The following is a 121896-nucleotide window of genomic DNA, read 5'->3' as shown; positions in this document are numbered from 1 at the left end:
CCGCATTTTGTTCCTCACAGTTCTACTTCACAAAATAGAAGTCATATAAAATAATGCAGTCTTTTATAAAATATAAAATCCAAAGTAAAAACATGTAAAATCGTTGCAACTGTATGTGTGTATAAGGGGGGAATTTCTCTGCTGCTATAGTGCAAATCCAGTGTGCAGTTCACTTCCCTGGGGGTTTAAATTTGTCTTTGAGCTCAAGTGACTAAGTTGCAGCTTCACGCTCCAGATGACTCACGTAAGCTAGCGTTCCCCAAAGGAGCGAGTAGTCTTCCTGCCCTCTTCACCTCCGGGCATCTATTTTTGCTTCCTTGGCGCCAACAGCGGTACCTCTGTGAGCGCTGTCACTCAGGCTTGAGGCAGCTCACAGATCTGAGCTGGCAGAACATGAGCAGCTTGTCATGGCATTAACCGAGTGGGTTAATGGGTCTTATTCAGGTGCCCTATTAGAGGGTCTTGGTGGCTGCCAAACCCATCCCACAAGGCTGGAGTTGTGGAACTGGTCTGCAGCTGGTTGATAGTCGGCTGAATACGAGCCAGCAGTGTGCTCAGGTGGCCAAGAAGGCCAATGGCATCCTGGCTTGTATAAGAAGCAGTGTGGTCAGCAGGGCTAGGGAAGTGATTGTCCCCCTGTACTCAGCTCTGGAGAGGCCGCACCTTGAGTACTGTGTTCAGTTTTGGGCCCCTCGCTATAAAAGAAGTACATGGAGGTGCTCGAGTGAGTCCAGAGAAGGGCGACGAAACTGGTGAGGGGCCTGGAGAACAAGTCCTACGAGGAGCGGCTGAAGGAGCTGGGCTTGTTCAGCCTGGAGAAGAGGAGGCTTGGTGGCGACCTTATCGCTCTCTACAGATACCTTAAAGGAGGCTGTAGTGAGGTGGGGGTTGGCCTGTTCTCTCACGTGCCTGGTGACAGGATGAGGGGGAATGGGCTAAAGTTGTGCCGGGGGAGGTTTAGGTTGGATCTTAGGAAGAACTTCTTTACCGAAAGGGTTGTTAGGCATTGGAACGGGCTGCCCAGGGAAGTGGTGGAGTCACCATCCCTGGAGGTCTTTAAAAGACGTTTAGATGTAGAGCTTAGGGATATGGTTTAGTGGAGGACTGGTTAGTGTTAGGTCAGACGTTGTACTTGATGATCTTGGAGGTCTCTTCCAACCTAGATGATTCTGTGATTCTGTTTCATGGAAGCAGAAAATCTTGTTACGTTCTCAGCTAATGGGTTAATGAGAACTGTGCAGATGTGGACATGGACAGATGGACATGTGCAGATGGACAGCAAACTTTTAGGACTGATACGTTTGTGATTAAAAAAAAATAAAAATAAAAATTGCATTCTGACTACCCCAGTTATAAAATCTACTGCAGAACAAAAAATGTGCTTCAGTTGCTAATGTTTGTGAAAATAGTCAACTTGGGAAAGCAATCCCATCCTTGCTTTCATTTGTACCATTCTAGCAAATATTAAAGCTGATGTCCAGTCTACAGAGGTCTTTTTGCTGCCCTGTTCTAAGAAAAGCTCACATTAGTACAGTGATGGGAAGGGCAATGTCTGAGGTCTTTCCAAGTCCCGGTGTTAAAACTGAAAACTGCAGCAGATTATCCATAAGCCAAAATGCATTCGGCCAGAGAAACTAGCAAAAAAATAGAAGAGCGAAGCTCTTTGTGCAGGAGATGAGCAGTTGCTTGTCAAACTATTGAATAAAACACCGCTAGCACAACAGTTTTGGCATCAGTTCTGTTTGTTGTGAATGATGTGGCCGGCTGTTACACAAACTCTCTGCCCAAATTATGTAGTGTGGGGTCTCCAAGAGCATGGTGTAGCTCTTCAGCCCAAGCTACTGACTTTTCTAGAGAGCAGTAGGGCTAAAAGGTTTGCCGTAACGCTGCGTTACGGGGAGTTATCGCTGCTGTTCCTACCAACGTGAACACAAGGGCAGTCACTGCATTTGGTAATTACAAGATGGATACGGATGCTGTATGATTAGAAAAGCCTCTTTCTCGGAGACCAGTTACTCCCATTTACAGTAGGTGGCAGATTTTACACTGTCAGATGTTATCGCGATAGCGAGGGAAAAAAACAACCTAGAAGCTCAGAGCAGGAAAAAGAAACCTAGAAAAAGGTATTTAGAAAACAGTTTTAATATCAAGTGTGACTTGAAGGTGGCTCGGTAGCAAGGCTGGGCCGGCGGGCACCAGACGAAGTCCCGCGGGAGGGAAAAGCCCCTGGCCTGGGGGAGCCGCCGGAGAGGAAACGGGAGTAAAATAAAATGAAAACAAGAATAGAATGGGATTAAAAAAAAAGAACTAAGATGAAATTGAAGTAGGAAAAACCCCGGCAGCCTCGGCACCTCCTTCACACCCCCCCCCTCCCCCGGGTGACCTTCCTCCCCTTGCGGACCTCCTCATCCTCGTCCCCTCCCGCTCGGGGCGTAGCTCCCTCGCTCCTCCCCGGGGCGGTGGGCGGAGGAGGAGGAGAAGGAGGAGCGGAGGGGAAGGACAGGACGGCGGAGATCCCCCCCAGTCCCCGCGGGCTGACCTGAGCCGAGCCGAGCCGAGCCGTGCCGGGATGCGCGCTTAGCTCTGGCCCCGCGCTCAGCTCTCAGGCCCTGGCGGCCGCACCCGGAGCCCACCGGCCGCGGCCATGGAGAACCCCCCGGGGGTCCAGCCTCTCTCCCACCCCCTGCAGCCCTCGGCCGAGCCGCAGCCGGCGGCGGAGAAGCGCTTCAGGCTGTGGTACGTGGGCTGGTCGTGCCTGGACCGCCGCACCACGCTGCCCATGCTGCCCTGGCTGATGGCCGAGATCCGGCGCCGCGGGCAGCGGCAGGAGCCCGGCGGCTCCCTGGGCAGCGGAGTGCCGGCCCGAGAGGTGCTGCTGCTGCTGGGGTCCCCCACGCTGCGCTGTGTCCCCGCCGGACCCCCCAGCCCCGGCCCCGGGCGCCCCGGCAGCCCCGCGCCCGCCGTCTTCATCTTCGAGCACAAGGCGCAACACATCGCCCGCTTCGTCCACAACAGCCACGACCTCACCTACTTCGCCTACCTGATCAAGGCGCAGCCCGACAACCCCGACTCCCCCATGGCCTGCCACGTCTTCCGAGCCACCGACCCCAACCAGGCGAGTGGGGGCGGCTGGGGTTGGAGGTGGTCGTGGTCTTGGTCGTGGTGTCGTTGGGGATGGTAGTGGTGATGTTGGTCGTGGTGTTTTTGGGGGTGGTAGTGGTGGTCGTGGTGGTATTGGTCGTGGTGGTGGTGGGGATGGTGGCAGTGGTCGTGCCGTCAACCGCCGCGCAGCAGCCGTCACCTGGGACCAGCGGGCAGGACGCCCGGCTGTGCCCAGGCACGCTCCCTGGTGCTCCAAACAGCCCTAGGTTTGGGTGGAGGCATTGTTGATAAAGTGCCAGATGGGGGGAAAAACAACAAAAAACTGAACGGCAAGACCGTGTTTTTCTGACTCCTCAACAGGCTTTGGCTCGCGCGTCAAATGTGGAGCGGCAGGCTCCTGTCTCCTCCCTGTTTGGAGTGCGGTTTGACAATTGGGTTTGGTTGTTGGTTTAGCGTGGTGGCGGCAAGAAAAGGGCCTTTGGTTGAGAATACCTTGGGTGAATAAGTCAAGACACCTTCTCCCAGATTTTCAGAGGCATGTGTAGAGAAAAAACGCATGTAGCTGGAAATACTGGAATTTACCAAAACCACTCACCTTACTGAAAGTTTTTCCTTTGTTAATTTTGATTTGAGCAAATGTGCTGCCAGAGGTTGTTACGTTGGAGGGGTTTAGATTACATACTTAGCTGCGGCTTGAGCCATCATCAAAGACGGGATGAGAGGTATCCCGAACAGAGGTAACTGCGTTTAACTTGTTGGCAGCTGCTGCCACTGTTGTGCCCTGCCAAGGAAAAGGGAATTCAGGGTCAGGAGAGCACGCAGCAAGAGCGTGAAACTGAGGGGATGGCGTCTGGCGAGGGTGCAGCCACGATGTCCTTTTATGAGTCTGGCCATATGGACTGAAGGCTCCTGCTGTTGGCAGAAGGTGTTGAGACGAATGTTATTTCTTGGGTAGCTCTGGTCTGATGCCATGGCTTTGTAAGGCAACCTCATGCTATGAGATACGGGGTGCATATTCCTCTTGCATTTGGTATTTCTCACGTTCACATTTACATTTGGGATGCTGTTTCTGATTAAACTGATTATACATCCATATGTCTTTCCTTCATTCCTCATGGAGGAGAATGTCTTTATGTGCATAGACTTAGATTTATACTACAGGTAAAGTCTTCCTTTGGAAGGAAGTTATTAGTATGAACAAGTTCCCTTTTATAAATTCCTATCTTATTCTGACAGTATAGACTAAATTTTATCTGGCAAGATTTTTTTTTAACCTTTTTATCATTAATAAAAGGCCGTTACAGGAGGGTTACTTGGCACAGGCTTCCAGACAAAGAGCTGCAACAAAGGTAGTAGATACATAGCCAGCTATGTGATTCACGACTATCTGATTAACGGGTAATTTATTTTTTTCTCAGGTATCAAAAAGGAAAGAAATTTCCACCTTCTTTTCCTTCCAAAGTTACTTTACCAACTGGAGAGGCTTGGTTAGCTAAGTCTTTGTGGGTCTCTTGATCCATGCTTAACCCTAGTTTTGATCGGATGAGACCAGGCTGCAAGTCACTAGCTCTGAAAATCTTCTTTTGATACTCTTGTTTGTTATAAAACAGATGCCGTTCTTGCACACTTTCAGGATCTTTAAGTGCATGCATCTGATTCATCTTGGTTATGTGAGCTTCATGGTGCATATTAGTTTAGAAAGTATTTTTCACAGCTGTTATTTTAAGACGACCTCATTTTTGCTGTTGGGCCATAGTTCCTTCCAGCCAACGTAAGTTGGCACTGCTGCCATGAGACACAATCCTGCCCTCTTCAAGCCTCAGCCTCTTGTACCTTCCTCTTGGCTTTGTCCTCATGTCACCACAACTGTTTTTTGTGCTGCCGCGTGACAAATGGGATCAGGGAATTGGCTCGAGTTAAACTTGCTTTTCACCTACTTCTGCCGGGTTGGTCCCAAACCACTTCCCTGGTTTGCTTTGCAATGCAACACTGTATATATCAACATAGGTAGGCTGGAGGCACAAGGTAGGAAGGAGTAGCTAAGAAAAGGAAGGGTGGGATGACCTCTTCAGTGCTTGAGCTGACTTCAGACCAGCTTAAGTTGACCACAAAGCCGTGGTGGCCGTGATGTTATTACCGTTGTTGGTGGTATGAAGTTCAGCAGCATGTCAAGGTCACTCAGGAATGAAGGAAGGCTGCAGGAGCTGTCTTGTAGTGTTTGACTTAGAAGACAGCTGGCCATAATTTTCAATGGTGGATGAAAATTACAAAAGTGAGATGGTAACATACAACTACCAGGATATTAGTGCTAGTGCTGTAATTCAGGATACAGAGTAGCTGAAGGAAAAATTTGGCTTCAAGACCATTGCTTAGTCCACTGGAAATATTGCACAGTGTCTAGGATGCATGTGAGTTCACCATTACAGCAAAGTTAGATGTTGTTTGCAAAAGAAAGCAATACTTTCTGCAAATTTCTATAGCACATGACCAGTAAAAAGCCAACACAATATATATGCCCTGGCAACGTAAGGCAGGGAGACAGCATCTTTTATTGTTATTTGCCATGACTGAAGAAAAACATCTGAGTGAGGTGGTACATCCGAACATTTTATTTGAAAACCTGCAAATTGTAGGCAAAGCTGAAAAGTAGGAGTCAGTGGATCGGTTGCTGTCTTGGAGTAGTACCTTGGCACAGCGTCAAACTCAGAGCTCAGCTGTCAGTATGGGGGTGGATGCAAAGATGCTTTTCTCGGGGGGTGTCTCTTTCTTTTGCTCTTCAGTTACAAAAGGGAGAGAAAACTCCTGGAATTCTCTGTCTAGTCAGGGTGGGAATGAAAGTTTTTGGCTTTTTTCATTCAGAACTATTGCAGTATTGACTGCTTCTAATAACTTTTTGAAGTGGCAGGAGCCAGCTGAACTGGATGAGGGTAGTTGTCTGATTTAGTGCTGGCTAGTAGCTTCTCAATAGCAGCCAGAGATGTGTTAGTTTTGCACTGCTGTCATTTGAGAATTATGTAGGATGCACAGAGTCTGTCTGTACACATCAGATGACAGCATTGTCTCATTTTACATTTGGCAGATTTTCTTCACAACCACAGGAACAGATTTTCTTTTAGTAAACCAAAAGTTAGTTTCTAAATATAGCAGGCATACCGTCCTCCCAGCCACCAAGAAAAGCCCTTTTGAGTAGTGTTTGCAACCTCAGTCTCAATGATTTTTTACTGTGAAATACTGAACTTATTCTGTAAAACAGATTTTGATTGAAACAGATCAATATGGTTTGACGATTGCCTGGAGTTACTTGTTTTCTGGCAAAAAGGATATGGTCTGATGTTTTTACTCTTTTTTTTTTTTTTAATTATTTTTATTTGTGCTTATCTAGACTGTACGTTTTCTTCTTAGTAAGTGAGTAAGTCTGTCTTATGAGATTTATTTTTTTTAACCTGAACTGGAATCTTAAATCTAATTATACTGTAATTGCTTCTTATTAGTGAAGATAGTTACATAATCATAACCTCCTCCAGTTAAGCAAAAAACTTACTTGATGTATTTTGTATGTAGAAACCTTATTAGCTGTCATCCAAGTATATTGTTATGGCTTTCAAAACTAATCCAAGCTGGCCCTGAGAAGAAAACTGCTCCAATGCACAGACCTCAGTATGGTTTAGCTTTTGTGCATCTCAAACATAGCTGCAACTGCAAGTTAGTGGCACTAGGCTGTCTCAGACCAATACTGGAGCATTTTGCTGACCAGGTGAAGCTGTGGTAAGAACTAGAGAGGTGTAGAGGGCTAGAGATGAGAGCTGGAGGCAACCTCTTTGTAACTCAAATCCTTGCTCTGTAATCACTGCAAAGGCTAAAAGTCAAAATTGCTTGTCTATTCCAAGTGAGTATTAATTGTCTGTTAGATAATACATTTCAGTAAAGCAAGGCCATAGGACAGCTTGTTCTGGAAAACAAGGCATCAGTACAAAATCTCCAGTTTTAGCTATTTGAAGGAAACTCTTATGTTATGATAAGATCACACTCTGTAAGTCTTCTTATTAGCGAATATAAGTTGGAAACATTTGAAGAAGGAAGTCAGATAGTGAACTTCGCATTCAGATTTTGTGCTTTGTTTTTTATGTAACATAGGAGCATGGGCTGAATCCATGCAAATTCTTGGCATATTACATACGTATGCACAGCATTGTTTCAATTCATATGAGAACTGTTGCACAGGTTGAGTCATTGGGTAAGCTGTGTTTTAAATAGGAAAAACCAACATGATGGAAAAAGATGGGCTCTGGGTTTTGAGGGAAATGAGAGATGTATGGCTTGGTTGTTAGGTAGACCTGAGCACGCTTTGACAGCGGAGGAAAGAGGTAATTCTTTTCCATGAAAAAGATCTGTTTTCCCAGTTTTATCAAGAAAATAAGTCTTGGAGAGAACAAAGGAGAATTTTCTCTCAGATTGTGTGGGTCAGAATTTCATTCATCGAATGAGAAATTGAAAAGCAATGACTCAAAACAAAGTGAATGCTAAAGGCTTGCAATGAACACAGAATTGTTCTGCTAGCAGCCTCATTATCTCCAGCCTGTATGGGCTACAGAGACTCAAATGAAGTCTTGGATTTTCATTTAAATAATGTCTGACCTAAGGTTTGGGAAATGGAACTGAATGTTGAGAGCTTGAGGTTTCATTTTTGTTTTGTTTTCCTTAATGACAGATTCAGCACTTTTTTTTTTTTTTTTTTTTTTTTTTTTGGTGTGGTTTTCATTTTAGGCTTTCACAGCTATCTTTAGATTCCAGTTTTGAAAACAAAAAATTGTCCATGATGATTTCCTGCCAAGTCCCAAATTTAAGGAATAGTAAAAAAAAATAAAATTGTTAGCTGTTTCTAAGTGTTGCTATGTAGCCCTTTATCTCTGATTAATGTTTAGGAAAGAGGGAATAGTTTTGAGTGCTCTCTTATCTGCTGTATACATATGTTTAATTCTCGCATTTTTCCTTTTGCAATTCTTGAAACCCAACCCATTATTCAGGAATAGAAGGGATGTTACTAAGGATTGCATTTTCCAAAGGGTAAAATAAAATATAGGATGGCAAATATATGAAATAATATAACCTCAGTGAGAATGGCTGTAGGTAACACAGTGACTAGAAAATAAGGCTATTTGATTTAATGAAAGGAGCTTGTATGCATCTTGGCACACCAAATCAAGCCTTCTTTTCTGAGGATGTTTCTAAGTTTTTCTGTTCTGTTTCTCAAATGTAGAGGCTGGTCCTTTCAAAAATAATTAAATAGAAAACTAACTTCCAGAAAGTTTGGCTAGCTTATGTATATGTTGGCAATAGAGAGAGCCTGATTTCTAGGGGTGGTGAAAATCTCAGACCAAAGTTAGTGTTTATAAAAGTGAATGCTAAAAAAAGGTTAGAGTTCCAAACAGTCATTGCAGAATAGTAACATGACTGACTTCTTCCCATACCTCCTATTTCCTAGAGGATGGTATAGAATCACCCTTCTTTGCATCTTTTCCATGCGTTTTCCCAATTTGCCTGGATCTCTTTGGCCATCGTGTGTTTTTCTGAGGTAACGAGGTGAACTCTGCGATGAATTTCAGAGGCGAATTGTGGGGGTTGCTGTCTGGGCTGTGGGTCATGCAGAACTTATAGCAGTGTTGGCATGGTCCTCTCATGGCGCCAGCTGTCCTCTGCCACCTGGTGTTGTTTTCTCTGTGGTTTCATGTACTCTTTCTAGTTCAGAGACAAGAAAAAAGAGAGGAGTTTATTTCAGTGTAATGACTTTTGTCATTTGTCCCATATGTGAATTATGGCACCATCTACCTTCACCTGCTGCAGTACTCTGAAGCAGCTTTAGAGACTACAGGGAGATCACTGAATAAAAAGGCCAGACCTACTGGAAGTCTTGTAGAGGTCAGAAATAAGGCAGTGATTGAGGGCAGCTGGACAGCACAATTAAGGCAGCAAAGTGAAGTGACTCAATTCTTAAACAGGATCTGTGCTTTTCTGTTCCTTATAGACTGTAATACCACGGCTATCACCTTGTTTCTTCTGACACAAATAGGTGCATGAAGACCATATGGAATAACATGGATTTACAAACAAATCGTAGCATCACAAATGCAAGATACTGTATGGTCATGTCAGAAACAAATGCACCTGCTCTGAAGATATCTTCAAAGTGAAAAAGACGATAGAGAACATTGGAAATGTTAGAGGGGTGTTGAAATCATGAAATGTGGAGGGAGCTGCACCAAGGTTGCAAAAAGTATGTTACCTGTTTTGTGATCACTTTTGGCAGAGGACACACATCATCTTTATGTATCAGTGTGTTCATTCATGAATATTATTCCCCTTTCCAAGTGTTTTATTCCCCTTTCCAGGTGTTTTAACTAGGTGACAACTGGTGGATCAGTGAGTTGGGTAAATAGACATATGTGATTGTTCTGCAGATCTGAGAGTAGTCTGGTAACTCAATCTTCCTCTCAGCATTTGTCAGAAGCAAACTTGTTTGTATCATAGGGGATTAGTTCTAGTAGTATATTTAGACACTACAGGGAAAACAACATAGAAAAAAAATCACCACACACAAAATAAATAAACAAAGAAAAGCACCAAGCAAACAAAAAGACATGCAAACACCCCCAAGGGGCTCACTGAAGCCCAAACTGCAGTATATTATTTTTTTTTCTCTTTTTTTGCATTTTGAACACAATTTTCCTTTACCAGCACAAAATCTACACATTTGAAGCTATATTCATTCCTTTCTACTTCTCAACATCTGCGACGCTTCTTGCAATAACGTTTTATGTCCTGCTGTTTGACGTGAAGGCTCCCTAAAGCCATCCTCCTTACAGGAAGCCAAGGAGTCGGTCCTGCCTCTCCTTGCTGCAGGGAATTAGGGCTCCCAATCAGAAGTTAATTACTTGGTTCTCCTCTGGAGTGGTTGGTGCTGCTGAGACTTCCCCTGTTCTCTGAGCAGGTTCTCTCTGGGCAGAAAAAGGAGAACCACGTCAGCAGCAGGGCCCCTGGGTGTTGTTTCACCCTCCTGAAATGCAGTGTTGTATGCCTTCAGCTGAAGAACTTAAATATGGTTATTCACGTTCTTCTACTTGGTTTTTAGTTCCTTAAGTCAGCTGAACAAAAACCTGAGACATACTTTAAAAGCCATTCTGCCATGAAGGCTGTTAAGACAGGGTAGATGGTATAGAGTAAATATGTGTAAAACATGCCTTAAATTTTATTTTTCACCTTCTGAAAGTTGTCACAAATTAATAACCATTACCTAGATACATTACAGTTCTCTTCAGTTCGAATAAGAGAGGCAAAATATTTCAGTTGATTAACTGCAAAAAGAAAAATTTTTTCTTTAATGGACTCTCAATTAAATTTAGAAAATTCTGCTAGTGCTTTGAAGGAACTGTATTTACTAAACCACATTTCCTGACTTTATTAGTTACTTGTAATAGTGAGTTATCTTCATCTTTGTTCAAATCCGATTGCTTTCTCACAGAATCTGTAATTTCCCTTTTTTACCATTCTCTCTCTTTGTACTTAGAACTTGAAACATTCTTTCTTCTGGAAATTTGGAAGGGTAATGTGGTGAAGTTTTTCTTGTTTTCTGGAACAACTGAAGGTGAACAGGGTTGTACTGTACTGGGCACGTGGCATTTTCTGAGGGATTAATTTAAAATGCAAATATGACAGAAGATCCTTGTTTAGAGTTCAAACGGTGTACGAAAAGACTTGCAGAAGCCACTAGATGATGAGATAAAACCAACCCCATACAAGTGCAGCATTTTCCCTACTCCACCATCCCTGTCACTGTGGTTTTCCCCCTCCCGTTGTAGCTTACTTTAATTAAAGTGGTTTTCGGTCACGCGGTTCATTTTTGCACATTGATAAACCTTAACAAGCAGCTTGCTCAGTTATAATGGCTAGGGTTATGTTTTATTTCATTACACGTCTTGGCAAGAACGTGTAGATCTGCACAGTGCTGTTTAGAGATCTGCGATGCATCTAAAAACATGTTGTGGGAAGTAGGAATATTATCCTCTGGGGCATAGCAATGACTGCCTTCCAGACTGTTCCGTTTTGTTTTTCCTAGCAAGACCAATAAATATTTAATTTTTTCGGATGCTGATGTTAAATATATTTCATGTACTCTATGACACCAATGTGGGTTTCCTGTTGTGTTCTTTTTGGCTTTTTTTTTTGTTTGTTTAAAAAAAAGCAATGTCCCAGGAACTTTGGGAGTAGCCAGTGGTCTGTGGGTTCTTGAGTATTTCTAAACTAGGGTAAATATTCAGAAAGAGAGCGGTGAAAGTCTAGGACATGCAATGCTAAACTTGAAATATCTTTATATACCTTTGCATAGTTTGTTTCTTGCTTTGTCTTGATCTTTCTTACAACTGGAGATCAAATTGTGGTAGAACTTCCAAATAAAAATGGAATTAGGGTAGTACATATTTAACAGAGCCTTGTTTGCCAAAGAGGAACAAGTTGCACTCTTTAGGAGCACCCAGCTGGAAATGTAGAAACAAAGAAGCTCACCAATTCTGGCTGTGCTCTGTACTGAAAGCTGGTGTGTGACCTTCACATTGATGTGCATGGGCAGGCTGCAGTAGACACAAAAAGCTCGGTGATTCCTGCCTGCCCCAGCTCTGTCACAGCATGCAAAATTATGGATTTGATGGTCTGAGGCATAGAAATTCACTCTTGCTATTATGCAGATTAGAAGGAGACAGTATTGTGTATTCAAGTTGCTTCCATGCTTGGCAGTGGAAATAAATACCAAATGGCAGCCAGTGTCAGGGTACTTTTGTGGCAATATCAGCTGTTTCAGACACAGATTCCCACACAAGCCATTGTAGTTGTCCTTAGGAAAACTAACAACCAACAAAAAAACTGTATCCAGCAAGAAAGGTAATTTAAGATGCTAATGTGTTGCTCTAGTGTGTAAATCCTATAGGATCTGGTAGCTATTTGTGGAGAATACAGCTTTTTTTTTTCTAACGTTTTGTTTAGGTTTGTGTACGAGACTTTGCTTTGAATAGAGAAATATTTTAAAGAGTGTGCCTTCTGTAGAAAATACTTCTGGCCTGACTTTGTGATCATACTTGATGAGAACTGCTTAATTTTCTGTGGGGACTGCAAGCTTGAGCTCTACACAAGAGTTTGTGAAGAGGATCCGCTTTTTTTGTAAACCAAACACATTATAAATAGAGGCGAGATTTTGGCTACTCTTCAGTAGCACTTTCTTGGGCAAGCCTTGCCAAAATAGAAAATCAAGTGGGCCTTTCAGTCGGAGCAGCACATCCTACTTTTTTTGAATTATTCATGATGAAACACATCCAGATTGTCCGCGACATATGTGTATGCATATGTGTTCAGATTTAGCATTGACAAAATTTAGTGTTGAGGAAATTTGCTGACCTAAACACAGGAGCAGAGTGGGAGCAAGACAGCGTGATTAAAGCCAGCTCAGAAGGAGTGGGTTTACATCCTGGCACGATGCCTCCCCATGCCTCAGATTCACTCTCTGTTTAGTGCAGGGGAGAACTAAAAATAATACCTGCAGTTCACTGTGGTGGCGTGAAGTTTGCAAAATGAATGCATTTCCTCCACAGTGACCTTTACTCTGCAAAAGCACCACAGAAGGAATTGTAAAAATAAATAAATAAATATATAAAATGAACATATCAATCCATCTGTATGAATGTTGTTTTTCTTGCATTTTCTTTTCCTTTTGCTCACAATGTAGGTTGTCCTTAAATTATACAGTATCACAGTTGGGAGTGTGAGAAATGTGGAGACCAGCCCAGAAGGCTAGATTAATGAACTTGGTGTTTCTTTATGTAACCAAGTATTTTGTTTCTATGTATTCACCCACTGTTTTGCACTTCAGTTTTGCTATTTAATATAATACTCTTGCTAATTTTTGTTGTGGCTGTATGGGAAATTGAAAGGTAACTTTTTGCATTCAGTGCAAATTGGAGGTTAAAACTTCAGCAATTCTTTTTAATGACAGTATCAATAATAAGTATTTGGATTTGTACATTTCCTCTTAAACTTTTTAATTATTTGATTTTTTTTTCTCTTAAACTTTTAAAGGAAACTCAGCCTTAGTACCATTTTATTTCTTATCTGAGTCTCAATTTTTCAGATTTGACAATCTGTTTGATATGCTTCTGTTTTGAGTTCTCATGTGTCTGCCATAAAAAAGGTCAGATTTTGAGAAGGGGATTTTGAGTCACCATCCCTGGAAGTCTGTAAAAGACAGTTAGATGTAGAGCTTAGTGATATGGTTTAGTGGAGGACTGGTTAGTGTTAGGTCAGAGGTTGGATTAGATGATCTTGGAGGTCTCTTCCAACCTAGACGATTCTGTGATTTCTAATTTCTGATTTCTGTGGTGCTCCAGAATGGATGCTTCAGCTGATATTTTTGACTTCTGGAAGTGCCAACCTGAGGCAAACTGGGATGTATATTTACAGGCTGCTCTTTATTGCCTGTCAGGTACCTAAAGATGCACCTTCAAGAATCACATTATAAACTGGAACATCATAAACTTTCTTACTATGCTAAGTGTGAAGTTGAAGAAAAGTAAGAGAATGAAACATGACAGTGCTAATGCATTGTTTGCCAACCCAGGCTATAATAATAGAGGCTTTTTAGATATTTAGTCCCGCTGTTATATTTTGCAATTGTACCACTATATTTTATAGACCTAGTATACCCTAACCTGAAAAACTCACATTGCTCTACAGGCTTTGATGCTTATATTGCTGATTTTAAAATTCTTGCTGTAACTCTGTGGGAAGCTCAGAATACTCTGCTGAATCCCACAGGTCATTGCCATCCTTGTACAAATAGCCAGCTCATACCTGCCTACACAGCCAAGTATGTAGTATTTTACACCTAATATGGTAGAAATACATTGGTAAAATTCTTATTACTATGCTACATATTTCAGTCTTTTAGGTAATGATTTAAAGCTTGCTTGCATTGATGTGATGCTTTTGTGTTGGATTACTGATTGCAAGCAACACTACATCAAGTGTAAGGTTTAAACTCAAGATCACCTGACTTTCTTCACCAAAAGTATAAGCATTACGTATGCATGATATTCTTCTTTCTATCAGTTGTAAAGCATTTAAGAGTTTTACAACTATGAAATACATAGAAAATACTTCGTTTCAACACTATGCTGGCCAGTAAAAGCCTATAGTGGCTGCAATAAATGCAGGCTTCGTAATTTAAAGAAGTAAATTAATTCCCTTGAACATTGTGTTGCCACGTTGGCTCTCCAGCCATGCTATGGGGAGCAGCCTATATAAATTGCAGTGGATCATTTCTCCTCAAGGGCTGCTGCTGTGTACCAACAAAAATCTGCATGGAGCTATGCAGTGCCTGCGTAGGGCTTACATGTCAGGCTTGATTGCACAGGGTCAGTTTCAGAGGACTGTTTGGTCAACAACTTGAGACTCTAGAGAGAGAGCCCTGCTCTTCAATAAGGAGCAGTTTCCAAACTCTGCCAGAATTGTGCAGTGTTTTCCAATAGGACTGCCAGCTGCTGGAAGGTCGTACTGTTTTACTGCTCTGGAGCACGTTTCAGGCTTTTATACCGTCTCATGTATTATCCTACCATCAAGTACAGCAGTCTCTTGCTATTACTCTGTCATAAAAATAATAGTCTTGAAGTTTCTTGTTTCTGCTGGTACTGTTCCTATTAAAATGTCAAAATATCTTTCAGCTTGATTTAATAAGCAGGTGGATAAGGATGTGACATGTTTCTAATTCAGATTCAGTACATGGTGCTACTGTCATTTGCAGCCCTGCAGAGACCTAAGGAAACATAACAATTTTTGTTGGCACACGGATTTGCTGGCCTTGTTTGTTGTTCACACCAGGAGCATTCCTCAAGAGGAACACGTCTGTTAGAGGCTTGTTTTCTCTACTTGGTGCCCATGAATGGCCACAGTGAAGTCAGGGTTAGGAACTGCAGCATAAAGATAAGGGGAACCTGCTACAGAAACCAGAGCTGCAGAGCTAGAACAGTAGGGGACACAGATCACTGCAAGATCCCTTCTTTGTTGTCAACAGATGCATTAGTTCTCAAATTTGCAGTCTTTTTCAATCTTGTTACCATATGGGCATACAAGGCTACTGTTTATTATTTTCTCATGTCATGTCTCTTGCTCTTCCGCTTTTCTCAGCTCCTTGAAGTGGTCCCAATCCACCATTTTAGCTGTTTAATGCAGGAGTTTTCACTACTGCATGCAATACTGTTAGCTGTGAAGTCATGATTCTGGCCATGGTAGGGGGGGAACCCCTTTTTCCCACAACCCTGCTGGCTTCAAATTAAAATTTTAAAGAAAGAAAAAGCCCAGCTTTACAAAAAAAAAATGTAAAAAAGTCCGGCTCTTATACATTTGTGTGCAAGTCTTGGATATTTTTTTTTCTCTTGGCCTTAACCTATTTTTTTTAATGTATTTTTGAACAACAGCTGTTTATTGCACAAAAATTTGAACAGAAAACGTTTTGGAAAAATATGCGTGCATGAGGGTACTTTCAATTTTAACAGGGCTATTCTAATGTTTTTACTGGCTTTATATTTGAGATTTGTTATTTTCACCTTCACACCCTTTCTGAAAAGACACTACCTGGCACACACTTGTTTTTAAGTCAACACCACGTGGTTGATAAGAAGTGAAAGTTAGCTTCCTTTGTGATCAGGTCAGTTGGATCACGTTTTAGCAAGAGGATATGGGGAATAATAAAAAATAAATAAAACAGCAACCTGCGGTGGAGCAAAAAAGATGCTGTGCTGTATGCTAAAAAGGCTATAATGTTAGCAGGGTGACTCCTGGAGCATGACACGAGCAGCTGAGTCATTTATTGCTGGTACTGAGACAAATTGCTGCTGGCGGATGCCTGTTACTGCATGGCTGCCGCTGCAGCTGGTAGATTGCCTGGGTGAGAGCAAAGCAAACTTGAGCCCGATAGGAACTGCTGCGAGAAAGTAAACTCAAGATAAGTGTGCTCTAATCTCTGGAACATTTAATTGGTTCAGCAGCATTTTCTAATGGCTGAGCTTTTAAAATGTGCAAATATTCATGACATTGAGATAATCACGGATTTCTAATTTATTCTTCTGTATGAATCCACAAGTAGTGGTAGAAGAGGACTTTTTTTTTTTCTTACTGTTAATACAGCTATGGTTCATATATCAACTTGTAAAATTAATACCTGTCCTTGAAAGTGTCCTAAAAATTACTTCTGTGAATCTTAATGTAGTACAAGGCTGTCATTGTAGGTCACCATCCTGATATTTTATACATCAAGTAAGGTTTGAATGTGTTTAATATGAACCACAGCGTATCCTTTCCCTGCAACTGAGTAAAATTAATTCTTTCAAAAATTTATGTTTAATTTGTGGTCTTTGAACATTATCTCTGCTGAAAGATTTTTTTGACAGATTAGTTGTTGATTATTTTTTTAAAGCAGGCCTGACGCCTGATGATAACTATCTTTGTAGCTCTGCTAACTATCAATCATTTCCATATTATTTCATGTGATATGTTTGAAAATTGTTTGAAATTTTATTTGAAGATGAAGAGGACTTGTACTTTGATTAATAATGCCTTTGTCCCTCAGCTCCCAAATGTTTTTTACCAAGCAAACAGGCTCAAAACTGAGCATGAAGAATATCTCCCAAGCCTTTGCCCCAGCATGTTGTGGCAACACAAAGAGTTTTTAATGAGCCCTCTGTTTTTTCTCTGGTCTTTAAGAAACTGGCAAATTCATCAGGAGTTGAAACAGTATTTAATGGAATTTCAGAGTATCATTTCTGTTCCATTTCTGAGATGCTTTAGCAGCATAGTTTGAAATTTTGGGGTGAGAAGGAGCAATTCCCCTTCTCCATTAGGGAATCGCAGTGCTTCCATGGAGATGCTTGTGGTCTGCTGGATGAGTCAGCTTGGAGGAAAGGGAAGGTGGTAGTGACCTGCTTGATGATCAAACTCCTGTGTAATTAACCAGTGACTCTGGCAAATGTATTTCTTCCAGTTCTTAAATCATGCTGTTTCTAAAAAAAAACAATCAGGGCTAGTTGCCAGTTTGCTCACAGATGTAGCACTGCAACTTTACAGACAAAATAAAAGCTATCTAAATGTATGACTTCTTAGGAGTCATACCTCCCAGTAGCCATGTAACCTTCTGTCTCTTATCCCTGTGGTGCTATTTTTCCTCTTGGCCCATCTTTTCTTAATCTATCTCAGACAGTAGCAGATTGAGAGGTTTTAATGTCATAGTTATTCATTTGTTGTTTTGCTTTGCTGAAATCTGCACAGGTATAGTGACATGAGGAAGGAGTAGTACAGGAGTAATTTATTCAGGTAAATTACTTCTGGATCCTGACAGATTGAAGTACCCCAGGCCTTTGCCCATGTCTTCTGATCAGTGAGCTCAGGGTGCTACAGTATGTCTTCATCACACATTTCATCCAGTCGTTTCTGTCGAGCCAGACAGTCTCCGTCTGTAGTAGTTGAGTATATGACAGTATACATCAGTGCATACCTCTTACTCCAATCCAGGTAGTATGAATGAAGAAATGGTGTCAGCTGTGGAAAGAGAAAATATTACCTACATCCAGAAAGCACACGTTTTCTAAGGGTGCCTTTGCATGAAAATGCACCTGAATGCCTCAAGTATGGATATTCAATTCATAAAAATATTATTTCTCTGTGGCATTGCAGCTTTTGTAGGTTGGAAATAAATTTATCTAAGTAGAGTAGTTATGATCTTTTAGAGATTACTAAATTTAGAGGAAAGTAATGATTGTGTGTATTTTATTTTTTTTCGGCCTTTATGTGCAGAATGGTTATTAGGACTATAAAAAAGATTAGATATTTGAAGGAATAGACTGAGTCACCAGTAGTGGTTAATAGCCCAGATTGGCAAAAATGTTTCTCTAGAACCTTTGGGGAGATCTAATGCCTGTGCATTTCTCTAGCTTTTTTTTGTGAAGGATGATTTTGTCTCTGTAAAATTTCTCTGCAGCTTCTACCATCATTATGTTTTCTTCACTATAAATGACTTCCACTTCCTCTTTGGATTCTGAATATTGGACTTTTTATGTAAAGAATTGCACCTTTCCCCGTGCACCCCAGCACAACAGTGTAAAACACAAACTTCCACACCTTGCAAAAACAAACACATGGGAACATCTAGACCTTGTAAAACAATTTGGATTCTATCAAGCATAACTTAGCGCACTGGATTTTTCTAGCTGGTTCTGTAGTTTCGCATAAAGGAATCTGCAAATGCAATACTTATGGCTGCTTTGAACAAAATGAGTCCTGTTTCAATGAATGTAAACGTCCTGTTTGTGGAACAGATCTTAAAATATTCAGCTCCCTACGTATCATGCAAATATTTCATTTCCTATAAGCCAAAGATCTAGATCCCTTGCTGAGAACATGCAGCAGGGATCATATCTGTAATTTCTAATAAAGTATTTTACTTTGGGTTATTTCCCAGTTTAGAAACAACCTTCCCTATGACCTTGCAGTCATGCTGCCTTGTTCTGAGCTGCAGTTCCTGGTTTGACTCAGGACGCAATTACCCTGTGTTGCAGCTGGGCTGACTCTAAACGTACCAGCTATTGTGCAGAACTCTGCTATTTTGGTAATACTGAATACGCTTATACTTAGAAGTGATGATTCTTTCAAATCTTATTTCTAAAGGTACAGCCCTTCAGGTGTTCTTATAAAAGTCTAATTCAGAGTTCAAGGAGTTTGCTCATGTGCATAAATTTTCCAGAAACTGGCTGTAAGCCTGAAATTTGACTCAGGGTTAATCTGAAGTTCAACATAGATAGGACTCATTTCTTCATGAAGGCTATCAGATTTATAAAAGATTATTGTACATTTTAATTTTTATAGAGACTTTTTTTTTTTTGAAAAAAAGATATTTGTTAGCTGCTTTGAAATGTGCTTAAATAAGAATGTATCTCGAAAATCACCTATCCTCTTCCAGCAGACATAGTTCACTTTACTGTGAAGTATCAAGTTCAAATAAATACAAAAATATTCTATAAAGAAACTGTTACTTCTGTTACTTGCTTTACCACGATCAGGTACTTGAGGGCTTGCTACCAGATCTTTCTTCCAAATATTTTTTGATAGATTGAAGTCTTATGTGACATTCCCATAATGTATTGAAAAAGTTCTTTTACCAGAGGTATGCCATAAACATTGATGGTGAAGGTCTCTTTCACCAAGTCCCTTTTTTATTGCATGAGTCCCTGAGGATGGCAGAAGGTACAAATAAATAAATAAATAAATCTGTAGAAACAACCAGATCACGTTTTTTTTTCTTTAATATTTTTACCAAATGCTAAAAATGTATTATGCATTGATGTACGTAGTAACTGCTTCAAAGAATTTTGTGAGCTACTTATTACCATAGCATCTGAATGTTTAACAGAAGTGTTTTTAAATTGTTACATTTGTGAGAAAAGGGAAGTGTCTCAATTTAAGAAAAAAAAATTCCAATAAGGGATTTTTTTTAACTGAATAAAAATGGAAAACACCTGAATGCTTGATTTCAGGTGCTTAGGAACCTCCTTATCAAAATGGCTTATATATCCAGACCTTATACAAAGTTCTGTCCCAGCAGTAATCCCACAGCCTTCCAGCTAATCAGACTCAGCACCTTATATTCGTCACTCAGAACCTGAGAAGCACTCAAAGTGTTGGACTCATTGGTTTAAGCACTTTGCCTAGCGCCACAGAAGACAACAACAGTAGAAGAAGAGTGATAGTCTCCTTCACTACAGTTTATCTTCTGTAACTACAAATTCATCCTCTATTTCTACTTTCTGTTCCTCAGACCATGTGCAACTAGCTTGCTTATTCATGGAGCAAGCTCATCCTCCACTGTGGTTCTGGTTCATTCTCAGATCTTGCCCACTGTTGACGGGAATGAGCCAGGGGTTTTGTGGAGAGAAAAGCATCACTTAAGCTACTGATCACCATTGCAATATGTACACACAAAGTCCAGAGCAGTTGCACAATCAGTGCTCTGTCTTGATGTTGACTTTGTAAGCTGGGTAGTTATACATATGTTTTCGTATGCACAACTAACCTTTTAGAGAAAGCAATTTAGAGAGGAAAAACAAGCAAAAAAGAAAAAAAAAACACACAAACAAAACAAAACAAAAAAACAACCGAACCACCAGATCTTCATGAAAGAAAAAGCTGATACAAAATTTGTAAATAACCTCCCTCTAACCTTCTGAGCTAGTTAGATAATGGATGGCAATAGACAACTTTCATCCCCCAGTTTTAATGGGGGTGGGGAGAACATGTTTTTAATTTTTCCCAGACATTTGCTGAGGAAAAAAAACATTTCAGATGCTGGGATGAGAATCACTAAATTCTCTTTGTTCTCATGTAAAGTGTTCTGCTTCCAGCTCATCTTTGCCTAATCCTGTTGCTTTGCCATCGTACCTCCTTCCCAGTTTGCTGGCTGCTGCAGCTCTGCTTGTTTGCACTCAGTATGACTCAAACTTCTTAGATCTTTTTTCTGATCTCTGTGTTTTTGTCAGTGTTTTCTTATTGGCAGTCCTTGGTCTGTCATGGATCTTCATCAATCTTTTGTGCTTGTTTTTACCTTATTCCTCTGTGAAGTGTCTGTTATTTCTCAGCTCCCTCTGCAATTCCTTTTCTTTTCTCAGTCCCCTTTCCCTTCCTACTCCCAAATTTGTGAACTTACAGTATTGCAATGTAATTAATTTCAGTCTCCCTTGTCCCTCTGTCCCTCTCTCACAATTCTTTCTTTCCTCTTATAAACCATAGCCTCTTTTTACCCTGGTTTCTGCCTGTTTCGTTCAAATTCTGTCCCTGTAGCACTCAAATCAAAGGCATTCTTATAGAGCCAGTTTTCCTAAAGATTGGATGAAAGTACTTAAAGGATCTGCTGAGCATCCACGGATTCTGACCACTTACATATGTATTTATTATCAAACCTCTGTTAGCCAATACCTTGCGGAGACCAAACTAAAGAGTTTGAGTATCCAAATGCTTTGGAGGAGTTGCTTGCAGTGCGTTTTGAACAGGAGCCAAAACCCAAAGACAAGTATATTTCTTTCTTAGTTCAGTGACTGAACTATTCTGAAGATACCAGCCCAGAAAGCTGGACAAAATGGTGATCTAAAACCAGAGCCTTGCAGCATGAGCTATTGGCTAACCTGTTTAGAGAATTTATTATTTTAATTTGCTGAACATGTCATTTAGTTCTTCCTGCAGATTACCTGGGTGAGGATACTGTCTCTTTTTCTTTTTCTGAAGATATTTTCACCTCAGAAAAGATAAGAATTTTACCAAAAATATGAGTAGGGGGTGGGATATGTGTTATGAATTTATTTAGTCTCAGACATGAGTATGTGGAAATGAGCGATTATGTATGTTGAAAACATATTCAGATTAACATAGTGAATGTTTCCATTTTGTGATTGAGGTTATAGCAGAAGAGAGAGCATTGTGAAAGGGAGTAGGAGAAATTAAAGACCCACTGTTTCCCATTATTACTTTGAACATTAGACAAATATTTCCATCTCTAATACCAAAATACTCATTAGCAAAAAGCCCCATATTTCCCTGGGTGGTACTTACAAGTCCATCATATAGAATGATAAACCAATATTTGAAATTCTGCTGACCAGTAAAATCAATTGAAAGCTCTGCTCTTTCAGAGAAGACTGTCCATCCTATGGACACAAGCTAAATAGCTAGGGTTAGAGTTCCAGCTCATTCTAAAATCTGGATGCTAAACCTCAGGTGGATCTACGGAAAGAGTTGAACACATCAGAAGATAAGTAATTTACCTCTTGTCAGAGCCCAGGTTTCTCATAGGAGAAAAGCAGAGCAGCAGTTCAAGCCAATATTAGGTGTATTTTTTCAAATGTGGTAAGGAGGTCTATGCTCATGCTTTATTGACCCTTGTTAGATATGGCAGGGTTACTCCTGAAGTGTGAGTTTGTCTGGAGACAAATTTTCCACTTTTTTTCACTTAAAAGACAGCTTAATACTGAAATGCACAAATGTGTTTTGAGACTAGCAAGTGGAAAACAGAAATTGTTCTTAAAAATAGTGGAGTTCCTTTGAACTTACCAGGGCATTGCACTTTAATGACCACAAATTTGGAGGATGACTGGTTTTGTTATGTGGGTATTAGTGCCTGGCTTCTCAAATGCTGAGATTTATAGTGCTACAGATATTCATCTATTTAGAACTACTGTTTCAGTTAATTTTTTACAAGAAGAAAGCTGTGCTTTCTGATGTGTTTTAAACAAAAAAGGAAGCGTGGTGTTTTAAGCACTGGAGTGCCATAGGTCCTCTCTGGGTGGATTGACAGACCAGCAAGAGCAACTAGGGAGGAACTCAAATCTTTGGTGGTACAAGAGCCTCTAAAACCAGAGGTTTCTTTGTGAGATCACCTTCAGGAAGGACAGAAGATGGTGATGCAGTTATCTGATCTTTTCACCTGCTGTCTCCTAATCTTGTTTCTGAACTAATGCCAGGTGAAAGAGCATCTTCCTGATGTGGCAGTATGAAGACTACAAAGAAGTGAACATCACCAGAGCTGAGGCCATCCCTTTCGCCTTAAGAGTAGACAGTAAAGGCAGAATGATGGAGTTATATATTGTATGCTGTCTGGTGAACTGGCAAAGCCCATATATGTGTTGTCCATCACTGAGCCTGCTACTGAAACAAGAGATTTCTCAGAAGCTGCTTTTCAGGTCAGAGTAAAACTAAGAGGTAATAGCATGGCTTAGCCACAAGCATCTCAATCCAAGAGCATTATATAAATTCCCTTGATTTTATGGAAAGGATGAAAATCTAGTCTATTTCCATAATATTTCAAAACAGCAGATCTGCTATGTTAAAGGTGGTAGGAGGTACTAGAGTTAATGAATTCCCTATTCAGTCCAGTAAAAGTAATTTTATTTTCAAGAAATAAGTCTTCCAATAGTATTAAAATTAATTTCACAGCTTAAATGACTTCAGTCATGCTTCTTCACTAAAGATTGTATTACCCTTTCTGTTATAGTCTGTAAAAACTTCTCTTGGCTACGTTTGAATTTGAGATACTGGTTATACTGGTCTATTCCTCATTGAAAGTAACTGGTCTAATTTTTAAACTATAGTTCCTAATAAATGCATGTTTATCAAATATAATTTTAAAAAGGAAATGATTACTCATTTACTGAATTTAATTATAGAGGACACCTTTTAATAGCCTACCACTTAGTAACTGGTCTAAATATATAGTAACTACTTTCTAGGCTGTTAACATGTATTAAGGGCAAATACGGTTCTCTGTCAGAAATTAATAGAAGCTTTTATAGAAGACCTCTATTTATCTGAAACTAAATGTAAAATTCTCCAATATCCTTTTGAGACAGATATTGACTATTTTGAGACAGATTTCTATGATTTCTTCACACCTAGATTTTAATGCCTATATTACATGTAAATACAGATACAATTTGGGCACATTCTTCATTTTTCTGCTGTATTTACTGATACTGACTGCTTAGTTTCCCTTTATTCTCAGATTATAATAGAAAAACTGCAACAATTTTTTAATCACTAATGGGCATTTCTGAATTTGAAAAAATCAGTTTATAGAGGCTGAATTTGGGACATTATGGACACATAAATAAAGTTCAGTATAATGGCCCATATACTTTATTTTAAAATTAAGCAGAACCAGCTCATTTACTTGACATCTGTTGTTAATGACTTTTTTTTTCTTTGCATCCAAATGACATCCTACACTGCAAAGCTGCAAAGCACCATATCCTCACCCTTTCACAACGATTTTTCCACTGACTTGGGTCAAAAATTTAATGAGTCTCATTTCTGAATTTTTCTATGTTCATATACGCACCAAAACTGTGGTATATGAAGAGAAGAGACATTTCATTCATTAAGATTCCTCCAGAGTGATTTTCTTTAAAGACGGTTAATGACACAAAGAGGTTTAGAAACCTTAGGAATAGACTATGTGATAGGAACAGTTGAGCGTTCAACAGTTACTAGCATAGTGTTTTACTCAAACCACAACAGGAAGGAAATTTCCATGGTTGCCTTACATATCCAGAAGAACATCAGTCTATTTTTGTTGCTCAGTGCAAGTTTTGTATAGCTTTAGTGTAAGCTGAGCAAAATTGCTCTGTCTTGCACAAATAAACTGCACAAATTAGTCTATTCTGCTTTTCAAATAAAATATGGATGACAGAGATATGTCTATATGAGGAAAAATACATAGTTGTTGCTTTTCGGTGTCAGAAAATAAACTAGGCTCTTAGTTGGTATTTGTATTACGGGAAAGCCAGGAATGTTTTTCAGCTCATGAATCTGTTTTCTTCTGTCCATGGCATAAGGTTATAGAATGAACCCACATTGTAGGTTTATTATTGCCATATCTTAGCCATTTGTTGTATATTACAGAAAAGGGAATCTGTCTTTGGAAATGAGGCATACCAAAATAAATCCCTTTTCCTCAGAAATTGGACCTGCTTTCTTACCAGAAGATTTTTCATCTACTTTCTGCCTGGTTTTGGAAGCAGCTGTTTGGCAGGCAGCCACTCCCAGATTCCCAGTGTGGAAGGATCCAAGTCACGTCCCAAATCTGTGATGCTGGTCCCCCAAACACCAGTCCCCAGTCCTGTCTCAAGAGTAATGAGTCAGAGCATGAGAATTCCTGACATGCATTTCCTTCACTCATATGTTACAACCAATTTAAAAAAAAAATGTTGCACATATTATAAATTCACATTGTTTCAAGGTTGGTAGCATGGCACCTCAAGTCTTTGGTAGGAACACCAAAACACTTCTGTGAAACGTAACGTTTAATCTTAAAAAAATATTAAGCTAATTGAACTTGCAAATGCTTATTAGAGAAAGCATAAACTTGCCCCAGAGGTACTTTAAAAAAAAAAAAGAAACAAAAAAAGAAACAAGCAAACCCACCATTAGTGATGCTTTTCATTTGGAAGTTGATGCCTTAAGGTCTGAAATGTGCACTCCTGTTTTTCATTGCAGGTTGTACACTTCATTTTAGACTATTTTAAGCTAACATATAGAAATAATGAGTTTTAGTACATATGTAGGTTACTCACTGTGAAGTAGTAACTGTAGTATGAGTGGTCTAGGATAAAAAGCAAAACACTATGAGATTATGTATACATAATAGCTTGTTCTACCAGTAATGTCTCAAAAAGGGATGATATTGCTTCTTGGACTTTGAAAATTTCAAGAATGTCTAAATAAAAATTGAAAAGATTGAACAGGAAAAATACAGTAAGACAAAAAGTTTTACTATATTCATGTATGTGAATTCAGGCATCCAATTTTTAAGGAAAAACAAAACAAAATGAAACAACACCACTGAAATCTAAGGAAACATTGACGGTAATGAGCATCTATGACATCTATAACGTGTGTAGGCTGAGAAATAAAATTGTTTTTCACTTTGGAACATTAATTCATATTTTGCAGTTTACATGAATTAGGGTTACAAATCAAAGTTTATATTTGACATAAAATATGATAATAGAATGTAAACCAATAAAAAGCAGTGAGGAGGTAAATAAAAGAGTGAGCAATGTGTTCTGAAGGGTTTTCTCTAAATACAACTTTGAACGTCTGATCATAAGATTTTCAAATACTTTTCAATATTTTCATACATGCCAAAGGACTGAGAATCCACTAACTTTGTAGCCAAAATGAAAAGATTAATTATGGTAATGGAAAACATGATGCAGGAGAGCTTAAGTTTGCTGAACCTTTCTTTGGCCAGTTGTAGTATGTGACAATTCAGAAGTGGCACATATGCTAACTTCTCAAATTTGCTCAAGCTCTCAGTATCTTTGCTCATGCTTAGCTATTACAGGTTGCAGGTTCTTTCACAGTCAAAATAAGCTGCTAACTCTTAGAAGGGGAATCAAAGCTTGTCAGTTGTACTCTTAAAATCCCTTTGAACTCATTGAAAGTCACCTTGCTCATTCACATATGTTAGAGGGGTTTTCATGTTAGTCCAGAATTGTAAGATTTGCTTTTTCTTGCACACAACAGCCATTTAAATTATGAAGTTTTGATTATTTTGGTGATTTTTTTCATCCTCCTGGACAAATGATACAGGCTCTTCCAAGGCTACCTTTTCTCTCACCATTTAGATGATAGTAGCACAATGAAAAATTAGTTTGCAGAAACAAATTGGAGTAGGAGGTACTTGGTAACAGCAATCCTTGGAGCATTTTCCCTGTCCAAGATGAGAAAACCACAGTAAGCATATATTACATTACATGCTATTTCTACCTTTATTTAAATATCTTGTTAGCACAACCGATACGTTGCTTCTCCATTGGAAGACTTGGAAGTATTGGTCAGGATTTTGCAAGAGAAATGCCTTTGGAGATGTGGTGTCTTCACCTTGGGAAGGGAAGAAAAGGTTTAATTAGCATCACTGGACTCCCTTCCCTTCCAGTGCAAGGCGGCCTGCAGGGTTGCCCTTCTGTGTTCCTAATATTTCTAACCGTGTGCAGGCTGTTGGTTGTGGTCTTTCAGTTTGTGTGTAATTTAAGATATCATGTTTTGATTGAAGGGAAAGGGTGTCAGTTATTTAAGACTTCCTCCAAAGTTTTATATATATTTGTTGGACTGCTGCTCTCAGTTGCTTAACTTTAATTTGTTCAAGGCCTGTCAGAAACATTCACAAACTCGCTAAAGACAACACATCAGCTAAATACATTGGAAGGTGGCTTGAAATTTTTAAAACTGACATCATACGAAATAGAGATAAACTGTGAAGACGCTTCTGCTATAGTCATTGAGTTGAAGATATTTATACTTTGTCTGCGTCTATATTTAATTATATTGCAATTTAAGTTCCAGTTGGAATACAGTTACCAGATGACATATGATGCTTTTAAGCAATAACATAGTGCTGTGCTTTCATGGAAAAAAAATAGTATATCAGATAAATTATGCCATAGCTGACAGTTAGGCAGGATTCATTTCAACAGTAAGTTTTATGGCCGTGTGGTTAGAAAAAACTCTAGCAGGTATGCACGTTTGGTGAAAATCTGGATTTGGAGATTATTATGTTTTATGAGTTGTAAATTAAGTCTACTTGAAAGCTTCTCCCCTTTTTATGCCTGCAACTGTGTTCTTAGTCTCCATGATCTGAAAAGCTTTTATCCTATTAGATTAGTAAGTACCGAGAAGAATTCACAGATTAGTTAACTAGTTTTGTAATGCAATTCCTTAGCCATAACTAAGTTATGGCACATTACAGAAGTGCACATTTTGCTAGTTGCCATGCAAAACAACCCCCAAAACACAAGAAAATGTTTCTTTGAGGAGAGAAAAATGTAAGATTGAATGATGTCCATTATATTGTTTTTATTTTAAAATAAATTTGAGTGTTTCTCAGGGAGAGACAGAATTGAAGGGAGAAAAAGCCAGTGCTGCAGGATGGCTGGAGGAATGGCAGCAGCAAATGCCAGCAAGCGCTGGAACAGCTCAAGAGGGGAGAACAGCTCCTGAGCTGTTCATGTCTTGAGTTTGTATATCCGTTGATGTATTCATTGTGATGCCACAAAAAAAGCAGCAGAGTAAGAGAAATCCAGACACCTATTTACAAGCAATGCTGACGTAAAGCTTTTAGAGTGGCTTATAGAGTGGTTTATTTTACTGCATTAGTTCACGTTCTCATATGTGTGTAGGATATATACAATACATAGTTTAAAAAAAAAAAATCTAAATGCTTAAGCATCTTCCATCCCAGCTTATTTTTCTGAACAGTATATCATTTTAGCGTATCTGCAGTCTTCCTGCTTTTGCTGGTGTGGCTTTCTGGTATCCCAGCCATTTGATGCAGGTGCAGCAGCAGAGCACTGCAAGGGCCTAGGCACAGGTACTCTCTTTTTTGTTCTAATTCCCCTAGTGCCTTTTCTCACCACAAGTTAAAGATCCTATTAAGCAGATCTTGGATAGCAGCACAAAATGAAAATAATTGGTGTACTTTAAATTAACTTAGGGCTTCAACTCATAATCGATGAATATTCAAAGCAGCTGATTAGCAATTAGCTGGCCATGATGGAAACTTTGCCATAGGTTTTGCTTCAGGAGGCAATGACTGAGAAAATTAACACCTTCATCAGCTGACTTGTTCCTCGTGTGCAGTCAAACCCTTGTGTGTTTTGCCATTAACGAGGCATGTTCCCATGTTTCTAATTCAGGTGTCAGTGCAGCGCAAGCAGTGCTAGGGCTGTTCTGCCTCAGTGCAGCAAGGCTGCCGGCATTCAGCCTGCGGGTTCTGCCCTTGGTTGTTCTGATGAAACTCCAGGCACGACTTGCAATTAATTATAGGAAAACACAATGCAGCTGAAGGCAGAGGTATATTTCTAGATTTTATTTGTTAATAAAAAAGTACTCCTTCTCCCCAGAAAAGCCATCTTGATTTATTGAATTTTAGGTTGAGTTAGCAGAACTACCAACTGGGGAGGTAGGGTGGGGGTGGGGAGAGAGTTGTATTAAAAAGACATTAAAAGTCATTACAAAGTCATTAAGTACCCAAAATGTAACTGCAATTTTTACCCAAGCATTATTTGGATTATTGGGGTGTTTTCTTATCACCAAGAAAGTATGCATTTTAAGGAAAATCAGCTGAGACTTGAGATATACAGCCTGGCTGTACAGACATCTACTGACATGAACATGGATCAGTGGCGAGAAATGTATTTTATATACAGCTCCTACACATGGTTGCTTCTACGGCTGAAAAGCAGTTAAGTCCTTGCAAAGTAAATACCTGTCAGCTGAATGTTCATACTTTATCATTAGCAGTGCAGAGTGTATTTGAGATAGCTTTTAAGATTGTTCAAAACAAGGAATATCATGATTGCAAAGGGGTTTGTTATTTTATTTTTTTGGCTTGAGGTTTCAAGGCCTCAGTAGAACAATATATAGAAGGAGATGTAGAAATAAATTGCAGGGCAAGAACCTAGAATGCTAAATCATTTGCAGTTGGGTACTTCTTGATATAGTGAAGCAATCAAATGCTACTCCTCTTGCCTAGATGCAGAAAAGACAAATTTGAAACTGATCATATTAGATAAGGCCCCATCTCCATCTTGGCTCCACCTCCACCAGTTGCCAGCATTTCTGAGGAAAATGAGAGTATGTGTTAGACTAAGTTAATATGACTGTACTTCTAGGAAAGGGAATTCAGCTATTTACTGTTTATGTGTTATTCAAATGGAAATTTGTAGTGCCTTCCAGTATATTAGTAGATACAAATGAACAGCTTTTGTAGACATAAGGGTTGTTTTTTTTTGTGTTTAATTTTCTTTCATGTTATAGTTTAGTATATGTTGTATAAAGTGGTGAAAGACAATGAAGGAAATCAAAGAAATTGCTTGATTTTAGTAGCTGTTTTATTTATGTAAATATCCTACTTTAAGATTTCATATAGTTTATTAGAATGCCTGCAGAGCCGACTTGTACAATGCCTTATTTCTTTCTCCTGCCCTCCAAGTTATTTACTGTTGATAATGCTTCAGTGCAATGCATCTCTTAGTGCTATTTGTGTAGTCTTTTGCTTTATGAAATCAGATTTTTTCCTTTATGTATAGGTAGCTATATTATTTTATTTATTTATTTATTGTTAAAACAAAAGCTATTGTGAAAAACAAATTATAAATATCAGTATTTCATGCTTATGGTTTTCTATCTAAATCATTACTGTTGCAGCAAGGGACTGAAGCTACAATAAATAAATAAATAAAATCCCTTTCCTAAAGTCACGGAGATTGTCTGTAGCAGATGGTATGCTGCATTAGAGCTCCTGTTTTCCAATGCAAATTCTACTCTACTCATAAGATTATTATTTCTCATTTTTCTCTATTTGTCTTTGTTTTTCAATTCATGCTTGTTACCAGACTTCCATGGTATTGCCTACATAGTAAAACTGTTTAGGATACGATGGCAGAACTGGTTCTTCAGAACAGCTTGCTGTGTGGGTTGGACTTGCAATGTATTCTGGAATAGTTTCTTTGGAAAGCAATTCGGAAAAAAATATCATTCAATAGAAAACTTTGACTAGAATAGCTATGTTGGTGAGACATGCTTTATTCTTGGGTGCATTTTGTATTCCATAAAAGCTTTGGTGAGGTGAGGAAAAAAAAAAAAAGAGCAGAAGTCATAGCATGCAGGTCTCTTTATACATTCATATTTACACATTACCTAAACACAGAGATTACTAGGTGCTTGGTGCGGAGCGTAGCGTTGATGTATCTGGCAGAACTGAGACACCAGTGCTGTGGAGCTACTACTGCAGAGGTTTATGAAGATGGAGAAGATAAAGACAAGTAGGATAGCTTTGTGCAGTGGGTTGCATATCCCAAATATATCTGGTTTAAGGAGGAGTCTAAACTCATATTTTAAGATTCCCTGTGATTATAAAGTGAAAATATAGAATAGAAATCCTTCTCTCAATTCAGAGGTCCACAAAAACTTGAACCTTGTCCAAAAGGCCTAATAGTGCAATAACTGTTGATGTTGTAATGCTCTGTAAATGTAACAGATTTGTTAAAAGTTATTTCTGACCACCATCCCAGTCAGCAGGCTGGGGAATAGAAATGGGGTCCTTTAGTTTTGATATTCTCCTAGTCTGGGGGAGGACAAAAGCTGAAACCAAGGAAAAGCTCCACTGTAGTGCAGAGACATAAGCTTAGTGCTCTGAATTATATTGATCAGTCTGTTACCTTCCTGCATCCAAAGAGCTGGTACTCTCAGTCATTATTGCTGGGATTTCAAATTGAGGTATGCATAGGAGATTAACCTGAAAAATCCTATCACTGTGCCCTGTATTTCATAAAGTGCTACCTTCATGAAGTAATGTCTCCATCAGTGGTATGGGATGCATTAGTTCTTCAAAGCAGTGTTTCAGAGTTCAGATAGGAGCAGAGCTTAGATATGTGATGAACTCCCATTGAACTCGGTGTGTTACTGTGGGGTCCTGCTGTTCCTGGAGAACAAAACTGCCTAAGAAATAACCATTAAATGTATTGATGCTGAAAAGCACGTGAATCTATCACAGGTTTTAACATTCTTAGAGGGTAATGACATTGTGAACAGCATGTGCCTTGCTGGATGTGATAGTGTTTTGTGCGAAGTACAGCTTTGAGTGACAGGTTTAATCTAATTACAGGGAAGCTGATAGCATTAACAGTTGAGGTCTCTCTTGCACAGCTGAACAGCTAGACTCAATGCTGCATTGCAGTGGGTGCTGTGCAAGCATAAATAAAGAGACGATACTGTCCTTGAAGAGCTTCTTTGATTTGTCATACATCCTGCTAAAGCCACCTGCTCTGGGAAGTGGTTCTTGACTCCAGCACCAAACAGATCAGAGCCCTCTGAGCCTGCCTGGCTAGCTCCATCTGGAGCATATGGGCAGTGTCCATGCTGCCCCGCATCTTGGGCTTCAGTCTGGGTTTCTTGTAGAGTAGGCATAGGGCCTCCAAGGGTAGGTAGGTGCTTCATGTGGTTCAGAGCCCTTCAAACGTAAAGGGAGGATAAGGGGTGATAGAGGGTGAAGTGGTACAGTTGAAGGTTAGTGCTGTGATACTAGGGGAAAAAGAGTCAAATCTGATCCAATCTTACTGTTGTCCCTTATTGTAAAAGGGGCCATGCAGCAGATTATCCTTTGCTTAAGGATATGCCTCATGTTTGAGGAAAACAACTGGGTAAGACTGAGAGCCAACAGGACACCTGGGTGTGAGTCTGTATGCACAACTTGGGTGAGCAGGGATGAGGCTTTGAACTGGAATTGGAAGAAAGTGGCAGATTGAAGGGTATCAAAGAGTATTTTCAAACAAATTTATTTTGGTGGCTTCACCTCAAGTACTCTGTACAGTTTTAGGTGTCACAATATGAGAAAGGACATAAAGCTATTAGAGAGTGCCCAAAGGAGGGCCACAAAGATGGTGAAAGTGCTGGAGGGGAAGACATATGAGGTTCCTGGGTTTGCTCAGCCCCTCATGGCGGCCTGCAGCTCCCTCACGAGGGGAACGGAGGGGCAGGCGCTGAGCTCTGCTCTCTGGGGACAGCGACAGGACCTGAGGGTCAGGCAGGGGGGTAGTTCTTCACCCAGAGGGTGGTCAGGCACTGGGACAGGCTCCCCAAGGCAGTGGTCACAGCACTGAGCCTGCCAGAGTTCAATAAGCGTTTGGATGATGCTCTCAGACATATGTTTAGATTTTTTTGAGTGGCCTTCTGTGGAGCCAGGAGTTGGAGTTGATGATCTTTGTGGGTCCCTTCCAACTCAGGATATTCGATGATTCTAAAAGCATCAGCAAAACACTTGGCCGGGTAATTACCCACAGTGATGCACAGCCCTCCCTTCAGTGTCTTTCATATTTGTCAAAAACGTGTTTTGCCATGTTAAATTCATCAAGTACCCATTCAGGAAAGAGATGGTGATGCTCACAGTCAAGAAATGCGTGTCCAGAGGGTGCTTTCAGTCAGCTGGTATCTACTACAGGTGCAGGAGATTAGTGACCAAAAGATAGTGAACAGTGTCTTCCAAGGCATTAACACTGTTTTAGAGGGGCTAGTTTACCTGGATCACTCTGGTTGTCGTGACTTGGGCAGTTTTTGCTTAGAATGAACTGTGAAAAAAGAAGTTATCTTCTCAAGAGGTAGAATTGGTAGAAATTCATTATTGCATTTGGAGAGGGAAAACTGAAAACACTTCATTATTAAACTCATAGTATTCATAGTGTTTTCCCAGTCATGCCTGATTTAAAAAAATAAAAATAAAAGTGTTGGGATTCAGGTGGAGTTATTTCAGCTGTATGATGGCCTGCCACATCCTCCTTGTGTGTTTTGGAGAGTAGCAGTACAGTGTCAAAAGTCTTCTGTAAAAGATTTTTCCTCTAAAGGTTGTCTCTGTTTCCAAAGCTTAGGTCAAGTTACTGAATGAACTCTGTAGAGGAACTTAAAGGCAATTGTAGCCACTTGACAGGTAGTGTGAGGAGCACGTGTTTGAATTAATCACAGTACAGCAAAGCTTCAGAGTGCTTGCAGAGAACTTCACGTGGAGTTGACTGTTGGGAACTAATAGAGCTGGTCACATCTAACAGCAACTGAGTCTACACAACAGTGTAAATGAAATAATCTTGCTAATGAAGAAGTAGTTCCTTGATAAAGGAGCTCCTCCAGTGACTGAATAGGTCATGCTGGACCATCTTGGTCTGTGATGAACGTGGGTGTTTCAGCATTCATTTCTATGACTCATTTCTTTTTGTTTTGTGCATGAAGTAGGACATAAAGAAAATGTTCTTATTAATGCAAAATGGAATATTTGTGAATCAATGTTCGCTTAGCAAAACACATCTTCAGAAACAGGTAATTCATTTTACTTGTATAAATGGGTACAAACACTTTCTTTAAGTTGTACCTATTTCCTGTATTATGCAGGAGTATGAGAAAAGTTCTGTGCTGTAAATTACTTGGGTGATTTTTTGTCTCAGATAAGGAGTTTGCCAACACTTCTTTTGATTAATGATTGAAAGCTTATATGAATCTTGGGTTTCACTGCCTTTGTATTTAATTAATGAGAAAAACCTAGAGTCTGAATTTCAGAGCCAGAATTATTTTACTAATAGTATCAGGAAATGTTTCCACAATAGGGCTGTCAAATTGCCTGCTGATTTAAAAGTGTCATGATTAAAAACATGGTAATCTTTTTCTGGCAGAATGTGTGAAATTTCACACTGCAGTTTAATATTACTAATGAAATCACTTCTTTGCCAGACTAAAAAGAAGTTTCAAACTATAGAGTCACAAAATATCCTTACGTACAACTGTGGGATTTGGTTGCTGCCTGTGCTGATGCTCTCCTGTTCAATGTTGGTTCCCTGATGCATGGTTTTCATAGCCTGCAAGAGGGAATGTGTGCATCACAAATCATGAAATTACAGCAAATGCAAATTATTCATGAGATCTCCAGAGTTTTTTCAACTAAATTGCTCTCTAATAATTTTGGTACGCAGCTGGTATTTATGATGTTTTTAAGGGATTTTCTGCTGTGGTGTCCTGGTACTATGACTTCTCTGGTTTATCAAAGCATGTAGGGAAGTGAGGCTCAGCGTGCTACGGGAGTAACAAGGTCAAATATTGAATTCAAGCTGAGGCTTATGAGTCTGTTATGCAAATATTGATGTAAGCTACAATTGGTTATGAGCTGCAGATGTGGATAGGGAAAATGGGGTTGTAATGGAGGCTGAGGAGAATAATTCAATAAAATATGTAGTATATCACTTACAAGATAGACATCTTTGCGTCCTTTTCTTTGCTACGCTTACAAATAACATGACTTTCCCTGTTGCTTATTTCTCGAGTTGATTTCTCTGAACAGCAAAACTGGCTCATGCCACTCCACACAATGTCTACACAGACAGAGGCACACTTGACATGTGCTTCTGCTATGTGCAATTGGATACACCACAATTACAGCCACCACATTTCTAAGGAGTAGGCATCTTAACCTAAGCTCTGTCTGTTCCATTGACCTTGCTGATGAACAATTTACATTCTTCCAGCAATTTCCACTTAAAGAAATAAGAATTTCCTCTTAATTCCATTCACAGGCATACGGTTTAAGAGGTTCTGCAGCACGATTTGCTGTAAGGTACTTGTACTATGTGCATTAGAACAATGCCAGAGTTGCTAAGGGAGAGAGAAGTATTATTAATGCAGGAAGGGTTGAACTAGTCTGGAAAATAGTCTCTTGTGTCTCGGCAGCAATGTGTTTAAAGAGTAATCTTTTCATGTCACTTCTATGTCACTTCTACAGACTTGAAGCTATATTATAAGACTTTACGAAGAAAAAGTCCAATTTCCTCATTTTTTATAATCCTGTATCAACTCATGGTGTCTTTCAATTGACTCACAAGGATTGTATGCCTAGTAAGGCAGGAGATAATTTTTTTTTCAAGTGTTTCCATTTCAAACAATTTTGTCTGTTCCTTTGTGTTGTTCAGAGTGCCTTAAGCAATGTGCATATTGTGCCAAACTTCCACATGTTCCCCTTTTTATTGCTATAGCTTACCAAAGCACTGGATTTGCATGTAGTCACATACAAGTAAATGCTTTAGATGTAATTTGGTTCTTATAACACTTAAGTTTTACAGAATGGTTTCAACCTCTGATTATGCTACTTCAAAAGTTTATCATTTTTGATAAATGGTTACCTTAGCTGAAACACATTCTGCACTTGTGCACCTCATGCTTTGCATCAGCTTTTGAGAAGCTACTTGTATGTAGTATTACTAAATATCACTCCTTGGGAATTTGCCTTTATCATGAATGCAGCAGTTGTATATATATCACTTATGTAGAATGATGGTAATTCATTCCTGCTGTCCTTGTCTCTCACCTTACCACTGAGCATCCTCCTAAAACACAGCTCCAATCCTGCATCCTCTCCTGCTGCAACATCCTCATGCCACTGCTCTAAGGTGCATCCTGTCCGTCTCACACACCTGAGCCTGGGAGTGCAGAGCTCATGAGACACGTCCAGCACTGTATGAAAGAGGCGCCTGAAGCTGCTGCTTATAGGGGTAAGCTGCAGCTGGGTATCTGCTTAGCAGCTGCTTTTAAATGGCAAAGCTTTGAAGTGTTTCAAATAACAGTGGTATGTGTACCTTTTGATATAAAGGATGTTCGGTACAAATAGGAGAAAATACTGAAATACTAAGATAAGCAAATTATGCCGTCATGAACAATGATTCCCAGGGGAGAGCTGACAGTGATCGAAGTTTACCAAAGCAAAACCCTACTTTCACCCAGTTTGGAATGGCTGAATAAACAAACATCCTTGATTAAAAAGAAAGTGGGCCAAGGCGCACTAGTGACTGTTGGTGTTACAGCCCTGTCCTGGAAGAGACACGTTATGTGCAAAGCCAAGATCTTTATGGTGCTCCATTCTGAACAGCAGATCAAACATGCCTGGGCTTAGCTGTGTAGATTTTACTGTCAATGCCTAAGAAATAGTGGGACTAGCTGTACCTTTTAAACTGGATAACTTTCCTAACAATATTTTTACTTGTACAGAGGTTTGGTTTTGTTTTTTTTCCCCTATGGAAAATGAGGTTAGGGTTTTGGCAGAGGGGTCCATCATGTAGCAGAGCTTAGTTTATCTCATGCCAAACACCAACACTTGATATCAATAATCTTGGACTCAAATATTGCTCTTGGGTACATTTATCATTCCCATTGTTCCATAACACAGTAGGAAAAACAGTCTTTAACAATTGTTAGCAGAGAAAATCTGCAAACAGCAGGAGCTGAAATGGTTCTTGCAGTTGTGTAACAAAACCCCAAAATGTTGGCAGTGTTCTGGACCTGGAAGGGAATTTTTGTTGGTGAAACAGTGGTTTCAGGCTGGTGTGCATCATTCTGTTCACTCTGTGTGTGGTATTGAGTTACACTGTACATGTAAAATGTAATCTTTAAAAGATGTGTTTTTCCTCTCCCCACCCCAAAGGGAGTTACATGTAGGGAACATCTGACTGATAAATCCCAACACTATGAATTTGAATTCCCCTATTGAATGACCGACAGTTAAAATTGCATGGTATATTTCTTTTCTGTAATCAGATCAGGCTTTTCTAGTGTTTGGTGATGCTAGCTTCTGATTTGGCGCATGCGTAGGTTTTAAGGAAAAGGAAGATGCAGGATATATCCCTTCTGTTTCTTCCTAGTAAGGGGAACTAAAGCACAGAATAGTTTCTTCCCTCTTGTAGTCCTCCCCAGGTTGTTCAACTACAAACCATGTTTTACAAACAGCAAAACAACTTCCTAAGGCAAATAGTTTTAATTAAAACTTTAGGTGGAGGTCCTTTTGACTTTAAAAGACAAAAATCAGTTGAGAAGCTAATAGATTTAAGGAAAGAACAGGACAATGTCTAGTCTGTTTTTAGTTAGAGCAACCTAGTTTGTTACACTGAAGGAGGTAAAACTTTCTTAGGTACATTGCTATTGTCATTTTATGAAAGTGAAAGATGGATGAGACTTCCAGATCTCCTTAAAGACAGGAGAGTGCACTTCCCTTATTTCCTGCTCTTTACATAACAGTATTCTCTGGAAGAGTTCTGCTGGATGGCAGCCCTGTTGTTGAATGTGCATGGTTGGGTACCTAGGATCATAAGACCTTGTAAACTAATTCAATGCCACGTTTCAGCACATCTCTGTTAAGCCCATGCTCTCTTTCATTAGACCTCACCAGTGGTGTGGAAAACCTTCAGACCAGCCCTGAAACAGGCACAGGTCAGGGCACAAGACACATTCCAGCTCTTGTTCAAACCTGTCTGCTTTGCAGGAAAGATACAGGGAGAATTGTTCAAGTGCTGGCAGCTCTACAGTAACTTTGCAATATCTGTTCTTTTCTCAAAGTAGTAATATAGCAGCCATATAGTGTCTCCCTCCCACCCTCAGCTAGGATGAAAGCACGTCAGTGCAACCAGCCATGGGATATGCTGTGCAGAAACAGCATGTGTAAAAACACTGGGGTTTTACTTTGGTAGGCTAACCTGGCTGGTCATCAGCTGCAAAGATGTCAGTTGCTTGATAATTGTGCTCTGAAGATGTATGCTCTGATTTCTGTTTGATCATTGAGGCACTCAAAAAAATTTTAAGCCTCCCTTCCATTAAGATTATGAGCCTCTTTGGTAATATATTTGATTCAGAGGCAGGGTTAGACAGGGAGTTCTCTGTTAGGAATTTATATACAACAAAACTTCTCATCCAACATACCTTCTAATAAAACTTTTTAATGGGGTCTCTTGAGAGGCTCAAACGTTTCCTTCATCACTTATTCCATAAACTACTTGCCTTTAAATGGTTGCATGCTTCCTTTCAGGTACTTAGGTGCATCTGTGGTTCATACCAAAGGATTTTAAAAAGATCCACTGAATGGTGACATATTGCTCCGACTTTATTGTTCCAAATGCTAATATTTAGGTAAATTGCTAGCCTGAATCTTATCAATGAGAACAGATGCTACATCTGCAAGAATAAACTTGTCTTGTCTCTGAAAACCCCTTTTCATTTGGGTGCATTCAGCTAGTTTATATTTTTGTAATTGAAGACACTGTTAAATACCTTTATCATCATGTCTACCTGGTGCACAAGACCTCTTCTTCTTATGCTGATGGTTTTGGAGAGACTGCCAGACCAAATCACTGATGTAGCAATAATAATTTATAGTGCTGCAAGATATTTTTCCCTTACTCATTACCATGTTCAAGAACAAAGTCCAGGTAGGTGGTTATGTGCTGCCAGGTAGTGTCATAGCTGCCGCTGTATCAGTATCAGCAATGTTGTTGTAGCAGAGCTGTTGGTTGGGAACAAGTCTTGGCGTCTTTTGGAATAGTTAGTGGTATAATAGTTGGCTTTTAAGTAAAGGAATTTTCTGTTGTAGGAGGTGTGGTTGATTGGGTGTATTCTCAGCCTGTTCTACTGGTCATTTTAAGTAGAAATCATAAAAAACAACTTCGGCCTGCTGAGCATCAGTTCGCTCTTATTAGAGAACTGCTCTTACTGCTGCTTGTACAGCTTTCCCCAAAGAACGAGAAAAATGCTAGCTACTGTTCTTTCCTCTGTCACTGAGAACAAAATCTCTTATTAATTTTTGCAGAACTTCCTAAAAGTGTCATTTGACTACTGCCATAATATTTATTGAAATCCTGACACGTGAAAGGTCTAAATCTTATAGAGATTTAACTCCAAAATCATTTTCCCTATTTAAAAGTAAGGTTCTTCATTGATACACATTGATATATCTCCTTTTCAACTGAGCTGTCTTCATAGCTGTAGTAGTTGAATTGATAATATCTTTCAGTTACATAAGTGCAGGACAGGAAAAAAAGGGGGCAAAAATCCTGTTGAAGTTAAGTACAGAGGTTACATTTAATAAAATACTTAAGCAATGGTACTTGGGCCACGGAATCAACTGGTATACTGTAGCTGAGTTTCATGGGACTCTAAGCAATACCTTGTTTGCCAGGTGATGGCACTGGAAGATGTTCAGGTGTTGCCTTCACAGTGCCGTGCAACTTCCAGCAAATGGGTTCTCTTCTACAGGTTACTTCATTGTCATCACGTGCAGATGACCCTCTCCGACCTCGTTTGGATCACCTCCATAAATTTTTCTGCTGTCAGAAGTCAAATTGCCAAGGATGATCTTTCCAACAAGTGGATATAAACTAAGTTTCATGTATAATTTGAACCTAGATGTTTATTTTTGTTTACCCCCCAACTCTGTTTAGGTAAAAGCAAAGCCAAAACAAAACAAAACAAACAAACAAACAAACAAACAAAACCAAACCAAAACAACAACAACAAAAAACAGAAATTGACCAACAGAATCAGTTGGAGGAGACCTACATGTATTTGACACGGGTTTGTCTTTTGCTAAACTCTTGAGTATTTGATAGTATTATCACTTTTCAGGTCTTGTGCGTTTTGCCTCTGCCGTTGTCCAAACTTTCAAGTTGATTACTTGTGTAGAAACCTGTATTATTTTCTGAAAGTTCATATGCTTTTCTAGACCACTGTCAATGCACGGCACGGTTTTGGTGAAGCTGGTCCAATAAAGATATCTGTTAGAACGAAACTTTAGCAAACTCCTTAAATGTCTTTTTCTTTCTTTATTTTTTTTCTTTATTTTTTTTTTTCATAATCATTGTTATTGCCAAAGTTAACCACTTGGAGCTAGCACCATTTGCACAAGAGGAAATATATATCTCAGTCTGAGATTTTGAAATATGTTTAGTTGCTTTCTGTAAGCAAGGGTCATCAAGCATGCATTGATTAATGTCTAAACTTGTGCAAGGATTTCTTGGAAGCTGTAAACTCCCAGATATAAGGGAGGAGCTGGGAGAGTTTTTTCGCAGACCTGTCCAAGTGTGGTAAATTGTTCCATAAATGTGCGTGAGGTGATCCCGCAGCAACTCGCTGGAGCTTTGCGGTGGGATTCCCTGAAGATCCCAGGTTTGCTAGATGCAACTTAGCTCAAGCCTCCCTTGGGTTTATCTTGCTAAACATAAATTTTAATTGAAAGGGATCCAGAGCTGGTAGCAGGGAGACTGCTCCCTCTCAGATTGCTGCCTTTTTCTCAGGCCTACTCATTAAGAAGGGAACTCTTAATGAGTACATCAGGGGACGGCTGTAGGGCAGAAGGTTGTTGTAGCTGCTACAGTATAGATGTGTGGCCTTCTTCCTGTTAGAGTGTGCTTATTACCAGGGACTGTGGTTGGAAACCTTTGAAATGCCGCCGTCAGGTGTGCAGAATGTAGCAGGAAAAGCCCTGCCTTCTCTGATGTTTATCATTTGGCTGATAACAAATCGTACCGCTGGTTCGTTAGCAGCTCAAATGACAGTTGATCATTTAGCCATGCTACAGGGTTAAGAACCTTCTGGATAATAGTGCAAGGTAAAGGGAAGATTTGAAGGCTTTCTAACATATATATGTATATACATTAAAAAGTTTGCATATATATATTTATATATAAATCTGTCCTGGAGAAGAAGGCTAAAGTCTGGCTACAAACCAAAATTAAAGTACATAAATTCTCAAAATTAAGTAGGTGGATATTAGGAAATGCCTCTGTTGCCTTAACTCACTTGTTAAATGGTGCAACTGGGGGGTGGGTGGATGGTAGTGTATGAAGAATTTGCTTTAAAAGGAATGAGGTTTTTACAAATAGGAATTAATTCCTAATTTATATGAAGCAAAGATGTAAAGGTAATAGGAAATAACTAGGAAAATAACTAGGAGTTGTAAGTAATTAAACAGGATGAAGGCAAAAAAAAAAAAAGCTTTCACCTGTTCAATATTACTCAAGATAACAGATTAGATTCAGTAAGTTTGGTTCTGGTATGGTGCTCATTTGAAAACGAGTCTTCCCAATGACTTCAGTGGAAACCAGATTGGAATTTTATTTATTTATTTTATTAATAAACTGAAAAATGCCAGACAACAGCAGAAGATAAGCTGAGTGTCTTTATCTTCAAAGGGACTCTTGCCTGGTTTGGGGCCCTACCTTAGGGCTGGTTTATGCAGAGGTGATAAAAAATTAAGCTCAGTGTTAGTGGATTATTGCTGTTTCACTGTCCTGAATTTATTCACCCAAAGGCACGCAAACCTGTGCTTAACTGAGATGTTCAAGTTGCCATTATACTTCAGTGGCAGCCTAGTAAATTAAGTCTATGGAGTCTGGGGTGCTCGTGCCTGACAAAATGTCTACCTCAAGGCTTGATTGAAAAGTGTTTTGTTATCTAACTCTGTTTCCACTGCCTGCAGTGTGAATTCAGATTCTTCAGTCAGAAAAACTTATTTTGGGAGAAAAATGGGAAGATACTAAGGGGCAAGAGACAGCATGACAGGGTGGGATACAGCTAAAGACTCAAGCTCCATCTTCATCAGATTACTATACATGAATAAGGTATGATAATAATATTCCTCACCATCTTTTATTTACTTTCCCCTAAATTATTAATCCAGTCTCATATGTAACTTAATATAACTCGTAATAAATAGTCTTGTCTAAAGCATGAAAATTTGTGTTTTGATCAACAGTCTCAGAACTACTTCATGAGTTCTTTAGCTTACTATCATTAAAATATGAGACCAAAGACAGTTTTAAAGTATTACATGGCTGCCTTGGATTTGAAGACCTCTGATTAGCTGAACATGGTACTACATCAGTGTCTTATGTGCTATTTGGAGTCCATCTTTTTATTGAAAATGAATATGACAGAAAAACAGATTCTCTCTACTTGCTGCCTATACCCAAAATTGAGAATGGTTTGAGTGCATAAGGGTTGTGTAACACTGGAAGGAAATGAGGGACAGTTCTTGTGTATCTGTAAAACGTGAAGTCTTTACTTGTAGAAGCCGTGGACAAGCACCATGAGACAAACTAACACAGTTGTGTTGGACTCACCATTGTCCTGCTGAGGATGTGGCTCTGTCTTGTTGCTCTTCAGTGTAAGCCTTTACTGGAGGGGCAAGCTCCAGATGTTAAGTCTCTAATTTGGCTTCAGAGGCAGTATCGAAGGTGAGAAAATGCAGGCAAATTCTTAAGCAGCAGACAGTGTTGAATGACATATTGCTAAGCGTAAGTATGAACAGGTCAATATTAAATGTAGCAAATCGGTATGGCATTGGTGATGATCAATAATGTAGTGGCTATGTGGTTTATCAGCATTTTGAGTTATTTGGGTTAATAGTGTAGAGAACTAGGAATGTAACCAATGAAATACTGCAATGTGTTTGGGGCTAAGAAGGAGTAGGAAAGGAGGTCTTGCACTTGTGAAGCAAAGGGATCTTCACCATGCCTGAAATGACTAACACCATGTTAGTGTTGGTGTGAAATTGTAAAACATTGCGTAGTAAGAAACAAGTCTAGATTGCTGCAAAACAAATGCTCATGCCATTTTGTGAGTTAGGGACTACGTCGTTTTGATCCACTTCCTTCTGCTTGTAAGAGATAAGAAAATTGTATTGTAATCTGCTGGATACCTCAGAAGATTCTGTTAGGCCTTCAGTATTTCCTAGAAAACAAATGTGAAATCATCTGGTGAGATGAAAGCAGAAATAAAAAACATGCAAATAAAATCCACAATAAGAATTTATTTCATGTAAAGTGATTCATTTTTTTCTTTATTCTTTAGTCCTGTAGTTTTCCATATTATCCTATGTCCTCAGCTACTTGCTGGACAAGAAACTGTGTTATGCCAGCTGCAGCTGATGTTTGATTAGAGCACACTTCTATGTGCATTGGCCAGCTGAGCAGAGCAGATGCCTTCAGTACATGCTTGACAATTCTCTGTGTGGGAGTCTCTGCATTACACAGCCACTTGCTCACTTTCTCTTCCTCCCTTCTCTCCCTTCTCCTCAAAAAAAACAAGCAAGCAAAAAACCTAAAAATCCCCACCTCATGGCAAACATATGATTGATCTTAGGGCAACGAGAAGTCAAATTTAGTGGGAGACTTGGGCTCTGGATGCTTATTAGTATGGAGAAGGCGAGATGGAACTGATGATGTAATTTCATTTAGAAGCAAAACAAAACAATGAAACATAAACTAGATTTCACTCTTCATGCTACTTATCTGCTATGCAATATGACTGGACTTTACTAGGGAATGGACTATCTGGAATATCACTTTCTGAAGTACGAAGAAACAGAACTTGATGCCTAAAAATACATTTGAATATGAATCGTGTGTGACTTGGAGCTTTTAAAATTGGAGCTTTTATATCACTTTTACACAATTCTTACCAAATCCTTGAAAGTGCTTTGTTGTTGCTTTGAAGTGTTTCCAGGCAGAATTCAGTGTAAAGCACTTAGCTTTCCTCTTAGTTCTCCAAGTTCATGTAGAAGTTGCGTGGTTGTAATATTTTCAGTTGCTTAGTACATAAAGACTCAATCCTGTATTTCAAGGAGGAAAAAAAAAATGTTTGATGGAGGCCTTTCTACATTGCTGAAGTGCGCGGGGTGCATCTTCTAAACCATATCTGACTCCTTGAATGCATAGGAAAATGGTGTCAGTATGAGTGCCTTCAGAAAGGCTAGGAAAGATACTAAGTGGATGCTGCTGGCATCCACTAAAATTGTTTGAACAATTTTAGGCTGTCTTGAATTTGGCTGCTTAAGGAAATGTTAGCAAGCAGTTAAATATATGAATGACAGGTGAAATAGAGGGGGAAAGCTTTATCTTCTGTCTTCTCTAGGGACGGATGGACTTTGTTCTTTGGTTTAAGTTTTGTGAGCAAAGAGGAGGAACAAAGGAGAAAAAATATGTAGACTTAATTTGTTCACTATAGCCTGCAAGAAAAGCTTAGGCTTTATTTAAAGGCAAAAAAAGTCAGATGAAAGTGGAGAAGCTTTTAAAGTTAAAGTAAAAAGACCTTCAAAATCGTTGCACTCCATTTTTATGTAACATCATAGCAGAGTGGTGTTTGTCTTTTTTTTTTTTTTTTTTTCTTTTCTTAAATGATACATCAGTGGAAGGGCAGCATTTGAGCAAACAAGTTTCATTGCTCCTCCCCTTCACTGCTAGCAAGTAAATGAAGAGCATTTCCTCTTTAGCTTCCTAGTCAAACAGGTAGGACTGAAGCACATATAACCCCCTCATTCTTCTACAGAACAAACAGGCTCCTTCAGCTGTCAGGGATTAGGTGAGAAAAGGTGACTTACTTAGAAACAACAAAAAAAAAACCACCACACACTCCCAAAATGTTTTGACATTATACCTAGGCTGCTTCTGGTTAACAACAACAACAAAAAGATGCAGAAAATGTTTTAACAGAAGTTATAATAATTCTCATGTAAGAAAAATATTTTCTTTCTTTTTCTATAGCATAGGCTTTACAATTACATTATAGAGGTCTTACAACGTACATCAGAGCAGATGAACCTATGCAGGCATTTAAAACTCTGATCCTGCAGTTGAATTTGAGAGGAAGACCCCCTGTTCTTTCACAGAGACCTGCTTATTAGAAATGATTCTAGAATGCAGTGTAGCTGGACTCTTCTGGACATGGACATGAAAGGAGACAGCTTAGATAGAGTCTGCATCTTTACAATAATGGAGGAACACTGGTGGGACAGGGTGGGATAGTAATTACTGCTGGAAAGAGCAGAGGTTTCCACTTTTCATCTCCTTCTTGAATGCTTCAGAAAAGTAAGTTCTTTTTCCTCCGAGCAGATAGACTAACAAGTTCAGTATTGTAACCGTAACCTTTTAGTGGTGAACTTATTTGGCAGGTCTGCCAAATAAATGAACTTGCACAGGAATAGAATGAATGATGTAGTGAACAAGTTCACTTTTTGCCATTCTTAATATAATGAGGACTACTTTTTCAGTTTCTGCTTTTAAAACTAAAAGCACTTGCAGAAGGTCCTCAGTGAGCTCTCAGAAGAGAGCAGAACAACAGGAACAAACAAGGCTGGGGATTGTAGCCTCTCGGCCACGCTTCTGTTCCCTTGCCAAGTGCTCTGAAGCCCACTGTGCGTGCCACAAGGTTTATTTACTGCACCTTTGCGTGCAGTGGATGTCTCTTGCTCCCTTCCTTGCTGACCTCATATTAAAATAAAGTCCTGCTCTCCAGTTCCTGGCTGTGTCTCAGCTGAATGTGGCTACAGATGTAAAACCACAAAGATTAGGGTGCAAAAGTCTCCTGTAACTGGCGTGCTCCCTGAGGCACGAGAACAGCTCTAGGATTAAGTTGCAGGTGTAGAGACAGCATTTGGTGTTTGCCACAAGATAATTTTCTGCTTAAAGTTTGAAGTCTCCCCCATTGGTGATATGTCTGTCAGCGGGTCGCTAGCAGCAAAGGCACGCAGTAGGACCTGCAGTGTCCGTACAGTTCAGGGATTTGTTACTGTGTTGGTCATCCATGCTGTGCTGTGTAACACTGTGATTAAATCCAAAAAGTAGGCTGTGCTTGAAGAAGAAATAAGAATATTTAGCAGTATATTGGTAGTAATGAAATAGTAAGTGTGGGTTAACCTTGCCCAGCACAGCAGCTGGACACCTACCCCCCCCAAATGGAAATGGGGAGAAAATAGGATGGAAAAATTCATAGGTTGAGCTAAAGACAGGCAGATCACTTACCATCATGGGCAAAACAGACTTGGAGAAAATTCATTTTTTGTCCAACTGAAATCAATTTGGATGTTGAGAAAGAAAGGAAAAAAAAAAAAAAGAATTAAACCACCTCACTTCTTCATTCCTGGCCTTCCCCTCTGCTCCCAGCGGTTCAGGGGGATGGGGAATGCGGGTTGTGGTTGGCAGTCCATAACGGTTCCTCTCTGCCTCTCCTTCCTCCTCGTGCTTTGCCCCTGCTCCGCTGTGGGGCCTCACCATGGCTGCAGTCCTTTGGAAAAGGCTGGGGGCCCTTGGGCTCCTGTCAAAAGCCTGCCTCACTATGCCCTCCCTCTCCTGAGCCCAAAAGGGGAATCTCCATTGTCATCTGGAGCAGCTCATCCCCTCCTTTTTCTTTCACCTGGGTGTTTGCAGGGCTGCTTCTTGCCCCTTTTTTCCTCAGTCATGTCTTATCCAGTGTTTTTTTGCCATTTCTCATATAGGCTGTGTCTGGCATGGGGCAGCCCAGGCCTCTCCTCATGGAGGAGCCCTGCAGTCACCTTGCCATGGGATGCTCCATCCAAAATCCATATTTTAATTAGCTGAGAGGGGCATATAGGCTCCTAAATTGCAGTGTGGCTTTCTGGAAAGGGAAGAACAACAAAAAGTGTCTACTTGGAAAGGTAAACTTGAGCTCTTTTTCTTTTTTCTATTATTTTTTGACTTCTCCCTTTTCCCTGTATGCAGAATGAAGGGTTTCTTTCAGTGCTGCCTACCAACTTTGCACGTCCTCTTATATGGCTCTAATTTCTGCTGGCACTGGGTTGCAGTGGTGGAAAGTGGGAAAGTTGAGAAAAAATCTCTCCAGGGGAAAACACAAAGGCTTTGCATTCAGACTGTGATTCTTATTCAGGAAAGGGGAAAAGCAAACTTCAATCAAGCATTGGATCTATCATTTCATTTAGGGCTGTCCCTGTTATCATCACATTTGTTTTGTCCTCCCATGTCATCTTGACTATCCTCCCTTGGCTATCAAAGTACATACAGTATTTAAACACAATACCTAATTTAATTAACTTTGTATTAATATACTATGCAAGCAGCATCCATCTAAAAGCATTTAGCTTCTCAGTGATTGCTCTTCTCAGATCTGTGGGCATGCAGAGGCTTTGTTAAGTGGCTGATTAAATCCAGGCTGAGGACGTAAACCTGAAATCTGCTGTTTCTGTGCTACCTGCGGTGCCTGTAATGGGCTTCAGTAAATGTGTTCAAGGTCTGGTGGAAATGCAAGGTTAACTCAGTGCGGGGTGTTTTATCACAAAAGAACAGTGTGTGTTTTGCTAGATAACGTAGGGTGGTGTTCAGATAAGCAGTCAAATAATATAAATAAAGCTTTGTTCTTAAAGTGATGAAGGGACATCTTGTATTAGAGCAGCTCCCTCCCCTCTTCAGTCTAGTAGACACTAAATACTTTAAATTACCTATGGACTTTATAGCTCTGAAACTCCGTTTTTGCCAGTTGTTTAACAGTAGCTGCTGGATAGAGTTTCACAGGCCATGCTTTTTCGCCTGTGCTCAGAGAAATCCTGCACATGAAACCCGTGAATGTGCTGGGCAGAGTTGGGTTGGCAAAACTTTGATTTTTTGTAAATGACCAAGTGGAATTATTTTCATACTTATTATGGGCATGAGCATCTAAGTAAACCCTGTAAAAACAAACAAACAAACAAACAAAAACAAAACACAGTAATGTCTGCAGTCTAATTTGTATGCAGCTATAATGACAAACATTTTTGGTGTGATATCTTGAGAAATTACTGGAGGAGCTCTTCAGCATCTCAGTTTCCAGGTGAATCTCCTCTTTGTTGGCTGCATGTTTAGGACCAACAGTTGAGGCAGGTTCCGACCTGGCAGGGGTTTCATTTGTTCTCTTGTCACTACACATATCATTCGTTCTCTCAATTGGAGGCTTTCTGATTGTGCTCCCTGGAATCACAGTGTAAGACACACACACACTTTTTATCCACTGAGGTTTTGATAGGTGCCTGGAAATTCCAAAGATGACAGCGAGGATGTGTGTTTGTGCTTTCAGCAGCTGGTGTTGCTGGCTCTTTCACCTCTTCCCCAACACTAATTTCAAGCTTTGAAATAGCAGGTCTATTTCAAAGACTCCGCTTGTTTTGAGAGGGCCAGTACTATGTCAGTAATTACTTTATTTTATTATTTTTTTTTTTTTTACTGCTTATGCCAGTACTACTGAGCTGTTAGCTGCATGAATCATGATTTCAGCTTCCAGTTAGGTTCCTCTGAGAACCGCAGAATCCAAAGTGCTGTATTCTTTTACATTTTAACATAGCAAGTGATTTGTAAAAGTTTAACTACCGTTTACTTTGTTCTTATGAGAATATCAGGTCTCGGGATTTGACAGCTCCTATAGGTGCAGGTCCTTTTTATTCCCCCTGGAAAGCATGGTAAATCAAAACCTTGAAAAAACAAATCTCAAGGAATGTAATTAAAAAGCAGTGGGTGATTACTTCCTCCATCAAGTATTTTCCTCTGTTTTCCAAAGCTTTTTTTTTTTTTTCCCCCCCATATAAAGAATCTTCTACGTTATGAAGCTGGTGCATAGAGAAAATAAGGCTGTAAAGAAAACAAACAAAAAATATTTTTTAAATCCTTGTGTAGTATATATGTATTCTCCCAAATATCCATATGGCTTTTTGCTTGCTGGATTAAACAGTAGAATATTTCATAAAATTGGTAAAATTATACAGATATATTTTTCTTGGAGTGACAGCTCCTTTACTGTAAATTTCCAGATTATGAAACAAGATGTAACTTAAAGGATGGGGGGAATCCTAATTTCTTTGTGGCAAGTGTGCATCCCTTAGGTTTTATCAAGGTGAGGCTACTAGTGAAGCTTGCACATCATAAGCAATTTTTAACCGCTTGGGAATCAACAGCAGACAATTGGTGTGCCTATATGTTTACAACACAGGGCTCTTGGGGAAAAAAAGTTGCCTGCAAGATGACCCTTTGTTTCTGGTAAAATACTTGTTACAGTCAACATTTATTACAGCTGCATCACCTCAATTTGATCTTCATTTCCTACCTATATTGATTAGGTACAAGAAAACAAACAAACAAAATGCTAGTGCTGCCTGTTCTTCTTTACCAGTGTCCAACTCTTACAGTAATCAGATATTTGCCATTGGAAATAAGCCTTGTATCTCTTACATCCTGTATTGCACCTTCATGCCACTTAAGAATACTCAGTATTACACCAGGATATTATTACATGACATATGTCTGTTATTACCTAATGTGTCTCCTTGAAGTTCTGCCTTTAAAATTAGCCTCCTACTTACCTATTTATCCACTTAAACCAGCGACTGATTTCTGGAAGTGACTTAGCATTCAGCCTTAATACTTTTGAGATTTTTTTTTTACTTGAAAGACTATAATTCTGTGGTCTGCAGTCATACCTAAAAACTTCAGTCCTGTCAATCCAGCAACTTTTAACAGACCTTGTTCTGCATTCCTGTAATTAGCTGGATTGGTAGGTAATGCTTTTTTGTAAGCTCTTACTTCAGTATGTCCTTAACATGGATTAATTTCTAATGGGTGCTCGAAGTACCTTCCTCTTGTCTTAGTACAAAAAAGGGGCACAAATTTTAAATCTGCTATGTGTTAGTGTTTTTTACCATATATATAAAAATGCTACTGAGCCTCCCAATTTCCTTGCAGCAATGCTGTGTTCTTCTGGAACCCCTATCCACTATGGTCAGCCTCAGTGCAGGCATCATCTAAACAAATTAGCCTAACAATCATTATGAAGCATCTCTTCCAAGGGGAAGTGATATTTTCTCACATATTACACACTGGTGAGTGATTTTGAATAGCTGTTTATATGCAGTACATCTTTGAAGCAGTCACAAAGGCCGAACAAGGATTGTGATAAGCGTCAGTCTCTTGGCGTAAAATAGGTCCTTTTATACAGTATTAAGCAGTATTCACTGCTTGGGGAAAGAAAGCATGTTTAAGATTATAGATTAAACAAAGAAAAATGAACTTTCTGCTCTGTGCAGAGTGAAATACAGGTTAGCTGTCTAAGGTAGTAGGGGTATAGAAGCTCCTTTTACATCATCTCATAGGGATGCAGGCAAGGGCTGCAGTAGTTTTAGTATGATATAAAGTTGAGCATCCAAGTCTGAGCTAGTCATTCCCGGTGTTGCTACGAAGGGAAATAGGCTATAAAAAATCTCTTTACAAGGAATTAGGTTGAACCGTCTGTGTAGAGAAGCTTCAGCTTGGCAGGTTGCAACTCTGCAGAAGGCTGTTCTCACGTACCACTTTGAAATGATTTACATACCAAGTACTGGATTTGGAAGCAAATATCTGTTCTTATGTTTTTCTGCTGTTTTTATTTCCTTTTTTTTTTTTTTTTTTTCTCATTACATTAATACACACAATAACCCTTTTGTAGTAGACTCCTCATTTACAGAAAAAAAATCCTACTTGGGTCAGCTTGATTTCTGTTCATCTGAAGATACAAAGATGTTAGTATATTCAGCTTTAGTTACTTCTGTTTATATAACATCTGCAAATCCCTGTGAACTAAGCTCCATCTTGGTATGTGAATTTATCTGTGCTTCTGAAACAAATTCTATTTTTTTTTTCATAGTTTTGCTGGCTGACTGTCCATGTACATTTCTGAACTTTTTTCATTCTAATAAAACCCTCTTGATAAGCTGTGAATCTCTTACTCCTGCTTCATTGTAAAACTCCTTTTTGAAGTTACCTAGCTTATGCAAGATGTTAATTTTTCTGAGAGCAAAACCACAGAAATATGTCAACTTGTATACTAGGCTAACTTCGGCTCCCTGAGAATTCATGAACAGTACAGCACCTGTGATTATGCCAAATGCGATTTCAAAACTCCCTAGGGAATAATAAATCTAACTAGTGTTGCCAACTTTTTTTTTTTTGAATTTGGGATAAGCTTTGTAGTGGAGATTTCTCTTGTTCTTCTCTGAAGTGCATCCATGTCTACTGTATAGAAATGTATGGAATTGTTTTGGAAGCCCTTACAGGTGTCCCAGCTGGAGTGCTGTGAAGGCATGCATGCAGATCCCACTACACAAGAGACTGAAGCTTGATGAGTAAGATAGAACTTGTCTTCCTAGGTATGATGGTGGGTAGCACATAACAGATACGTTATGAGATGCTCTCACTCTTACTGAGACAGCTGCCATGTCTCCTCGCTGGATTTGCACAAGTTCCAGCCTTGGCTTCAGTGAGAACAGGACATCCAGACGTGACCAAGAACAAATTCCAATGTAGATAATTCCCAGATAGGGGGAGCTCCCATGGGGGAGGGAGGGGAGATGAGGGGAAGGGGGAGGAATGAAGTTCATTCCTTAGGGGAGCAATAAGCTATTCCTATTCCTGTTAATAGTCTCGTGTTCACTGCTAACTCTCATCAGCAAAATGGCTTTCAGTTGCAGAAAGAAGTATTTCATAATCTAGACCATCTTAAGAAAAAAATAATTAGTTTCAGCTGCTGAACGATGAAACTGGATAAAAGTGGTTTTAAATGCATCCATCCAGAGAAAAGTGTCTTCTTAGGAAAGAACTCACATACTTCTTAAACTTGAAGATACTTGAAGTCTTTTATTTCTTTGATTACAGCTGAGCATGTGCAGTAATATCCTAGCTGAAATGATTAAAGAAACTCCAGTGGTATTCTGAAGTGAATGGGTTTCATAAAATCCTTTAAGATAACTTATTAAATGTCCTGAGAATGCTGCTGGGTCAGTGGCAACAGCACTCTTCCCTTCTCGTTCCTCCCCATGGCAGTCCAGAAATGGGTGTTTAGATTTTAGGCTAGAAACAGCCATGGTACAGAAATTGACATATTATATCTAAGTATGCTTTTTCCAAGCCCTAGACACTGGGGCTCTGCTGCCCTTCTCCTGCACATGCAGGGAATATACTGTAACATATAGGTACCCAAGTAGGATGTGCTAGTAATACTAGGAAGACGAAGATGCTGTCATAGGAGGTAAAGCAGCATGGGCTTTGGTGTGCTTTAACTATCAGCAGCAATTAGTGAAGCACTACAAATGCTACTTTACCTGAGGTATATGCAAATGTTTGCCTACAGACAGAGCCCCCTGCTCTGCCGCAGCATCTTTCCATCCGTCTTTATTCTCTGCATTGATCACCTGTTGTGTTTTCTTCCTCATGCAGGGACTGCCTTTATGCTGTCTCTTTCCTGATAGTTTTACTGAACCTGGTTTATAAACCAAAGCAAAACACTTTCTCACAAGCTTTTTGGGAATATATGCAAATGGTCTCCTGGGTCTTTATCGCCTTAGATTATTCAGCATGTGTATCACTGCTGGAGCGAGAGTCTTGCCTTACTGTCTCTTCACTTCATCGACGTGTCTCGGAGCTTTCTGGGAAAACATCTTCTTTTCTATTACCCCTGAGCCTGGTGAACTGGGCTTTTTTTATATTATTATTATTAATGGTAACTCCGTAGCTATTTTGGAATTTCTCCACGTGGAAAATATAAAACAAGTGCTTGCAGCTATTAAATCTGAGCTACTTACCCATTTGACTGTCTGGATGGATTTAATTTTGAACGCCTTATCTAACTGTGTTGAACTCTTTTCACAGCTAATATAAGCAGCTGATGAAATCGTAGCATTGTAAGAGCTGGAGATGGACAAGATTACACTTGTGACTCCCAGCGAGAGCAACACTTGGCGTTTTGTGGCGTTAGTTGTGCCTTCAGGCCTGATGCTCTCTGCTTCCCCCAGGCAAAGCAGCGATCCAAGACAGTGGTGCTGGAGGAAGCCAGGCTGGGTGAAAGCTTCCTGTTCTGCCAGGCTCCTGGCCTCCAAGCAATTGGGAATTCGGCCTTTGGGCCAGTAGGGCTTCTGAAGCCCCCTTTGCTGTGTTTAAGCTAGGGACCTTCGCTGGCTCTTACCTAGTTAATTGTTCTACTGGTTGCTTAGGCGGTTGATACTGAGGCAAGATAATGTAGTTGCTCTTGTAAACAGTGAGATTACCAGTCAAGCTGGGACTTGCACAGGTGGGTATTTCTAAACTACTAGAAACTAATGAACTTTACTTGGCAAGAGTAGAGAAACTGTTGAAAGGCTGTTAGGTTCCAGTCCATTATTTTTTTTTTTTTTTTTTTACCAGGTGCACACTGGCTGATGAACAGTGTGCATCTGTCTTTTACAGTTTCTTAGTGAATGATCTTTCTGGCAAAGGAGCCTTGAATCAAACAGTAATTTCTTACTGTTACCTCCTAGGACTGCAATCAAGACTAGCTGGGAAAACATCAAGTGGGGAAAAAAAACTAATTCATCAGTTTTGTGTCATTTAGGAATTTTAAAAATCAGTAAGGGGATTAGTTCCTATTATTGCAGTACCTATGTCCTGGACTAGATATTTAGGCACCTGCCAGCTCTCTTAATTTTTCCCAGAGTCGGACATGAATTACTAAACACTCACCATCTTTTCTTTCAGTAACAGAAGGTGGCATCTATCAGAAAATAAGTTACAAAGGTCATGTTGAATCCCTGGAAGTCAGATGCAGGTGGTATTTAACCAAATGTGGGCTGATACTCACTCTAGGAGTCATTATAGTATGCCATGCAGAAAGGAGTCTGTAAACTTTGATCTCTTGATAGCTTCATAATCAATATGTTAGTTCATCTCTTTAAATAAAATTCTTGACAGTTTCTGTCTAAAATTACTGAACTAAAAAATTCTGCTGCCTCATTAAACATGGAGTACATAGTTGCCTTAGCACTTGCACCTTACATCTGCTAAAATGAAATTCCCTAGCTTCTGATCTGCCTTTGAAGAGTGGCCTTAAATGGGCAAAATGCTTCAGTGAGCTGTTCAACTGTAGCTTTTTATTTTTATTTATTTTTATTTTGTAAGGAAATGAATGCAAAGAATGCATTAATTGTTTGGGAGGTCCATGTGACCATCTTATCTTCTCTGACAAGCTCTTTTAAAAATAGGTTCTGCAGTAGAAACAATGGAGATCTTAAAATACAAAAAAAACAACCAAACAAAAAAACAAATCATCATCTTTAATAAATCTCTTTCTAGAAAATGAAGTGCCAAGTTAAGTTCAAAATGCAGTTTCAGGAGTAAATCTGCTATTCATATTTTAATTTCTGCTTTCACACTTTTGAAAAACTTGGGATAAAACTGTTGGAAAGTTTTAGGTTGAATTACTGTTGCAAGCAAGCTGTAGTTTGCTAAATCTTTTACTGGGAACTACCTCCTGAACTTGGAAACAAACCCAAGAATACTTGCGTATGTTCAAAGTATATAACTGCCAGGTGAATTGAGACTTAGTATTCTACATATTCAGAGAACATAAGGATCCTTGTCACAGCTGTGCTTTTCTGTCCTGACACTTCTTCAGGCTGTGAAATTATTCCAGCACAGTGTGTGTGAGCTGTATCTGAAAGGTGGAAATGCATAAGTTTGACTGGCCTAAGTGCAGGAGCAAAATACTGAATGCAAGAGCCTTGCACTGTGCTGTCACTGCCATCTATTAAGGTCTTTGATATACCATGGTGGAGTGCTAGCATGCAAGTTTAAAAAAAGGCATCTGTTGTCTGCACAGGCATCCAGACAATCTTGTACCTCTTACACATTCTTTCCTGTTAAGCAACTAGATCCCCCTTCTATCGGTATCCTGCCTATTTAAATTTGGATACTTGGCAAAGAGCATCCTGTGTGCGTGTAGCACGCAGAATGTGTTAGGTGATCCACAAGTTTCCAGAAGCAACTTGGGTAACGTGGTGGGTTCTCGAAGCGTAAGACTTGCAACTGCTGTAGACTTTTCTGCCCAGCGACTGCCCCGAGACTAAATAGTGCAAGTAATTCCTGGGTTGACCTCAAGTAAGATTTAAAAAAAATAATAATATATATTTTTTATCATGCCTATCTAAAAATCTCTTTGCATTTAGGCTGATATAGTGGTGGTCTTCAGCTCTGCCTTCAGCAGAAATATACAGTGTCCCCAAAATATGGCATGAGGTTGAATATCGGAGTAAAATAAGTGCATTGCTCTGTAGGAGTTCTTTAGAGGCAAAACTATTTTGGTCCTTAGCAGTCATCTGGGAAAAAAAGTATAGGCCAGGGAAGTAGGGGACGGACTGTGTTTCTTGAAAACAGAACTTTATTATGTACAATCCACAAAGGTTTTCTTGGTTTATTCCCCATGCCTTGCTGTAGGTCTCGGCTATACTTGTGAACCTGTAGAGAAGAGCAGACACATGAAAGCAGAGGCTGCCAGGGGTGACTGTTGGCTACAAGCTCCAAAAGTGGCCTCCACTGGGTCTTTCTTTGCCAGTTCTTCCTGTTCTAGCTTCCTTGCTACTGGGCTTGTTTCATGTTAGCACAGACTTGCAGCAGAGTGAATCAGAGCTGATGGCAGATGCTTATTACTGCCTGCTGAGAACTTGACTTAGTGTTTTATAAACTGTATTTTTAGAAGTACGCTAAGTGCAGGTGGGTTAGAGACATGCTAAGCAATTCATCTGTTATTCTTTTCATTTATGATAGTATTTCTCTTGGCTGTGAATCCTTGTTTCAGTAAAACTGAAGATAGTTGGTATTCCCTCAGCACAGAGTCAGCTGATGGAGACAAATTCTTCTGTTCCAGTTTTTAAATATCTCTCGCGTAAACAAAGTCAACAAATCGATTGTGTGACTGCGTAAATTGAATCTCTCTGAGTTGGTCTTTTCTCTTTTTATGAGAGAGATGCATTTTTAATAGTGAATACTTCTGGCGCGTTGCCATCAGTGTGTGATGCAGCAGGCTGCTATAGATTTAGATGTACAGAAGGTCTGGATGATCAGTGCTTGTACTAACTGGATGGGGCTAAACACTTAACGTCAGTGAAATTAGCAGTTAAGAGGTTTTCTTCCCTCTCCCACTCCTCTTTCTGGTTGAGAAAAGTTATGGATATGTGAAACTTGGCTGGTATTTGGATGTGCTTTTACAGAAGATAAGAACTTTGCCTCAGCGTTGAATGTTTGATATGTAGCAGGATATATGTGGCTTAATTTGTCTCTGTGTTTCACTGCAGTGGCTCAGTTCTATCTTGTGGATGTGCAACTTAATGCTGGCTGGAAGGGGAGTGATGTCTGTATGGCTGCTGTACGAAAACTATTTTTTTTCTCTCACAGCACTGGCTTCTGATCAGTAGATGTTGAGCTTCCAATGAAAAGCAAAACACGGAGTATGGATTTGTAGATAGGGTCTTCTCTCTCTTTACTCCTCTGTCTCATTTCTATTTGTTTTCAAATACACAGAGACAGAGCGTTAGTGGGGCTGTAGCTATTCAAACCCGAGCTTCCCGCCCCAAGTCAGGAAATGCCTGGCTTCGGAAACACAACGGCTCTGCGTGGAGCCCTGCCTGTGCTGCTGCCTTCCCATGAACAGAGCCTGAGGAAATGCCTTGAATTCACCACCAGCGGATCTTTCTGCTCCCACTTCTCACAGGAATCTGTTCTCGAGTGCTCGTGCTTGCTGCTCCACGCTTCAGTGGCGGTTTTGCTTGAACATGCCTCTGCTTCTCAGCTGGAACCCGCGCCAGAAGGTACCGACGGCTCAGCACATGCGGGGTGTTCACTCTTCTCCTTTCTTGCGGTGTGTCAGAAACGGTCTGGCACGAGGGCGAGCTGGGCTGCTGGTGCCGAGCTGCTTCGCTGCTTTGAAAATAATTGTCTTACTAGAACTGCTGTCATTAAGGAGATGGAGATATCAGGCATGTTTGTTAGATTAGGCCTTCACAGCCATGCTGATGGTTTTCAGCCTTGCACTAAGAAGAGGGGCTCTGCTTTGTTGATAAACTCCAGGCAGAAATTTGCCAGGTAGAAATTAGAAACAAACTAAAAAGAGTTGCAGCATAATGAAGTTCTCTCTAGCTGTGGATATGAAAATACCCAGCAAGTGAATTTTGTTTTTCTTTGCAATATTCACAGTGTTAAAGTTTTAAGTTTCACTTTAAATTGAAAGCATTGCTGGGCAGCTATTGCTGGGTGTGTTTGTATGTTAGTCCTCCAGCAAAAACAGGGAGCTCCACCTTTGTTCGGTGAAGGCTGTTGTAAATTCAAAGGAAGTATATTTTTTAATGCTTTAATTTCTGTCACTGCTATTCAAGACAGCGTGCAGTATCACCATGGAGATACTCTGCCTAGAGTTGTGACAAAGAAAAAGCACAGAAGAAAGTTGCTAAATGCTGCAGCATGCATGATTTAGTAGGCTTGATAGACTCTCTATTTTACAACTTCACGGTATGGATGACAAACACCTAATAATTAAGTTTCTTGTTCTTTTTAAAGGAGGATTGATAAAGTTGGAGTTCATTTTAGCAAAAATCTATTTGCATGACATGAGAAGACTTGATAAGAAAGTTTCAATGTGGTGTTAAATATTTTGCCTGTGGTCCTCTTTTACTGACTTTGGTTCTATAAAGTCAGACGAAAATGCTTGCATCAGTTCTGTCAATTTCACTGATGTTTCCAACACAAAAATATATTTCTGTGTTGAACATAGTTATGCCTCTTGATGTATAGTGGAATGTTTTTTGGCTGTACTGTACTCATATGCACCTTGAACAGTGTACTGTTTATGCTTGAGGAAGGTATTTGTTCTCCTTCCACGACCCACTTGTAGGCCTAGTCACAAGGGACAGGATAGGGTGGAGCTCACGAACTGCAGAGGTGGAATTGTAGGAGGATAATATCAATATAGGACATATATTAATATATATATTTTTTCCAGGGGTGAGTATTGCAGCATTATTCTAATCTAGCTGGCCAAATAGCTGATGCACTGCAGTAGTTCTAAGGTCTATAACCAATGTTGTAGGTGCAAGGTATAAATGGAATAGATTTGAGGACCATTTGGCTAAAATTGATGCAGTTACTAGTTTCAGCGTTTCAGCTTACCAAAACTCTACAGCCTAGTAAACAGAGTTAGAGAGAGTTTAACTCCTATCACTCTTTAATTCTTACGTTAAGAGCTGAATCTTACTGTAGGTGATGCAGAACTCAACTAGGTGACATCAGTTCTGATTTGAGCACAGCTGCCATCCCTTATTGAATCACCACATATTGAATCAGATCTAACTAGGTAAAGAATGATTCATACAATTTAAGGCTACTCAAATATGCCTGATAACTGATTTAATTTGGATTCCCAAGTGGCTTTTTCCTTAATTAGACTTATCAGATCTATCGTGTTTCCCTGGAGTGAAATGTTGCCTCCTTAATGTCATTATGGAGATCTTCTTACTTGCCTCTCACCTTAGTCTTTGTTTTTGCTGAACCAGGTTTTGGGGGCTGTGCTGCTCACACTGAAAGCTTTTGTGGGGTTTCTGGTACAGGTCCTGAAGAAGGACCTCTGCTCTTCTGTGTTCTGTTGGCTCTAAACATTGCTGAAGAGTCACTCTCAACTGTTAGCCTTGGAAAACATCTCAGTGCCTCAGATATAATCTCAGTAATTCCACTAAATTACTGAGACTTAAAATTAATAACTATGAGCACATTTTCAAGAGTATTAAAGTTCAAATGCTACTGCTGTCTCCTGATAGATGTGTGCATCTTTCAATATCCTGGAAGGGAGGAAAGCTCATCTGATGCTCACATGTCCATTTTGCCTGGTATCAGTTTATTAATGCCTGGTATCAGTTTATTAATACCTGATAGAGTTTAGTATGCCTTCAGCTATTCGAGCATGAGGTCACTGCTGCGGCAGAGAAAGCTCTGCCTGTGTGCTGTTAAAACATATGTGAGTAAATGTTTTGTCTCGTTCCTTCATCAAGATAATACACCATATCTACTTAGCTCTTTATGAAGCTTGTCAGAACTTCTGTTTGTTTTCTGGCAAATTTTCTCTTTTTTAATTGCCTGGTGATGTGTGTGCTCCTGGGTTTCTTGCTCTTTCTAGGGACCTTGTATCTTCTGTTTCAGGAGCTCCTTCTCTTCTTCTGTTAACCTTTCAAAGTGAAAAGCTAATGAACTTCTTACATTCTATGGTCAATAAATACCATGCATTGTACAATTAACATTTAGAATGTCAGTTTAAGATGCCTGTAATGTTAATTTGTATAGACGGGAATACGTCTGTCTCTAACAAGCTTTCATTGTCTTCTTACTGTACTTTTTTTTTTTTCTTTTATTGCCTCCATCTACTTCATGTAATAGTCTGCTACTCCTCATCAGTCTAGGGAAATTTCCTGAATGATAAATACAGGCATGTTGCTTTTGGGTCCTCCTCCTGTCTTGAGAACCACTGTCCCAGCAAGCCATTAGCTCCTACCTTTCAGCCTGAGAAGCCCTCTGCAACTCCCTCTGGGATGTAGTCATCTTCTCCTTCTCTACCTAGCAATGTTTGGAAAAGGGTGATAGACCCTGAGACTGTGGGACTTGTCAACTCTTGCATTTTTCCAGGACTAGCTCTGCTGGGTTTGTTGGGGCTGGAAGTATGCCTTCCACCCTGCAAATACACTGCCTATCCCCTTCTACACCAGTCTTCCAGCTTGAAGTAACTTTCCTCAAGGTTTAATGACAAAAAATCTGTCATTGTTTAATGTAAAATCTGTCAGTTATTGAAGTATTTTAATTTTTTTTTGTATATCAGTAAATGCCAAAAAAATATTTATGTGATAACTTGTTTAAACTTTTTGGTCTGCTATAATTGCTGGTAGTTTATATCCAGGAAGATCTGCAATGACCCCATGGGCTTAAGGAATAAGAATCCCATTTCTCCCCTTTGCCTGCCTAATTTCATGGGTCTGCTGCAGGGAATTACTAGAAATTCAAAACATATTAATAAGTTTTGAACATTTTAATAATCTACCTTCCAGATGTTACTAACCTGATTTCTAAAAAAATTTGAGTGGTTTCATCCTGTTAATTCACTATTTTTAATGTCCATTCTGCTTACTCTCTCGTCTAACTTTGCCCTGCAATTTCAACATTAATAGCTAATAAGCTAATATCTACATCCAAAAAAGTTACACAACTTTGATGGTGAAACTCTTGTGACTGAGGCTTCTTGATATGCAGAGGAGCAAAATGTCAAGAAAAAAGCAAAACAAAACAAAACACAACCCTATACTGAATAAATATTTAAAAAGCCATGTTGGGGTGGTTGCTACCCTTGATAATTTTGTAACTTTCCCTGTATTTTGCATTTCAGGAAAACACATGCAAACTCTTGTTTAAATTCCACTTGACTGCAGTTACGGGGTTTTCCCAGGTCAAAACATTAAATGAAAAGATTTTAATCTGATAAGGTGCAAGTGTCAGCAAATGGCAGTGACACTTGGTTCTTGACAGGTAACATGGTCCTGGAATGGAAGAAGGTCAGATCTAACCATGTAAGCTGGCACATTGGCATTGGGATACTGTTATTCTTTTACTTCGAAGACAGTAAGATCCATGTGTATAAATACAGTATGACCTGAAACTTCTGCACTAATGCTAGGATCCCTCTATGTTGAAATGAAAATACTATAGCTGTTCATGTGGTAGGCAGAAGCAAAAGCAATAGAGGGAGCAGGTATAATGAAATAGTAATTAAGGCTCAAATACTAATGATTTGTAGGAGTGTTGCCAGCAGATCAAGAGAGGTGATCCTGCACCACTACTCAGCCCTGGTGAGGCCAAACCTGGGGTATTGTGTCCAGGTCTGGGCTCCCCAGTACAAGAGGGACATGGAGCTACTGGAGTGAGTCCAGAGGAGGCCTACTAAGATGATTAGAGAATTGGAACATCTGGTGTACCAGAACAGGCTGAGAGAGCTGGGTCTGTTTAGCCTGGAAAAGAGAAGACTGTGGGGAGACTTCATCAATGTATATAAATATCTGAGGGGAGGGTATTGGGAGGATGGAGCCAGATGTGTCCAGTGACAGGACGAGAGGCAATGGGCACAAACTGAAGCACAGGAAGTTCTGGCTGAATATGAGGGGGCACTTCTTTACTGTGAGGATGACAGAGCACTGGAACAGTTGCCTAGAGAGATTGTGGGGTCTCCTTCTCTGGAGATACTCAAAACCCGCCTGGATGCCATCCTGCGCAATGTGCTCTGGGTGATCCTGCTTGCCAGGGGGGTTGGTCTAGATGATCTTCAGAGGTCCCTTCCAACCTCAGCCGTTCTGTGATTCTGTGATTGAACAGTATACATAATATAGAAAAGACAGAAATAAAACCAAGCGGTACACAGCAGGATGGTAGTGTTTTGTTTTGTTTTTAATAGGATTATAACTACATAAAACTCCATGTTTGTATTTGTGTGGGAGATCTCCAGGGAAGGAGGGGATAGGGAATCTTACTGTGGTATAGCTGGAAGTCTCCTGTCCCCAGCCTTTTTGGACATTTGTTGGCAGAAGAGGTTGGGATAGGGTACATAAGGAGGCTCTCAGGTATTGTTTGTAAGACTTCAGAATTTCTTCTCCAGTCTCTACTGTGGAATTTACAAGCAAGTGACAAAACTTAGTTATTGGAGTGGTAGTCATGGCGTGCTTTTTAATAATCCAAATAGCTGAATAAAGAGCTGGCATTGCTTAATCCAGTTGACTGCAGGGAAGATTTGGTTTTGAATAGAATTATTGTTTGTCACTATACTTTGAATAAAGTATAAGTGAATTGTACTGTATCACATTCTGGATTTTAAAAAGGGAAATTTAATTAAAATTCAGCTAGCTTGTGAACTTTGCTAAAATCAAGAGTGAAGGGATTTAAACTCTATGGTATCTTTAAGCACAAACCATTGAAAGAATGAGAATAAAAATGTTCAGTGAAAAATATGTATCTCAGAAGATGAATCAGCATGAGATTTGTCCATGTCCAGCTGAGCTGGACAATGGTAAATGGTAATGCTGGACAGTGGGCAACGGTAAAGCAGTCATTAGTGAGAATGAGTAAAAAGATTAAGTACAGTCTACTGCCAGCACCGTATCAACCCTAACTTTTGGCCTCGTTGAAAACTGAGATGATGATGTCTATATGGACAAAAGCCAAATGGTCAGTAGAACATGGAGTAATTCCACTTTATTTTGAAGCAAATGAAGCGGAAGCAGGTTTGAGTTGAGGAAAAGTGTGTAATAGGATACGGGGGTTAAGACAAGGTAATTTTCTACTATGACTTGCAAAAGTATTGGCTTATAAGATCACTGCCTTATTAGCAAGTTCCAGATGGTATCGTGACTGGAAGAAAGAGATACTGTGGGAAACATGGTTTATTTACTAAGGTGTGACTTCAGAGTTATCTTCTCTTTTTTTTTTTTTCTTCTTTTTCTTTTTTTCCAAAATCTTAAAAGACATTTTCAAATATTATACAAGTAAGGGAAGGTTGTATGGTGTGCAACATACACTATTTATTGTTGGATTAGGTGAGCATTGAGAACTGACTTTTGTGGTGAAACTAGGGTAGATATCATCCCTTGATCTCATTGTAACCAGCAGCCTTCCAAATGTGTGTGCCATGATACCATTCATTATTTTGTCTGCAGAGGTGAGACCTGGGTTAAGCAGGGGTGGGTACTGTTGAAAGAGGAACTAGAATCGCTCTGGTCACCTGTCAGTAGTGTTGGATGAGTGTAGGCTTTCTTCAGTGAAGGCACAATGTAAAAGGAGCTTGCATATTAAATATGCTGATACGGAAGGCAGACATCCTTCAAAGTGATTGGGATAAAATGGAGGAGGAACCTTGTGGCCTTAAACGACTGGGTGATACAAGTCTGAAATGGAGAGTTTCTGCTACAGTGATGTGCAGTTTGGCCTTCAGGGCTCTCTCAGTTGTACGTGGTACTTGTGTAACATTTCTGTATGCTTGTTGTCTGTATTACAAAACTGGCAGTTGAAACTGATGGGCATTACTGGTCTCTCTCCATCCACAAAATGTGGTTTCCACAGCTGTCCTAGGAACAGAATGCCTGGCTCTGCAAAATGAAAGTACAGAAACAGTGATGGCCCTCTGCAAAAGACATCCGCAAGAGATACTGATGTGGGAAGAGGGCTGCAAAAGAGAAGGCAGTATAAGTAAAAGGAGAAAAAAATATGTAGACATTTGTCAGTAGACTCTAAGCTCATTGCTCTGGTAATTTAAAACCTTACATTCTAAAACAATTTATAGTATTTTTACTGAAACTTTTTTGCTTTGTTCCCACTTCATTCTAAATTTTGCACTGGCAATTTCTGTACTATGTTTACATTGTCAACCAAGAAGCTAGTGCACTGTACTGAAGAAATAACCTGTGAGAATATTTACAGTAACAATTTTTTTTGGGGGGATACCACTGTCTATTATCTCATTTGTGTCTGCTAAAGGGATATTTTAATCTATCCCTTAGGTTCCTGATGTCATCAGCAGCATAAGACAAGTCTCCAAAGCAGCACTGAAAGAAGATGCCAAACCAAGTAAAGACAGTGAAGATGCCTTCTATAACTCTCAAAAATTTGAGGTCTTGTACTGTGGAAAGGTGACGGTGGCTCACAAGAAGGCTCCCTCATCATTAATTGATGATTGCATTGAGAAATTCAGCCTTCATGAGCGTCAGCGCCTGAAACTATTAAATGAACAGCGGAATAATGAGTCGAGTTTGGACTTACCCCTGTGTGAAGGAAATGTGCCAGCTTCTCCACTGGATAGCCCATTTGAGGAGCTGGAGAGCCCAAATAACACCACAGGACATGCTGCAATGTTTACAATTGGCAGCCAGACCAACTTGACCAACCTGGCCAGCGCACGTAGCTCCTTTCCAGAGCGAATTTTAGAGGACTCTGGCTTTGATGAGCAGCAGGAGTTTCGTTCCCGGTGCAGCAGTGTCACTGCAGTTATGCAAAGAAGGGTTCATGATGCAAACCTGAAAATACAGCCACGCAGAAGACATGCAAGTGCACCCAGTCATGTTCAGCCCTCTGATTCTGAGAAGAACAGGACAATGTTGTTTCAGGTGTGTCCTAGGATGAGTGATTTCATGTTGGTTTTGTACAACACTTTCACCTGTGCAGTTTGAAGCTGAGACAAGTTTTCTAAGACTTATCTTACATGGATTATTTTACATCTCATTTTAGCATGGATTCAGTATAGTTTCATGATTTGTCAGAAATATTTATGCATATGTTCATAAATGATTGGAACACAATTAGGAATAACACTTTACGGAAACCAACATGACTCATGAGCACAGGTAAATTTTAAGAAAAAGGAATTGCTCATGGACAACAAGAACAGAGTTTCAAGGGGCAGAGCTGACTTTCATATGTGATTCTGGTTTATCTGTGCTGGTGAGATCTAGGACTTAGCTGAAAAAGTATTTTATTCAAAAAGATGATCCATGAAGGTTTCCTCATGAACAAATCATCTTTTCTGTACGATTAAAAAGAAGCCCCGAAGTTCACAGCCTTATGTTTGAGCCAGCTCCTTTATAATTTGTTCTGATGTCAAACTGTTCTCATCTGTCTTTCCCAGATGAGTAGTCAAATGTCTCTGCTTGCACTGAAGGTTTCTTGCTTTAGACCTCAGAGTTCTTTCTTCTCTTGCCTGATTTGTATTTGACATCTTCAGAGCTTGTACTGAGAAAACAAAAGGACACATAGAGGAGGTGACCCATAAAAGGAAAGATCTTTGGAACTTAAAATAACAGGGAGCTAAATGCTTGAGTTTTGTCATTCGATTTGCATTAAAGATCATTCTTGCTTTTCATTCTCTTGGGGAAATGCTAACTGAAGTGAGAATGCATTGCCCTTTGGAAAGCCACAGCTATCCCTGAAAATGAAAAGGATTTAGCTATAAAACTCCTGAAGCTCTGTGGAGTAAGTTCCATATACTTGCAAAGCAGTTTGGGAAAGCTGAAGGATTTGTAGCAGAACCTCCACTTTCTCAGTCAGAATTGTTACAGAAACTTAAAGTATCACCTTAAGATCAGCATAGTTTCTCAGTTGATCTATGGAATAGCTGTTATGGTGGTGGGTTTGTTTTGAATCAAAACTACCCACAAATTGTGTAGTTTTGCTGATTTCTGTATTGGACCTTATAATTTAGCCACACTGTTTGCTAAAGGTTTTGGTATTATCTTCCAAGAATGTGCTCTTTTGACAAAAATAACTCAAAATGATAAAGGGGCAAAAAAAAAAAAAAAAAAAGAACCCCAAAGCCTCTTTCCAAATCTTTTTTCCTATTGAATTGAGTGTATTGTTCTTGCTGAAATACTCTTGCTTAATCGAGGCTAAATTATGGCACCCTTATTCCTGCTGAGTAAGCTGGTATGCTGAAGGTACTTTATGTGAACAAGAAAGGGCTAGATTTTGACATTTTTGTTGCTGCTGACACTGTGCCCTGTGCCTCCAAGACAGTCATAAACCAGACTTTCTTATTTTTCTCCTTTTTTTTTTTTTTTTTTTTTTTTCCAAGGTTGGAAGGTTTGAAGTTAACCTCATCAGTCCAGACACCAAATCTGTTGTGCTTGAAAAGAATTTTAAAGATATCTCCTCATGTTCTCAGGTAAGCATTAATAAGAAGCAGTGTATAGATTATCAGAAGAAAATGAATTGATTTGTTCTTCTGCTTGGTTGCCTTGCTAACATATAGAAAGCAGAAAAAAAAAAAAGAAATGTGGAGGTTTTTTTTTTTTTTTTAGCATTTTGTCCTGATCTCCTTTATTCAGTCTCAAAGGCTACTTTTAAATAGTTTATCCTCTTTGTCTAAATCACAATAAATGAAAATAGATTGCTGATTTACCCCATTTGCTCCTTAATTTAAAAATAGGGGGGATTTGGGGAGATTGTGTAGGTTTGTGATACAAACCCTGCATCATGTTTGACAGCAAAATATTACTGACTTCTTTGGGGAGTACAGCAGAAGAAATTGGATATTAAATTATGATTGCTTCATAAGCAGCTGCAGCAGACTTGAAGTGGCGATGACAAAAAATTATAATAGCGAGAGTTGTTATTCAAATCAGGATTGCGCTCATCTGGTATCAGTTTCAAGTAGATATTGCACAAAAATTATGCAATGTCATTCCCAAAGAGCTTAAATACAGAAAAGATGAGCACAGAATAATCAATGTGAGATGCAGTAGTGGTAACTTTGATCGCTGGTCAGAAAGCAAAGTATAAACTGTTCTGCTTTGTGAGAGCATTGGATTTAATTTGGAAGTAGCTTGATCTCCATTTAGGATGCCCTGGGAGTTCTGTCTCTGAATTGCTGATCTGAAAACCTCTGGAGTGAAGGGAGGAGAGCATCAGACCAATCCTCCAGAAAAACATCCGTTTGCCTACATCATTTCTTCTGGAATATATTGTAATAGCTGAACCTAGTTTTCTCCAGTATATATGTGTCCCATAAAAAGTGAAACATCAGGACTGAGGGATTTTTCTTTCTGTTTTGTAGTTCATCAGCTGTTACTTCTGGTACTCTCTGTTTTGAGGTCTTTTTTTTTTTGCCTTTCACCCCCAAGTGCTTTCATTTTAATGCTAATAACAAATCTGCTCTTGCATAACTGTGCTGCAAATGCTAATACAAATTAAGAACTGGTCAGTACTTCTGAATCAAGTGGAGCCTTAAACTACCAACTATAGGTCCAGGCCCTTATGTAGAGTCTAACTACAGCTCATGTTGCTGCTGAGAGTGAAGAAAGGCATGTGCAAATACAGAATGGAACAATGATCAAACAATTGCTTGCTAATAACTTTATAATAAATGCAGATCAGAAAGATTCTCACAGCAGTGGTATGGAAAGCAAAACTTGCAGATGGTTGAGTCTTCCTTCCACCTGCCCCCCCTTATGGGTGCGCTGAGCTCAGTAGAAGTGACACCTCAATTTTACATGCTTGTGACAGGCAAACAAAAGTCCTAAGTGCAGAAAACATTTTTCAGCTAACTTTAAAGTGTGATGGAGACCAGCAAGACCATTGTAGATGTTTGACACCTAGCTTTTCCTTCAGTAAAGTAACTGTATGCGGTCAGTAGTGTCAGGTAATGCTGCCTGTTGGGTTTTGGAGGTGGAAGATTTCACTTTCATTTGGAGCAAAGCTTTTGTTATTTTGCATGCTTGAATAACTCAAACAGGCACTGACAATCCTGTGGGTTTCTCATTTAATGCAATAGATACTTTAGAGAAGGCTTTTTTTTCCTTTTTTCTTTTTCTTTCTATGTTCAATAGAAATGAAACATTTAATTTGTTCAAGGCTAAGGATTTGGTTGCTCATCAGTCTTTCTTTTAAGAATACAGTGCTAGCCACAGGGCTTCTCTGTTGTGGATTTATGGGGAAGTGATTTACTGCATATTGTGAGACTGCAGCTTAGCAATGTTTGTTCTTCTGAGCCTTAAGAATGATGAAAAAGAGATGTTCTCTTTAGCTTGCATTCTGGATTCTTTTAGTCTAGCCTAATAAATTTATTTTATTCTATAACTTAAGTATGGTTGATTGGCTGCATTTAATTCATTATCCACATTTTTGCATAATTGTCAAAGAAGCAGAATGGATGATAAACCCCTGTGTGTGCTGGCGAAGCTCAGCTATCAGACAGCTGTAGAAATTTCCTTGTTTCAGCCTTGCTGACCTTGAGAGAACTGAGAAAAATGAGAAAGGTGCGTGTTCTTTTGGCATGACGAGCCAGGCCATCCCCCCCTCTTAAAGAAAAAGTGGTGGAGTTCCTGTTAATGGTACTTACAGCTTCAGTGGTGCAAATGTCAAGTCCTTCTCCCCACCACTTGTTCTCCTGTGCAGCCTGACAAATCTGACAGCAGGAAATATGTTCGGGCACTGTCAGCAATGAGAGAACCGGCATCTCTCCCATCCGCCTTAAGTGAATACAGTTTTCTTGCAAAACAAGGCAACAGTTCACCCTGACAGAGATGAACATATGCGTATACATCTGTTCTTTTTCATTTTATGCCTTTGAAGGCTTTGCATGTTAGAGGAAAATGGGTTCAGTTAAATCGGAATTGATGTGGACTACAGTAAAGTAATAGCATTTGTGCCATCATAGGTGGTCTCTGCACTTAAGTTTTGCCTAAGCAACACAAATGTAACCTCTGGAATTTTGTTTTCAGTTTTAAAATCTACTGGGATTAGTGACAATATGTTCAGTCTGTCACGTAGTATGTTACCAATTTTGTCTAGAGAGTTTTCTGTACACACAGGCAAGTTGTTTTGCCTCCTCCCCTCTTTTGCTATATAGGTGTTTTCTTTGGAGATAGATCCAAGCAGCTGAGTTCTCCTTTCTGTTGTATTTGAACTTGAGGAATTAGGCTTTCTTTTGGAGAGAATCTGCTATTACCATACTTAGATGATAAAAACATTGGCAAGAGCTTTAACAATAGTGAGTCATGTTCCATGAATCGAGACTGGGAATATAGTGCTTCTTAGGAAGCAGCTCTCTTTGATCTTCTCAGTGCTGTTTTTAGCAAGGCAACATTCCTTCTCAAGCAGTTAGACTAGCAGTTAGATCTTGAAATAAAACATCGGTAGTAATGAGTAGTAATTCTTGAAACTTCTGGTATGTAACTCAGTCTCAAAACAAAGAATTTAAGAATCCAGTTGGAATTCTACATGCCGCCACTCATTCCATGCTCCTTTTGGTGTAGTCCAGGTTTGCATTACAGGAAAGAGAAGATCTGTCGCTACTTTGATGCTCCTCCAGTCCCATGTTTTAGTGTGGGCTCACTGCATCCAGCTTTCACTGCAGAGGCAATTCCAGATACAGCCTAGGACTGTTTCGTTGGCTGCCCTGAAAATTCCATTTTCCTAATAGAGGACATTCAGATCCAGATTTATTGCTGTATGACTTTTGTTTGTTTAGCTCATATAGAGAGCTCGATGTACCTTCTTAATGCAAAAAAAAAAAAAAACAACAAAAAAAAAAACAATTAATGAAAAATTAACTGTTGTGTAATAGATCATTTGGAGGATGTATTTATAGTTTCTCAAATTTTTGTGTTGGTAAGTGTTGAAGTCTGGTCACTATTTTTTGCTTCACTTTGGAAACCAAATGTGTTTGTAAAGTAGTTCATTAGTACTATTTTTAAGCTCTTTTAAACTCATATTTTAACTTTTTTTTTTTTTTTTTAAGGGTATAAAACATGTTGATCACTTTGGCTTCATTTGCCGGGAATCTGTTGAAACTGGGTTAAGCCAGTATGTTTGCTATGTGTTCCAGTGTGCAAGTGAGTCTTTGGTGAGTATTAAAGTTAGCTATCCTAACTTTTCCAACAAAGCATGTCTAAAGCATTTCCTAAGCCATGGGAGTCTCTGCTCTGCTATATCATCTGAGTCTCAGTGGTGACATGTTCTAAGGTGTGAGATCTCATCTATGACTTTGAAAATAAGAAAAAACCCACACGCATTCTGTTCATATATAGCCTTATCCTGGTACTCTGCTGATGTGTTTATTAGTAAGAAATGGAAAAAAGTCCAGATGGATGAGTTCACACGCAGGCTGCAAGCATATTTGGACTTTGTATTTGATTTTAACTCTTGCATTTCTGATTGTTGAGATACTTGGTTGCCCATTAAATACACAATTACATGTATTGAATTGGTAACAAAGATGATGATAAAACCCAAACAGACTTTTCAGGGTAGGGTCTCTACTACTGGCCTGATCCTGCATGTGGCTTCTGTATTTTCGCTGTGGTCTCTCTTGTTCCTCAGGAGAGGAAAACAACAGCATCTGGTCAAAGAAGCAGAAAACCTAAGTTCACACATGTTACATGTGGATATATACAACTAAAAAGTCCAATGGGCATTTGATGAAGTACATGTATGTATCAATGAGTTGAGGATTACAGTGACAGTGATTTAACTGATAGAGATAGCTTAATAATGTGAGACATACAGGAAATTATTTTGGCTACTGCATTTTTATTTTGAACTCTGACACTTAAAAAGAAGTTTGTTTCTGTTCTGAAACATATTTGCTACTTATGGCTGTGCTAACAGCTGTTAACTCTTTCAACTAAACTTATAAATCACCTTTCTACCTAGCTGCAAATGTGATTTCTAAATCCAGTAGCCAACCTGAGAGTTGATAGATTTATGTCAGAAAGCTTCTAACAAGTAATGTCTCTAGGTGTACTATGGTAGCTGAGGCTGTGCTTTTGTCAGGATAAGAGTTTGTTATGAGATCAGATGACTCTTTGTACTAACATGAAATGTTACACCTAACTTATTGATAAATCTGGCCATGAATAATTTAATTCAAAGATGCTTAAAGTGTGGTGTATAAAGAAACCACATACCTATGATCCTTTTACATAGTCAGCTACTGCTGTATGTGGGTATGTCCACATTGCAATACAAAATGAACAAATTCTTTGACACTAGCAGCAGTGCAGAGCTGTAAAAAACAAGAGCTGTCTGGATTCTACACTGCCAGACTATGTTAGTAGTCTTGTGTGTATTGGCTCTAAACCTAACTCCAGTCTGTGCTACAGTTCTCATGATTTCAGTGTGGTCAGAATCTATGTGCTTAGCACTGTCCTGTGTATCTTCCATTCAAGATATCTTTGCTACATTACATTTAAGAATTATATACCAGCATTGCAAGATGGACATTCATATTTCAACGGCCTGCCTTATTGCTTAGTGCATTCAGGAACTACTTGTAGTGCTTAAAACTCTTATCAAAAATCAGGCCACAATTAATGCAAGTTTCCACGTTCAGGTGCCTTTATTTTTATTTTGTTTTTGCAACTGACAGGCCTTCAAAAAAGCTGGTATGTTTTTAATGTTAAACTGCATGATTTTTGTCTCACATATTTCAGCTTTCTTCAACCTTTTTATACAGTGTGTCAGGTAAGATCAAGGTCATGATCCTAAAGTAGAATACATTTCTTTTCAAAGGTTGTCTTCAATCTTGCCTCCTTCTTTCCATGCTAATGCAAAGACATGGGTAAACAGCTTTTAATAAGGATTGTGTTGCCCTAAAATACAAACACGGAAACTCCAAGTGCTTTGTAGTATATTTGAATGGGTTAGGAGAAATCCTGTCAACTTTTGACCTTTCTATGTGTTGGAACATAACACTACTGTATTTATGGTAGTGGAAGAGAAAAGAGGGCAGACACAAGGTAAGTCAGCAATAGTTATAGATGAGTTATTGGTTGCAGTAAAGCTGGTGGCCAGTCTAGTAGTCTTTTAAACCTGGAAAAAGGTGAACTCCTCTGGGGAGCTTCTGGCTGCCAGCAGGAGAGGTCTGTGGGGTTTTGTGCTAAAATAGTTGAGAAGGAGTAAGTGCAGTTTACAGGAGAAACTCGAAGCTAAAGAAAAGAAATGTTTTTATTTATTTATTTATTTATTTAGTCAGTAACCTTGAGTTGCTGCAGTATGATTTACAAAATCACATTTTCTAAGTGAACTTTAAGATGGTGAGCATCCACACAACTCATATTTCAGTGCAGACTATGGGAATGCGGCTTCTCAGAGAACCTTTATTTCATGCCAAAGAGGTGGTGCAGTTGAACAGTAGAATCTTGGCAATGTAGTCCGAGATCCTTGCACAACAAATACATGATAAAATGCTTTCCAAAACTGTGGTTTTATTATCATTTTTACTATTAATGGAAATTTACTGTACAGCTCTGAAGCTCCTTTCAAGTATACTGACAGATGAGTTTCTAGGCACCTTTTTTCTTTAGGTTCCTATGCATGCAGATTTTGAACATATCCCAGATGCAATGGGAGCTAGATGTGGAGTCCCTTCTGAATACAGGTGTCTGTCTTCCATTCTTTTATGTCCATTTACCTTTTGAAGTTCTGTACATTGCTAAGGCCTCTATAAGCACAGTAGTTGGAGGTTTCAGAAAACAGCTGAAAATAGCTGTTAACACCTCATTTACCTTCAGAGAATAGGCTGGGGATGCAACCTTGATCTCTTTAGAAAACAGCAAACTTTTTTTTTTGATTGCAAAGCACCTGTTTCTGATGTGATTTATAAGCCTTATTTGATGTACATAGCGTGGGGTTTTTGTTTATACGCTGTCTTTTTGCTCCTTCTCCTTTAGGTTGATGAGGTAATGCTTACCCTGAAACAAGCCTTTAGCACTGCTGCAGCTCTTCAAAATGCCAAGACGCAGGTTAAACTGTGTGAGGCCTGCCCAATGCATTCATTGCACAAACTTTGTGAAAGAATAGAAGGTAACAGCTGAGTTTATTTTTTATTTTATTTTTTTAAATTTTGTTTATTCTAGAATTATCATGCTATCATAATAGCATCATACTATCATCATTATCATGTTCAATTTAATTATATCAGTTGTGCACTTTCAACTTATGTGATGTAAGAACAGAGGGAAAAGTATCCCAATAAGCAGGTCTTACCATCACTTTCCACTCTGTACAATTAAATGAAGGTGACTGTAATAATGCTATTGCAACTGAGTGTAGTACAGCCTGTATTATATATACATACTCTTTCATTGTCATACTTCTCTTAAACTTTGAGAGCCAAAAAAACCAACAGCTCTTCCTTTTGTTATCCTGAAGACGCATTCTTTCAAAATGGGGCATAAAAAGACAACAGTGATCAAGAAATGGTCTTTCTTTCTCATGTGTTCCTTCCTTCCTCTGTGTTGATTTTTTTTTGCCTTTTTTTTAACTTAAAAAAAAAAAAACTTTTTTGTTTTCATTCTTTTATATACTTCAAAGCCTGGTTTCCTTTCTATTATAGGAAATAAATTAAGATAGAAGATTAATATCTAATAAAGTCAAGGCAAATGACCTAACTTCAAATATGAATCCACAACCCTTTTTGGTTTCTGTGGAAGTGAGATATGCTAGAACCTCTGCAAAATACAAGATAGAATTCCAAAAATATTAATTGCAGGATCCTATTTTTTGTAGTCTGATATGTCTCCTTGTAAAATGTTGTATGAAAAAAAAAAGGCAAGTATGTTACGATGATCTTGTATCTTCTGGTCTGGTTGCAATAATGATGGTAATTACCAGCTCTCCCATTCATCAAAAGTCAATATTGCTACTTATCTCCCTCTGGTGGATGAAAAAAAACCTATAAAATTCTAGTGGAGAGACATTCTTTTAAGCTTGTGACTGATACATTTTCTGAGTTCAGAAAAAGGCATTCAAAAGCATTAACTGGGAAAGTCTTCTGTAAATGGAAAACTACAGGAGCTGCTGTATAAGGCAGCATCAGTATCTTGAATATGGGCACTTGCAAGACAGGGTTAACTATCTGGTATCAAAATATATATATATATATATTTTATGGTAAAAAGTTGAATAACATAATACAAATTTCTTAAACTTTGTACTTACTGACTTAAAGATTCTAGTGTCCTTTTCATTTTATTTTTCTTCTTGGTTTAGAATCTACAAATTTATCATAATGAAACCCAGGACTTCATGGTTTTTGAAAATTTTTATCTGCTCTGATTGCAATTATGTATGAATGATATCTACCTTGGGAGGAGAAACATATATTTTCATCTGATTTGCTGGGGTTGTTTCCCCCCCCCTTTTTTTTTTTTTAGATTCCTAGAATAAGGTCTGTAAGCAAATGTAGATTTTATCAAAAATAAGAAATTATTATTATTTTAATGTATTGCTTTTATTCTGCTCTTGCTTTTAATGTGATGTCTTCTCTTCTCTGGTATGACCTGCACTGTTTCTTTCCTTGTCTAGAAATTCATATAACCTTTCAATTAAAAGCCTCTGAAAGCTGTTTAGTATCTTGTGCAATGAGTATCTTTCAAGTTATATCCCTGATTTGTTTCTCTCTTCCTCCCATCCCATACAGATGTCAGGCTTCTGTCATAGTGATCTTTTGGTACTGGGATAGCAGATGTCAGTGGGGTAGAGACTGCAACCTTATACTCAGGAGCCAGCTGCCTAGCTGCTGTTAGTTCTATTTTTACTGCTAACGAAATAAGAAAACATATGGTTTAGCAAAACCTGAAGTATCTTGTATCAAGTACACCACAGATATCCAAATATTATACATCAAACTTTTTTGAACTTAAATACAAGTTTATAGTTATTAATTTTTTTTAAAGTGTTTTGAGAGATCATTTGGGAGTCTAGAAGCTTTATTTTTATTTTCTCTTCTCAGGGCTTTATCCACCGAGAGCCAAGCTAGTAATCCAGAGACATCTGTCATCACTAACTGATAATGAGCAAGCAGACATTTTTGAACGTGTTCAGGTAATAAGCTGGAAGCTGTTGTTTCAATTTTGAAGAAGACCATGACAAAATGAACTAAACATTTTTTGGTTTTGTTTTGTTATGCCGTTGATCTAGAATTTACTACTGTTCCACCAAACACCATACTGAAATATCATGATCCAACCTAATCTAATGTATGATATACTGCTTTCAGTAAAGTTTTGGTTTCCAAATCTACTGAAACTTTGTGTTCATACACATGAGATTTTTATTTTTTTTCCCTAATCTTAGTTCATCTGTAAACATTTTCTTCCTCCCTGAAAGTGATGTGGAAATGAGTTGAGTGTAGGGGAGACATGAAGGTATCAGGCAGATGGTGAGCATTTTCAGAAGATCTCATTTGACTTAAATTCTGAGGCAAAATGGTGTATACAGATGTACTCAAGTGGATAAGCTACACAATAATTTAGGCTTCTAAAGGCTATGCTGTTTTCTAGTAGCCTCTAGAAGGGAATGCCTGTTTGATTTATGTGGGTTCTTTATTCCATTTATAAGCTTAGACAGTGACAGACAACCTTTGAAAACAAAACATGTAGTCATTAGACCCCCTTCCCTCTACATCCTGTAACATTCTCCATATGGAAATTTTTGGTCTGTTTTACTTAGGAGTATGAAAGCACACAAATGATGGTGTAATACAACACATTAATTGTGTACTCTGGCATCTGGAGTGTAAATATATTAACTTCAAAGAATACATACGTATGGAAATGAAAATAAGCAAATCATGACTTGAAAGACAACTTTTTTGTTTTCTTTGCTGTTCTTGACAGAAAATGAAGCCTGAAAATGACCAGGAAGAAAATGAACTTGTGATCCTACATCTACGCCAACTCTGTGAAACTAAGCAGAAAACACACGTTCACATTGGTGAAGCACCGTCGGTAAAGCTGAATTTTGTATTATTTCTCTCCCTCTTCTACATCCTATTCAAATGCAACCCTGAATACCAGCAGGGACACTGCTAGAGTTCATCAGGGACAGCTGAAGCTGGGTATTGTAATTGAGAGAGAACTGTGAAATAGAAGTGATTTGATTTGATTTACTGTGGCTTTTTTTTTTTTTTTTTTAAGTTTGGAGGCAGAAAGGGAGAGGAAAAAGATAAGCAATTATTTTTAGATCTCAGTTTCTTTACAGTGTGAGGATACCACTTTTTCTTTCCTTTTCCTTCCTCCCTGATCCCTACTCTCAAACACTCATTCCTAGGGAGGATAAAATAAGAACGAAGAGGGCAATGGCTTCAATTTAAACTACAAGCTTATCTAGCAAAGGAAATGGATAACAATGTTGTTAAATTGATATGCCTTTCCATGATAGTCTTTAGCGATTAAATGTTCCTTTAACTACTACTTTTTTTTTTTTTTTAATAAAGGCCAAGGATGCATTGTTTATTATGTAACTTGATGCAGCTCTAGTCTTTGGAGGTCTGCAATTGCAAAAAGAACTGCCAAAGATGAACAGTGTCCTTGTTCTTTTCAACAGATTACTTCTAACAGTGCAATTCCAGAAAACACCACCAGTGGTGGCAGGTTTAAACTTGACGTTCTGAAAAACAAGGCCAAGAAATCCTTGACTAGCTCTCTGGAAAATATCTTCTCAAGGGTAAGATTAACAATTCATTGTCAGCAGTTCTCCCTGATATCCTTGACAGTAAAATCCTATCATATTTTTTTTCCCTCAGTCTAAATACTTTATGAAGCTAGATCACTGTTTTGAAATCTGAGGGTTACAGCTGGGCTTATGGTGTCTTAACAATGCTAGAAAGCATATGGTAAGGTCACACACAGAGGAAAAAAGTGACTTTCTGAAAAATGAGCATTCATTGTATGTGGCAAGTGAATTAGCTGAGCATTATCAGATGTTTTGCTTCAGAAAAAAAAAACTACTCAAGATGGTTTTTATGATCCCATAAAGGGATATATTACCTATTTTTGAAAGTGAATAAATGTCTTTACAGAAATCAGAGATTTTTGTTATTCCGAGAATTAACATTGCCTCTTATATCTAAAAGCTCATGTTGGTCATTAACAATTTTTGGACAGTAGTAGCAAAGTAGTCCTTCTGCAGGAAAAAAAAAAAACAAAACAAAAAAAAACACACACTTTAAAAAAACACTGACTTTATTTGAAAAAAAAAAAAAGAGTTGTTCCTCATATCAGTGCTGCTAACTAGTTGTAGTGTGGATAATTGTTGGGAATTTCTCATATTAATTAGCCTTTTACCAAAGAAATCTAAATTGCAAATTTTGCTTACTGTCCCTTGCTTAGGAGGGAGAATCCTAAAAGCAGAAAAGAGGCGTATAAAGGAGTAACTGAAGAAGGCTGGGTGCCTGGGATCCTGTATGGTGTTACAGAGAAGTTGCAATGAGCTGTGATATTAAATGACTACGTCCAAGTATAGTTCAAGCAGTGAAGTTAAGCTTCTTCTGCTAGTAATTTTAAAAATACCATGTGAAATCAAGGCTTAAGACACACTTTTCCTGCAGCTTGTATGGGCATGTCATAAAGTAACCTGCAATCTTGAGATGCCACAGATGTTCTCTGTAAAAGAGGCAAAACACCATTTGCCAGGGACAATCCTTAGAACAGCTTGTACTTAAGGTTAAGGGTGGATTTCACCTAGGGCTAAAGCTCACCTGGTCAAACAGGGCTTATCTTTTGTGGCAAATTTTGCATGCTGTGAACTTGATTTGAGTATGGAGAGAGAGAAAATGAGAGATGTTGGTCAGAAGATATGGATATTTTCAGCAGTCTGAAATATCATCAAATGGTGACAGCTAAAGTCATGCTTCTACTGAGTCTGATTTCCTTTCCATGTCTAAAGGACATGTGACTGGAAAGTGATCTAGCTCTGATGGTGGGGCACTAACCCTGCAGTCATTGTGGAAAAGGTGAACATCACTGGGAGCATCCCAGTAAAGCAGCCCTGCTGTATATGGACACAGTTCTGTGATCATGTGAAGGAAAACTCATTTAGAAGAAATTCACTGCTTAAGTTGAAATCTCTCTAAAGGGAGACAACTTATCTATTGTTTTTGATATAGTTTGTTCCTTTCTCACTCATAGGATCTCTGAGCCATACTACATGTTACAGTACAAGGTTCTATTTAGTCTGTGATCTAGTTTAAGACGACACCCAAATCTGCACTAGGGCTATTTTAAGTTGCCTGTTTATAAAGCAAACTTTCTGCAGCGAGAAAGATTGTCTCATCTTTTGCTAGAGATCAGGAACAGCAGTATATTGCAGTGAATCATGATGTACACACAGGGATCATCACTGCAGATTCATTTAAGGGTTACACAATACAAGAACTGGAAAAATAATTTACAACTTGGTTAGATCAGGTATATATGATTGTTTCTATACAGCGTTACTGTATATACACTGTGTGCGTTCTGTGTGTGATACGTGCATGCATGTGTTGTACAATGATCGTTTTGATAATTTTTACTCTTTATCAGACTATTTTTAAAAGCCTAATAGATCATGGTTAATTTCTAAAGGTATTTAGGCACCCAATACCCATTGGTGTAGTGTTCCCTCCCCTTAAGTCAGCTGCAAATTGCATGGTATTAACATAAGGGAATGCTAATTGTGCATGACCTAGGATCTTTATTTTTAAAGTATAATTAGTAACAAAGTGTCTAGGATTTTTTTTTTTTTCAGTAAAATTGGCATAGAGCATCTTACTGCAGATAAAAAAAAAAAAAAAAGATTTAAATAAAAGTCAGCAAATGTGGGGGGAGACTTATGCAGCGTCAGTCTTAGCAGTATAAGTATGCAATAACCAGGTATGTAGGAGCACTTTAAATGGATGGCTTTCTAGCTAGATAAATAGCATCAAGTGACATTTTAAGCTACTTGAACAAGTAGCTGCTCACTGCTGACCATAGGGAAACATGCTGGGTTTTGTGCTTTGGCTTCTTACTCCCACAGGAATGTCACTTTTTCACTTGTTTGTTTTTGCTGGAATGGTCTTATTTTTGTCAGGTTTGAACTGGAAACAGGCTGTGGTTTTCTAACGAGATACCTCAGAAAAAATAAATATTACCTCTGTTTGACCTCCTGAACACGTTTCTACTAGCCCATGTTGCACTAACCTTTGTGTTTTTCTGAATCAAAAAGCCTTTCTTACATTGCCAAAAGCATGTGTTTTTAAAGCTACCAAGAAACTTCCGGGTTATCCTTTGCTTGTTTTATTGTGAGAGGGTCAGCGAAGAGATTCTTCAGGCAGAGTATTCATTGGTAATGAGCTTACATGGGATAATGTACTTAAGGGGCACTGCAAGTCTTGAAAATGAAAATAAACCTCACCAGGAAAAAGTAAGCTACATAAATGTTGCTGATGTTGATAAAACTCTGCCCTCTAGTTGCAAGCATACCAAGAAGAGCCCTTGGTCTATCTATAGTTTTCCTAAATCCATATTGTTTTCTCCCTGTTAAAGTAGTAAAAACAATTACTTCAGCAGTTGCTAATGCCCAGCAGTGTATGTCACCCATGTTTTGTGGGAGTTAAAGACAGAGGCTGAAGGTAGTAAAAAGCATTGCTAATCTATCACCTCTTTCTGTGAAACCAGATGACTCTGAACAGGTTTGGCAAAGATCTGCTGACACTATCAGTTTTGCCTCAGCATTATCATTGAAAAGGTTTGCCTGGATCCAACCTTGGTTGGAGTTGCAGCAAAAGAGCACTTGTCTCAGTTTTAGTGCTTTCTTTACTTTTGCCCCGGTGGACTTAATTTGTCTGGAATCTCTGGATATGTAGTGAGGTCTCTGCAATTGTACCGTATCAAGTGCATCTGATAGCTGTAGTGCAGGCATAGTATGGAAGTCTGGAGATTTTCTAACTTGACTGTTTAAGCCAACTCAGCTATTTTGTCTCAAATGGATGAAGAAATACTCGGTTGCTTAAGACAAGAGCTGTAGGGTTAAAACTCCTGGGAGTGGGGGGAGAAGAAGATATGGTTCTGCCAGCTAAAGATATTACTGCTTGCAAAATCCAGTGCTTGCCCTATTATGTGTGGTCTTCTGTCAAACGTATTGCATGCCTGAACTGTCCTGTGTTCACCTGCACAGCTGTTGTCATCTTTGTTTAAACTTTGGAAAAAGGAGAAAAAGCCTGGATTAAATTATTCACTTCTTTTTCATGTAGGGAGCCAACAGAATGAGAGGCCGCCTGGGAAGTGTGGACAGCTTTGAGCGCTGCAACAGCCTTGCTTCTGACAAAGTACGTAAGGAGCTTAGTTAAAATTGGCACGCGTTCATGCATGGGTGGTAATGAAGCATAAATATGCCTCTTTTCAGTTTGAAGGAAGTAGCACAAAGCACATCAACTTACAAAATTCAAATAAGAGTTTCCACTGAGAGGCGGAGGTTGTAAGGAAGCTGGAATATATGTTGACTTGGAGCTTCAGCTTCAATCCATTGTTTGATTGCCAGTCCGTTGGCTTTTTTTTTAATTTGTTTTGTTTTCTTCTACATTTCCTTTGCTTTTACAAAAAGCAAAGAATTTTTGGTCAGCTTCTACCTTGTTTTGCTGAAGCAATTGAAAATGGTGCTATCTCAATAAAAGGAAATGCTCTGAAGGTGAAGAATCCTTTCTGTAAGTAATAGTTGCTTTAGGGAAGTTAAAATATTGACCTAAAACCAGCTGTTGGGCATGCTTTACAGTGGCAAGGGGGCGGAATCCTGTTCACTTTCATTTTATTTCCTGTTTTCAATGTTTTTCCTCTTACCTCATGCGAGGATTGGTTGCTGTTTTTCCCAGGAGATGGAGATTCTGTTATGGTTTTCCTGCCACAGTTACTCACAAACTGGCTGTGTAATAACAGCCTCTTTTCCAGGATATCACTTTGACGGTACAGGAAGCATGCTCGTGATATGTCGAGGAAACTAGCTAAAAGCGGTTTCCCTAGTCTTTTCAGTCCCTGTGTTCTCCCGAAAGAGCCAGAAGTCTGGTAGCTGGAATGCTGATCTTTGTAAGAGGATGCCAGAGTAATTAGTATCTTTTTTGTATTGTACAGAAATTTTTATTCCCCTTTTCTCTTTCCGTTGTTTTTTGTTTTTTGTTTTTTTTTTTTTTCCCTCAAGAAGGATGCTGCTGTTGTAGCGTAAGTTATCAGAGGATGTCTGCTTTGGGTGATAATTAGCATACAATGGGCCGTGACCAGGAGGGAGGAGAGGCTTTGGTGCCCTGATGCGGTGCAGGGCTGGCGGGGTTAGGCGAGCTTTTGCAGGCCTCACTCCTCCAGGACTTCCTTCCAGGACGCTTCGCCGAGCGATTCTCCACCGGCCACTCCTCCGGCGTCACCCGTGTCCTCGGTCTGGCAGCCGTTTCCCGAAGAGGACTCGGACTCCCCCCAGTTCAGGAGGCGCGCGCACACCTTCAGCCACCCTCCCTCCAGCGCCCGGCGGAGGATAACCTTCCAGAACGGGAGGTCCCAGAGCGCCCGGTCCCCGCTCCTGCGGCAGAGCTGCGTCGAGCCGCCGAGGTGAGTCAGAGCTTGACATGCCATGGGCCTCTTCCCGCCTGACATTTCAGTACACGAACTTATGATGTAAGTGTATTCTGTTTCTGCACTGCTCTGCGTTTATTATTTTTTTCAGCCTGTCTTCTCCACCTCTGAGTAGTTTGGTGCTTTGCAGTAACTCGCTAATCCCCAGATTAGTGGTAGGGGGAAAGCAACAATCCATCGAATTGATCAGCAGGCTGGATGCCAAATTGGTTGATTGTTTAGTGGCCAGCTCTGAGATGAGCCTTTTTGGCTGTGCCTTTTGGAGGCTGTCAGGCCTTTCGGAGAAGAGATCCCCACCGCTTCTAAGTGCAGAGACAGTAGCCTGAGGGTTTGCACTGGGATAAAAAAAAAGCACTGTCAGTTTCCAGTGTCAGCTGCTGTGTTTGCCAAGCTCCTGGAGAGTATGTCCAGAATTAAAACTACTGAAGAGTCTCACAAAATGACTTAAGGATTAAACACCTACTGTGAACTGTAAGGCATGTGATTTCACTGTTTGCTTTTCTCAGGAGCTTCCCTCTGCTCCCTCTTTCCCCTTCCCATTTGGAGGCTCTCCAACTAAATGTCATGTGGGATACTGCTACTTCAGGAGCACGGCATAGTTTCTTCGCTTGGTCAGGAGAGGTCCCCATAGTTCACTGTGAACCTGCTTGGATGTGCTTATCTTTGTCTGCATCCTGCCTGTCTGTAGTAAGTCACCAGGCAAACTCCAAAACCTTTACAAGACTCAGGGTGAGTTTTCTATGCTGGAGAAGCACTTTTTCCAAACTAATCATCTGGTGCAGTTCATGGCTGCAACTTAAGCTTTTTGATGACTCTTTCTAAAAATGGCTTTAAATATTTTATCACATACTTGGTGTCTACATTAAAACATGAGTATGAATGCCATGCTGGCTTCTAGAGAAAGATAAAGAATTTTATTCTTTTTTAAGAGAATGGAATGGGGGCTGAAGGGTAAGAAACCAGCTTTGAAATAACTTTGTTGCATTGTGTTTCTAAAGAGATAACTTTTTTTTTTTTTTTTTTTTTTTCTGAGATAAACTTTGGTTATTTTTTTTCCACTTTCCATGTTGTATGCAAACAGGAAACCCTGGCAGTTCAAACCGAAGGACTTGCTGACTTCACTTCTTTGTAATAACTTTAAAGAAGTCGCTGATTAATTCACATCATCAGCAGATTTTCAGTCAAAACAGCTTTGTAACAACTTCATTCTTGGCTGAGATTTGCAGTCTGCCCTTTCCTATTGGGGATTATCAAAAATCTTAAGTAGAAGAAACTGCATTGGCTTTAATGTCACCCCAGCACAGATTTTCTCTAAGTAATGTTTAAAGATACAGTAGGACTGTCTTCCTTGATTAAAATATACAACAACAACAAAAAGTCAAAAATTAATTCCATAATAATTTAAATTTAAATAATCTCTACTTTGTATAGTGTGTTCTAGCAATCCAGTTATTTCTAAAAGCAAGAAATGAAGGGAAAAAGCAACAAGGTGGTTTGTATTATTGGAAGCAAGTTTCTACGGAAATTTTTTGAACAGTTCAGAAACTTTCTGAATTTACTTTGAGAATAAATAAGGCCAAAAATTACGGTCATCTGTCTGTTCTTAATGTCATCATTTCTTAAAAGAAATCAACCATAACAATAAAATCAATGTTTATCAGGGAAACTGCCCAGTAGTGCATTTTGGTATACTCTGTCTTCTGGAAAATTGAGTTACTGTAAGCCAATATGAGATACTTGGCCAGTACACTTAAGTGGGATATTTTGTTGTATCTGATTCTGTGCTGACCCATCTTTGTTCTCTTATTGCCTGCACAGCCCAATTGTTGGGGTTCGACGCTTTTTCAGTGAGACTGAATCTACATCACCTGGTCTCCCCTCCTCTGTCTCTGCCCCTTCTTTCTTGAAAACCCTTTACCAGGGCTCAGGAAGGTTACTCCAGCACTCTGAAAATGACCTCTCCAAGAGGTGAGAGCATTGTCTCCTCACTAGTTCTTCAGTGCCACCAACTTAACAACACGTTTCCCAGTGCAATGCCACACACGGGATCTCTCCCATCCTGCCTTGAGCTCCTGCATTTCTAACAGACTTTCTAAATACTTGATGCAAATCAGCAAACGGGCTTTTGGCCAAAAAAGCCTGTTAAAAATAGAGGCTTGTCTGCTGACATCTAGTAACTGCGTCCTATTTCTGTTGCACTGTTTCATATCTGCTGCATTGGTTTGTTGCTTGAAATGCAGTGTTTTTCAGGAGTGTTATGCCACTGTGATGCTTTCTGTGCTGAATGCAAACCAGCATGTGTTGCTGTGATTGTTGGCATATGAAAATGAGAAAAGAGTAAAGTGAGAAGACTACAGTACTAATGTGGCATGTCTGTACATGGGGAAGGGGAAATGCCAAGTTAGCTGAGTGATACTAGCTATGAGATGTTTAGAGGGATTTGCCAAGTGACTTCCAATTACAGATGAGTGGGGAAGAAGCCAAGATACAAGAGGGACTATTCTGACATCAGCATTAAAGACTGAGTATCTTATCTGGATGGAAGTTATACTTTTTAATATAAGAATAAGCTCTCCTTCAGGAGAGTGCTTGAGGAAACTGCTTATGGGTTATTTGTCTGAAGTATGGCTCCTCCTTATTTGTGATGGATCTTGTTTTGAACTTGATGATTTTTTATTTTTTATTTTTTTTTACCAGTTGAAAGCCCCTCTGTTTCTCTTCTGTCAATGACAGCTTCAGTCTGGCCTTGTACACTTAACTGTTCTGAGGTTTCTGCTATTCTTCATCTCTGAAGAAAAGTGACAATAGATTGCATTTGTAACACAAACAGATGATAATGAAATCTTGTTTTCGGGTGTGTCAGGACTCTACTTCACAGGGATTTCAGTTCTCAGATGTGTGTGGAACTAAATTAGGGGTGACTAAAGACTTTTTTTTTTTATGTTGTATAATGCAGTTTCATTGAACTTGCTCACTTTAATGTCACCTCCATTTTAGGATAGACCATAAGAAATGAAGTAAATACACAAAGTAATGTGAGAGGCAGTTGATTTAAAGGTGGCTTTACGGTACAGTTTGGGTTAGTCGTCTCTAATAATATATAGGTTAGAGCAACTAAATACAAAGTATGTGTCGTCCCTAAAAGCACACCATATCCTGCCTTGATTTTACTGACATTTAAAGTGTCTCTTCCCAGCCTCTAATCTCTTACTAATGTACAGCATGTAGACAAAAACTGTAATGTGGAAATGACCATGAAACACATAGTGAGAAGATTCTACAGTTAAAGTCTTTCCAACAGAATAAACTGGCTTGCAAGTGCAATAAGGTGAGACATCCTTACAGGAAGGTCACCATGTAGCCGTAGTGTCAGGACCCTTGCCTATTTCCTTCATGCCCCTGATTCCACAGCTTTTTAAAAGTATATGATAAATTACTTAGATTCCCTTTCTAATATTGGGGTAATATAAATCAATCATTCCTTATTTTTGAGAGGAATTTCAAGACCAATCTTAGAAATGTTTCACAGCTTTGAAGATGCAATAACTTTCTAAGTGACCTTACCCAAGCACAAATGAATAAGCAGGAAGCAGTGTATGTTTTTGAAATTTGAGAGGAGAAATTGTCATCTCATTCACTAAAAGTAGGCCTTTAATATCACTTGTTCTAAACCTTGTGTCCAGTAATAGTCACTATGTAAGTGAATCAGATGCCTAGATTTTCCATTCCTTGCTAAAGTAATACTAATACTAGACTAAGCAGCAAGTAAGTGAGTTATTATATTAGAAATAAAAGAAACTGATGGTTGCACACTGGGATGTGCAGAGGTAAGGGTGGAAAAATAACCTCTTACAGACTACCTTAACCTCTTTTTTGTGTTATGGTCCAGCTTTGTTTCTGAGATCCCTTTAGTTAGCAGTCTTGGTTTAAGCTGAACCAACTCGTGGACATCTGGTCCATTAACCATAGTGCTCTGAATCTGGGGAATGTAGGTACTGACTAAGACTACTTAATGCCAGGTAGTTCCAAGATAAAGTGTCTGAGGTACTACTCTTGGTTTTGGCTATGCATACAAGTGAAGGTATTAGGTTTTATAATAACAGTATTTTGAACTGCAATATGGGGAGATCTTCAAATTAGTAATTTCCTTATGAAATTCTGCTTAAGTTTTGTAGTATACAGGTTTTGATATCATTTAATCTTGAATTTGTGTAAAAACTGAAAATGACATCTCGTTCGTTATGGATCTTGCTCGGAGCAACTGGGTCTCTAAACTGTTGTGATAAGGAAATTGCAGTAGCCAAGGGCAAAGCCCTGGCAACTAGTTGGGTTTGTTTTAGTGAAGTGTATGTGAAAAATACATCCAAAAAACCATGCTGAACAAATAATCCCTATATGGTGTGACTCAGGTAATCCAATTGTCATTTTAATTGGCTGATGGAAAACAACATACTTTCCAACTCATGTTTGTTCATCTCTTTAAATTTTCTCCGATTTAGCTTGAAAATGTGTTGATGAAAGTACCTTGTCATTCCAGCAGGTCTGTGCATGAGAGGAAGTTCAAGTCTTTCATGGTGTTCTTTTTCTCCTTTGGCTCTGTTTTGCTGAGAGGGCCGCCTGTTATCCTGACAGACTATCAGGCTCAACATGAGGTGTTCCTACTGTTCTTTTGTGACTGTAAGTTGTAATAGAGTGAAGTGTGGCAGCCCTAAAAGATGAAGAACGGTAAGGTGTTAGGAGCCCTAATTAAAACTTCTGTACATTTTCCTCTCAAAGAATAATCACAGTGACTATATGTTCATGAAGTGTATCCTATCCATGTTGCACTGGAGAAAAATTCTTGACAATCTGATTTCCCGTATTGCATAGCTTTGAGGTAACAGATATTACATGCAGGCAGCTTTTCTTGGTGTTCTGGTGAACTTCAATGTGCAGGAGCAGAGCCAGTTTCAGTCAGACTTCATTTTAAAAAGATGTTTGATTTGTAGCAGTCAGATGGGTTTATGCAAATAGCATCAGTGAGGGTAAGCTGGGGAGTAGGGTGTTAAAAAGCATCTCTGCTTATTATATTTTTGTCTTCATGTATTGGCTGCTCTAGAAAAGATCATTCTAATGCACATAAGCATCACATTAAGCATATGGTTACAAATTCGGAAACTGGTAGTAGGGTATTAGAGATACAGGGAACACTGGCTCTCACCTGACTGTAGAGATCTCCATCTTAGCGAATCAATTGAGAGAAATAAACATTTCTATGGCACAATTGCTCTCATCCTAACATTATGTAGGATTGTATTATTCTGACATTTACAGAATAATTACCCTGCCTATATATCTACCTTTATTTTTGAGCACTAATATAGTCACTTGTGCCAGTCACTGGGAACTTCTTCATTTAGAAAGGATGAATCACAACCCAAATGTCTCTTGACCTTCATTAAAGAACAAGCCCCAGTTGGCTAAGATTTAAATGGTTATTGTTTAAATGGCTCTAATGAGAGATACCCAAAGACAGGAGAAAACATGCTATTCTTTGGAGAATTTCACTGTGGGAAAAGACATATCTTTTTCATAGTGTTTGTGAGCTTGGTGAGATTTTTGTTTGTAATTCTAATAATCACTGCTATAATGCTTTATGTACAAGAGAGATGTTTTCTGCTGTAAGGAATGAACAGTAAAGTAAAGTCGGGCACCAACACAATATTAATAGGTGCCTTCAGAATGTCTTCTGCAGTGTCAATTCATTTGTCTAGAGAGAAATCTAGAATGGAAATGGTGCACATTTTTTTTTTTTTAATTTTGACAAATGCACAATATTTAAGATTGAACATAAGCAAGCTCAAGTATCTTTTAAAAAAAAAATCTTGCCAACATAGAGGTAAACAAATATGAATTTGTGAGCTGCTTTTAAACTTCAGTTTCTGTAATTTGTGGCTTTTGTCATCCTTCTGGCTTTTGTTACTTGAAAGACAGGCCACTGGAAGAATATTTTTTTTTGCTTGTTTTTTAAATAGAAAAATAAAAGCACCATTTTTTAAGAATGGGACAACCTTCCAGCATAGGTTTGACTTGCACTCACTTTCTCTGTTCTTTGCTTTGTTATACAATGGTAATTTAAGTTGACTTAAACACTTAAATTTGAGTAGATTGACTTTTTAAAATAGCTTCTTTTCTCATGCAGAAAGTAAAATACTTCAAAATATTCTCTAAGCAAAATGGCAGAAAGTAATTATTCAGAGTTAAGATAAATGATCGGAGTGAGAATCAATAGAGAGGCGTAAATTGATTTGAACTAGTTTTTCTTCTTCTCGGAGGAATACTCTGTGTTTTTGGCTTATGTCATACAGGCTTTTGTCATCTGAAGTCTGGGAACTGAAATATTACTTGTCTTTTTGTAATTGATTTGGGGGATTTTGTACCATCTTAGCCCCCAAATTACAAAGTAAGTTGAGTTGAATCAGTTGCTTCCTAGGGCGATCAAAATCAGAATTTAAAATGAAAGCAAATAGGGAAAACTTAGGCAAGAGTAGCAACAGTATTTTATTATTGAGATAGTTGGCTTGCATGGATTCAAATGGAAAATAATTCAGGTAAGTTTTGCATAACAAGTTTGTGTGTATTGGAGTCTTTTTTTCTTAAATTATTTTTTTTGGAGTTTACCAGTCTGTGGGAGCACTTCAAAGAACAGTTTTGAGAAGAGATTTGGGTAATTGAAACCAAGCAGTAAGCATGTTTGCAATAAGAATAATTTTTGTTTTTCATCTTTTTTTTTTCCAACCTAGCTTTCATGAAGTGTATCCTATCCATGTTGCACTGGATAGGATATCCAGTCTCTATACATCTTTATACAATGCATTATCTGATAGAACAGTGAATGACATGATGCATTGGTGAAATTGCATTTTTCTCAGATAACTGCAACTCATAGATGATCTATACTCTTAATCCTGAGAATTTGGGTTATCATCTGTGACTGCTTAAGGATGAAAGTAAAAACTAAAATGTTTGAGGCGTTATGTTGAATCTGTAGCTTTTTACTTTTTATAACTTACAAGGTGACTTAAGCATTTTGGTTTCTGTGTTTGGTCAGTAGACAGGCTAAGTAACCTCATGGAGGGGGAACTACTGTTTTTCAGGCTGAACTGTGATTCGTTTGTCTTAAACATAAGAGTACTACTGTGTTGTCATTTTCCAAAACTCCATGTCAGAGGTACGTCAAGTGATTTAAACAGTAACAGTATGTAAGTAAAGTTACTTAAGTAAAAACTTTTTTTTTTTTTTTCCCCTGGGAATTTTCTTGAATTATTTGGCTTGGCCTTTCATATATCTGTTTTATCAAGCTGAAATATCCTATGTAGAAGTTGTACCATAATTTAGTTATCATTTACTTCAAAATAAATAAAAAATCCACTCTTGCAAATCATGTCCTAGTTTGCCGTTCAGTTCTTAAATATCTCTTCTGTAGTTCATTAAAATTTTATATACTGTCATCTCTTCATTTGTGGTACTGTAGTACTTCAACTCTGATGCATTTAAACTTGCTCAGTTGTGGGTAGGTTGCAGTAGGATAGTAATTGTAGAATGTAGTTGAATGGTGTTTTTTTTTTTTCTTCTCCTTCTTGTTGGTGTGTATGTCAGTGCATAACCAAAGAAATGTCCACCCTCTGCCTCTTCATGGTGTCTAGGCTCTATGATCCATAGTTTACACAGCAGTTATACAATTCCTTGAGTCTGAGATTGAGGAAAATGTCGTTAAAAACTGGAATTAATGATTGGATTATTTCTGCTAGATAGCCCTGTGAAACGAGTCCTGTGTAGATGTTTAACCCTGTACGTTGTCAGAACAGGGACTTTATGGCCTTTTCTTAGGAGTTTACCCTGTGAATGTTTGAGATTCAGTATTACTGCCCTGACAGGAAGGTTGTGAAAGTCTCTCTCGTTCCCTGTGCTAGGAAACAGTGAAAACTCTGCTCTGCTTTCTGGTAGCAATGACTGATCTCCATTAAAGATTTTGTTGTTGATGTCATTGTTTTGGAGCTGCCCTTGCTTTTAGTCTCTCTGCTTGCATTAATAAACCTCTACATTTTGCAGGGAGCTGGTAACGAATGCTCAGATAGATACACCCTCTCACCCCCATTTAGAAGTACTCACAGAGCTGTTGCTGGCCTGTCTGAGCAGAGCACCTACCTGCCTGTGTTTTAAAATCCACAGCCACCTTAAAACCTGAAGTAACCTAATTTCTTGCAAATTTGATCAAGAGTGAAGCCAGCCAATTACATGTAAGTATGGGAGATAGGAAAATCTAGGGATAAGTATTATGCAATTCCTGTTTTCAAGATGGGAAATGTGTAACCAAGTTAACTCACAAGGTTTTTTCACCACCTTTCTGAACCACTTCATCACAGGATAGGTGATATTACCATTTTATTCTGACTTCATCCTTCATCCTGATTTTATTCTGTACTGTTACATACTGTCAGATCTTATATTAAGCTATGACTTTTCTTTTTCCTTCTTACTTTCAAAATATCACTATGGAGACTTTGCTCTCTTTTTATCTTCTGTTTCTTAAACCTTGGTGTTTTCACAGGTGCTTCTTGCCCTTTGCTGGATATGGCAAGGGGTGTGCATGAGACTTTCAAAAAATTTCCTCTAATCACTCATCAGACAGCTCTTTGAAAGAGGAGGTGATTTAATGGTACTTGCTCAAAACGCCAGGGGAATTTTGGTAGGGATGGTGTAACAATAGAAATGTAAGGCCTAAGAATGGTATGATTTGCACACTTCATGAGGTAGCAAGTAATGACTAATCCATCCCACTGTAAATTCTGGGACTTGAATGACTTAAAGAGCTTAGTTCTGTAACCTAAAATAGCCAATCTCTTATTCAGAGTTTCCTGTAAGTTTTACTACTGTAAGTTAAACGCTATTCCCAAGACTGTGTGTTTAGGGGGCACACTAGCCGTGTGTAGATTTTTGTACATGGTAGCAGAAATCAAGTTTTCATTCCCTTGTTGCATAACTTCTGTTTTTAAGCCCTGGAATGACTTAGTTTTTGTGTTCTAACATATAATCTGTAGGACTTGAAATAGTGAGTAGTAGTTTCATTAGTTATTTATAAATAACACGAGTTGTTTTGGTTAATATATCCAAACAAATACATTTCTAGGAAGTGTTGGTCTGAAATACCGTTTGAAAACAGCAGCTCTAGATGCAAACTTGGTTTTGTAGTCGCTACTCAGACAGCACAAACTGGGGTTCCTTCCTCCTGCCTTCACCCTCCCAGACTCTGTAAACTTAGCTCAGGAAGATTGCCACTAGGTTTTCTGTTGCTCTTTTGGTTGGTGCAACATGGGGCTCAACTGAGACCAGTCACCAATAGTATCAAGGGTAGAGAACTGAAGCAGAAACTTTATCAGCAGTAGCAAATAATTTGAACTATTGGTTATGTTTATGTTGGCTGTACGGGCTGTCAGTCCTAGATGTTTTAAAGGGAAAGCAGGGTCACTTGCTTAAGTCTGGGGACATGAGCTTGAGGACACAATTACTTCTCTTCTAAGATCGGGAAGTGGTGTCTATTTATTAGCTTAGACCTCAGTTTGCTCGCTGAGGCTTATGGACATCCAGGAGCTGTTGTAGATCACTAGCATAGGGACAGCACTGATCACTAGAAAGGCCTGTCCTATCTACATAGCTTATCATTCAGCACAAAGTATTCAATGGGAAATGTGCTGCTTGGGATGTTGTAGCTGAAATTTCAAGAAGATACGGTCTTGCCTCCATTGCAGGTCTCTCCTTTTGTGCAAGCCCAATGTGGAGAGACTGGCTGCAGCTGGAAAACTGCGGTCATCTGTGACTGACATACCACTAAAAGCATAACAAACACCCAACTTACTGGGCTTCCTTTCATCTAACTGTTTGTAGGGACATTGTTCTGTAACATGGAAATTCTTCACAGGCTGAAGGTTTGACTGCAGCTGCTGTTGATACAGCCGTTACACCAGTGATGAAGATGAAGCTGCAGACAAATCTCCCAATATTTGATGGTGTCTTCCCAAAAAGTTTGTGGTTGTGTGTAATATGTAAACCCAGCAAGGAAGTTGTGCTACAAGAAAACAGTTGGATACTTCTGTATTCAAGGTGAAGCTGCCACACAGCGCTCTACCTTCTAAAACTTTCCAGCAAATGCTTCTGCAGATTTTGTTGTACATTAGACAGTTTTAATAAAGACCTTTTATTTGTTTCTTTTTTTCCTTTTTTTTTTTTTCTCCAAAGATGACTTACTTTGATCACCCAATCTGTTTCCTTTTTTCTTCAGTGATGGCGAGGGAAAGAAAAGAACATCAACCGTCTGCAGCAGCGAATCTCTAAATGCTGTGGGGGCCACGCTCACACCTCGCCGCATATCCTGGCGGCAGAGAATATTCTTGCGGGTAGCTTCACCTATGAACAAATCTCCTTCGAAAATGCAGCGTCCAGGTTTGTGTGGACTTTTAAATGAACAAACAGTTGATACTGAATAGCTTGTACTGCAATATGTGAAGATATGAAAGGAGAAAGGGGGTCAGTTTGATGCATTGCTTTTGGTAGAGTAGGAAGAAGTTGCACGCAGTTGAATTTTAATCTTTGTTGCTTTGAACAGAGGATTCTGTAATCAGAAATGAAACAGATTGCAGCCTGCCCTGTCTGCCCTGGCAGTAAGGAACTAAGAACTGCCTCTTGCTGACAAAGATATCCTCTTTAACGGCTAGCAAATTCTTGCTCTAGCCTGCTTATATAATAGCAGCATTGGCAGAAAGAGGTAATTTTTCTGCTTTGACCTTGTACTGCACATAGCACCTGTTGAGTGTGCTAATAATTCTTGTAGTTTTAGGTCATTTAATGTATAAACCTGAAATTTGTGATGTAGTCCTGTTGGCAGAAGTTACAGTTGTGGATTAATGACAGACTCTTTATATTTATTGACCATACAGTATAGTAAGCCTATAATGCAGCTTAGCAGATAGAGTAAATTGCTTCTATTACAGTGCCTGTGGTAAATCACAGCAGTAAAAAAAAGTTCAACAGTAAAGGAGACTTTATGGATAAAGGTCTCTTTGTAACTTTAAAAGTAACTAGCAGGGGAAGGTGTTGAAATACTGCGTAACCTTAACACTTCATTTGAAAAAAGAAAAAGAAAAATCTACTGTTGAAATGCCTTTTTTCTGTCTTTGGGATCAGTGTCTTACTGGTAAAAATGAAAGCCAACTATTTTCATTCTGCCCTGACATAAATTTTCATGGTATGTCAAACAATCTGATTTTCCTGTAATAGCCTTCTGATTCTTTGCAGATGGTCATGATGGAAGTGAATTGTTACCATTATCTCCTCTTGCTCCACCCTTGGAGGAGGACCCTCTTATTTTAGCATTGCAAAATGAGGATGGTACAGATAAAATTGGGGAGAAGAAAAACTCAGAAGAGCTACAAAGTCTGTGGAGAAAAGCCATCCATCAACAAATTCTGTTGCTTCGAATGGAGAAAGAAAACCAGAAGCTGGAAGGTTAGCTATTTAGAAAATGCCTTTAAAATTGCTACAGATTCTGCTATCTCACACTGAAAAATTGTACCGGAATTGTGTGCCTCAAATATTGCTGTGTTTCTTTATCTTCTGGGTTAACAGTACTAGCATGAAATGTGTTTGCCCAGTCCTGTGTCAATTTAATGCCAACTCACTAAGTCTTCAGTTAAAGTTAAAGAAAATTATCCCTTTTTTCTCCCTCCCCCCCCAACATGCTTTCTAGTGCATGATAGACAAAAATTGCTACGGTCTGTGTTCTAGCTGACTTAAGTACAGGAATTCTAATGTGAAGTGGCATCAGGAGAATGGATGCTAAACCTTGCCATCTATATCTCACTTCAGTCCTTTGTAGTTTTCTGATCAGGCTTTCTGTCTCTCATTAACCATATCATGATGGTAACATAAACATTTGAACCCAAATAAGATTTTTGAGCAACTGAGTGAGGTATGTCAGAAAGTTCTTTTTTCAGACGAGCACTGTACACTGAAAATTAAGCCTACTTACAGTAGGATCTGAAGTTGGCCATACTGATGTGTCAATGGTCAGTGCTCCTGGCTAAAATATTTTATTATGACTGGTCAAGACTTGCACAAATAAACAGTGGGATGTAGTATCTATCCTAGAGTATAAAAGTTCTTGAGTGTAATAGACTGAATAGTTTTCAATGAGAGTTAAAATTTTAAAATGTCCTCGCTGCAATTGCTGCCCTCATCTTCTCCTGTATGATGCTTAATCTCATTATATGGTAGTTGGATTCTTCAAACAAAACATCATGGTCTTATAAAGGTCAGTTAATTCTTTTTTATTCTCTAGTGTTCCTTACTGAGAAGACAAGGAAGGGAAAGAAAAACAGCAGGGCAGAAATCTTTCCATGTCCCTACAAGCATACATACTTGTATATATTTCTTACATGTGTAGCGTATTATTCTGTGTGCTTTCTCTATGGCTTTTCTCTCTGTTGGCACACACTTCTCTGGAAGCTCCTAGATTCGCAAGGATCATGTAGAGAGGTGTCTGTTTCAACTTAAGCCAAAATCTTTGTTTGTTATTTTGTCAAATGGGCATTTTAACGCTGTGGGGTGGGAAAGCTGGATGTCTGCTGTAGTGACTGCTCTCACGTTATTCCCTGTGGTAGTATGAGCTACAGAGGGACAAACTGCTTTTCCATATCATCCCTGCATGGCTGGAGGTACTAAAAACAATTAAGTCATTGCAGTTCTGCCTGCCTGATTGCTCATAGTAAAAACAATTAACCAACAATTAAATGTACATCTTGGGGATGAAAAACATAGTAACAAAACACAGCCATTTTTCTACTTGCCACCAGATTTCTAGCTGTGAATTTATTCACTGTATATGATTGGTTTAAGACTGGAATTGCTGTGGAATGGTTTTCAGTGGTTTTCTGTTAAATTTTTGTTGTTTTTATTTACAACATGTTAATAGAACCTTTTTTCCCTGTTCCTTTTGCTGTCGAGGAGACTTGAATACTATTAGCTCTTTGCTTTGCAGAAGGTAAGTTCTGTGAACTGCACAAACTCGTTTATTGTTGTTTTCTTCTCTGAGCAGCTAAAAGTTTCTTTTCCTAGTCGATCACCTAGAAATGTAAGTGCTGCAAGAAGCAGCAGGCCACCTAGCAAGGTCTAGGAAGTGCATTAACAAGGTTGGTTGTAAGTAACCAAGGTTGACACAGTGGGTAATGTGGACAACTACATTCCACAGGCAACCTTGTCAGTTTTCTGTAGGGTTAAAACCGCAGAGCCAAAGTACAGTGAATGATAGCTAGTGCACTTAATTCTGGAATTCCTTGTTGCCCAGAGATATGTTACTTCTGTCTTGAACCTGCCACAGACTTCCATACTGCTTGTAAGAATGAGACTTCTCAAATGGAATAATAGAGCAATAAGGTAGCATATAAAATAATTGGACTACAAGCTGTTTTGGTGAGACTGCATTCCTGTTTTTACAGAAGAGTATTGCACCTTGCAGAATAGTTGCCTCCTGAAGGTCCTCTATAATCTTCAGTAGATGGGGTCTCACTTGTGTAACATACGGCTTTTGAAAACATTTTATCACCTACCACTTCTTAATGGGCTAGGCAATGAGTTTACAGATTCATCAATATTGGCTGTATCCAAAGGTGATTAGGTGAAGGAACTGACTGTGTTGCTTTGCAGGTTGTATAATGATGTGAGAGTTTGCTTTAACCTAGAAATGATGGTTGGGGACAGTGGTTCATCTGTAGGGGAAGGAGTCTTCTGCAAGGAGTGAGTACTGCACACAAATCAAGGCAAATTTGGGGGGATAAATTAAATTGCAGGTTTCAGAGACTATATTTTGAAATGCACAGTTCAGTCCAATTATAAATAAACATAACTGTAAATTAAGAGAGATTCAGAAATGGACTTCAGTTCTTGATACCGTTGGTGTGTAGAAATGGTGTGTTTTATTGCATGCATGTCATGTATAATAAAATAACTACAGTTAATTTCTTAGTAATGGAAATGGAAGCTACTCCTCCATGAAATTTCAGAGTAATCTCATGATTTTATGTCAGAAATAGTCCTCTGGAGAAAATATCTTGCCACAGGTAGTCATGCAGCAAATCTGTTAAGTGTACAGTAATATATGTTCTGTGCTGAGGCACAGATGTTCCTTTTTGAATATGGTTCACATTGGATACCTCATTTTAGTTACTTCTAATTGGCCTGATGGTGCCAGATAGCAGTGCCAGCAGCTCTTACAACTCTCTTAAGGGACATGTTAAAATTGGGCCCAGTGTGACAGACTTCACTTTAGAACATTTGCCTAGCTTCTTTGCTTAAATCTCTAATATAAACATTAATACATTTGAGATTTTCTATACTAAAACCATTCTGATGTTAAGTATAAATGAGAACAATCATCAATGGTGTTTTTGCAGTTAAAAAGCGGCAGCAGATGTGGTGAAGTTCAATGTGTTGAGTGGGTTTTTGTTCTTGCCCTAAGCCTTAAAAATGTTTTGATGTACTTCATGAATTACTAATGTTCATGGCCCAGTAATAGAAGTCAAATTGCTACCTGCAGCATCTTAGGACAGAGGACTGGGCCCATCTCAACTATTAACTGATGAATTTTAGATTTATTTTTTTTTATATCTCTAGTCAGATTGTCAGATACGTTTATCTAACTCAAATGCTTTTTGCATATTTGATATTTTGTGTAGTTTCCTGATGTTATAGTTTTCTTGTGTTCTCTTCCTTTATGTTTTGTGCTGTAGCAAGCAGAGATGAGCTCCAATCAAGAAAAGTCAAATTGGACTATGATGAAGTTGGTACATGCCAGAAAGACGTCATAAATGTTTGGGATAAGAAGTTACTTAACTGCAGAGCCAAAATTCGATGTGACATGGAAGATATTCATGGCACTTTGAAAGAAGGTATTTACATAGGGTGACTTTTAACTATGAAGTTTCTTTTTTGTTGTTTTTCCCGTTGCCTTCTTATACCAAAGGAAATCCACCACTAGTACCATCTTTCCAGTAGCAGAAAATCATTAAAAAATTGCTTTCTTTTTGCACATACCTTCACCTCCTACTGCCAAACTGAAAATACCTGCTGTTGTGTCTGTAACTTGCAGTGTCAACAGTGTAGAAACATGTATAGTCATATTCCTAAAAGTAGCATCTTATCCTATTCTGCATGTAATTGTGCATTTCTTCCTGCTGGAGGCTAATGGCTCAGAGGTGGCAAACCAAGTGATGTCTGTATCTTGGTTGCCTAATGTAATTAATTACTACGAAATCGTAGTTAATGTTTAGTTAGTGGGACTGAGCTGAGTGAATACATAGTGGACAGCTTCTGAAGCTGTCTGTTGTAAGGGATGCTCCAGCCTGGTCAAGCCAAGACTTCACAAAGAAAATTCTTGCATGTTACAGCACTAAAAATATACCCCTGCTCAGGCCTCTTGTATTGTGACTGAACTGCAGGCGTACCAAAAAGTCGTCGGGGAGAAATTTGGCAATTTTTGGCTGTGCAACATCGAGTTAGACACAGATTGCCAAACAAGCAGCAGCCTCCTGATGTCTCCTACAAAGAACTTCTGAAACAACTGACGGCACAGCAGCATGCCATCCTTGTGGATCTAGGTATGTCCATTTGTAGCTGGGAGATTTTTCTGAGGTGTTCCCTGTATGTGAGTGGAAACACACCAGACTTAATGGAACTTGTTGCTGGAGATGGATGCTGCTGTAGAAACACCGTTTTCTGTATTGTGAGGACACATTTTACCTATGCCACTTTGTGTCATAGGAGAAGAATATGAAATAAGATCAATGGTTACAATCTGAAGTTGGTGGTAAAATATGGATTGATCTAAAATCAACCTGCATATGAAAGCAAAGGGAAAAGCCTATGGGAAGAGAGACGGGCTGTTTATCTGATGGATCTGTTTCTTTTTAGAGGAACTGAATATCAACTATTCCTCTCTTTACATCAGGACGAACATTCCCTACACATCCTTACTTTTCTACCCAGCTGGGAGCAGGACAGCTATCGCTCTTTAATCTCCTGAAAGCGTACTCTTTGCTGGACAAGGAAGTGGGTTATTGTCAAGGTATAAGCTTTGTAGCTGGAGTGCTGCTTCTACACATGAGTGAGGAGCAGGCCTTTGAAATGCTGAAGTTCCTCATGTATGACCTTGGCTTCCGTAAACAATACAGGCCAGACATGATGTCACTACAGGTAAGTCAGTCCCTCTGTTAGAGCAAACCAGAGTTTTGAATGAGTTATGAGCAATTAGAGGTTGCTGAAGATCTCCAGGGGCTTATAAAATTTCTTACGCTGTTTTGGAGATTGTAAGGCACAAAAAATGTAACTGTTAAACCCTTTTCTGACTCTGAATTTGCAAACAAAGAAGTTTAGAAGTTGCAGACTTTTCCTGTCACACATCCCCATGATCTCCTGTTTGCAAACTCTGCTTTCTCTGCTGTTTTGCTCTTCTTTTTCTCTTCCTCACTGCTCTCTCTTCCTTATTTGAAAAAACATATCTGCTTGCATCAGTACATACAGAGTTTAAAAATAAAAATTTGCTTTTCTTCTCTTCATACTTAGATTTTTCTCCTTGCGACTCAAAATCAAACCAATAGTGACACCCAGTGGCCTGTCCACATACTCTGCAGGCCTCTCTTATAAGATCTCTCATCTTTTGCCCCTCTTTTCTCACATTCTTGTCTTCTCCCACTGCCAACCCCAGCACAGAGGAAAAACGGGTGAACTATTAATCATTTAGTTTAGTTATGAAATTAGGCTTGTTATTCAATATTAGTCTTTAATAGCTATCTACAGATACTTAAGGCTGCTTAAGGTGACGAGAACTCTTTCAGCATAACCTTTTTTTTTTCTTTCCCCTTTCTTCCCCATGTGAGAAATTTTAATTGACAATTTTAATTGTCAGGAAAAAGTAGTTAAATAGATTCTTATTTCATAATGACCCCATCCAATAATTGGTTTACTGCCTCTGATATTCTTCTGATTTCCCATATAAATGTGTTTTGTATCAACGCTATTCAAACTCTGCTTAATTAGCATCTTTGATAATTAAAGCAAGGACTCAAATGCAATCACAAATTTAGCTATCTGGCTTGAATGAGAAGTGATCTGTCTGCGGACACTGCTGACTGACAGGTAGTTTCAAGTGCAGTCAGTCTGTGGTAGGGAAAAATCATGGCCACTAAAAGTAGAAAAGCAACCAGATGATTTTCTTATTGAGCAATAGATTCATATTAAGGATAAGGCACTGTTGACAGCAAAATTGTGCCTGACAGATAATCGATATATTCCTGCTTCTCACTTTCTGCTTTTTATGAACAACTTACTGTGGAATATAAAATCGATAGAAAATCAAAATTGCAAGGAAATAATTTGCTATAGAATGGTATTTTTTAGCAATGAATGGCAACTTTTAACCATTGTGCTTTGCAGCCTTTGAGAGATTGTATAGCAGCACTTCTAGTATCAGTCTTAAATTTCCCAAGACTGCTGGTGTGCAGGAAGTGTGCTGGGAAATATGTATGTGGTACATCTCTATTGACCCATCATATCCAATGTAGTGTGTACAGAAGCTGTGAAAGTGATGACTGTAGCATAAGAGCCTTAAATGCAGCAAAAATATGGCCAAGATTCAAAGGATGAAAGCTGAAATACGTAAATTTAGCCAGAAATGGTTTAAACTCTGTAGCTAAGAGTTTTGAAATGTCAGTGATTTTATATTACTTGGAAAATGTGCCTTAACTTTCTTTGCTACGAGACTGGAAGCTCTGCTTTGTTGATCAAGTTAGATCAACATGTGCTCTTCTTGCCAGAAACTTGTGAATCTGAACTGAAATGAGACTTCATTAATTAATAATCAAGTTCAAACTGTTCGTTGTTATTGAGTACTGTGGTGGTTTTAATTCATTAGGGCTGGGTTGTTTATTTGGGGGCAGATATCACCTGAGGCTCTAGGCAGCAATTAAGCTTCATTTTACAGTGCCATCTGTACTGAAGTTAATTTCTCTTGAGTGAAGCGTGAATTGATTGGAAAACTGACTAAAGCTGAAATTTTCTTTCCCCGCTTCCCTTCCTCCTTTTCCCTATGCATTATAGATTCAGATGTATCAGCTGTCAAGGCTTCTTCATGATTATCACAGAGACCTCTATAATCATCTTGAAGAAAATGAAATCAGCCCCAGTCTTTATGCTGCACCATGGTTTCTTACACTATTTGCATCCCAGTTTCCATTAGGATTTGTAGCCAGAGTATTTGGTAAGAAAGATTATTCTATGCAATAATAAATAAAACAACATGAGCTGTAATGTTTTTGAACTCAAAGGGAATGGTTTTCTACATAATAATGATGTTTGGGATTACTGTTGTGGGTGACAAGTAGCAATGCTCTTCATGCTGAGATGTCAGCTCCTTTTCAAAGAGGAATACCAAATGTATTCTTTGAAACATCAGACTTGAACAATTAATTTTGTCTGCTGTTATTAGCCAAGATTTGACTTGTGAAGTGAGAATGGCCAAAAATTTGTTGTAAATGTATTTTATGCATCAAGTGTTCAGTCTGGTCTAAAAAAAAGTTTATCTTGTTGAACTTGGAAACTGAAATTTAGCACAGTGTGCGTGGGAGAGAATGTGGTTTTAAAGAAAATATTTGTGAAAAACTGATTTAAAGTGCATTCTAGTAAAAAATCAAGTAAATTTAGACCTAAGGGTTGTTATAAGTATTCGTGTATGTTGAAATGTGTCTTAGTGTGCATTCTGTTCCATGATACTCTTCAGATGTCTAGTATAGAAGCTTAATTACTGACTGTGCCTTGTGCTGTTTACAATACCAGCAAAACAAGTACTCGTTTTTGTATTCTTTTATCATCAATAAAAACTGCCAGCTTAATCATATCACTAGTAATGCAACATTTTATTTTATTTATTATTTTTATTATGTAATACTTGCTATATTCAAGTATATGTCTGTTGTTCCTTGGTGCATATTATATGCTTCCTCTTTAAATAGACCTTTTTTCCATATAATTTTTTTCATAAAAAGATCTTTTGTATTTTCTTAAGAAATACACATCTTTTGTCTCATGTTTTATTACTGAAAGGTGTGTTTTTTCCACTTTTTTAGTTTGGTGAAGGTTTTCTTGTTTGTTTACTTGGTTTTGACCTAATAATTTCTCCATTCCAGAGGTGTTTTTACAGCAAACATTTTTTGACTACTTTTTGAGTGAACAAACAGTTGCTGTGTCTGTTTTTCACTGACATTCATGTGACCAATGCGTGTCTTTGCTAGTAGGATTATTGAATTCCTGGATACTCAAGACTTTGGTATTGTGTGTTTGTGTTTTTGTGTTTTCTTTTTGATTTTATCAAAAGGCAAACGTGCTTTTTTTTTTTTTGATCTTTGATTTTTTTTTATTTTTTTATTTTTTCAACTTCAGTGGGCTTCTAATTTGGAAAACTTATTTTTTAGGGGTGTGGAGAGCCAGTGTTTATTCCACTGTAAATGAGCTGAGCAAGACATGTTTCATTTTAAAACCGAAAATTCAGTGTGCTGTTTTCTTCCTAACGCTTCAGTTTCCTGCATTTTCACTGTCTTACGAACAATTGTCAAATACCAATAACCAGTGCTTAATGTCTACCAGTCACAAATTATATGCTTATAGAATGTACTTATGCTGCTTGAACGTGCATCATAGAGAAGGGAGAGGTTAGGGAACTATGTATGAGAAAGATGATTGCCTTGCTGGAGTCCTGGTGCTACCAAGTGATACCAGATTAGGACCAGGGATAACCTTGCTGTGTCAGAAACTGAGGATGTCAAGAAGCATAGCCCTGCTTTTGGTGGTGTGACAGAGCCTAACAGCACAGGAGGCTTATTTGAACTGCTCATGTGCTGGGTTCATCTGTTGTTACAAGCCCACTGCTGCTGCCAAGACCGTGTTTTTGGTTACAGTGATCAAGTTTCTAGTTTCTGTCAGTCAGTTTCTGTCTAGCTGTCTGTCTCTACTGACTTCTGTAGGGCCTGAACTTTCCTCTTACATCCATGTAATTATAATATAATTACCTCAAAGTAAAGATTTGAGGCTTAAATTATAGCCGTTGTGATCACTATGATGGATTTTGAAAAAAACTGTGGTTGATGTCGGAAGCTTCATGATCATTTTTAAGGACGAGCTTCTGTATGTAGAAAACAGTAAAACATCAGTACATAGTGATGCGATCCACTTCCCAATTGTTTTTCAGACATAGGTGTGTTTAAACACAGTTAGTAGTTAGTTAACAGTCCATAGCCTACAGTAGACAGTTATGAAATGTTTATTGCAGACAACTACTACAGAAAAAAAGCATGCAGTACATTCTTTAATGCACTCTTAAATCTGTAAGATGACAGGAGATGCTTTTATATGTTTCAGTCTCATGCTGAAATAAGACAGATTGCACTTCTCCTGAACTGAATAAATTTGCAAACATGCTTAAAAAGAAAAAAAAAAAAAAAACATCTCAGCAAATATATATCCATGCAATTGCTTTAGCTCTCATTTTCAAGGTATTTTAATTATTTTCTTTTTTTAGACATTATTTTTCTTCAAGGAACAGAAGTCATCTTTAAAGTAGCACTGAGCCTACTTAGCAGTCAAGAGACATCTATAATGGGATGTGAGAGTTTTGAGAATATTGTTGATTTTCTTAAGACCACTATTCCAGACATGACTCAGCCTCAAATGGAAAAAATTATTACCCAGGTACAGTTGTTTTTTATTCTCTATTTTTTTTTCATTTAGTTTACTTTTAAAAGATCATGCCTAATGTGTATGTAGAAGTCTTCGAAGTATGTTCCTCTTGGTATGAAATGCAAAGAAATAGTCTTCGAGCAACTGGTGTAGAAAAACAACAGGAAACACAACTGTGCAGGTGATGGAGAACTGGCACAGGTTGCCCAGAGAGTCTGTGGAGTCTCACTGTTAGCAGGTCTTCAAAAGCTGCCTGGATCCGGTTGTCCTGGACAACCTGCTCTGGGTGGCCCTGCTTGAGTGCAGGGGCTTAGACCAGATGACCCCCAGAGGTCCCTTCCAACCTAACCCGTTCTGTGATTGTGTGATGATCTATTTTCAATGGTGTTTGAACTACAGTTTTACCAAGACTTTAGTTGCTACCTCAGCATAAGTATAAAGGATACCTAGAGTGTCTTTGTGTGTGCGTGCGTGCCCCAGCTATTAGGAAAACATGACTTTGCTTATACATTTCACATCATCATCAGAGTGGTAAAAGCAGCCTACCTTCCAAACCTAAACCCAGCTGTCACTCCCTGCTACTGGGTGAGCAGTCCAATAATTTATGATGGGAAGCAGAATTTGCCATGGTAGAAAGAGGCAGCGTTACACTAATGTCTCCTCCTGATTCTTTGATCTCCTGGCTGCACAGGACACTGTAGAGACTTATCTAACACCTTCAACTTAAAGTACCATGGATTAGGAGGTTTGTGAAGCCCTGCTTTTGCAGTCTGTAATCAAGGTGAAGCAAACTTTTACTGTTCTGTTGCACAGGCAGCTTCTGTCCTCCAGGGGATTGCTGTCAGAGTACCTTGGTACAACTTCCACTTCTCAACCTAACTCTATTCTTGTAGGTGTCACACCTGTCAGGTGCTTGGTGATAGAAGTAAAAGCTCCTCAGGAGTGACCCCTGCCTTTCTTGGGTAAGAGAAAGGAGGACTGGAGTATTTCAACTGTGTCATTGCAACTTCATGGCAAAGGGTGAGAATAGAAGATAAAAAATTGTTGTTGATGATGTAAGGAAAGCACCTGTTGAAGTTCCTTGTGAAGTACAGTCAGTGATTGGGATTTTCATCTCTTCACCTCCTCTTCCTCTGCAATGAAGCTGCAAATTGAACATGAATATCAGTCTAGTACCTTAACTGTGAACCCATGTGCAGCCTTCCCCATTCAGGTGGCAAATCAGAGATAAGAGTTCTAGAAAACCATCTGCATATGCAAGAGTTGAGTTAATACTTACACATGCCTATGGCTTCGTTAACACTTGAATATTTCCCGTGCTGTCAGTTAATTCATTTGTAGACATAATGTAAATCTTCAGTTCCTCGTTGCATTGACTGTGATCGCAATGCTAAACCTGTGTCAGGCACTTTTTTGTCTATCTTTACAGTTCAGTAATCCTGTCAGTGATGGAGATGGTAGTTCAATATTTTTGATACTGTTGGAAATTAAATATCTGTCCCACATTCTGTGTGGGTTGCAGAGCATCCATGCTGTGACGAGGATGGTGCAAGTGGCTTTGTGCAGAGCCATATCTGATTGAGTAATGAACAGTTTACATTGCCTGAGCAGAGGTGGGTGTTTTTATACATGGGTCAGCATAGCTCTGAGATGAAGGTCGCCTGCTTGCCTGTTGTCTGGTGCCATGCCTTCCGGATTTGCATTCACATGCCCGCTGCTTACATCCTATTGCACCTACCTGGACGGGCTGCAGGTGGAATTTGTTTGTCTGTCTCAGTGTTGTCGTTCCCAGTACCTTTGTGCTGGCTAATAATGAAAGAAAAATGTAATATTCAGATAAAGAGTTGGCTGGGTTGGTACTTCAGAGAAAAATGGCACTTGCCTAGCTTGAACACCGTATGTACTTTAAAGTTCTATCTCATTTGAATAACCTGAAGAATGATGAACAGAAGGCAGAACCTGTTTTGTTGGGGGATCTGTGTTTGTCTTTTGATAGTGAATAGTTTGTGACTTCTAAAATAAGAAATAGAATTGATGTTGCTGCAAACGTTCTTCTTAGCCTAAACTATTTCTTTCAGAAGCTGAGAGGCTGTGACTGAATATATAAATGATGAAGGGTCATATGGCCCCAACAGTGTGAGATGCTAAGTCCCATAGTCTTTATTCACAATTCTTAGGTGTTTATATCCCAGTAAAAAAGTACAGCACAGAGAAACCATCACTATGAAGAGTATTTTATAAAAGTCTACATGGGCACTTGGAGTAAAGAGACACAATTTTGAGAGAGGTGATCTGGTGATTCCTGGATTATTTTAGCTCATTTTGAGATCCTGCTCCCATCACAGACAGATGGTAGTTTAAAAATTAAAACTACTTCTTCAACTTCTTAATATTTCTATGCAAGAGATGATAAGGCTTGGTTCTGTTATAAAGTTCTTGGATTAAATACAATGTTGCTGATACATCTGATAGCAAGAGGTAGTATTTGGCAGCCATTCAAGTGGTGATATAATTTATTCTAAAGTCTATGATGCATTGTGGGTACAATGAGAACTCTATATGCCAGAACACTCTTGCTTTAAAATATTTATTTTTTTTTTATATGAAAGGAACAGGAAAAAAAGTTAATCACAGATTTGCCTCTTAGCAAACTTTCAAATGGAACAAGTGCGTTCTCTCTCTGTAGTCAAAAATTCTTTTTTCTCTCATGACAGGTGTTTGAGATGGATATTTCAAAACAGCTCCATGCCTATGAAGTAGAGTACCATGTTCTGCAGGATGAACTCCAAGAAAATGTGAATCCCTGTGATGAAGGTGAACCTCTGGAGAAGCTGGAGAGGGCAAACAGCCATCTGAAAAGGCAAAACATGGATTTGCTGGAGAAGCTACAGGTAAGACCGCACTTACCTGTAGGACTTAAGACCGTAAACTTGTGGATAGGTCATTCCTATGAATCAGCCACTAGGGAATTGTTTTTTCTAAACAGTACACAAGTAGTAGGTACATAAGTCTCTTAATTATAAAACCTTATGCAGCTAAGCAGTTCTCGCAAATACAGTGATTTGCTTCTGTTAGGCATATTTTTAACTGCTTTGTCATTCCTTCTACTCTTCCTTCTTGTTTCAGATATATTTTTTTTCCTCAAAACGTTTCTGTGCTTACTTCCCTTGAAAACTGTTGGCTAATTTGTATGTATCTTGCTCAAAAATCAGTTGTCTGTCCCTTCATCACCTTGTTTCCATGCTGAAAATTTCCATGAAATAATCCATAATTCAGTAGCCTTGCTTTCTCCAGACCCTTGTAGGCAGCATTGTTCTATCTGCTGAAGCTCCTAGTCATACTTCTGTTTTGAAAGGTGGTCTTTCCAAGCAGACCTGAAGACAGCTGAGTTTTCATGAGATCTTGCTTGATTCAGTCATGCTTTAAAAAGCTGTCTCTTTCTCCTTCATTCTTCACCCTTTCTCCAATAGCCTGGCCAAGATTTGTTTCAGGTTTCCCTAAATGTTGTTGTCTTGCATTTTCCTGGAAGATGTATTATTCTTCTTGCATCACCAGGCCATTCCTGATATAATTGTTATTTGAAAAAGCATTGTGAAGTTCTTGGAGAATACCTTTGGCTTCAGAAACCTGAAAATAGAAGCAGGAAAAAAAAAAAGAAAAAAGTAAAGATCTAGTTGGCAATCACTAACAATAAGAAGTTTAATGAGAGCAAGTGATGAATTCTGCACCTGGGAAGGTGCGATGCTGACTATACGTACAGACTGGGGAATGAGAGGCTGGAGAGAAGCCCAGCAGAAAGGGATCTGGGGAGGGTTGGTAAACAGCAAGTTGAACATGAGCCGACAGTGTGCCCTGGCAGCCAAAAGGGCCAACTGTCTCCTGGGGTGCATCAAGAACAGCATTGCTAGCTGGGTGAGGGAAGTGAGTGTCCTGCTCTGCTCTGTGCTGGTGCAGCCTCACCTTGAGCACTGTGCCCAGTTTGGGGCACCACAATATGAGAAGGGCATAAAACAATCAGTGTGTTCAAAGGAGGGCTACAAAGCTGGTGAAGGGTCTAGAGGACAAGATGTGTGAGGAGCGGCTGAGGTTTGCTCAGCCCAGAGCAGAGCAGGTTGAGGGGAGGCCTCATGGCGGCCTGCAGCTCCCTCACGAGGGGAGCGGAGGGGCAGGCGCTGAGCTCTGCTCTCTGGGGACAGCGACAGGACCCGAGGGAACGGCATGGAGCTGGGACAGGGGAGAGTCAGGTTGGGTGTTAGGGAAAGGTTATGCACTGAGAAGGTTCAAGAAGCATTTGGACAATGCTTTCAGACTTACGGTCTGATTTTTAGGTGGTCCTGTGTGGAGCCAGGAGTTGGACCAGATGATTCATGTGAATCCCTTCCAACTCAGGATCCCTTCCAATCATTTTCTGTGATTCTATGATTTTAAGTTATTGTTACTTCTCTATTTATGGGCTGAGGGTGCTGTGCTCTGTTCTTTGAGTATTATTGAAAACAGAGATCACTTTTTAATTACCATTAGTAATTAGATTGTTATTACTATTTTTCATCGCTACGTGAGCGTTTATCTCTGTTCTGAAAATGGATATAGACACACCAACGGCATAGGATAATTATGAGTGAATAATGTTAAAAGTCTCCATTCCTCTTTTTCTGTTTTTGTTCTGTTTTTTTTTTTTTTTTTTTTTTTCTTTAAACTACTGTGTTATAATGCATCTTCATCTGTTCCTTAAGCTCTTTGTCTTTTTGTTTGTATGGCTTCTTCATTGCTGTTCTTTGCCTTTATCTAGGAATGATCAGCATTCCCCCCACTTCTTGCAGGGATGCATTCACCACTCATGAGGTCCAAGGTTTCTGATATCTAGTCAGCATTCTTTTCCCAGAGGAAGCTGTAGGTCTTTTGTTGGAGGGTAGGGAACACTGTCTGCTAAGCAACCGAACTTTTAGGTTCTCTTCCCCTCTCATCTCTCCATCCTGATAATTTTATTCCATGGGGTTGCGATTGCTCACTTGCTGTCAGACATTTTTTTTCCAGTGCTACTCCAGCTGCTAATTTCCTTTTTTCCCCTGCAACTTCAGTTCATTGTTGCTCCCAAACGTTGCTTGCTTGCTGCAGCATGACTCCTTCCCTCTGCAAAGCTTTCAGAAATCCTTCATATTAATCTAGCACCTCTAAGGAGATCCTGTGTATGATGCACAGTAGGTGTTCCTCATGTCATCTGCCTACACAGATGTTTTTTAGAGACATTTATGTAGCTATGCTGTGTTGTTACTAAATAATATGCCGTAAGACACACACACACAAAAAGTTGTTCAGAGTGTCATGATTTATTAAAAAGATAATGTTATTGTTTATAGGTTGCTCATGCTAAAATTCAGAGTCTGGAATCCAGCCTGGAGACTATTTTGACTCGAGAGAGCAAAATGAAGACTGTAATTCAGTCCCTGGAACAAGAGAAGATAACATATCAAAAGACTCTTGAACAGATAATGAAATATTTGCCAACAGAAGCATTGTCTGAATGTGAACTACTCCTGAAGGAAGTAAACTACAATCCAAATAATAAAACAAAATGAGTAATAAGCCATAGACCAGGGTTTTCTAGGCAGCATTTTGTCAAATATTAAGGGAAAGAAAAATGAGTTTGCTGCTTTCAAAGGACTTAGCAATAGGCAATTATTATCCAAAACTAGTGCTGGGACACTCATAGCTACAGATGGGCCTTCAAATCTCAGTATGCAAATTCAGGCTATTATTATTTTTTAATGATTATGTAAATAAATCACAAGGGGGAAATAAAGGATTCTCACATGTAATTATGATGAGTAGATGTATATTTAGAGTTGACCTAAAGGAAAAGATAAATTTTAGTAGTTGGAGCCAAGGTAATGGTAAACTACAATTTCACTCTGGATGTGCTTGTCTTGTAGTGAAATGAAGATAGCGTATCTTTATATATAAATACACATATATATATATATATATACATATATATATATATATGTTGAATAATACTTGAAGAAGAAAAAACGAATGTAATTGCCCTCCAAAGAGCAGCATGTTTCACATCTTCTGTGGAAAATCCGTGTGAACTCATGCGTGCCTCTCTTTTAATTCTACTGATGTGTGCATAGACCAGTAATGCAGAATAAGTATCATGACCTGGTTCATACAGGAAGAACTCTAGTGCCATACACTGCCTGGGCTGTACCAGTCAGCAATGTAATTCCACATGCATGTTGGACCTGAAAAAAAGTGTCACATCATCACCAAGCCTCCGTAACATTGACTTAAGAAATAGGTATCTATACACACACACAGAAATTTTAAAAGTAAGAGCTAAGAGTGATACCTTCTTCCTGGCTTGCTTATTTCTGCCTGTACTGGCATTGGTCAGTGATGATGGGTGGAAGGAAGTAAAGCTGTGGAGTGGTATTTATTCTGATGTTAATTTTCTGCAGGATAGTTGCTGTCATAAGATTTAGGCATATAAAAGGTTCTCATTTAACCAAAGAAATATTGCAAGAAGCCTTGTCTTATCATAATGGGAGCCAGAAAGCTAATATGAAATTTTGTTTGAAGAGAAAATTGAGGTAGGTTGCAGAAAGAAGAGCGCAAGTGCACTGAGAGAGGACCAAGCAAGTTGCAAATATTATGTACACCTTGCAGTGTATATAAATTTCAAAGGGGATTCTGAAGTACAGGTGCAGTTTATTATTTAAGGTTATTCCTGTTTTAATCCTGCTTTGTGGTCATTTTTTTTTTTTTTTTTAAAAAAAAAAAGAAAGTCATGAATTTGTGTGTTCTGAGCAGAAGGTGAGGTAAGCTCTGGTCATTTTGTGGGAGAAAATATCTTTATAACAGTATAAAAAGATGCATTTGGATTTGAAAATGTCTTGAAGTGGAATTTTGAAGAAGTCTTAGACAAATTTGTAATAGACACGCATTTTGGAGTGCATGTCTGAACCGTTAATCGAGTGTTACTGTGGCTCATGTTATCTCTTACCGTTTATACTGTATTTCAGGAAACACTTTTTATTTTTTAAAGAAAAGCAATTAAGCGAAGTGCCAAATCCAGCTGTGTCTTTATGCATAAGATTGTCCAATTTAGAAAGCAAGTGCTGAAAGAGTATTACGTTTTATTTTAACATAAATAAAAGTGAGGAACAACAATGCTGATTTGCTGCACACTGCTGCAGAACTTAGGGGTTTGGGGTCTCTTGGGTTCTTCTGTTGTTGTTGTTGTTTTTTACTTCCATGGTGTTTTATTTGATTAAAAATATTGATTTACTTAATGGTCTTTCTTTTTACAGTTGGGGTGCAAGGTCTTAACACTGTGTATAAAATTATGTGGAATTTGTCTAGATATTTCAAGAGTATTGTATTGTACCAAGTGGGAAAATGCCAAGTGAAAAGGCAGTTCTTTGCTGTTTTGTTCAAAGTAAGTTTTAGCTGATGTGTATATACAAAACCAATCCCAGGAACTGCAGTAGTGCGTATTACAAAGAATCAAGGTTATTCAGATGCATCTTTTTTTAAGATGCACTGAATGTGCTTTATCTTCTGTTTGACTTATCAAATTTTTCATGTAATGCCTGGAGAAATTCCAATAAATGTCATTGCTGCATTTCCCATGGCCTCAGGCTACTTCTGTTTTTTCAGACTTCAGATACCAATCTCATTGGTAGTAGTACTGTTTATGTGAAAGATGAAAAGGATTTGCTTATTTTCTAGTTGTGATAAAATGGGATTTGTAGAAGGCCACAAGGAATATAGAAATTCTTAGCAGAAAAATATTTTTCATTGTTCTTAATGAATTACAAGGTATTTTTCTTCTATAGAAGTACATTTAGTGTGTAAGTATGTTGAGAATGGTACTTTGAACTCTACACTGTACGTCTAGCTGGGAAGGAGGAGGGACCATATCAACAAGTAGGAATAAACTACAGAAGTGAAAATACTCTGAGGTAAGTGTCTCATGACATGAGGATATTTTTGGTAGCATTTGTGTCCTGGACACAAGTGTGGCTTGTAACTGGTTATCTCTAGGGTGTTTAGCTTGAAACCTACAATCATGCACATATGCTACTGACCTTCTTAAGATAAATAGCTAACAAATAACAAAATGATCTGGAAGACTGTGCATAGGATGTGTGTTTGTCTCCATCCTTTCATTTTTCCCTCTCTGTTTTAGAGGCTATTTTGTGGGGTTTAGTTGCAGCTGTGGTAAGGTGGAGAGAGAAGTCTAAGGTGCAGTATGCCAGAGACAGAGCAACAGAAGTGTGTGCTTGGGAAAAAGGATTGTTCCTGGGTTTGGTCTTTTTTTTTTTTCCTTGTATCTTGTTTTTCTGTTAGGGGGAAAATGTTTTCACAATAAAGCTATTGTTCTGCCTCAGCTAAACACAATAGCACTCTTGATTTTGACAGTCAATGTGCTGAGAACTAACTTAGGAGGAAAAAGTATCCACTGTTTTCAGGAGCAGCTAATTTAAATTGGTTTCTGCTGGCAGAGGGCTTTCTTGAAAGGTCTGGGAAGAGATCCATCTTTGTAGCTAGCAAACTAGCTTGTAAATGAAGAGCACTACACTGCCAGGAGTACAGTTGAAATAGGTCAGTCTGGTAAGAGGGGCTAACATAGGGAACTCTCTGGTATTCACTTCTTTTATGGATGGAAATTTTGGCTGGAAAGCTATCCCCCACCTAACCCCAAGAGAGGAATATTTATGTAGAATGGAATAGAATAAAATAGAATAGAATAAAATAAAACAGCTTGGGTTGGAAGGAACCTTAAAGCTCATCTAGTTCCAACTCCCCCTGCCATGAGCCACCCACTAGATTCCATTGCCCAGGGCCCCATCCAACCTGGCTTTTGACACCTCCAGGGATGGGACATCCACAGCTTCTCTGGGCATCCTGTGCCAGTGCCTCACCACCTTCTGAGTGAAGAATTTCTTCTTTACATCTAATCCAACTCTACCATTTTGCTTAAAAAGTATTCCCCCTCATCCTATCATTACTTGCCCAAGCAAAAAGTCACTCTCCATCTTTTTATAATCCCCCTTTAAGTATTGAAATGCTCCAATGAGGTCACCCCAGAGCCTTCTCTTCTTTAGGCTGAACAGACTCAGTTCTCTCAGCCTTTCTTCAGAGCAGTGATGCTCCAGCCCCTTGATCATCTTTGTGGCTCTCTTCTAGACCTCACTCTAACAGCTCCACATCTTTCTTGTGCTGGGGGCCCCAGACCTGGACACAGCACTCCAAGTGAGGCCTCACAAGTGCAGAGCAAAGGGGGACAATCACCTCCCTCAAACTGCTGGCCACTCCTCTATCGATGCAGCCCAGAATGCTGTTGGCCTTCTGTGCTTGTGTTGAGCATTTTGTCCACCAGAACCCCCAAGTCCTTCTCTTCAAGGTGAGGTAAGGTGCCTTTAAGTTTTTAAGTTGCCTTTTTTTTTTTTTTTTTTTTTTCCCACTGTTCTGTAAAAAGCTATTAGATTTTACTGAAAAAAATATTCTAATAAATGGCGTATTCCAGCTGAGGGTCTGACTTGAAAGAACAGTCTGATATGTCTAGCTAATCTTAAGTGGGATGATTATCTCCTGTTCAGTATGACCCTGCTTTGCTTAATATCATTACTGCAAGAAAGCAAAGCAATTTGCAATTAGAGCAGTTTGTTCTAAGAATTTGCTATCATTAGTATGGTCCAGAGGGTCTAAATTTGGACACTTAATCAAAACCTAAAACTACATAGGTATTAGTGTAAATAGCCTTTTGTGCTTTGAGGTGACTAACCCAGGGCACTGTTAATAGTGAATATCCACTCAATCTACATAGTTGTTATAGATAGTTGTTGACAGGCAGTTCAGTCTGTAACATTTTAAGCTTTTTGCCAGGGACTTTGAAGGATTATAATTGATTCGGTATTTCCATATTTCAGCCTCTATGGTCAGTGTTAGCTATTAAATGTCTTCAATATATGCTTTGCCTTCATCAGTCTTTCTAGTGACTAGAACAAAATTTAACTTTATTTTCAAAAAAAAAAAAAAAAGGAATACTTAATGTTTAGCTATATCCTTCCTCTAGACATCTTGCATGCAAGGGATAGAGTTTATATGCATAAAGTTTAATACATCAGCTTATTGAAAATTTAGGGATTAAAGCAGAGATTACCATGTGCCTTGAGCAGTTTGTGGTTTGTGAGCTGACTGGCTTGCAATGAAGGAGAATCTGGATGGATTGGTACTTGGTGTTTTTAATTTCAATATTAACCTTAATCCTGGACCAAAGGAAGGAGCTGATAATGCTCCATTACCAAAATGTTGTGTTGGAGGGGGGTTTTGGGTGTTTTCCGCTCCTTATTGTTCTCTTCAGCACTCTTGCTCAGCAACTGCTTTTTAATAAGAGCACTGGGACTTGTTGGTGCTCCTAGTCTCATGATCAGAAAAACTTCCCTTTGAGCTTAGCCAAACTATTTCTGTACTCAAATTATGACTTGCTTCAAGTCTCCGCTCTGTTAAAAGAAAACTAGATGTTTTAAATACATTGGTTCTAATGTTTTACTTCTGGTTAGAGTGTGTGGAGTGCATACTCAGTGCAGGGAGCGCATGCTAAGGGAAGACAGAAATGTGTTGCATCGTGTTCTGTTGGAACATTCACTGGGAGACGTATCGAGTGAGCTTGTGCTTGTAAAATGCTGTACAATGCGAGGCCACTTCTTAGTGCAGGAAATTAGGTCTACGGCTAACTTAAACAGAGACCTAGTTGCACTGACTGTGCATACTCAGTGCCATTACTTGCCTGAATGATTGGTTCAATCACCTGCATACCCTTAGCATTTGGAGATGCGGATATTTAAGATGCATATAGCCATTCTTTGTCTAAAATGTTTGAGCTGCTTGTATTTTGAGCATGAATGAAGCATTCTGTACAGTATAAGTATTCCCTTAATTCCCAGGATAACCATCTCACTGAAAGTCTTGTTTCAGAACAGAATTAATGCACAGTGAAGAAAGAGTTGGTTTGAGCCTGTAGGTGCTTTTCCCTTGGATGGGCAAGTGGGCTACCTGAAATAATGGAAGTCCTGGAGAATGCAGGTAATCAGGGGCACAGCGTGAAGTGAAGAGTAGGTTTGGAGCCAGCAGCTGCTCCAACATCATGTGAAGACTGGCTTACTGAATTACTTACAGTAAGTACTGGCTTACTCCCCAGGAGGGGAGCTGGGGCTCTGGATGGCTCTGGGAGGGCTGCACATCACCACTGTGCTGCATTTTGGGGCTCCATGCTTCAGACAAGGGCAAGTCCACTCCTGTGAACTGGTCACCTGCTTGTTCTTTGTGATCTGTGTGCTCTTGAAAGATATCTTCCAGTTCAATTTTAAGTGCTTAGACTGCACTGTGATGCTGAGTGGGGTTGAGTGGGAGGTTTCCATCAGAGAGTTCCAGATGCTAACTAAAACCCCGCTGTAGGTGACTACGCATTGATGACCTCGTGCTATGTTTCCAAAACTAGTCTCAGCACTCAGCAAAGGGTGGTTTTCCAACGTGATAAAACATTTTCCATAATCTTTTCAGTGATCAGTCTACCATAGTTAATGCTTTAGAAGAAATGTGTATGCTAAATTTGTACCAGTGCATTGTCCACAAGATGTCACTGTTGCTTTTGTATGTGCAGCTCTTACGGGTGTGGACAGTTGGCTGGTTGCACTGCTCCTGTGCAATACACAGCGTGCAAGCAGCACACTGTGGCTCTTATTAAAGAGGAGAATTAAATGATTCTCCTGCCTGATGAAGCATGTTGCTCTATTTGCACACTTATTGTAATAAAACTTGATGTTCTTGGTCAAAGAATGTATTGTAATTTATTGTACTTACAAGAGGGGTTACTAAATGACAGATGCAGCCTTCTTGGAACTAGCTGCCTCAGTTGCAGTCTTTAGCCTCTTTTGTTGTGCAAGAGAACTATGGAACCACTTTCAAACCCTACAATAGGCATATTGTGTCCCAGCAATAAGATCCTGGGTGTCTCCTTTTGTGCTGGTAGGGTTGAGCAGCGTTTTTTTTTTTTTTTCTCTCTTGAAACCAGCACTGAGTTGATCTACCTGCATCATAATTCTACGCTTACTATTCTTCTTTTTTGTCCTTTTTTTTTTTTTTTTTTTAAATACATTTTCCTTGCAATAAGCTTCCCTAATTAATCTTACTGCATTTTCAGTGATTGGAACAAAAACGAAGTATTTCCTCCTGTGTTTTTTTTTTTTTTTTTCCCTTTTTTCTCAGGTTCAGAGAAAACATTACTTGCTAACTCCATTTTACAGTTATTTTTTTTTTCCCTCCAACACCTCCAAAATGCAGAGGACACGGTCAGGGTAATGCACTTTCCAACTACAGCTATTCTCCAGTAAGCCTGGAAAACACGTGCCAGTCATGTTTACCTACTGACCAAAGCTTAATGTTCAAGCCGTACTCAGGTAATTATGGCATCAGCATCTCCCTGGGGACCTCTGGGCATAAACAAAGAGACCACATCTTTTCTACAATATGTTTGCCTTCCTAAAAGCACCAAATTATAGATGGGCCTAATGGGTTGGAGGTGCTTAAAGCAGGGCCGGTGCACTTCATGTGCAATATACCATCATTTGAAAAGCTATCACGTTGTGGAAACATCATTCAAGAGCTAATTTAAATAATACTAACATCTAAAATGAAGGCATGCTCTGACATTTATAGGTTTAATGTCTATTTCTGCACTCTACCAAAATAGATGGGCTGTGGGTGGATCTATGATTATTACCGTGCATTAGCAAGACAAAAATTGTGTAGGCGGCTGGTATTATGCCTGGGTAAATATAGATGAGGGAGAATCTACAGAGTAATTTTTTGATGTTACATATTTATTTAAGAAAAAATTGGGAACAATGTTGTATTCAGCAGCCCTTAAGGCTCTAGAGAGTGGGAGAGGCCTTAAAAGCTTGATAACTGGACATATCTCCTTCCAGCATCGCCTGCGGTCCCCATGGCAGTGATACCCCACTGTCCTTTGGCTGCTGAGCAGTTGTGGGGCTGTTGGGGCTGGATGCATTGCCAAGTCAGTGCTCTGACCAAGATTTGTGGTGTTCCTCTCTTCTGCCATTGTGGTAATACTGAAAACTTGGGAGGCCTTTGATGAGCTGAAATGGGTATTCATTGCTGGCTCCTGCTATTGCACAGTGTAGAAGAAACAAAGGTAACAGTTTTTTTTTTTTTTCTTTTTTTTTTTTTCTTTTTTTTTCTTTTTTTTTTTTTTTTTTCTTGGAAGAACATCCATCAGTTTATCACTTTCTAGCTAAAACAGTTTAAAGCTGCATGATCATTCCTACTCCAAATGGACCAGTAAAGGGAAGAGAGGTGTGCCAAACCACTGAATTGCTCACAAGGGCTTAACTGCTTTTATAATAATGTGTGCTTATGTGTAATAAGTCAATTAGGGGGTACTTCTAACAGTTTTCTAATGGAGACGCATAAGTAAAGCTCTTGACTTGAAAGAATAATAATAAATCTCTCCCTCTTTAGCTCTTTTTGGCTAAGAAACTAAGCTAGGTAAGATGGCTTAAACACCTACGAGGCCCTTTGTACAAAACCTTAAACATAAATGTAAAAAACAGCTAAAATCTTTGGGTGGTGGGGAGGGAGAAAAAACATTTTTGTGTTTACAAGAGGTGAGGTAGGGCAGTGGCAGAAGAACAGCCCATCTTGTGCTGTTCTCTCTTCCCTCATTTCTCCTTTTCTTTGAGCTGATCCCCTCCACAAATATTTTGGTTCCTCTTTTCTGTGCAAGAATAAACTTGACATGGTGGCACACTGAACTGAACTTTGTGGTTGAAGGGTTGGGTTGTTTGCTTATGTCAGTGGGTGGGGGAAACTGATACAGCAGCTAAACCTGAAAGCCAGTAACTAGCAGTGTAGCCTAGCGTTCAATGCTGGTTGCAATCCTGTACGAACATCTTCATTAATGATCTCGAAGGGTGGTGGTGATGTGGGGCAGAGCGTGTACTCTCAGCAACTCTGCTGATGGCAGAAAGCTGGGAGGAGGGGTTGATATGCCAGAGCATCGTGCTGCCATCTACAGGGACCTCAACAGGCTGGAGACAGGGACTGACAGAAACCTCATGAGCTTCAACAGGGAGAATTACAAAGTCCTGCATCAAGGGACATGCAACCCCAGGTACCAGGACGCACTGTAGACTGCTCAGCTGCAAAGCAATTCTGCAGCAAAGGACCTGGGGTTCTGGTAGACACCAAGTTGAACATGGTCTAGCAGCATGCCCTTGCTGCTAAGAAGGCTAGTGGTATTCTGGGCAGCATTAGGCAAAGTATTGCCAGCAGGTTGAGAGAGGTAGTCCTTCCCCTCAGCTCAGCCTGGTGAGGCTGCACCTGAAGTGCTGGGTTCTGGGCTCCTCAAGACAGAAGAAACATGGGTGTACTGGAGAGAGTCCAGCCAAGGGTCACCAAGATGATGAAGGAACTGGAATAGCTCTCACATGAGGAGAGGCTGAGAGAACTGGGGGATAGAAGGTATTTTGAGCAAGTTTGCTGATGACACCAAACTTGGAGGAGTTGTGGACTCGAATGAGGGTGGAAAGGCCTTGCAGAGGGATCTGGATAGGTTGGAGAGCTGGGCGATCGCCAACCGCATGAAGTTCAATAAGAGCAAGTGCCGGGTCCTGCACCTGGGACGGGGAAACCCTGGCTGCACGTACAGACTGGGCGATGAGACGCTGGAGAGCAGCCTAGAAGAGAGGGATCTGGGGGTCGTGGTAGACAACAAGTTGAATATGAGCCGGCAGTGTGCCCTGGCAGCCAGGAGGGCCAACCGTGTCCTGGGGTGCATCAAGCACGGCATTGCTAGTAGGTCGAGGGAGGTGATTGTCCCGCTCTACTCTGCGCTGGTGCAGCCTCACCTCGAGTACTGTGTGCAGTTCTGGGCACCACAGTATAAAAAGGACATGAAACTGTTGGAGAGTGTCCAGAGGAGGGCTACGAAGATGGTGAAAGGCCTGGAGGGGGAGACGTACGAGGAACGGCTGAGGGCACTGGGCCTGTACAGCCTGGAGAAGAGGAGGCTGAGGGGAGACCTCATCGCAGTCTACAACTTCCTCGTAAGGGGGTGTCGAGAGGCAGGAGACCTTTTCTCCATTAACACCAGCGACAGGACCCGCGGGAACGGGGTTAAGCTGAGGCAGGGGAAGTTTAGGCTTGACATCAGGAGGGGGTTCTTCACAGAGAGAGTGGTTGCACACTGGAACAGGCTCCCCAGGGAAGTGGTCACTGCACCGAGCCTGTCTGAATTTAAGAAGAGATTGGACTGTGCACTTAGTCACATGGTCTGAACTTTTGGGTAGACCTGTGCGGTGTCAAGAGTTGGACTTGATGATCCTTAAGGGTCCCTTCCAACTCAGGATATTCTATGATTCTATGATTCTATGATCTCATAAAAGTATACCAAAACCTGAAGGGAGGGTGCAAAGAGGCTGGAGACAGGCTCTTTTCGGTGGTGCCCAGTGCCAGGACCAGCGGTAATGGAACACACACTGGAGCATAGGAGGGTCCCTCTGAACAGCAGAAGCACTTCTGTGCTGTATGGGTGACCGAGCACTGGCACAGGCTTCCCAGAGAGGTTGTGGAGTCTCCTCCTTGGGGATCTTCAAAAGCCACATGGGACATGGTCCTGGGCACCCTGCTCTGGGTGGCCCTGCTTGAGCAGGGATTGGACCAGATGGGCTCCAGAGGTTCCTGCCAACCTCAGCCATGCTGTGATTCTGTGAAACATGATGGTGCAATGAGTGATAGCCCAGCACTCTTGCTTCGTACCAACCTATTCTACAGCATGATCATGACTGCAGGTTCTCGTTGACTTTCCTCAGAACAAAAAGTTCAAACTAATACTAAAATTGGGCAAGTGTGCATGTGTCTTTTCCCCTATTTTCCCACTTTTTTTTTTTCATATTTTTCTCCTTCTATACTTTTTTCTTTTTGCCTTCTTGAACGTCATCCCCCCCACCTCCTTTTTACTCAGAGGTTTGTTTCCAAATGTCACTGCCTCTATCCATGTTGCTTTTTGTTTTTTCCAAATATCTTGCCTCCCAGCCAACTCCTGCTCTCCTGATCATTTGTTCTTAAATGCTTTCTTATTTTGCTGCCTCTGCAGGAAGATGGGATCCTGCTGTGTAACTTGTTTTCCTTTCAGGCCAGCTGGCTCCCACGTGTGCAGCCTTTCCGCTGCTGCTTGCATTCCTCACAAAGGGTGGGACCATTGGCCATTTCCTTGGTTTGTGTGTGGTGTTCTTCTCACCTACCCAGGCCTGCTGGAGAAATGTGGCACCAAAGCTCTGTGTTCTTTGAAGACGTGCATTTCCACCAGCTGGATGGACAGTAGCATTGCTGCCTGTCACGTGAAAAGGCAGAGAGCCTTGCCTGCCAGTTCCTTGGGGTAAGCTTATGTGCTCTTGCAGAAGTTACGCACAAGCAATGCAAGAGGATGCTTTATAAGCCAGCTAGCTCCTTGTTAATGGTCCAGAATTTGGATGACTATAACACCCCTAGCACACGAAGGTGTTACTTTTAACAGTGTAAGCCAGCCTGACACAGTTAAACAGCCCTGGAGTAAACTTTTTCTTAGCTGGAGAGGACTGGGTATGTGTGGAGTGGTTTTGTGTGGGAAGGCAGGAAGAAATGGAATTATGACAGGAAATCATGAAGTGGATGTGACAGACACTTCTGCCTTTTAGTAGCTTATTTATGCCAAAGCACATGATAACATGCCAATTTTTGAGGATTTCTGGCTTCTTGACATTTGTCCCACTTACTCGTTACAGAAAATGTGTATATTTTCTTGTATCGCCTGAAACGATCATGACATCCTAGAGAAAAGCTACAAAAAGAGCCAAAGCACTAAAATGATGTGAAGTTGCTAAGTGGTGAACCTACATTTTGAAAATGGTATTTAGAATTTGTTTTATAACAAGGCCTAGACAGAGATGCAGCAACATAAATCTGGTAAGACAGCAAAAGATGTACAATGTCCCAAGAAATACACCACTAAATCAAAGAGGTGGGAAGGAGAATGAGAGTAAGTTTCTGAAAAGAGCAGTGTATGTCCAACACTTCTTAAATCTGTTTGGGCAGATGTGCAACTACATCATGGGTTCCTGCTTTCAGAAGTGGGGAGGCATGGTTTAGTCTTCCTCAAGCTCCCTGCTGACTTTATAGAGACACCTCCAAAGAGGAAATCTAGTTCATCTAATTTTGATATCCACCTCTGTCTGGCTGTGTTTTGTCATAAAATGTTTGCCTCTTCCTCTCTTCTTTCTCTAGTAAATACATCTTGGAAAAAAATGTAAGTGAAGTGACAATATTAATGCTGATAGCCCACACAGTCTGTTTCTTTATTATTATACATGGAGATTCAAATAGAGTGTGATTAGACCCTCAAAGGTTCTCAATTATTGACTCTCTCCCCCATTTATGGCATGTTCTGAGGGAAATTATAATGAACATGCTATTAAACAAAACATGAACCCTCAGGCTATCTAGGATATGGTAGATCCTCTGCTCCTTGGAGTGTGCGTAAATCTCTCTCCCTGGTCTCCTAGGTGAACCAGGATCCTGGTAGGAGTTTCTGGCCCTTCTTTCCTCCTAGACCTCAGAGCTGGGGTCTCCAGCCCCACCACGTCAAGGTGGGAGAGACAGGAAAGAGAGAAGGGATTGTGATGCTCTCACTCTCCATACTGACGCTTGAAGCACTGCTGTTCTGCAGCAGTGGTGTCCTCCATGCTACTCAACTTTTATCTTTCTTCTCTTTTCTTGCACCTCATCCCATGGGACTTGGATTCTGAAGGGAGCCTCAGTCAAAACAGAAATAAACTGTAGTCCATTCTGTGTGCAATAGGAAAATAAATAGCAAAGAAACTTTGCCTGGAGCTGCAGGGGATGGTGGAGGAGAAAGATAAGTTGCTTCTGCAGGTATCTTAAGTAGATGGAGAGGGTGTTGGAGCTTGGGACCTCATTCAATATATCTATCATGAAATAAATGTGAACTCTACCACCATCTGTAATGTGTGTACAGCCACAGCCAACCCCAGACAGAGCTAAAACTGTAATCGTCCAAAGGCTGGGAAGGAAAAGGAGAAACGGAGAGAAGGATCCTGTATTGCTGGAGGGAGCAAGGATGGGTTGCATTGGACTACATGCAAAGAGAACTAGATGCCAGTTTTCATTTGCCTGCTGGAAGTGCCTGTCACCGTGAAGTCTAGAGTTCCAAATCAGGTCCATGATCTCTCTTCCAGGCTCTACCAGCAAGCTGAAACCATGTCAAGGTGTAACTGTCACCTACCCCCCTTTCTCTATGGCAAAGTACAGAGGTGGGAGCACATACAACCACATCCTTTAGTACTGTGAGTAAAGCTCTGCCCCCTTCCAAAATACCAAGTTCAGCATCATTTAAACTTTTGAAATTCAGGAAAGGAAGAGGTAAGCTTTTGGGCAAACATCTACTACATCAGAAATCAAAACCAAAACAAACAAACAAACAAACAAAACCTTCATTGGCTTTTTCTATGAACCGCAGGTGAAGAGAAACTATTCTTTTCAGAAAACAATCCAAGTACTAAGCAAGGCAGAGTATGCACCTTCCTTAGGGTTAGATTTTTTGTAACCCTCCAAGTACAACAGCATCCATCTGGTTTCTTTGTTGCTTCTCTCTCTCTCTGTTAAATTAGACATTCATCTGTCCATGTAAGTGATAACTAAAACTTCAGTACAGAGGGCACACAAGTGTATAGCATATTTCTGTGATTTTGCAGGGCCGATAAAACTTGTGTACTGAGATACTTTGGGTATCTTTTTACAGAAGCTGTTCTTGGTTCCCTTCCTTCCACATGAAAAAGCAACACAGATTCATGGCTATTATACCATGTAGGATTAACAAAGTGTAGCACTGAGCTTGCAAAGGTTTGTGGTGGTGTGTTTTCTGCCAAGTCTGCTACCTAAGTATTTAAGCACTCTTCTCATTTACATAATCTAATTGTTTCAGGCATTAACAATTATTCTCTCTTCTAAGTCCTATATCTGATCTCCACTAGGCAAATTTTGTCAGAGCAATTAAATAGAAACACATTAGATGTAGACAAAAGGGAAAGAAAAAAAGCAAAAAAATCATCGCCAATTTCTCAGCAGAGTTGGTGGCTCTTGAACCACCATGCAAAGCTGATTTAGATGCTGATTCTACCTCCTTCTTCACTTTTGTCCCTAATAGCCATAGAAACAAGTGTCAGCAAAAGCAACTGTTCTACTCAGTTCTTTTCAGACCACGGTCTGCACTGAAAGCTTTGCTATTTGCTTTCTGCTGTGCATGCTGGAAGGAAAGGAAGGAGATATTAAGGCAGCTCAAAGAGGGCAAAGATCGCTGCAGATAGAGCAGCAGAGTGCCAAGCTGAGATGGTGATGACCAAGGAAATTGAGAAATGATATAATCTTCAGAAAAACAAGACCATCTCAGCGCTTTCTACCCCTGTTCCTTAACTTCAGCCTGGAGACCTCAAGTGAAGGGGCATGGTCAGGTGATGGAGAAAATCAGAAACGAAAGAGTGAGCTTCACAGAGAAGTGTGGACAGCAAAATAAATGCTGACTCTTTGGGGCTGAGGAGCAGTTCTGGCTTTCCTCTGCTCTTTTACCAGCCTCTTTGCGATCCCCTGATGAATGCTGAGAGAGGGGTGGGAAGAAGAAGAGGTGGCTCCAACCAAAAGGATCCTAGGGACTAGAAGGGGTGAGTGGGGAGGAGGCTTGGGGAAGGCATTTGCCACCAGTGAAGGCAGGGAGGCCACTGGGGATATCAAGCTATGAGAAAGTAGAATGACTTTTCTATAAAAAAAAAAAAAAATGAGTGAAGGAAACAAAAAGCAGAATTGGGGAAGTGTACATGTGGGTTGCAAAGGAGGTGTCAAGCAGGAAAACATCAGGGCTTCCTAGATTAAGCCTTTTCAATGCCCTGACTCAAGAGTGAGGTTTAGCAGGCTGTGCTAATTATACATATATACATATATGTATAATATATACATATATATATATATACATAAAAGAAGATGGTCATTATCTGATACCCATCAGAAGTGTCAGGCTATGAATAGGAATGCTTGAAGCTGGTAATAAAAATGTCTCCCACTCCTTTTGCAAAAACTCTTTACCTTTGAGCGAACTTGGAAAAAACAGTGAAGATGTCAGTCATTCTGTTTTTTTTTTTTTTTTTTTATTACCTCTCCTCCCCCCCCCCCCCCCCAAAAAAAAAAAAAAAGTACCAAAATTTCAATTACAGAATTTCCTTCATCCCTTTAACAGAGAGAGTTATGGGTGCTTGCGGCTAGGTTTCTGGAGACTGAAAAGAATAATGAATCTCAAATTTGGGCTCTGGGTAAATTTTTAAAATACATGTAATGCTAAACTTTTA

At 39.4% G+C, this 121896-nt stretch overlaps 1 protein-coding gene across 5 annotated transcripts; it reads left to right on the top strand.

Annotated features, from left to right (window-relative positions):
* Positions 1-2458: 2458 nt before the first annotated feature.
* On the top strand, positions 2459-109054 carry TBC1D4 (TBC1 domain family member 4). Of its 5 annotated transcripts, none has more exons than XM_068676199.1 (20): positions 2459-3115; positions 63254-63856; positions 65317-65406; positions 68983-69087; positions 71915-72047; positions 73978-74069; positions 74864-74974; positions 75573-75692; positions 79243-79317; positions 80355-80581; positions 82424-82573; positions 90924-91084; positions 91937-92146; positions 95425-95583; positions 96133-96291; positions 96642-96886; positions 98789-98948; positions 101262-101431; positions 104134-104310; positions 106777-109054. In XM_068676199.1, the coding sequence occupies exons 1-20, from the start codon at positions 2645-2647 to the stop codon at positions 106993-106995; spliced, it is 3837 nt and encodes a 1278-aa protein (XP_068532300.1). In that variant the 5' UTR covers positions 2459-2644; the 3' UTR covers positions 106996-109054. The 5 variants fall into 5 exon arrangements, with proteins under 5 accessions (XP_068532300.1, XP_068532309.1, XP_068532320.1 ...); XM_068676219.1 differs by lacking the exon at positions 2459-3115 and adding an exon at positions 28546-28578; XM_068676211.1 differs by lacking the exon at positions 2459-3115 and adding an exon at positions 56278-56491.
* Positions 109055-121896: the final 12842 nt, after the last annotated feature.

Source organism: Anas acuta, chromosome 1 (genome assembly GCF_963932015.1).
Source record: "Anas acuta chromosome 1, bAnaAcu1.1, whole genome shotgun sequence".
NCBI lineage: Eukaryota > Metazoa > Chordata > Aves > Anseriformes > Anatidae > Anas > Anas acuta.
Note: the sequence above shows the minus strand (reverse complement) of the source record. Positions and strands in the feature narration are given on the sequence as shown.

What these genes read in the sequence shown, in the direction of transcription:
- TBC1D4 (XM_068676199.1), top strand. Translation starts at nt 2,645, where the DNA reads ATGGAGAACCCCCCGGGGGTCCAGCCTCTCTCCCACCCCCTGCAGCCC. An exon ending in TGCCATCCTTGTGGATCTAG is followed by an intron (nt 96,292 to 96,641) that starts GTATGTCCATTT and finishes TCTTTACATCAG; the next exon opens with GACGAACATTCCCTACACAT. An exon ending in ATTTGCTGGAGAAGCTACAG is followed by an intron (nt 104,311 to 106,776) that starts GTAAGACCGCAC and finishes TATTGTTTATAG; the next exon opens with GTTGCTCATGCTAAAATTCA.